The sequence below is a fragment of the Vulpes lagopus genome, chromosome 14 (genome assembly GCF_018345385.1).
Source record: "Vulpes lagopus strain Blue_001 chromosome 14, ASM1834538v1, whole genome shotgun sequence".
NCBI lineage: Eukaryota > Metazoa > Chordata > Mammalia > Carnivora > Canidae > Vulpes > Vulpes lagopus.
In genome coordinates, this window is record NC_054837.1 from 36,690,059 (window position 1) to 36,833,707 (window position 143,649).

General features: G+C 42.8%; 4 protein-coding genes and 2 pseudogenes across 24 annotated transcripts; 4 read left to right on the plus strand and 2 right to left on the minus strand.

Moving 5' to 3' along the window:
* The first annotated feature begins 481 nt into the window (after window positions 1-481).
* LOC121475643 lies at window positions 482-1,061 on the plus strand (annotated as a pseudogene).
* A 12,409-nt stretch (window positions 1,062-13,470) lies between these two features.
* ZNF891 (zinc finger protein 891) lies at window positions 13,471-24,897 on the minus strand. Its single transcript, XM_041729112.1, is given in 8 exon segments — window positions 13,471-13,703; window positions 13,706-13,810; window positions 13,813-14,206; window positions 14,209-14,516; window positions 14,519-14,642; window positions 15,690-15,886; window positions 16,078-16,584; window positions 24,635-24,897. Coding segments are annotated over 7 exon segments (1,593 nt in total). The 5' UTR covers window positions 16,469-16,584; window positions 24,635-24,897; the 3' UTR covers window positions 13,471-13,629.
* Window positions 19,806-21,746, minus strand: LOC121475345 (annotated as a pseudogene).
* A 187-nt stretch (window positions 24,898-25,084) lies between the features above and the next one.
* On the plus strand, window positions 25,085-44,011 carry ZNF10 (zinc finger protein 10). Of its 16 annotated transcripts, none has more exons than XM_041729192.1 (7): window positions 25,085-26,131; window positions 34,220-34,481; window positions 34,812-34,992; window positions 35,755-35,844; window positions 38,153-38,279; window positions 38,649-38,744; window positions 41,891-44,011. In XM_041729192.1, the coding sequence occupies exons 4-7, from the start codon at window positions 35,812-35,814 to the stop codon at window positions 43,351-43,353; spliced, it is 1,719 nt and encodes a 572-aa protein (XP_041585126.1). In that variant the 5' UTR covers window positions 25,085-26,131; window positions 34,220-34,481; window positions 34,812-34,992; window positions 35,755-35,811; the 3' UTR covers window positions 43,354-44,011. The 16 variants fall into 16 exon arrangements, with proteins under 16 accessions (XP_041585126.1, XP_041585125.1, XP_041585124.1 ...); XM_041729191.1 differs by having other exon boundaries at window positions 34,900-34,992; XM_041729190.1 differs by having other exon boundaries at window positions 25,085-25,417; window positions 26,045-26,131; window positions 34,220-34,992.
* Window positions 44,012-53,123: 9,112 nt separating this feature from the next.
* Window positions 53,124-95,449, plus strand: ZNF268 (zinc finger protein 268). 5 transcript variants are annotated; one of them, XR_005983799.1, is made up of 7 exons: window positions 53,124-53,389; window positions 53,588-53,654; window positions 73,190-73,390; window positions 85,351-85,477; window positions 85,766-85,861; window positions 90,922-93,590; window positions 94,142-95,449. XR_005983799.1 is itself a non-coding variant. In XM_041729250.1 (6 exons), the coding sequence occupies exons 2-6, from the start codon at window positions 53,622-53,624 to the stop codon at window positions 93,351-93,353; spliced, it is 2,889 nt and encodes a 962-aa protein (XP_041585184.1). In that variant the 5' UTR covers window positions 53,124-53,399; window positions 53,588-53,621; the 3' UTR covers window positions 93,354-95,448. The 5 variants fall into 5 exon arrangements, 4 of the variants coding, with proteins under 4 accessions (XP_041585184.1, XP_041585183.1, XP_041585185.1 ...); XM_041729250.1 differs by having other exon boundaries at window positions 53,124-53,399; window positions 90,922-95,448; XM_041729249.1 differs by having other exon boundaries at window positions 90,922-95,448.
* A 17,142-nt stretch (window positions 95,450-112,591) lies between these two features.
* On the plus strand, window positions 112,592-123,311 carry ANHX (anomalous homeobox). 2 transcript variants are annotated; one of them, XM_041728418.1, is made up of 9 exons: window positions 112,592-112,840; window positions 113,993-114,120; window positions 115,163-115,286; window positions 116,023-116,239; window positions 116,657-116,768; window positions 117,952-118,244; window positions 120,631-120,778; window positions 122,324-122,405; window positions 122,671-123,311. In XM_041728418.1, exons 1-9 carry the CDS (start codon window positions 112,592-112,594, stop codon window positions 122,755-122,757), a joined length of 1,440 nt encoding a protein of 479 aa, XP_041584352.1. In that variant the 3' UTR covers window positions 122,758-123,311. The 2 variants fall into 2 exon arrangements, with proteins under 2 accessions (XP_041584352.1, XP_041584353.1); XM_041728419.1 differs by lacking the exon at window positions 117,952-118,244 and having other exon boundaries at window positions 120,650-120,778.
* The last annotated feature ends 20,338 nt before the right edge of the window (window positions 123,312-143,649 follow it).

Consider the following 143,649-nt stretch of genomic DNA (forward strand, 5'->3'; position numbering starts at 1 on the left):
CAATCCCCTCTCAGTGCCCATCACTCAGTCATCCCAACCCCCCACCCACCTCCCCTACCACTACGGCTTGTTCATTTCCCAGTTAGGTGTCTCTCATGTTTTGTCACCCTCACTGATATTTTTGCTCATTTTCTCTCCTTTCCCTTTATTCTGTTTCACTAATTTTTATATTCCCCAAATGAATGAGACCATACGTTTGTCCTTTTCCGATTGACTTATTTCACTCAACATAATACCCTCCAGGTCCATCCACGTTGAAGCAAATGGTGGGTATTTGTCGTTTCTAATGGCTGAGGAATATTGCATTGTATACAGAGACCACATCCTCTTTATCCATCATCTTTCGATGGACACCGAGGCTCCTTCCACAGTTTGGCTATTGTGGACATTGCTGCTAGAAACATCGGGGTGCGGTGCGCAGGCGAGGCGAGGGCCGAAGCAGAGCCGGGGCCGCCACCCCCCCCCCCCCCCCCCCCCCCCCCCCCCCCCCCCCCCCGCCGCCGCCGCTGCCGCCAGGGGAGTGCAGGTGGAGCCCATCTCCCCCGGAGACGGACGCACCTTCCCGAAGCGCGGTCAGACCTGCGTGGTGCACTACACGGGGATGCTTGAAGATGGAAAGAAATTTGATTCCTCCCGGGACAGAAACAAGCCCTTTAAGTTTCTGCTAGGCAAGCAGGAGGTGATCCGCGGCTGGGAAGAAGGGGTAGCCCGGATGAGTGTGGGTCAGAGCCAAACTCTCCCCAGGCTACGCCTATGGTGCTACTGGGCACCCAGGCATCATCCCACCAAATGCCACTCTCGTCTCTGACGTGGAGCTTCTGAAACTGGAATGACAGCAGTGGCTTCCTCCCTGAGCTCCCCATTCTTGGATGTGCCATGGAGGGATGTGGCGCCTCCAGACGCGCACACGCGAGTCCGTATGGAGCTTTTCCTGATGTTCTACTGCACTCTGTATAAACATCGCCCCGACTGAATGTGTTCTGTCACCCAGCTTTGCTCTTTCCCTTTCTCCTCGTGTGTGTGTTGACCTAAACTATATGCCATAAACCTCAAGTTACTCATTTGATTTCGTTTTCATTTTGGGGTGAAGGTTCAGTTTCAGTCTTTTGGATCTAGGTTTCCGCTTAAGTATTAGTCAAGTATTAACAGCACAAGTCATGGGTTAACTTTAGAATAGGAATTGATGTTGGGGTGGGGATTACAAGAATCTTTATTTTATTTTATTTTATTTTTGGATGAAATTTTTATCTATTATATATTAAACATTCTTGCTGCTGCGCTGCAAAGCCATAGCAGATTTGAGGCACTGTTGAGGGCGGAAGTAACTCTCCCAGTTGAGAGATGTCCTTGGGTTGAATTAAAGCCCTAACTGAAACTGAAGTGGGGAGGGGGAGAGCCTCTGCCTCCCCTACCCCCTCCCCCAATAATAAACCCTCTGCCTTTTGGAAGCAGATTGTTCTCACTGCGATATTGGACACTACAGCTATCTGTCCCCAGGCCAGCAGGGACCTCTGAAGCCTTCTTCATGGCCTGGCTCTTTGTTTTGTTTTGTTTTGTTTTGTTTTCCATCCTGTGGTTTTTCTAACGGATATTCAGGACTTTTGTAATCTCATAGCTATTTGAGCTCCACTTTCCAAATTTTAAGAACTTTAGTTGAAAGTTTAAATTGAAAGTGCTGTTTGTAGACACATAACACCCGATGAAAGCCCAGCCATCATGACAAACCCTTGAGTGTTGTCTTGAGAAAATGATGCTGGTCATCACAGCTTCAGCATCTCCTGGTTTCTGATGTTCGGCTCCCCCGGCTGATCTCAGAGTTTCCTGGTTTTTCCTCCTCCCCCTCTCACCCCTTTGCTGTCCTGTGTAGTGATTTGGTGAGAGAAATTATTGCTGCCTACCCCCCCACCGCCACCTGCCTGCACTACGTATGAGTTTCAAGTTTTATTATTGCAATAAAAGTGCTTTATGCTGGCTTTTCTCAAAAAGATAACAAATAAAAAAATAAACATCGGGGTGCAGGTGTCCTGGCGTTTCACTGCATCTGTATCTTTGGGGTAAATCCCCAGCAATGCAATTGCTGGGTCGTAGGGCAGATCTATATTTAACTCTTTGAGGAACCCCCACACAGTTTTCCAGAGTGGCTGCACCAGTTCACATTCCTATCAGCAGTGCAAGAGTGTTCCCCTTTCTCCACATCCTCTCCAACATTTGTTTCCTGTCTTGTTAATGTTCCCCATTCTCACTGGTGTGAGGTGGTATCTCGTTGTGGTTTTGATCTGTATTTCTCTGATGACCAGTGATGCGGAGCATTTTCTCATGTGTTTGTTGGCATCTATGTCTTCCTCTGTGAAATTTCTGTTCATGTCTTTTGCCCATTTCATGATTGGATTTTTTGTTTCTTTGCTGTTGAGTTGAATAAGTTCTTTATAGATCTTGGAAACTAGCCCTTTATCTGATACGTCATTTACAAATATCTTCTCCCATTCTGTAGGTTGTCTTTTAGTTTTGTTGACTGTTTCTTTTGCTGTGCAGAAGCTTCTTACCTTGATGAAGTCCCAATAATTCATTTTTGCTTTTGTTTCTTTTGCCTTCATGGATGTATCTTGCAAGAAGTTGCTGTGGCCAAGTTCAAAAAGGGTGTTGCCTGTGTTCTCCTCTAGGATTTTGATGGAATCTTGTCTCACATTTAGATCTTTCATCCATTTTGAGTTTATCTTTGTGTCTGGTGCAAGAGAGTGGTCTAGTTTCATTCTTCTGCATGTGGATGTCCAATTTTCCCAGTATCATTTATTGAAGAGACTGTCTTTCTTCCAGTGGATAATCTTTCCTGCTTTGTCGAATATTAGTTGACCATAAAGCTGAGGGTCCACTTCTGGATTCTCTATTCTGTTCCATTGATCTATGTGTCTGTTTTTATGCCAGTACCACACTGTCTTGATGACCACAGCTTTGAAGTACAACCTGAAATCTGGCATTGTGATGCCCCCAGCTATGGTTTTCTTTTTAAATATTCCCCTGGCTATTCGGGGTCTCTTCTGCTTCCACACAAATCTTAAGATGATTTGTTCCAACTCTCTGAAGAAAGTCCATGGTATTTTGATAGGGATTGCAGTAAATGTGTAAATTACCCTGGGTAACATTGACATTTTCACAATATTAATTCTTCCAATCCATGAGCATGGAATATTTTTCCTTCTCTTTGTGTCTTCCTCAATTTCTTTCAGAAGTGTTCTGTAGTTTTTAGAGTATAGATACTTTACCTCTTTGGTTAGGTTTATTCCTAGGTATCTTATGCTTTTGGGTGCAATTGTAAATGGGATTGAGTCCTTAATTTCTCTTTCTTCAGTCTCATCGTTAATGTATAGAAATGCCACTGATTTCTGGGCGTTGATTTTGTATCCTTCCAGGAAAATTTCAATGCATACACATACATACATATTTGTAATATTTTAATAAAAACATGGTCATATTCTGATATTTGTAATTGTATTTGAAAATCCCAATATATGGGCAGCCCAGGTGGCTCAGCAGTTTAGCGCCACCTTCCGCCCAGGGCGTGATCCTGGAGACCTGGGATGGAGTCCTACATCAGGCTCCCTGAATGGAGCCTGCTTCTCCCTCTGCCTGTGTCTCTGCCTCTCTCTCTATGTGTGTGTGTCTCTCATGAATAAATAAATAAAATCTTTAAAAAATCACAATATATTAAATACACCCCCACATCAATAAATCTGAAACTACATTTTATATAGTATAGTGACTGCATTATATTCTAATTTATGGACATAAATAGTTTTTAAAGACCAACTGGATGTTGTTGGAAATTTAGGAATTTAGCAGTTTTTCACTGAAGCTTGAAACTGTGAGATGACTATACAAACTTCAATGAAGAGTTCTATCATAAAAGTTCAGAAAAAAATTGCTAGATTAAGGGCTATGAATATTCTCATTTTGCTTACCTGTCCCACAGAAAATCTGTATTAATTTGTGCTTCCATCAGTAACCTCAAGAAGAATGCTGCACCCTCACCAATGCTGGGGCATTTCACTCCTTTTGATACACAATGCAGTGGCACATAAACACTGACTGCAAAAAAAGTATGATTCAAGTCAGAGAAAAGCAGGTATGAAGCCGTTGCACTAAAATCTGTGAGATATGCTAGGTAAGTCTGTGCCTGAGTCTGCAGCTGCTGCTGTGCCAAGATTTCTGTGGGCCAGTCAATACACAGATCCCTGAGGACCACGTAATGTATCTCCTTATGCAAGAAACACATGATTTTGGGATCATTTTCTACTTGCTCCCTGCTATGGCTGTGCCCTCCAGGACTGCTAAGAGCTACGAAGAAAAGGAATAATTAGTTCCAGAGTGTGTCTGCAGGCTCTCCCTTCCAAGGTATATGTGAATCCTTTTAGACCGAAGTATCCACCATCTTTTTAGAATGTGCTGAGATTTAATTTATCCTCCCTTTAGATTTTGTTTTCACTGGTCACAGCCCAAAGCCTCAGCCCACCCCCAGTTCTGATCTTATTTTCTCTATCAGTACTATCACAATGCTCCTCGGTTCCTCACATGCCAGCCACAAATGCCCAATTCCTGCACTTCTGGGAATTGTTTCTATGGTGCCCTCTTAGAGTCCTCTGAATGATAAAGAAGCTCCTTTATGTCCTCAACTGCTTCCTTAAACATTCCCTTCACTTCATTGCATTCATGCAAACTTGCCCAGTCCCTGGAAAAAACCTACTTGACAACAGTCACATCAATTGTAGTCTGTTTTGGGAAGTCTGGGTGGCTCAGCGGTTGAGCACCTGCCTTCCGCCCAGGGTGTGATCCTGGAATCCCAGGAGTCCCACACTTGGCTCCCGGCATGGAGCCTGCTTCTCTATGTCTCTGCCTCTCTCACTGTCTCTCCTGAATAAATAAATAAAAGCTTTAAAAAAAAAGTCTGTTTGTTGCCATGCCCTCCATATCTATCAGTAGGATCAGTATCCTTCTTGCTCCCCAGTATTGCTTCTAACAATTGCAGCCTTTGAGGCTCATGCCAGATAATTGTATCACTTTGTCTCTCGTCTTTGTTACTATCTTCTATTCATTTAAACTTTGTTGTGTTTCCCACTGAAGCCCTGAAGTTAACATGGGCACTTCCACAGGCATAGAGATCTTCACCCAAACATCTGGCCAGTCTTTCAACCATCTTACTCTCAGCATACAACCTCACAGTGTAACTTATATCTATATTTTATTGGCAGGAACAGAGAATACCTATTTTTGGCCATGGCGGTTGGGATAAGGAGCTTTGTAACTGGACGCATTACTATTTTTAAAGATTTATTTTTATTTATGATAGACATAGAGAGAGAGAGGCAGAGACACAGGCAGAGGGAGAAGCAGGCTCCATGCACAGGGAGCCTGATGTGGGATTCGATCCCGGGTCTCCAGGATCGCGCCCTGCACCAAAGGCAGGCGCCAAACCGCTGTGCCACCCAGGGATCCCTGCAATTGGTATTTTGATAGCGATTACATTCAATGTATAGATTGCTTTGGGTAGTATAGACAGTTTAACAATATTTGTTCTTCCAATTCACAAGAATGTCTTTGAGTCATCTTCAGTATCTGTCATCAGTGTTTTATAGTTTTGAGTACAGGCCTTTCACCTCTTTGATTAGGTTTATACCCAGGTATCTTATTGTTGGTGCAATTGCATATGGGACTGATTCCTTAATTTCTCTTTTGTTGCTTCATTACTGGTGTATAGAAATGCAACAGATTTCTGTACATTGATTTTGTATCTTGAGACTTTACTGAATTCCTTCATCACTTTTAGCATTTTTTGGGGGGGGTGGTCTCTTGTATTTTCTACATAGAATATCATGTCTTCTGCAAAGAGTGATAATTCGGGTGCCTTTCAACTTTTATTTTTTTTAAGTAAGTTCTATGCCCCACATGGAGCTTGAACTCATGACCCTGAGATAAAGAATTGCAAACTTTAATTGAATGAGTCAGCCAGGCACCCCCGGATGTCTTTTATTTCTTTTTATTGTCTGATTGCCGTGGCTAGGACTTCCAGTACTATGTTAAATAACCGCAGTAAGAGTAGACATCCCTGTCTTGTTCCTGACCATAGAAGGAAAGCTCTGGTTTTCCCCAATGAGAATGATATTAGCTATGGGGTTTTAATATATAGCCTTTACTATGTTGATGTTATGTTCCCTCTAAACCTACTTTGTTGAGGTGTTTTGTTTTGTTTTTTATTATTTTTAATTTTTTTAATTTTTTTTCTTAATTTTTATTTATTTATGATAGTCACAGAGAGAGAGGCAGAGACATAGGCAGAGGGAGAAGAAGGCTCCATGCACAGGGAGCCTGATGTGGGATTCGATCCCGGGTCTCCAGGATTGCGCCCTGGGCCAAAGGCAGGCGCCAAACCGCTGCGCCACCCAGGGATCCCTGTTTTGTTTTTTAAATCATGAATGGATGCTGTACTTTGTCAAATGCTTTTCCTACACCTATAGAAATGATCATATGGTTCTTATTCTTTCTTTTATTAATGTATATCACGTTGGTTGATTTGAGGATATTGAACCATCCTTGCAGCCCAGGAAAATTCCATCTTGATTGTAATGAATGGTTTTTAAAAATGTATTGTTGGGTTTGGCCTGCTAGTATTTTATTGAAAATTTCTACCTCAGGGATATTGGCCTGTAGGGTTTTGTTTTGTTTTGTTTTTTGTTTTGGAGTCTTTAACTGGTTTTGGTATCAGGGTCATGCTGGACTCATAGAATGAATCTGGACATTTTCCTTCCTTCAGAAATTATGTCTTAAAAAGCCAAACAACACTTTATAGTTTAGCTACTCCGAGGACAGCTAAATTAACTCAGACATAAGAAACAGGTAGTTAAAACCAGCACACCTACTCCTCCTTTTTTTTTGCTAGAGGAACTATCTTCTTATGGATAACCTTAATACTTTCATACTGTGTTCCAGACACCTCCAGCCCCTCTTAGGAACCTCGTGTTATTGACTCTCTTCTTATACCAGCATATTTAAGCTCTCCATAGTGGATGCATTACACTAGGATTTACACATGTTCTAGTTTCTCATGTAAGAGATTTATCCATTTATTTGAGAGAGGTAGAGCACACATGTGAGCAGGGGGAAGAGGCAGAGGGAGTGAGTCCCAAGCAGACTCCATGCTAAGAGCAGAACCCGACCCAGGGTCCAATCTCATGACCCAGAGATCATGACTTGAGCTGAAACCAAGAGTTAGTCAACCAAGTGAGCCACCCAGGTACCCCTAGTTTCTCATTGTTTTAAAAATCTTTTGCCTTGACCAAATCTCTGTTGCACTACCCTCTTTTTCATTTTAACTTGTCTATATTCAGCCTTACTTGTCCTTTATTGATTACTAAATGTATCCCAACCTACCATCATCCTCAACACATTATTTCCAACTAAGGTCAACAATATTCCTCATGTTGCTCTTTGATATGTTCACTTTTTTTTTTTTTTATTTATGGTAGTCACACAGAGAGAGAGAGAGAGAGGCAGAGACACAGGCAGAGGGAGAAGCAGGCTCCATGCACCGGGAGCATGATGTGGGATTCGATCCTGGGTCTCCAGGATCGCGCCCTGGGGGCCAAAGGCAGGCGCTAAACCGCTGCGCCACCCAGGGATCCCGATATGTTCACTTTTTAAGACTTCATCTAATTTGACCTCTAAGTAGTATTTAAAAGAACTGACTTTACCTTCCTTCTTGAGAATAGTTTGTCTTGATTTGGCAAAGCTCTGCCTTTTTTGTTCTCTTATCTACCAAGATTCCTTTTCTCAGCCTGTCTTTAAATAGACCAAGTCTCATAGTCAGTGGTAGACATTGTCTTTTCCTACCACCTGTTTTCCCTGTGCAATCGTAGTCACCTACACAAGACCTACTATAGTCTATCTACTGATGTTGCTAAAGTTTTATGGGCACCTCCTGGGGTCCAGAACTGCAGCATATCAGCCAGTTCATCTGGATCTTTTACAACTCTATAAAGTTATCATGACCAAAACTGCAGCTACTGCCTCTTTGTCCCATCACAGGCTCCTCTACGTTTTGCTTCTCAATAAATTCAGAGTTAAGCTGGTCAGTAATTGTAAGACCAAGTAGCAAAATCTCAAGGGCTTCTTTAAGCAACTAAAACTGGTAGCTTTCCCTCTTTCTGAAAACTCTCTGGATTTCTAATACTGAAATACTGTGATTTCCCTGCTTCTCTAATCACTTGGTTTTGAATACGGGCCCATCATTATCTCTAGCCTGAGCATAAAAGTTGTGTCAGCATTCTTCTTACATTCCTCCCTTTTCTATGTTCATTTCCAAATACATGCATCCAACTTAAAATACTTAACTCTACCTCTGTGGTCTTTTTCTTTTTAAAAACCAAAATTACTATGTTAACTATAAGCATGTGCTTTTAAAACCAATAAGCTTACTTTTATCATATAGAAGTAACCAGATACAAGTAGTATAGTGCTGGTATAGCTATTTAGAGGTCTCTGAGGAACCAGGATCTCCTTCTATACCATCCTTCGGCCATGGTTGTCGTTCTCACGGTCAAAAACAGCTCCTTCAGCTCTAAGAGGAAAGAGTGTGGGAAAGCAGAAAGGTGAAGTGTAAAAGGCAAAGAGAAAAAACCAGTTAGGCCTGTTTCCAGTGATACTACCTTTGATTAATCAGGAATGAGGAATATGGCTATACTTGACTGCAAGAAGACTGAATGGAGTTTTGTAACTGGACATATTGCTATTGTGATCTGAAATAGGATTCTCAGGCAGCCCAGGTGGCTTAGCAGTTTAGCGCCACCTTCAGCCCAGGGTATGATCCTGGAGACCCGGGATTGAGTCCTGCATCAGGCTTGCTGCATGGAGCCTGTTTCTCCTCTGCCTGTGTCTCTCCACTCTCTCTGTCTCTCTCATGAATAAATACATAAAATCTTTAAAAAAAATAAAAATAAAATAAAATAGGATTGTCAGTAGGGAAGGATGAGCTGGATGTGTGACCGCCTACTAACAGTATCTTCCACAAGAGGCTAGAAAGCAACTCCTAAAAAATACTAGTAAAGTAACATATACTGTAGATATTCTAATTTTTTTTTAATTTATGATAGTCACACAGCGAGAGAGAGAGAGGCAGAGACACAGGCAGAGGGAGAAGCAGGCTCAATGCACCGGGAGCCCGACGTGGGACTCGATCCCAGGTCTCCAGGATCGCGCCCTGAGCCAAAGGCAGGCGCTAAACCGCTGCGCCACCCAGGGATCCCTACTGTAGATATTCTAAACATAATGCAATTAACTTAGAAATCAATAATAGGAGGGGTGTCTGGGTGGCTCAGGGTGTTGGACATCTGACTCTCGATTTTGGGTTAGGTTGTGATCTTGGGGTTGACCCCATATTGTGCTCCACACTCAGCAGGGAGTCTGCTTGGGATTCTCTCTCCCTCTTCCCAGTCTCTACCTCTTCCCCTTCCCCCCTCTCTCAAATGAATAAATCTTTTTAATTTACTTTTATTTATTTTTAAAATATTTTATTTATTCATGAAAGACATACAGAGAGAGAAAGGCAGAGACACAGGCAGAGGGAGAAGCAGGCTCCACGCAGGAAGCCTAATGTGGGACTCAACCCTGGGACCTCAGGACTACACCCTGAGCCAAAGGCAGACTCTCACCCGCTGAGCTATCCAGGTGTCCCTAAATAAATCTTTTTTTTTAAATAAATCTCTTTTTAAATAAGTTTATAATAAGAAAATAGCTGCAAACTTTAACTCATTTTAAAAGCATATAATTCTATGCAGCTCCCAGAGCAACGATTTGGGCAGCAACCAAAATAGTGCAGATGAGAACAAAAGGCAAAAGAAATGTAGTTTAAATTAAATCTTACAGCTTGCAACCCACTGATAGATACCTGAAATATGCAGAGCATGACATTCTGCAAGGAGTTCATGGCTGCCTTAATTCCTTCATGTTTATATTTCATTAAAGACTCAAAGTAACCTTATCTTGAAAACAGCCAAATCTTCAAGGTCCTATAAGACCCTGCATGCTTGCAGAAATTCCTTAGAAATCTACATTATGTCTACCACCTCTCCTTCCACAAAATTTAAAATATGTAATCAGTCACCCCTCACACTTGTAGGTGCAGCTCTTTCTGCCCCCAGGTCCTGTCCCTGTACTATAATAAAATCACTTTTTGCATCAAAAAACCCCCCATGGAATTCTATCAAACGTTTAAAGAAGAAATCATACCTATTCTACTAAAGCTGTTTGGAAAGATAGAAAGAGATGGAGTACTTCCAAATTCGTTCTATGAGGCCAGCATCACCTTAATTCCGAAACCAGACAAAGACCCCACCAAAAAGGAGAATTACAGACCAATATCCCTGATGAACATGGATGCAAAAATTCTCAACAAGATACTAGCCAATAGGATCCAACAACACATTAAGAAAATTATTCACCATGACCAAGTAGGATTTATCCCTGGGACACAAGGCTGGTTCAACACTCGTAAAACCATCAATGTGATTCATCATATCAGCAAGAGAAAAACCAAGAACCATATGATACTCTCATTAGATGCAGAGAAAGCATTTGACAAAATACAGCATCCATTCCTGATCAAAACCCTTCAGAGTGTTGGGATAGAGGGAACTTTCCTCGACATCTTAAAAGCCATCTATGAGGGATCCCTGGGTGGCGCAGCGGTTTGGCGCCTGCCTTTGGCCCGGGGCACGATCCTGGAGACCCGGGATCGAATCCCACGTCGGGCTCCCGGTGCATGGAGCCTGCTTCTCCCTCTGCCTATGTCTCTGCTTCTCTCTCTCTCACTGTGTGCCTATCATAAAATAAATAAAATTTAAAAAAAAAAAAATTTAAAAAAGCCATCTATGAAAAGCCCACAGCAAATATCATTCTCAATGGGGAAGCACTGGGAGCCTTTCCCCTAAGATCAGAAACAAGACAGGGATGTCCACTCTCACCACTGCTGTTCAACATAGTTCTTGAAGTCCTCGCCTCAGCAATCAGACAACAAAAAGACATTAAAGGCATTCAAATTGGCAAAGAAGAAGTCAAACTCTCCCTCTTCGCCGATGACATGATACTCTACATAGAAAACCCAAAAGCCTCCACCCCAAGATTGCTAGAACTCATACAGCAATTTGGTAGCGTGGCAGGATACAAAATCAATGCCCAGAAATCAATGGCATTTCTATACACTAACAATGAGACTGAAGAAAGAGAAATTAAGGAGTCAATCCCATTTACAATTGCACCCAAAAGCATAAGATACCTAGGAATAAACCTAACCAAAGAGGTAAAAGATCTATACCCTAAAAACTATAGAACACTTCTGAAAGAAATTGAGGAAGACACAAAGAGATGGAAAAATATTCCATGCTCATGGATTGGCAGAATTAATATTGTAAAAATGTCAATGTTATCCAGGGCAATTTATACGTTTAATGCAATCCCTATCAAAATACCATGGACTTTCTTCAGAGAGTTAGAACAAATTATTTTAAGATTTGTGTGGAATCAGAAAAGACCCCGAATAGCCAGGGGAATTTTAAAAAAGAAAACCATAGCTGGGGGCATCACAATGCCAGATTTCAGGTTGTACTACAAAGCTGTGGTCATCAAGACAGTGTGGTACTGGCACAAAAACAGACACATAGATCAATGGAACAGAATAGAGAACCCAGAAGTGGACCCTGAAATGTACGGTCATCTAATATTCGATAAAGGAGGAAAGACTATCCATTGGAAGAAAGACAGTCTCTTCAATAAATGGTGCTGGGAAAATTGGACATCCACATGCAGAAGAATGAAACTGGACCACTCTCTTTCACCATACACAAAGATAAACTCAAAATGGATGAGAGATCTAAATGTGAGACAAGATTCCATCAAAATCCTAGAGGAGAACACAGGCAACACCCTTTTTGAACTTGGCCACAGTAATTTCTTGCAAGATACATCCACAAAGGCAAAAGAAACAAAAGCAAAAATGAACTATTGGGACTTCATCAAGATAAGAAGCTTTTGCACAGCAAAGGATACAGTCAACAAAACTAAAAGACAACCTACAGAATGGGAGAAGATATTTGCAAATGACATATCAGATAAAGGGCTAGTTTCCAAAGTCTATAAAGAACTTATTAAACTCAACACCAAAGAAACAAACAATCCAATCATGAAATGGGCAAAAGACATGAAGAGAAATCTCACAGAGGAAGACATAAACATGGCCAACAAGCACATGAGAAAATGCTCTGCATCACTTGCCATCAGGGAAATACAAATCAAAACCACAATGAGATACCACCTCACACCAGTGAGAATGGGGAAAATTAAAAAGGCAGGAAACAACAAATGTTGGAGAGGATGCGGAGAAAAGGGAACCCTCTTACACTGTTGGTGGGAATGTGAAATGGTGCAGCCACTCTGGAAAACTGTGTGGAGGTTCCTCAAAGAGTGAAAAATAGACCTGCCCTACGACCCAGCAATTGCACTGTTGGGGATTTACCCCAAAGATTCAGATGCAATGAAACGTCGGGACACCTGCACCCCGATGTTTCTATCAGCAATGGCCACAATAGCCAAACTGTGGAAGGAGCCTCGGTGTCCATTGAAAGATGAATGGACAAAGAAGATGTGGTTTATGTATACAATGGAATATTACTCAGCAATTAGAAACGACAAATACCCACCATTTGCTTCAACGTGGATGGAACTGGAGGGTATTATGCTGAGTGAAATAAGTCAATCGGAGAAGGACAAACAGTGTATGTTCTCATTCATTTGGGGAATATGAATAATAGTGAAAGGGAATATAAAGGAAGGGAGAAGAAATGTTGGGAAATATCAGGATGGGAGACAGAACATAAAGACTCCTAACTCGGGGAAATGAACTAGGGGTGGTGGAAGGGGAGGAGGGCGGGTGTTGGAGGGGAATGGGTGACGGGCACTGAGGTGGACACTTGACGGGATGAGCACTGGGTGTTTTTCTGTATGTTGGTAAATTGAACACCAATAAAAGTTAATTAAAAATAAATAAATAAATAAAAATAAAATAAAATGCAATGACTCAAATAAATAAGTAAATAAATAAATAAATAAAATTAATTAATTAAAATAAATTTATATATGTTGAAAAAAAAAAAAACAAAACAAAACAAAAAACAAAAAACCCCCCATGGGATCCCTGGTTGGCTCAGCGGTTTGGCGCCTGCCTTTGGCCCAGGGCGTGATCCTGGAGTCCCGGGATCGAGTCCCACGTCGGGCTCCCGGCATGGAGCCCACTTCTCCCTCCTCCTCTGTCTCTGCCTCTCTCTCAATCTCTGTGTCTATCATGAATAAATAAATAAATAAATCTTTAAAAAAAAACCCAAACATATAATTCTAAAGAGCTATAGACTCATTAAGTCATAATAAATTTGATACAACATTTAGTATTAAAATAAACACAGACCAAAATGTATTATATAGCTAAAGAAGTGATTAGAGAACTATAGTCTTAAAATGGTTATTTTGGACAATAAAACCTGAAATAATGAGTTGGAGTCCAGATTAAGACAATTAGTAAAGCAATTCCATACTCATTCATAGAGTTACTCTTCCAGTATGAATTCTCTTGTTTATAAGTGAAAGTCTCTGACTGAAGACTTTCCCACATTTTCTCCAGTGTGAGTTCTCACGTGTCTCCTAAGAGAAGAGGAAACATTGATGGTTTTCCTACATTCATTACATTGATTGGGTTTCTCTCCATTATGTATTCTCACTTTCTAAGATATGAGAGAACACTAAAAACTTTCCCATAGCCATTGCATTTGTAGAGATTCTCTCGAGTGTGTATTTTCTTGTGAACTTTAAGGTGCAAGCTTGTAGTAAAGGCTTTTCCACAATCATCATAGTCATAGAGATGCTCTCCAGTATGTATTCTCTTGTGCAATATAAGATAAGAACTTGTGTCAAAGGATTTTCCACAATGATTATACTCATAAGGTTTTTCTCCAATGTGAGTTCTCACATGAATCCTGAGAGCTGTTTTTTGACGGAAAGCACTTCCACACTGATTACATTTATAGGGTTTCTCACCAGTGTGAGTTCTTACGTGTCTCCTTTGGGTTGAAGAATCATTGAAGACTTTCCCATATTCTTTACATTCATATTGTTTTTTTTGCCCATGTGACATTTCTTATGCAAAGTAAGATTGCAAAGTCATTTGAAGGCTTTCCCACATTGATTACATTCATGACATTTCTCTCCATTAGGAATTTGCTCCTGTTGCCTATGGAATGGATGACAAAAAGTCAGGCATTTATTACATTCATAGGGATCCTCCACCATATGAAAATTGTTTTATATAGGAAGCATATCAGTATGTTTGACGTGTACACCATGTTTGAAGCATGCATGCTCTTTTTGTGCTGTTTGAGTTTTTTCAAGATGCCACAGAGCTTTATCATATTTATGACTTTCATAGAGAAACTTACACAGTTTCTCTAGTAATTGTTTACAACTGAATTATGTTCCAAACTCTCAATATCTAAGTAACATTTATGGCAATGTTTACTGGTGGAAACTCTCTTTGAAAAAGCAAGTTTTGGGGATCCCTGGGTGGCGCAGCAGTTTGGCGCCTGCCTTTGGCCCAGGACACGATCCTGGAGACCCGGGATCGAATCCCACGTCGGGCTCCCGGTGTATGGAGCCTGCTTCTCCCTCTGCCTGTGTCTCTCCCTCTCTCTCTCTGTGACTATCATAAATAAATAAATAAATAAATAAATAAATAAATAAATAAATAAATAAATAAAAGAAAAAGCAAGTTTTGACCCAAGTTAAAAATTTTCCTGTAATTGAAATGCAAATCAAAACCACAATGAGATACCACCTCACACCAGTGAGAATGGGGAAAATTAAGGCAGGAAATCACAAATGTTGGAGAGGATGTGGAGAAAAAGGAACCCTCTTACACTGTTGGTGGGAATGTGAAATGGTGCAGCCACTCTGGAAAACTGTGTGGAGGTTCCTCAAAGTGTTAAAAATAGACCTGCACCACGACCCAGCAATTGCACTGTTGGGGATTTACCCCAAAGATGCAGATGCAATGAAATGCCGGTACACCTGCACCCGATGTTTATAGCAGCAATGTCCACAATAGCCAAAATGTGGAAGGAGCCTCGGTGTCCATCGAAAGATCAATGGATAAAGAAGATGTGGTTTATGTATACAATGGAATATTACTCAGCCATTAGAAATGACAAATACCCACCATTTGCTTCAACGTGGATGGAACTGGAGGGTATTATGCTGAGTGAAACAAGTCAATCGGAGAAGGACAAACATTATATGTTCTCATTCATTTGGGGAATATAAATAATAGTGAAAGGGAATAGAAGGGAAGGGAGAAGAAATGTGTGGGAAATATCAGAAAGGGAGGCAGAACATAAAGACTCCTAACTCTGGGAAACGAACTAGGGGTGGTGGAAGGGGAGGAGGGCGGGGGGTGGGGGTGAATGGGTGACGGGCACTGAGGGGGGCACTTGACGGGATGAGCACTGGGTGTTATTCTGTATGTCGGCAAATTGAACACCAATAAAAAATAAATTTATTATAAAAAATTTAAAAAATGCTGAAGAACTCTAAAAATAAAAATAAAATGCTAAAGAACTCTTAAAAAAATAATTTTCCTGTATTTGATGATGGTCATAGAATCTTTCCTGGGATGCTGTTTTCTTTTGGGCCATTTGCTTCAAGTTTCTCTCTAGGATCTTTTGCTATTCCTGATCTTTACTTAATGTGGAGCACCAATCATGCATTATGAATCTTATCATTTTCACTCCATTGTATAATTTTTCCCTAAAATATTCTGCTTAGAAGTTGATTCTTTGGGATCCCTGGGTGGTTTAGTGGTTTAGCGCCTGCCTTCGGCTCAGGACATGATCCTGGGGTCCTGGAATCAAGTCCTGCATCTGGTTCCCTCCATGGAGCCTACTTCTCCTTCTGCCTGTGTCTCTGCCTCTCTCTCTCTCTGTTTCTCATGAATAAGTAATAATAATAAAAAAGAAGTCTATTCTTTCGTTTTAAGTTGAATCTCCCAGTCTGGATAGGTGCCTTGGAGAACTCTCCTTTTCATAGTTCTTACCTCTTCTTGACCCAATAGGGAGATCACAATAGTCTTCCATAACTGGTGTTCCACGGAGGTGAGATTTATATAGTTTTCCAACACCACATCTCTGTAAATTCTTCTCTGACTAGAATCAAGCATCATCCACTCCTCATGGGTGAACTCCACAGCCACATCTGTAAAGGTCACTGGTCCCTGTAACCGGATTGCTGGAAATCCAGCCACCATCCTCTCTTCCTTAGTATTTATCATGTAGGAACAGGGAGGGTCTTGTGTTAGCAGAGACCATATGAGACATAGGTCAATGGCTGCCATCTTGAAAGTCTGAAAGTGATATCTGCCTGCATAGTAGGGTAGAAAGTTCAGGATATTTCTTTTTCCTGTTTCTCTGATCCACTCAGGGCATGAATGTATTTCACTGGGTGTCCTCCCTGTAGCCAAAGAGGCAGGTTCAGGTAAAAGATGAAAGGTGGAAACAGGCCCTATTGTTGGCCAGGTAAAAAGAAAAATCATAGACCCTCCCCACTACTCCCAGCAAGGTTTGGCCAGCTTAAAATCTTTACTGGGATTTGTAGTCACATGCAATATAGTCATCCTTGGCCCTCTTCTAGAACTGTCATCAGGTTATAGTCCTGCAGACTACTGTTCAGACTGTGTGAAAGGAGCATGCATTATTAAAAGAAAAAAAGATTAAAGCTAAAGAGAATCAGTTCAAAGAGGCAGGTTGTTTAAACTTTGTGCATACTTTGCTACCTTTTTAGTTAACTTTTGGAATGGAAAAAACAATTTTCCCATGAAACACAATTACTTTACTTATGCTTACTTTCCTATATATAACTTGATGTTTCTCAGAATAACCTCATACATGATTAACAGCACTGTTGATTTAGCTGCTACTCAGGAATTTTATTGGAGGTGTTAAGGTGTTAAGGAGAGAATGTGACTTTGAAACAAATGTTCATTTGATTACCTCCAACTCAATCTCTCTTCCCAGAGCCCATTATTTGGTATTGAGTGAGATCAACAAAGAAGCATGATCCATGACCCAAACTTCGAGAGTGAGGTCTTTTTTTTTTTTTTTTTTAATTTTTTGTTAACTTTTATTTATTTATGATAGTCACAGAGAGAGAGAGAGAGAGGCAGAGACATAGGCAGAGGGAGAAGCAGGCTCCATGCACTGGGAGCCCGACGTGGGATTCGATCCCGGGTCTCCAGGATCGCGCCCTGGGCCAAAGGCAGGCGCTAAACCGCTGCGCCACCCAGGGATCCCCGAGAGTGAGGTCTTAATAAGATGGTACAATACTTTCCTAAGCTAGGTGATTTTTTTATGCTGATTTTTTTTTACAGGTGTTACTTTTTGAAGATTAGATGATAACCTTTGAATGAGAACCCTCTATCTTAAAAGTAGAGTTCAGTTTTAATGGACAAAAATCACAGAATTGGCATTTAATTGAGACAAATATCTTTGATAGGTAGATTCTATGTCCTTGAACCAGAAGTGTATATAAGTCTGTAACTTCAGTGTAAACTATATAGAAATAGATTCTGTCGGATTTGTTCATTGCTGTACCTAGGACATTCCCCAGCACATGGCAGGACTCAACAAATATTTATCAAATAAACTGAATGAGGTCAGCCCTGGTGGCTCAGTGGTTTAGCACCACCTTCAGTCCAGGGCATGATCCTGGAAATCCAGGATGGATCTGCATGGAGCCTGCTTCTCCCTCTCCCTGTGTCTCTGCCCCCCCACTCTCTCTCTCTCTCTGTGTCTCTCATGAATAAATAAATATTTAAAAATAAGCTGAATGAGTCTATGGCAATTAAGCTTTTGTGATGAGGGTCACTTCCTCCATATCACAAGGGAAAAAATTAGAATATTATGCTTCCTCTTCAAAAAGGAACTTAACTCTGCCTTCTGGTTAAGGCTTTTTAAGCTAACAATAATACTCTGGACTTGTTCCTTAATTCCTCAAGTTTTATTTCTTTTCTAGTTACAGAACTAATTAGAAAAATGAAACAATGTTAGGGACAAACAGGAAAAACTATCTGAATAAGTGGAGGGATTCATCATGATCATGGATGGAAAGATTCAATATTATAAAGATTTCAATTTTTCTCTAACTAGAATTGCATTGGATTTTCATTAATCTATATATTCAATAGGGATTTCTTGAAATGACAAATTGTTTAACGTTTTATAGGAAAATGAAGGTACATTAATAAGGCAATTATTAAAATAGTGCTTTGCCCTACTATATTTAAAAATGCATTATAAATCTCTACTAACTTAAACAGATGATAATGGGGCAATAATAAAAAAGTAAAATGAGTTCAGAAAAAGACTACTGTGTTGCTAGACATTTAATATATGATAAAGGCAGACTATGAATCACTGGGGGGAAGGAAGGTACTAGTTATTAAATGGTATCAATATAACTGACTTTGTGAAAAGCATAAATTCTACTTCACACACTCCCATTCCCAGATGGATCAAGGACATAAATATGTAATAGGAATTCTGTAAGAGGGATCCCTGGGTGGCGCAGCAGTTTGGCGCCTGACTTTGGCCCAGGGCACGATCCTGGAGACCCGGGATCGAATCCCATGTTGGGCTCCCAGTGCATGGAGCCTGCTTCTCCCTCTGCCTGTGTCTCTGCCTCTCTGTGTGTGTGTGTGTGTGTGACTGTCATAAAAAAAAAAAAAAGGAATTCTATAAGAGGAGGACAGAAGAAATATAAAGGAAGCAAAATTAGTGAGAAGGTTTTTCTTAACTCAAGCTGAAAAAAAGATAAGTCCTTCACCTGCAAGTGTATGTACCACATGCCACACTGAGGAAATTTTAGAAATCCACTGGATACACTAAATGCAAGGTATAGAGTATCAGGGATGATGAGTACAATTTTAAAGTTACTGGAAAGAGGGGATCTCTGGGTGGCTCGGCGGTTTGGAGCCTGCCTTTGGCCCAGGGCATGATCCTGGAGTCCCAGGATCGAGTCCCGCATCACCCTCCCTGCATGGAGCCTGCTTCTCCCTCTGCCTGTGTCTCTGCCTTTGTCTCCCATGAATAAAGTAAAATCTTAAAAAAATATATACCTAAAACTGCATGAGACTTATTTGAGTCAAATAATTAAAAAAAAAAACCCACACTTACGAAGTAACAGAAAAATGTGAACACTGCCTATATATTTGATATTTGAGAAATATTGCTAATTTTTAAATGTGGTAATATACTTGTTATGATTTTTAAAAGAGTTCTTACTGCAGACAGATTCTGAGATATTTACAATATATCATGTAAAATATCTGCTTCAAAATAGTGATGGATACAAGGGTGTTCATTATACTTTATTGTGCTTTGAGAATTTCATATAAATCTAAAAACCATCAGAGATATTTCATTCATAAAATATGAATAGGATGTATGACTTTTTTTTTTTTTTAATTTATTTTTTTTTTTTAATTTTTTATTTATTTATGATAGTCACAGAGAGAGAGAGACAGAGACACAGGCAGAGGGAGAAGCAGGCTCCATGCACCGGGAGCCTGATGTGGGATTCGATCCCGGGTCTCCAGGATCGCGCCCTGGGCCAAAGGCAGGCGCCAAACCGCTGCGCCACCCAGGGATCCCTATGACTTTTTTTTACATATACTAACCACAAAATAAGAGGTCTTAGGAAATTTAAAAGTATAACAAAAAGTTAAAAAAAAAAAAAAAGTAAAAAGGCTTAAAGATAAAGCTGAGGAACTCTTCCAGAAAGCAGAACTCCCAAAAGAGATAAGCAATGAGACAAAAAAATGTAAGAAAATTATATGATCAATTTCAAAGTTCAACAGCAGATTATTCAGAGTTTCAGAGAGAAAAAACTGGAGAATCAAACACAGCAGAAATTCCTTAAAATAGTGAAATGCATTAGGACTGACCCGTCAAAACAGGCAGTGTTTTTTTTTAAGGTTTTATTCATTTGAGAGAGACAGCACAAATGGGGGTGGGGGGAAAAGTAGTAGAGGGAGAGGGAGAAGCCGACTTCTCACTGAGCGGGGAGCCTGATATGGGGCTCAATATCAGGACCCTGAGATCATGACCTGAGCCAAAGTCAGATGCTTCACTGAGTCACCCAGGTGTCCCCAAATGGGCAATTTCTCAAAAGATTGGAACTAAACATATCACCATGAAAGTTTTGAATATCAAAAATAAACTGATGAATCTAGAAGTTCCAAGAGATGATAAATAGGTTACATACTAAAGAACAGTAACAGGTGTAGAACAGGACTTCTCAATGCTAACACTGCTTCATTTCTATCTTTGCCCATTTTCAAAATTCTGAGGGAAGCAAGTTCTTACTTCCACTTCCTGAGTGGTGCTGTAAGAAGCAACAACCTCCTCTCTTCTGCTCTGCCATCTGCTCACCAGCCACAAAGCAGCAACCATATGCAAATGCATTTCCATCCAGGCTGGTGTCCAGATTGGCAATGCCTGTTGGGAGCTCTATTGCCTGGAACAGAGAATCCAGCCCAATGGTCAAATGCCAAGTGACAAGACTACTGGGGGAGATGACTCCTTCAATGCCTCCTTCAGTGAGATGGGTGCTGGCAAGCATGTGCCCAGGGCAATGTTTGTAGACCTATTGATGAAGTTCACACTGGCACTGACTGCCAGCTCTTCCACCCTGAGCAGCTCATCACAGGCAAGGAAGATGCTACCAATAACTATGCCTGTAGCAAGGGGATCACTAATCTTGTCTTGGACTGAACTCAGAAACTGGCTGACCTTTGCACAGGTTTTCAGGGTTTCTGGTTTTCCTTTTTTTTTTTTTTTCTCACATGTCAGTACTTTATTTTTGTGTGTCAGTACTTTTAATGTTGTATACATCAAATTATAGTAAAGAGATGGCTATAAACAAAATGCAGCCCCTCTATTTTCATGAGCAGCACAATAGATTACAGTAAATCGAGTTTATATTCCACCAAGTGTGGTTTTCCCATTAGTTCACTTTGTGACGGGTCATTAAGAATATCTTCAAATCCAATAGTCTCATCATTACCCCTCAAAATATCCAGTGAAAGGTTTGAGCTTGGAAGAAATGGAAGACACTGAACCCGCTGCACTGCCTTGAATTCTATTTGTAACTTTAGTGGAACAAACAGACCCTGGATGTTTCTTAGTGTAGAAGAATTCATTTTATCTTGGTTGAGTTGGAAATTTTTTTCTGGTAACTCAAGAAGATGACTGGGCAAAAGTTCACTTTGCACACAAGGGAGACCTTGTCAAAGATCATGCTGTTCAAAAGGTCCACCTGCTGAAAGTTCAGTAACTGGAATACTGTCCTTCAGCTGAGATCCAAGTCCTCTGGCATCTTCATCTTCACTTGCGGCTGTGAATAGCCACTCGGCCCTATTACCATCCGGTTTTCCAGTTTTAGAGGGGGAAGTGGTTCCAGGTTCACCTCCCTGCTGATGCAACCTGTTGATTAAGGCATAAGTTCAAGGTACCCAGCTCCCAAGATTCCACAGCTGTAGCTGAGCTCTACAACTCCATCCTCACTACCCACAACACGCTGAGAACGGACTGTGCCTTCATGGCAGATGACGCCATCTATGACATCTGTCCCAGCAACCTCGATACCTAATGCCTGCCTGCCCCACCTATGCTAACCTCAATAGGTGAATGGGTCAAATACTGTCCTCCATCACTGCTTCCCTCAGCTTTGATGGAGCCCCGAATGTTCATCTGACAGAATACTAGACCAACCTGGTGCCCTACTCCTGCATACACTTTCCTCTGGGCACATATGGTCCTGTCATCTCTGCTGAGAAAGCCTACCATGAACAGCATTTTTTTTTTAAGATTTTATTATTTATTCATGAGAGACAGAGAGAAAGAGAGGAAAAGAGAGAGAGAGAGAGAGAGAGAGGCAGAGACACAGGCAGAGAGAGAAGCAGGCTCCATTCAGAGAACCTGATGTGGGACTCATTCCCGGGGCTCCAGGATCATGCCCTGGGTCTAAGGCAGATAGATGCTCAACTGCTGAGCCACCTAGGCATTCCCATGAACAGCTTTTTATAGCAGAGATCATCAATGCATGCTTTGAGCCACTGAACTAGATTGTGAAACGGGACCCTCACCATGGCAAATACAGTTTGCTGCTTGTACCAATGGCAACATGGTTCCCAAAGATGTCAATGCTGCCACTGCCACCACCGAGACCAAGCATACCACCCAATTTGTAGACTGGCACCCCACTGGCTTCACAGTTGGCATTAATTACCAGCCTCCCACTGTGGTACCTGGTGGAGACCTGGACAAAGTACAGTGAGCTCTGTGCATGCTGAACAACACCACCACTCAGCCATTGCTGAGGCCTAGACTCACCTGGACCGTAAGTCTGACCTAATGTATGCTAAGCATGCTTTATTCACTGGTATGTAAATGGGGGCATGGCAGAAGGAGAGTTTTCTGAAACCTGTGAGGACATGGCTGCCCTTGAGAAGTATTATGGGGCGGTTGATGTAGATTCTGTTGAAGAAGGTAAAAAAGAAGCAGAGAAATACTATAGTTAAAAATGTCACAAAGGTGGAGTGCCTATGTGGCTCAATCAGTTAAATGTCTGACTCTTGATTTCAGCTCAGGTCATGATCTCAGGGTCGTGGGATGGAGTGAGTGCCAGGTCAGACTCTGTCCTCAGTGGGGAGTGTACTTCTCTCCCTCCCCTACTCTCTCTCAAAAAGAAAGAAATAAATATCAGGGGTGCCTGGGTGGTGCACTGGGTAAGCATCCTACTCTTGCTTTGGTCTCAGGTCATGATCTCAGGCTTGTGAGATCAATCTCTGCGTCAGTCTCCATGCTCAGGGTGCAGAGTCTGCTTAGATTCTCTCTCTCTCTGTCCTCCCTGACTCCCTGAAAAATAAATACATAGTTTAAAAAATAGATAAATGTATCTCTTAAAAATGTCATAAAGCGGCTGCTTTTTACAGGGAAGCTTATTCTGTTTTAAACATTGAACAGGGGGATCCCTGGGTGGCTCAGCGGTTTGGTCCCGGGATTGAGTCCCACATCGGGCTCCTGGCATGGAGCCTGCTTCTCCCTCCTCCTGTGTCTCTGCGCCTCTCTGTCTCTCTCTCTCTATGTCTATCATAAATAAATAAATAAATCTTAAAAAAAAAAAAAAAAAAACATTGAACAGCTGTGCTCTTGGGTGCCTGGCCAGCTCAGTCAGTGAGGTGTGTGACTCTTGGTCTTGAGGTTGTAAGTCTAATCCCCATGTTGGGAGTAGAGATTACTTTACAAATCTTTAAAAATAAAATTAAACTAAAAAAGAAAAGCAGTGCTCTGATCAGTTAATTTCATGTACAATTACTGACCTATGCTTTAAAACATGCTTGTAACAAACCCAAGCTGTCCATTTGTCTGATGGGTTTGGGTAAAATATTCCCTGTTTCAAATGAAAAAAAAAAAAATTCTGAGTGAAAGTAATTTCCTAACCAGGACTTCCATAGAAAGCCAAAAATCCATACAAATAGAAGGACAAGGAAAAGTATTCTGTAGCATAAACAGCCTTCATAGCTCGTTACTTAGGAAAATAACAGGATTGTAATTTACTACAAAGGAAAAAAAAAAAAAAAGAAGAAGCCTCCAGGAAACAAGAGATTCAACACAGTGATGAGGGAATAAATGAGGGCAGAGGGAAGTCTCACTGTGCCAGTGTGAGGAAGACCTAGAGGGGAACTGATCTGTCTGGATTGTAGGGGAATGGAAGGCTCCTATGGATACAGGTCAGGAAAGGAGAAAAGTATTAAGACCATAGGACAGTTTTGACTTTGAGGAAAACAGAATTGAGAAGCATTTCACATAGGCTTACGGAAAACAAAGAAAATGAATAAAAAAGGCAATTACTTAAAACAAGAGCTGAATTTATACCAGAAAGAAGCTTACTGGGATGCCTGGGTGGCTCAGTGGTTGAGTAATCTGCCTTTGGCTCAGGTTGTGATCCCAGGGTCCCGAGATCGAGTCCTGCATCGGGCTCCCTGCATGGAGCCTGCTTCTCCCTCTGTCTGTGTCTCTGCCTCTCTCTCTGTGTGTCTCTCATGAATAAATAAATAAAATCTTAAAAAAAAAATAAAAGAGAAAAAAATAATAACCAGGATACAATCAGATACAGTCACAAAGTCAGCAGAAATTAACATCAAATACATACGTAGTGTTCAAACTTTTCTGTTATCACATTTTTTAAAGCAATTTCTTTGACCTAGAGTCGAAACAAGGTTCGTACGACGTCAAGTCCTGGAGAATGGAGCTCGGGTGCTGGGATGGCTCCCCGCGGCCCCGCAGGACGCCCCCCGGAACGCCTCCCCTTCTTCCCGGCATTTCCGTCCTGTCTGTCTGCAGAGCTGCGAGGGGATGGGGGGCGCTGGGCACCAGGGGGAACGCTCCCCACTCCCCTCTGAGTCCGGTGCCTTCAACTCTGCGCGCCTCTACGAGCTCACCTGTCCCCGAGGTACCTGTCAGCGTCGGAACCACCGGGCCGCCGCGCACAGGGAGAGGACAGAGTACGCTGGGCGGGCAGAGCAGCGCACGCCCCCACGCCCTAGGAGGAAAGAGCAACCGCCATTCCCCTGCTCGGAGGCCCCAAAAAGCCCAGTCACAGAGACTACATTTCCCAGGATGCCCCGCGCCGCTCAGGGCCGCCCCGCGGAGGGATTCTGCGCTGGCGCCACAGCTGCGCTCTCTGAGGAGGGGCTGCGGCTCGTGCGTGCGTGAACGGAGGCGGGGGGCCGGAAGGCAGCGCCTTTATATAGGACAAGCCGGAGCCTTAGCGCGTGCGCGCGTGCGCTCATGAGGGGCGGGGGCGGGGCGTGTGTGGGGGAAGAACGGGGGCCGCGGCGCGGGCGCACGTGAGGGGGCGGGGCGGGGCGTGTGTGGGACGGGCCGTCCCCGGCGCGTGCGTGCGTGAGGGGACTGGGGCGTGTGGGGGACGGCCCCGGGCTGCGGTGTTAGGCTGAGGGGACGCTGGGCGGGCGTGCGGCGGGATAGGGGGTGCCGTGCGGAGAGCCGCCCGCTGCCCTTGCGAGCCCTGGAGCATCCCGGTGGCCGCGGCGCCTGCTCGCGGAGGCCCGGCTTGTCAGTGGGTTGCCGCTGCTGCTGCCATTGTGACGGATCGCGCCCCCCAGCGCGCCTGCGGGCTGCTCTCTGCAGGTACGCCCGGGGCCGTGTGCTCGGCGGTCCTCCCCCCGCGTGGTGGGGGTCGCTCCGGGTGGACGGTGACTGCGGTAAGTGGTTGCTCCTGACCCGGCCTGCATGACGGTCCCCAGGAGCCCCCCAGTGGTGCCGTTAGAGACGCGGGCTCCCGTGTGGCGAGAGCAGCGGCGGGACCCGAGGGCTTGGGCTCTGAGATCTGGGGTGCGGCTGCGTCCCCACGAGGGCTGCACGTTTTAGATATTGCACATGGCTTTTCCAGCATTTGCTGGACGATCCTCTTTCTGTCGGAGCTGGCTTAGCGGAGAGCCTGACGTTCCCAGGGGCTCAGCGCGCTTCTGTGGCTTTCGGATCTGCGGGTTCTGTTCGCGGATGTTGTGGGGTCCTGTGCTGCTTGCTTGAGGAAGGTCTCTGGTGAAGTCAGCGGTAGGAGGGCTGGGAAGGTTTCTGTTTTTTGGTCTAGTTAAGCTGTTTACTTACCGAAGTATTTTGACAGTTATTTTCCTCAGAATTTCTCTCCTTCTCAGTATTTTCTGTGTTTAAGATCAAGCTGGTTGGTGTGTGGTCTTTGAAACATTCTGAAAAAACCCTCTACCTCTCGGTCTCACGTCCCTGATGTTTAGTACATGTTTTTGATCAAATAGATGACATCAAATAGATTAACTGGAGGTGTGTGTGTTTGGCCCGGTTTCTTTTTCCAGAGACAGCTCCAGTCCAGTTCGTTTTCATTTTCCACTGACACGAGTTGTTGCATGTTGCCTGACATCGAGTAGGATGTCAACACCAAGGTATGAGGCTCCCACCCAGAATCCATGGGGAGGCTGCGGCAGGTCCCTTCTGCCCCTCAGGGGCAGTTTACCTTCTTTAAAGAGAAGGGGAAGGGAAGACGAGGTGTCATCCAGAAGGCTGGCGGTGTTCACCATCACACTCCTCCTCACCCCCACCCCGGCACCGCACTCGCTCTCCTCTCCTACTGACCCACCCTCTTCTGAGTCAACACATTGTCTCTGGATTGCACAGCCTATGCACCCTGAGCTTCACACCGTCCTGACTATTCTACTATTCTTTTTTTTTTTTTTAATTCAGGTTGTGAATTTGCTTCTGTAGGCCAGATTTTGTTTTATTTATTTTTTAATTTATGATAGTCACACACAGAGAGAGAGAGACACAGGCAGAGACACAGGCAGAGGGAGAAGCAGGCTCCATGCACCGGGAGCCCGACGTGGGATTCGATCCCGGGTCTCCAGGATCGCGCCCTGGGCCAAAGGCAGGCGTCAAACCGCTGTGCCACCCAGGGATCCCCTATTCTACTATTCTTGAAAATTGTTCCCGTGTTCTGTCGTTCCTTCTCTTAGCACGTGCCCCGTACAGTGTAGGGGTTTGAGGTGTCTGCTTATCAGTATTTTATATGAACATTGTCTCCACATTCCACCTAGGACAATACAGCATTTACATAGATACAAAGCATACCTTCTGGAAAAGAAGTTACAAAATTATTCTACTTAATTAATTAACTATATCCCCACCATATGGAAGAGATCCAGTTAACATCAACGAGTTTTAGGACGCCTGGGTGGTTCAGCGATTGAGCGACTGCCTTCGGTTCAGGATGTGATCCTGGTTGGGGGATCGAGTCCCACATCGGGCTCTCTGCATGGAGCCTGCTTCTCCTTATGCCTGTATCTCTGCCTCTGTCTGTGTCTCTCATGAGTAAATAATTGAAATCTTTAAATAATTTTTTAAAAAAATTTATTGATTTATGATAGTTGAGAAAGAGAGAGAGAGACAGAGACACAGGCAGAGGGAGAAGCAGGCTCCGTGCACCGGGAGCCCGATGTGGGACTCGATCCCAGGTCTCCAGGATCCCGCCCTGGGCCAAAGGCAGGCGCCAAACCGCTGCGCCACCCAGGGATCCCCCAATAAATGAAATCTTTAAAAACAAAATCGAGTTTTTAGTGAAGTGACTGAAAATGAAATATGTTAAGTAAAAAGGCTGCTTTACTGTTCTCAGTAACAAGCTAACACATGCCATTGTAAAAGAAAGTCTACTCATAGCATAATAAAATATCTAATATTAATTTTAACTAGAAATATGACTAAAGCATGGGAGAAAACTTTAAAACCTTACTAGAAGATAGAACATAAGAATAAAGGTTGAATAGAAATGAGAACAGTTCTGTTTTTGATTAAATTCGGTTGTCAAGGAAATGTAGATTGATTTTTTTTTTTCAAGAACCCGCATGCACTGTTTTTTATGTCTTCATCTTCTTAAAATGTTATGGAAGTGGCATGTTGCTTTTCATAATTTGATAAGAAAATGTTTCTGTTGAAGAGAAATACTCCCAAGAAATGATGGGTTTCCTTGGTTTTTATCATGTAATTCAAACAATAAAGTCTTAGTAACATAGTTTAAAAAACTCTTTAGAGGGATCCCTGGGTGGCGCAGCGGTTTGGCGCCTGCCTTTGGCCCGGGGCGCGATCCTGGAGACCCGGGATCGAGTCCCACGTCGGGCTCCCTGCATGGAGCCTGCTTCTCCGTCTGCCTGCGTCTCTGCCTCTCTCTCTCTCTATCATAAATAAATAAAAAATTAAAAAAAAAAAAACTCTTTAGGTTTTAAGAATTTTTATTTTAAGGCAAACAGTTGCATATTATAGTATCTGTGTTTTGCTTACAATACACTTTGACCTACAGGACTCCTGGCATGTCTTCTGTCAGATTCATGTCTCCTATCACATCAGCATGTCTAATGTCTTTGGGCTACAAAGGAGGGTCAGGACTGGCTGTACCTGTATCTCTGACAGTACCAATACCCAGAGCATCATTTTTGCCTTTTTCCACACAATACCTCTCTTTTATCTCATTCTTTTTCTCACATTTCATTATGAAAACTTAAGCATGGGCAGCCCCAGTGGCGCAGCGGTTTAGCGCCGCCTGCAGCCCACGGCGTGATCCTGGAGACCTGGGACCGAGTCCCAGGTCGGGCTCCCTGCATGGAGCCTGCTTCTCCCTCTGCCTGTGTCTCTACCTCTCTCGCGCGTGCTCTGTATCTCTCATGAGTAAATAAAATAAAATCTTAAAAAAAAAAACCAAACGTAAGCATAAGCTTAATTAAGAGAAAATACTTGTAAAGCCCCCCTCCTAGACTCTACCATTAACATTTCACTACATTTATTTTAACATATATCTGTTCATCCATCTTTTTAAAGATGTATTGAGTAAATTTGCACACATAGTGTACTTCCCATAAATACATGAAAATGCATGTGTGTTATTAACTAGAATTCAGCTTTTGTTTAGCCTTTTTTAGATGTAAATTTTACATAAAATGTATACAAAATGAAAGTATACACTTGCTGAGTTTGCGCAGAAGCATTGTGTTTGCCTTTTGTATCTTCAGTTATGTCTTTGCCATAGCTCCTGGCCCCAGAGTTCTAACTGTGGCTGCTGGGTCCTTTTGCTCTCTATTCCTTGCCCTTTGCACATGCTAAATACTAAGGAACTTACTCAAAATCTAAACCTCTTCTCTTTTATTAAGCATATACTTTAGGGGCACTTGGGTGGCTCAGTCAGTTAAACATCTGACTCTTTTTTTTAAAAGATTTTATTTATTTTTTCATGAGAGACACACAAAGAGAGAAAGAGGGAGAGAGAGAAAGAGAGAGAGAGGCAGAGACATAGGCAGAGGGAGAAGCAGGCTCCATGCAGGGAGCCCGATGTGGGACTCGATCCTGGGACTCCAGGATCATGCCCCAGGCTGAAGGCAGTGCTAAACCGCTGAGCCACCCGGGCGGCCCAACATCTGACTCTTGATTTTGTCTCTGGTCATCATCTCAGGGTCCTGGGATTGAGCACCATGTCAAGCTCCACACTCAGGAGTCTGCTTGAGACTCTATCCCTCTGCCCCCTCTCTGCTTCCTTGTTCTCTCTAAAAAAAAAATAAAATAAAATAAAAATAATAATAATAAATCTTAAAAAACAAAAAAGAAGCACATATTCTATATATCTTACTGAAATGCTGACTCTGACAAGGTATTGCCTGTCTCTGGGCACTGGCACTCAAGTACTGGGTCTTCACATGGAGGCTGGAGGGCAGACACCCGGGGAAACACATGTTATCTTTGTGGGTGCTTGTTAGGTATTAGACAAATGCTGGTGCAACAAACAACGAATGTTCAAAGCACTGTACTAGTCTTTTTCTGAGATTTAGAATGAGATTATCCCAATTCTCAAGTGGTTCCTTATCTCATAAGGGAGGTGGACAATAAGTAGGGTGTTGAACTGCTAGAAGCATGTGCAAAGTGATCCATGATTACTGGCCAGGGAACAGTTTTTCTTTCTAGGATAACAGGAAGGCTTCTTAGAAAAGGTGACATTTAAATAAGGCTCAGAGAGCATGGGGCAAATACAGCAGGAATTAAGGTTTAAATGTTGTCAAGGCCCAGAAGGTAGATGGTTGTGAAGCCTGTACAATCAGTGACTAGGTCAGAGCCGTGCTGCAGAATCTCTTATGCTCTTTGTAGTTGCTTTCATAGCCTTCTGGTTCACACTAGCCCATCTTTGCCCTGGTGGTAAGCAGAATAATCATTCTCCAAAGAACCAGAACTTGTGGATATATTACCATATTATATGGCAAAAGGGACCTTGCAGATGCAATTCAACTAAGGCCCTTAAGATGGGGAGATTACCCTGGATTATTCAGGTGGGCCCAGTATAATCACAGAGGTCCATCAGAGTGGAATAGGGAAAGAGAAGGTGAGCGTTGGGCAGGTGTGACTGTAGAAGAAAGGCACAGAGAGAAGTGGTGTTGCTAGCTTCCTGCCTTACAAGCCTACAACTGATGCCTCCATCTGAGCTTAACTCCATCCCTCTCCTCCCCTGTGGCTCCAACCTGCTCGTCTCTTACTTCCTCTCCTCTCTTTTTCTCCCTCTCTTCCTTTCCTGTTCATGAACGTGTACATTCTCTCTCTAAAATGAATAAAATCTTAACAAAAAAGAATCTAATTATCCCTAAGAAATGGTAGATTGATTAATTAATTTAAAATATTCATTCATTCATTCATTCATTCATGAGAGGCAGAGACACAGGCAGAGGGAGAAGTAGGCTCCATGGAGGGAGCCCAACGTGAGACTCGATCCAGGGTCTCCAGAATCACACCCTGGGTGGAAGGCGGCGCTAAACTGCTCAGCCACCCAGTTGCCCAGAAATGGTAGATTTAATCAATTAATCAGTTCAAGTAGATTTGAATAGTTACATAGATTAAATAATGGCTCAGATCAGTGATTCTCAACCTTGGCTGCACATTTCAGACACCCAGGGAACTATTTAAAAGAAACACAAGTCTGGGGATGCTTGTGGTAACTCTGTGGTTGAGTGTCTGTCTTTGGCTCGGGGCTTGATCCTGGGGTCCTGGGATCGAGTCCTGCATCGGGCTTCCTGCATGGAGCCTGCTTCTCCCTCTGCCTATGTCTCTGCCTCTCTTTCTGTGTCTCTCATGAATAAATAAAATCTTAAAATAAATAAAAGAAACACAAGTCTGGCCCCTCGACATAAATTAAGCCAGAATCTCCCAGAGAAGGTCAGCATGGGATCCAGGTGTCATGATTTATGAATATACCTGGCATTTCCAGTGTTCAGTTAGAGCTGAAAACCACTGGTTTAGGTAAAGGTTTGAGTAAATTATTAAAAGTGAAAGTTAAGGGAAATTAGGATGTTGTGAGAATAATTGCAGGCTTTTTGTATTTTATATAATATGGAAATGGGAGAGTTAATTGGAATGGACTTTAGGTACCTATGTAGAGTCTGTATTGTAGTTGCTTTTTTTTTTTTTAATTAATTTTTATTGGTGTTCAATTTACCAATATACAGAAAAACACCCAGTGTTCATCCCGTCAAGTGTCCACCTCAGTGCCCGTCACCCATTCCCCTCCAACACCCGCCCTCCTTCCCTTCCACCACCCCTAGTTCGTTTCCCCGAATTAGGAGTCTTTATGTTCTGTCTCCCTTCCTGATATTTCCCAACATTTCTTTTCCCTTCCTTTATATTCCCTTTCACTATTATTTATATTCCCCAAATGAATGAGAACATACACTGTTTGTCCTTCTCTGATTGACTTATTTCACTCAGCATAATACCCTCCAGTTCCATCCACGTTGAAGCAAATGGTGGGTATTTGTCGTTTCTAATTGCTGAGTAATATTCCATTGTATACATAAACCACATCTTCTTTATCCATTCATCTTTCAATGGACACCGAGGCTCAAGCCACAGTTTGGCTATTGTGTTTTTAAAGTAAGATCTGATTGAAATGTATTGGTGGCCAGAAATTTCCTGCTTTCTTAGGCAACCTGATCTACTTCCAGGTGTCATATGATTAACAGTTTCTTGTAATACTGACTTGTAATTAATTTGTTTGTGACTGAACACATTACTCCTAATTCTGCCCCCAGAGCAACTCAAATAACCCTGTTCCACAGGACCTGTAAATATATGAAAAACCATTCTCTTGCTTCCATAAAGTAATTTCTTAGTTTAACATCCCCAGTTATTTCAGCCTCTATTCATGGGACATTGAAAAGTACGTACCAGGAAAGATTAAGAAAGCTCCTAGTAAGTATTGGAGCAGGGACTTGAACCTGAGCAGTCTGGCTGCAGAATCCGTGACATTAACCACAGTTGGAAGTATGCACTTGAAGTTGAGGAGCGAGATTGGGAGAGAAGACAGAGTGATCCCTTCACCCTAGCTGAAACACAGTTCTGTTGTGTGCCTGGCAGTGGGATAGACAGTGGGGATAAAACAAGTAGCTACATTGTGTGTCCTGAAAGTGCCCAGAGCAGGGCATTGAAAGGAGACTGAGATAGACTGAGGATGCAGCAAACCTACATTAAAGTTTATTATCATTGTGTAAATCATTAGAGAAGACTGAGAATCAAGATACACTGAGGGCACTAGGTGAGGAAGGAAGCAAAGTAGATCAAGAGTTTCAAGAGCAGTCAAGAGGCTAATCATGTCCTCTGTAGTAGATGTCATTGGTGAGAACCGTATTAGTAGTGTGGCAGGGCAGACACCATATTGCTTTTATTCATGTAAATTTGCATAGAACTGAGATGGAAATCTTTAAGATCTTCAGAAGACAAAGGGGAAAAACAATAGGAAAGAAAACCAAATCAAAAGAACTGTAAATACAAACATATGGGAAATATTCAACCCCAGTATTCAAAGGGTGGAAATTAAAAATACAATCTAAATTTAAAACAACTTAAAAATGCAATGTTCATAGACTTCTGTTTCTGGCCAAGAAGGAATAACAGGAACAACAGCAACAACAACAAAAAGACAGACAAAACACATGAAACAATTATCTAAGACCCTGGATATCAGATGACAAAGGACTGTCATCCCTGGGAGATAGAAAATCAATGAGGTAAGCCTTCTCATTGCCCCAGTTTATTGCCTTGAGAGGGTTTCCAGTTTACAGCAGAGGAAAGAGAAACTGAGGTGAAGCCCAGCAGACTTCCTGAATCAAGGATAGAGCTGAGAATCTGGGGAGAGCAAAGCATTTGGGGTTCATAGGACAGACCATCAAAGAGGAGGTCTGCAGAGGGTCTCCCACAAGTACTCAAGAGCACAGAGCAATAACTGTGTGTGAAGAAACTCCCCAAAGCCAGGGAAAGAATCCTCTAAAAGGTTGGAGGGAATAGTCCTGATATTTGCATGGGGAATACTACCTGTATTTTTTAAATTAAATTAAATTAATTTACTTATTTTTGTATATTTTTTATTGGAGTTCAATTTGCCAACATATAGTGTAACACCTAGCGCTCATTCCATCAACTACCCCGCTCATTGCCTGTCACCCAGTTACCCCATTCCCTGCCCACCTCCCCTTCCATTACCCCTTGTTTCCCAGTTAGGAGTCTCTCATGTTCTGTCATCCTCTCTGATATTTCCGACTCATTTTGTCTCCTTTCCCCTTTAATCCCTTTCACTATTTTTTATATTCCCCGAATGAATGAAACCATATAATGTTTGTCCTTCTCCAATTGACTGTCACTTACTTGATATAATACCCTCCAATTCTATCCACATTGAAACAAATGGTGGGTATTCGTCGTTTCTAATGGCTGAGTAATATTCCATTGTATATATAGACCACATCTTTATCCATTCATCTTTTGACGGACACCGAGGCTCCTTCCACAGTTTGGGTATTGTGGACCTTGCTGCTATAAACATTGGAGTGCAGGTGTCTCGGTTTTTTCCTGCATCTGTATCTTTGGGGTAAATCCCCAGTAGGAATGCTACCTGTAACTACTAGCCAGACTGGAAAACTCATGTAATTCTTGGAGCATTGGGAGTGGAAATATATATGTAAAGCGCTAAAAGGAAAAATTACTCTAATTAGAATTATAAATTCAAAAATAATTTAAACAACAAAGATAAGACAATAAATGGGAGAAAATATTTGGAAATTGTATATCTGATAAGGGTTTAATATATATAGGATATACAAATATGCTTATATATACTTAAATACATGTGTTCATATATAGAGTATATAAAGAACTACAAGTCAATAACAAAAACACAAACTATCCAACTTAAGAATGGGCAAAGAATTTAAACATTTCTACAAGAAGGATATGCAAATGGCACTAATTAATGCAGATCAAAATTATAGTGAAATATCACTTTATACCAACTAGGATGGCTATAATAATTTTAAAAATGGAATAACAAGTTTTGACAAGCATGTGGGGAAATTGGAACTCAGCATCACAACTCAAAGTGATGCTGCCACTGTGGAAAATAGTTTTGTGGGTCCTCAAAAAGCTAAACATACAGTTGCCATATAACACAGCAATTCTACTTCTAGGTACAAACAGGAAGGAATTGTAAGCAGGGACTCGAGCAGATAATTTTATGCCAGTGTTCACAGCAGCACTGTTCACAAGAGCCAATAGATGGAAACAATCCAGGGGTCCATCAACAGTAGAAGGACAAACAGAATGTGGCCTGTCCGTAAGTGGAATATTTGGCCATTAGAAGGAGTGAAGTTCTGATTCATGCTACAGCATGGCTGAACCTTGAAGACATGATGTGGAGTCACAAAAGCCAGATGCACAAGGACAAATACGGTATGATTCCATTTATATGAATTATCTAGAATTGGCAAATTCAGAGACAAAGTAGATTAGGGGTTATTGGAATCTGAGGGGATGCAGGAATAGGGAGTTTGGTTAATGTTTCAGAGTTTCCGTTGGGGTGATGAGAATGTTTTGGAATTATTAGTGATGTATAATATTATGAACAGAATTAATGCCACTGAATTGTACGCTTAGCAATAATTAAGACTGCAAATTTTGTTATTTTTTTACTACAACAATTTTAAAGATAATATAATTGCCAAAAACATTGGATTGTATACTTTGAGTGGATGAACTGTTTGGTATGTGAATTATATCTAGTAAAGCTGTTTAGAAAAAAAGGCAAAATGAAGATACTGTCAGACTTAAAAAGCGGAAAGAATTTATTACCAGCAGACCCACATTGCAGGAAATGTTAAGAGATGGCCTTCAGGGAGAAAGGAAATGAAACCAAGTGGAAATCTGGATCTACAGGAAAGCAGTAGCAATGGTTACTACATAGGTAAATATATTTTTCTTATCATTTAAGTATCTTTAACAGATAATTGATCATGTTCTAGTTTCCTATTCACGTGTAACAAGCTTAGTAGCTTCAAACAGCTCCCACTTCCTAGCTCACAGTTCTGTAGGTGGAAGGAAGTCTGACCCACTCTGGCTAGGTTTTCTGTTCAGATATCCAACAGCTGCTGTCAAGGTGTTGACTGGCCTGGGTTCTGATTTGGAAGCTCTGATTGTTGGCAGAATTCAGTTACTTGTGGCTGTGGGACAAAGATAGGACTGGCTGTCAGCTGAGTGTGGTTTTAGCTCCTAGAGACTGCCTACGTTCCTTGCCATGAGACACCATTCACCTGCAGGCAGTCATGGCACATCATAGGTTTCTTGCGTTTCCAATCTCTTACTTCCCTTCTGTGACCTGCCGGAGAAAACACTTGTTTTCTTATCTGTAAAGTAAGGGTGTTAGATCAAGGTAGGTTCTGTGTCTTGGTTTGCTTTCCTCAAAAAAGAGGATTTGTAGCAGCAGAACCATTAACTTGCAAATAAAATTTTGCATGGAACTCTAAGGGGGAAAATATCAATCTACAAACTCTTTCCTTCCTACTCCTAGGAATTTCAGACAGTGTAGACTATTTTGGATAATCTCTGATGTTCCCCTTTATGTGGTGGGTGTTTGCCTTATACACAGCCGGGTATGAGGGAGTCTGGGTTGATTTATGAAACCCCCCTGTCACAGCTGACTTTCCTCATGTCTCTTTCTTTTCTCCAGCTTCACCTTCTCAGGATCTCCATTACTCAGAAAAGCATTATCAAGAACAAGGAAGTCATGGAAGCTGAATCACTAACTGCCCAGTCCCGTGTAAGTTGGGCTGTCTTCTTTGTTTTCCAACTGAGAATCCTTTTTTGGTTAAGTTCTGGAGTTCCTTTGCCTAGGAACTTCAGAAATAGTATCTTGGACACTCTCCTCCAGGAGACTAGCACTATTTTGTTTGCTTTATTTGTAGATGTGGTTTTATTCTTGTATTATACACTATTTATATGCCTTTCATATAAAACAAATGCTGGTTTAACAGTGGTATGGGCAGGCGTCAGTGGGGGTGATATTGAGCACTCTTATAAAATGCTTTCATCCACACTAGGGAATGAAGCTATAGCACATTTCCTCCCTCAAACATGGTGTGGGAACTAGGAATATTGGGGCATTGGGACTCTCTGGTTCCTGCTTGTCCTAGATACAGACCTGGCTATACAATGCCTCCATGGGGAGCACCTGTTGTGTACTTAGGCACAAGTTGTGTACTTACCCCAGGGTTGCTGTGGCCAAGGCATGAGGAGCTCAGATGAGGGTGGAACTTCTGGGAGCATCCAGGGTGGGAGCCTGGGTCCCTTGTCAGCCCAGCTTCCCCTGGAGTATCCTGCATGTATTACCTCTGGTATATTGAAAATTCCACCAAAAAATATTGTAGTTTTTGCTTTCAGCTGTGCTGCATATTTTGAAGGACTTAGGAAAACTAGTCTATTATATTTACCCAGATATTTACTGTTTTTGTTGCTCATCCTTCATTCCTGAGATTTTAACTTTCTCTCTGGTAACAATTCCCTTTTGCTTGAAGAACTACTTTTAGTGTATCTTTTAGAGCATGTTTGCTAGTGACAAATTCTTTTACTTCATTTGACAGTATATTTTGCATCAATCCTGAAATATGTTTTTATTGGAGATAGAAATTCTGGATTGACAGTTCTTTTTTCACTATTTATTAAAAAATTATTCGGGCAGCCCTGGTGGTGCGGCAGTTTAGTGCTGCTAACTTTATACCAACTAGGATGGCTATAATAATTGCAGCCCTGCAGCCCAGGGTGTGATCCTAGAGACCCTGGATCGAGTCCCACGTCAGGCTCTCTGCATGGAGCCTGCTTCTCCCTCTGCCTGTGTCTCTGTCTCTCTTTCTCTCTCTGTGTGTGTCTCTACAAATAAATAAAAAAAATAAAATCTTTAAAAAAAAAAAACTATTCCATTGTCTTCTGACCTTCATTGTCTTTGAAGAGAAATCCTCATTCAAGTAGGTGTTGTTTCTGTGTGTAATCCAGCATTTCCTTTTGATGTTGTGAATGAAGGCCTTGCTTCTGTATCTATTTTTTTTGTCAATCTCCATTTTAAAAAAATGCCTACCAGTGTTGAGGAAAAATGTTTTGGGTAATTATTTTAGATCGGAAAATGGTGAGGTTGGTCTCTTTCTTTCTTTTAAAGATTTATTTATTTATTTTAGAGAAAAGATGTATGTGAGCTGGGGGAATGAGCAGGGAGAGAGGGTAAAGGAGAGAAGCAGACTCCTGGCTGAGTGTGGAGCTGGATATGGGGGTGGATCTCATGACCCTGAGATCACAACCTGAGCCAAAAACCAAGCTATGGATGCTTAATCTACTGAGCCACCCAGATACCCCAAGGTTAATCTTTTAATCATTAAGTTGTACTTGAACTCAAAAGACTGTTTTGTCCTTCTTTTTTCTACCTTGAATTAGATTCTTTATTTCAAAGAAAATAAATGTAGATTAACATTTGGTGTCTGAATATAGCTGTAGCTGTTTATAACAAACTTTATTTATTTATTTATAAAGATTTTATTGATTTATTTATGAGAGACACACAGAGAGGGACAGAGACAGAAGTAGAAGGAGAAGTAGGCTCCCTGTGGGGAGCCTGATGTGGGACTCCATACCAGGATCATGCCCTGAGCCTAGGGCAGATGCTCAACCACAGAGCCACCCAGCTGTCCCAATAAACTTGATTTAAATAACAATTCTGGGGAGTCTGATTCTTGGTTTCAGCTCGGGTTGTGATCTCAGTGTCCAGGGACTGATCCCCATGTTGGGCTCTGTGCTCAGTGGGGAGCCTGCTTGAGGATTCTCTCTCTCTTTCTCTCTCTCTCTGCCCCTCCCCGCTCTTTAAAATAAATACATCTTAAATAAATGTTTTTCTGACAGTTTCTAGAGCATAACATGGAACTGGTTTGGGGACAGTATATATCTAATAGGCATTCCTTTTAGGACTTGACTAGAACCTAAGTGCTACTCAGTTCTGGAATAAATTCTGGTCCATCCTCTTTCCCTACCCCAATGCTGTCTGCCTAATCTTACCTGGCTTATTACAGATTTGTTCTATGTTGTAGACATTGGTGACCTTCAAAGATATACTTGTGAACTTTACCAGGGAGGAGTGGAAGCTGCTGGATTCTTCTCAGCAGATCATGTACAAAGATGTGATGCTAGAGAACTATAAGAACCTGATTTCCTTGGGTAAGACTAACCTCTATTCTCAGAGATATCCCTCTGCAATGATTTTGGTTCATTATGGATCAAAAGGTAATGGGGATTGAAGCAAATATATTACAGTGTGAGCTTGGCATCAGTGATCTAATTTCTTTGGCATAGAAGAGGGTTTTGTACTCACTTCTGGTTTTGTGGGAAAAATTTTTTTGATTTGTTGAATTTTAAAAAATACATAATTGCCCCCTCTGTAGCCTCCCCTATCTCTTCAGAGTCCCCCCAACCCAAAACTAAGAAGGAGTTGGGGTTGGTTGGGGGTTGGGCTGAATCTGGGATCCCTTTATGCTGAGCTAGAGCTCCTCAACCCCTGTCCAGTTCTTTATATTTTGTTGTGCACAGGGCATCAGCTTCCCAAACCAGATGTGATCCTCCAGTTGGAGAAGGGGGAAGAGCCATGGCTGGTGGAGAGAGTGATTCACCGGGAGACCCATCCAGGTGAGCACTAGTCAAGAGGTGTTGTAGGCAGTAGCCCAGATGAGCTGTTAGGGGCTGGAATCCTGGACATAGTGGTCACTGGTTCTCATTCCTGCAGAGAAGACTAGGTTTCTTTACTTTCTCTTTCCCTATGACCAGTCTTGTCACACAGAGACAAAGGTATGTTCTTCATGAAAATTTCCTTTCTGTTGATGTGCTTGGTTTCAGCCCTGTTGGTCTTGCTTTCCTAATTCTTTCCTTTGTCATACAGTCCTTTCTTTCCTCCTTGCCTGCCTTTTTCCTTTCTTGTGGCCTCTTCCCGTGGCCTCATGCTGCATCTCCATGTAAGCCATGCCATGGGGCTCTGTCACTGGCCACTGCTCTGAATTTGCAGAGGGCTTGCCAGTTCCTGCTGCCTTAACTACTTTCTCCCCAGAACTGCTGCTCTCAAAACAACTCTTTCTTACTGTACTCCTGGAGCTCTTTATTGCATGTTTTCTCAATTTATTCCAATTTTATTTTAATCTTACTATCTCTAAAATCCAAATTATTTGGATTCCCAACATTCCTTTCCCCAACTTCCCCATGCATCGAAAATCTCTCAGGGCGTCTGGGTGGCTCAGTTGGTTAAGCATCTGACTTTAACTCAGGTTATGATCTCAGGGTCCTGGGATTGAGTCTCGCATTGGGCTCCCTGCTTAGTGGGGAATCTGCTCCTCCCTCTGCCATTCCCTGCTTGTGCTGTCTTTCTCTCTCTCTCAAATAAATAAAATCTCTAAAAACAACAACAAAAACAAATAGAAAGTTGTCTTTATTCTCTAGAAGCAATCTTTTCCCTGACCTGTGTTTGTAAGTGCAGCCTCTGTGTTTGTAAGTGCAGTCCTCTGTTATCTTTCTCCCCAGCCGTCTTTGGGTGCTGCTGTCTGTCATATACAGACAGCTTCCTTGGCATGTGGTGAAGCATGTGACTCCAATGTGGCCCAGTTTTACCATGGGGACCTGTGTCACCTCTGTTTGATCCCCAGTATCCACATGTATCAGGTGCTTCCCTGCATCTTGAGCTTTGAGTGTGTTGTGAATAAAGTCTGTCTGCCTTAGTTGTCTGTCTTCTGTGAAACCTCGTATGACCCCTTGTCAAATACAGGTTCTTTCCTTTTCTCAGCTTCCACTGTGTTTTAAGTGTACTTTTAAATACCATAAACTGTTTTTTACTTTTCTTACCTTTGGTCTTAGAGGTGACTGTCTCAAATTTCTGCCTCAAAGGCAAGTCCTTCAGTACACTCTTAAGAACTTAGTCTTGGGATGCCTGGGTGGCTCAGCAGTTGAGTGTCTGCCTTTGGCTCAGGGTGTGATCCCAGAGTCCTGGGATCAGGTTCTGTATTGGGCTTCCTGCATGGAGCCTGCTTCTCCCTCTACCTATGTCTTTGCCTCTCTCTCTCTCATGAATAAATAAATAAAATCTTGAAAACATTTGGTGCTGCTGAGATACCATTCTACAAACTGGGTGATGTAAGTGTATCTTCTCACAGCTCCAGAGGCCACAAGTCTGAGGTGAAGGTGTCAGAAGGATCACATGCCTGTGCAGCCCCTAGGAGAGGCTCATGGCTCTGTTAGTCCCAGGTGTTCCTTGGCTTCCCATCAGCCCCCACTTTCCCATGGCTGTCTTCCCACAGTTTGCATCTTTTGTGTCTCCTCTCCTCTACTTACAAGGACACTGGTCATACTAGATTGGGTGCCAGTCTGCGCCAGTACTACTTTATTTACTTACACATGCAATGATCTTCTTTCCAAATAAGGCTGCATTATGAGATATTAGAAGTTAGGACATTGACGTATCTTATTTGGGGCACACACCAAGTAAGAATAGAATACCCACTTGTGCAGGGAGAGGTGGTACTTTGTAAGTAGTGTTTTTTGGGGGTGTCTGGCTGCCTCAGTCGATAGAGCATCCAGCTCTTGATCTCAGTTATGAGTGCAAGCCCCACGTTAGGCATAGAGATCACTTAAAATATGGGATTTTTTTTTCTAGGTTAATCTATCATTTTACCCAAAAGGCATTGAGAGGCAAATAGCCTTTTAACTGGGGGAAATAATGTGCAGAAATACACACGGATATAAGCAAAAGGACAAAAATGTCCCAGAGGATATGAGTTAGGGGCTAGGGTGTGAATTAGTGTCCTCTGGTATGAGTCCTATCAATTATTGTCTGTTTTTTTTTTTTTTTTTAGATTGTATTTATTTATTTGAGACAGAGAAAGATAGAACATGAGCAGAGGGGAGAGGCAGAAGGAGAAGTAGACTCCCCCGTGTGGGGCTCAGTCCTAGGACCTCCAAGGTCATGACCTGAGCTGAAGGCAGATGCTTAACTGACTGAGCCACCCAGGTGCCCCAATTGTTAAGTCTTGATGTCTCAGAACAAAGGAATCAAAATACAAGACCAGAATAATGTTAATAATGATTATTCACCTTACAATACTTAACAATAATCTTATACCACAAATAGTGTCTCATGGATAAAAGATGAGCAAAGTGATATTTGAAAGGTTTAACAACTTATCTAAATTTATCACTAGTAGCATTAAAGCTTCGATTTAGAACCTGTATCTCAATAACTTAAATTCAATTTCTTTTCCAGCCTGTCACAGGACCTTTCTGAGAGGTGCCAGTTATCTGGGCATTACTCTGTAGTGCTTCGGTGGTATCAACAACAGACACTTTCTCAGCATGTGATTGGACTCATGGCTTAGGAATGTGAAATGGGCTGTAGTGTGAAGAATGAATGTCAGGAGAAGGGCCTGGCAACAAATAGATATATTAGGTTCTTGTGTCATTAGTAGATAAGATCATGGGTATGCAGACCTTTATATGAGATTTACCTTGTTGCCCTCCAGCACTGAATATCTGATCTTGTGTTTCCTACCCAGTCCTGTGTCTTCTCCTTGCCCTCATTGCACTTCTTACGTACTGCACAGGCCAGCACCTTTCCTTTGCTGATTTATTCTGCCCTTTCTGACTGTCCATGACGGCAGCCATATAAGCAACTCTCTACAAGTTGCATACTTGGTCTCCACATCTCACCATTCAGGCCTTACTGTTTTTTGTTTGTTTGTTTGTTTGTTTTGTTTTGTTTTGTTTTTAGTTACACAAAGTTTTCTCATTTCTTTCAGATTTGGAGACTGCAGTTGAAATTAAATCATCAATTTCCAGTAAGAACATTTCTAAAGATAAACAATCCTATGGCATTAAAATGGAAGGAATTGCAAAGACTGATCTTTGGTATTTGTCATTAGAAGAAGTCTGGAAATGTGAAGACGAGTTAGACAAGTATCAGGAAAACCAGGAGAGACATTTGAGGCAAGTGACATTTACCCAAAAGAAAGTACTTACTCAGGAAAGAGTCTGTGACAATGGTAAACATGGGGGAAACTGTCTTCTTCCTACTCAGCTGGTACTGAGAGAGTATTTCCATAAACATGACTCACATACTAAAAGTTTAAAACATAATATAGTTTTTAGTGGTCATCAGGAAAGCTATGCAAGTAACAGTGACTGTGGTCAAGCCTTTTGTCAAAACATTCACCTTATTCAGTTTGCTAGACCTCAGCCAGGAGGGAAGTCCTACAAATGCCCTGATCCTGTTAACTCTCTTGCTGGTGGTACATCATTTGATATATCAAAGGGTATACATAGGGAGAAACCCTATGAATGTAAGGAATGTGGAAAATTCTTCAGCTGGCGCTCTAATCTTACGAGGCACCGGCTTATTCATACTGGAGAAAAACCCTATGAGTGTAAAGAATGTGGAAAATCTTTCAGCCGGAGTTCTCACCTCATTGGACATCAGAAGACTCACACTGGTGAAGAACCCTATGAATGTAAAGAATGTGGGAAGTCCTTCAGCTGGTTCTCTCACCTTGTCACCCATCAGAGAACTCACACAGGAGACAAATTGTACACGTGTAGTCAGTGTGGGAAATCTTTTGTTCACAGCTCCAGGCTTATTAGGCACCAGAGAACTCATACTGGAGAGAAACCGTATGAGTGTCCTGAGTGTGGGAAGTCTTTCAGGCAGAGCACACATCTCATTCTGCATCAGAGAACTCATGTGAGAGTGAGGCCTTACGAATGTAATGAGTGTGGCAAGTCTTACAGCCAGAGATCTCACCTTGTGGTGCACCACAGAACTCACACTGGACTGAAGCCCTTTGAGTGTAAAGACTGTGGAAAATGCTTCAGTCGAAGCTCTCACCTATTCTCCCACCAGAGAACCCATACTGGAGAGAAACCATATGAGTGCCACGATTGTGGGAAATCCTTCAGCCAGAGTTCTGCTCTCATTGTGCATCAGAGAATTCATACTGGAGAGAAACCATATGAATGTTGCCAGTGTGGGAAAGCCTTCATCCGGAAGAACGACCTTATTAAGCATCAGAGAGTTCATGTTGGGGAAGAGTCCTATAAATGTAATCAGTGTGGGATTATCTTTAGCCAGAATTCTCCACTAATTGTACATCAAATAGCCCACACAGGAGAGCAGTTCTCAACATGTAACCAGTGTGGGACAGCACTTGTCAATAGCCCTAACCTTATTCAATATCAGACCAACCATATCAGAGGAAATTCTTATTAATACAGTGAATGTGGAGAGTTCTTTATGAAGAGCAATAACTTCATTTTGCATTGGAAACTCCTAGAGTTTCTAGAGAGAAGCTGTATAGATGTAATCTGTGCAGAAGTGTTTTCAATCTTGTTGCCACCCTTTTGTGCACTAGAGAATTGGTCCTAGAAGGGGAAATAACCCACAGATTTCAGTTTAGTACACAAATACTCAGCTTTTCTTTCTACAAATTCCTACAAAAGCAATTGTCCTTGGAGCATTCTTGACCAAGCCTTAAAATGCTAAAATCTGAGAAGGAACCATGAAGTAGGTGAGTTGTGGAGAGATTATCCAGCTTTTTTTACCTTCTTCAGAAAGATAAATCAAGAGTTGCCACTGCAAAGAATCAGAAATTGATACAGTTATTGTAACAAAAGTGGAAAATGGTATTCCAGTAAATTCATATACCATTTTTTAACTTCTCCTCTTCTGGGATATTTAGTAGTGTTTACTCTGATTTGTATGTCTGATTTAAATCACATTTTGGTTAGCAGTAGGGAAAATGCTTATAAGGCAGAAAAAAGAACTAGTAAGGCAGAAAAATGTACTAGTAATGGTACTTATTTTAAATATATTTGCATGTGGGCAAGATTGGAAAAGTATGGATAAATAAAACAATTGATTTGTTAGGTAATGGGATTGAGTGAGTTTCATAGTTTATCCCATGTTACTCTGATAATTTGAAGGTATTTTTAAATATTAAAAGAAAGGATATTCAGTTTTTCTGTTCTATCATCAAGATGCTCAAGAACTACCTGCTAGCAGTCAACATTCCACATTGTTTTGGGTCATAGTTAGAGTTGCACTCTTTGAGAAAGGGTGCTAAGGACTTCTGGGAACTTAAAAACAGTGATTCTTTGGATATTGGGACCTAGGGGAAGATTAGGTATTTGAGCACCCAGGGAAGGACCTGTTTGGGACCTGGTACCCATGCCATACATAGAGCAACCATGCTCATGTGATAGCATTGCCACCCTCCCTCAAGGTAGTTTCTTATCTTTATAAAGGAAACGTGGTGGTTGAAGGCATAAGCTTGTGTGAGACTACCCAAGTTGAAATTCCATCTCTGTCTTTAACTGCTAGGTGAGCTTGGGCATGTGGTCTAACCTCTCTGAACCTAACTCACAGATACTCTCTTCTGTGACCTAGGGGTAATATGTATCTTGTAGGACTGTGGTGGGTATTGAGTGAGTAAACACATAAACAGCTTAGAATAGTGCCTGATATATAGTAAGTGCTTTACAATTGCCAGCGGTGTTACTGTCGTTGGCCCACCTTGGTGTGTGTCTTTGAATTTAAATCTGCTTGTTTTAAGTAAGAGCTCATGGGGCTCTTGTTTCCTTCCCAGCCATGTTTCCCTCTTACTTCCATCGCCCTTAGCAGCTTGAGGAAATCACTGCCCATAGTGGGTGTATAAACTAATTTTTGAGGATCAGTAAATGACTTTTAGTATTGTATGAAAAATCATATTGTTTGTACAGAGGTTTTCTTTTCTAGGTTGAGGAGCCTAATCCTCAGATTCTGTGGTAAGTTCATGACCCTAAAAGATTTAGAAAGAGAATCTGTTTTAATTCTCTGTTTCATTCTGTAAATGGATCCCCTGCTTGTAGGGACTAACTGTTGTTTGCCATTTGCTAACAGACAAGATATATGGTAGGTGCTTAATGATTGATGGGTTAATGGTAAATATTTTTAGACCCAAAAGGACAAAGATCTTGGTATGTCCCAGAAAGAATCTAGAAGTGATTGCTAGTGTCATGAGACTTGGGAGCCACAGGGAACATGAGACCATTTAACTTGTATTCTTCCTCATACAGTTGAGATAAGGGGAGTTGGTGCAGGTCTCACATTTTGAGTCAAGTCAGACCCAGAACTAGATCACTGGTCTCTCAGTTACTATTGCTCTCCATGGTGCATGTATACCAATCCCATGTGTGATATTCTCCTATCAGAAGGAGTTTTCATGATAAGCAGTGTTTCTTATGGGTGCGGAAGAGTAGCCCCTTACCTGGGCCTCTTAGAATTCCTGATAACCTATGGCTCAAATTTCCTCAACTGTACAATGGAGGTACTTCTAGTATCTACCTCAGAGGGATGTTCTGTGGACTAAGTTGAGATAATGTGTATAAAGTATTTAAAACAGTGCCTGGCACACAAGTAGTACATGTGTTAGCTACTACTAACATGACTAATATGAACACACTAAGGAATGTAGGAAGAGAGAAATGTCTATGGATGATTACTAAAACATAAGGGTGCAGAATTTGCAGTATAGAGTGTATAATAGCAAAATGGTTATTTATAGTGTATCTGTGTCATGGAATATTATGCAGACATTAAAATTATGCAAACAAAGTTTGTTAACAAGGAAAATGTTGATGCTCTCGTGTGTTGAAAACATGATAAATGATTGTTAATATAGAGTAAATTCAAATATATAAAAATAAATGAATTGTAAATAACTGAAATGAATGTTACTCAAAACTCTTACAGAAATTTGTCAAAAGATTAACGAGTTAACCTACTTTCTTTTCTTCTTTTCTCCTTTTTTATACTTTTCTAGTTTTTCCAAAGTCTCCTCAACAAATATACATTATTTTTAGGATTAGGAAAACAGTCCTTCAGTAAGGGAGTATTTTCTATCCTGAGTTTTCATATATAAATAAGCTACTAAAACTTTGATAAGGGAATTTGACAGCAGATTAATCAGTGGTTGCTGGTGGGTCAGAGAGTAACTGACAGGAGATGAGACTGCAGAGAACCCTGACAATGATCTCTGTCTTGATTGGTGGTGGTTCCATGACTGTACTTGTCTGTTCAGCTCATCAGACTGTACATTTGAAGTAGATCCAGATTGTTGTAGGTTTTACCTCAATAAAGTTGATTTATTGAAAATATTCAGAAAACCAGGGATTTCTGGGAAACCAGAGAATCTGCAGCTCCAAGTGAAAGCTAATAACAATACTAGTATTTGCTGGTTTTATAATTTATCTTTGTAGACAGCTTAATACAAGGTAGCCAATCTGCTAAGCCCTTTAATAAAATAGATTATTTCCACCTATAACCCTATGAAGAACATATTACCCCTATGGTTAAGGGAACTAGAGTTTGGAAATTTTAGTTAATTTGCCCCAATTTACATAGTTAGTGAAGCTTCATATGAAAAATAACCAGCAAGTGTATGGCATATCTCAAGCAAGGTAATGTCTGGGACTTTTTAGAGGATATTAAAAATTAAGCAGTCCAATATAACAAATAAATACACAGTACCAAATTCACTCAGACTTCCCTTGAAGAATGTCCTCTCTCTGCCACTATGTCATCATTGTGTCCTATCTTATTTTTTTTAAGATTTTATTTATTTATTCATAGAGACAGAGAGAGAGGCAGAGACACAGGCAGAGGGAGAAGCAGGCATCATACAGAGAGCCTGACGTGGGACTTGATCCAGGGTCTCCAGGATCATGCCTTGGGCTGCAGGTGGCACTAAACCGCTGTGCCACCGGGGCTGCCCTGTGTCCTATCTTAAAGTGATACAGGTACTATGTGTAACTTAGGATCCAAAGGTAAGAAAATAAATTCCTGTGAAAACAAGTAGTGACATGTAAGTTATATGCACCATCTTACTTAGTTTTTGCATTGATGCTGTTCTTGTGTATTACTTCCACTTTTAATTCACAGTGACTTGCCCCAAGTCACACAGTAAGAAGTGGAGGAGCCAAGATTCAAACCCAGATCACTTGGGCTCCTGCACATTCAGTGTTTCCACTACTTCTTGCTACCTCCATATGTGGCTAAGGACTCTGGTGCTATCCTAAGGGTAAAGGGAATCACAGGAATTGTAAGAAAGACTCCAGTATCCTCAGTTACCACTGTTAGAAGCTCATAGGGATTCAAAAAGTATTTTATTTCTTCTTTTTTAAGCTTTTATTCATTGAGAGAGAGTGTGTGGGGTCAGGAGCAGAGGGGAGGGAGAGGGAAAGAGAGAGAATCTCAAGCAGACTCCCTACTGATCTTGGAGCCTGACACAGGGCTCGATCCTACGACTCCCAAGACCATGACCTGAGCTGAAACTCAGCTCAGAAACTAAGCCACTCAGGTGCCCCAGAAACTATTTTCTTAATACTCATCCATGAATTAAGCACATGCTGATTAATCTGTGGAATTGCCTTTCCTGTTACTTGGCAAGAAGGTGGAAGTTTTTTATTTTGTTAACTTTGCCTTAAATAAATTGCAAGCTGACTATGTGCCCAGCATCTCAGCAACTATACAGGAATTGGTTGAAAAAAAGGATATGTATAAATATGTGTTGGTTGAGGTTGGCAAGATATCCCAGCAATGAGATCACTTTTGGAGGTATATGGGCAAGGGTTTAGAGGGTCCATAGATTTGTGGCTTCAGGGAGTTGGAAAAGCCAACTGCTTTTGCTCTACACATTAGAAATTCAGCTTTAGATGTTTTAATGACAAAGTTCTCTTATTCACACAGTCCTGTGGAAAAATAGATTTAGGGTGTATTACCTTACAAACAAGTTCTTCCCTACCTGTTATGGATAGAATTTTGTGCTCCCAAAATTTTTGTGTTGAAGCCATCCCCCATTGCCAGAATGTGGTCTTACTTGGAGAAAGGATCTTCATAGAGGTAATCATGTTAAGTCATTAGTGCAAGCTACCATCCGGTGGTATTATATTAAAAAATGGAGGGCAGAGACGACATATGGATACTGAGATGCCCATAGAGGGAAGATGATGTGGGAAGACAGGGGTAAATGGTGGGGTCTACAAGGCAGGACAGGGGCCTGTAACAGATCCTTCCCTCACAGCCCTCAGAAGGAACCAGTCCTACCAACCAACTTGATTTTGGACCTCTAGCCTCAGAACTGTTAGAGAAATTACTGTTGTTGAAGCCCACACTCTGTGGTACTTTGTTACAGGTGACCTAAGAGACTAAGACATTGCTTTATTTAAAATTGCAGCCACCCCACTGACATTGCTAATCCTCTTTATTCCCATATTTTCAATATTATTCATTACCCATCTTTTTTTTTTTTTTTAAGATTTTATTTATTCATGAGACATAGAAGAGAAGCAGAGACATAGGCAGAGGAAGAAGCAGGCTACATGCAGGGATCCCGATGTGGGACTTGATCCCGAGACTCCAGGATCATGCCCTAGCAGAAGGCAGGTGCTTAATTGCTAAGCCACCCAGGTGTCCCTATTCATTACCCATCTATCAGCCAACCAATCCTTTGTCTTCCCTTGCCAAATAAAATGCTTCACAAAGTATCCTAGTGTTTTTTGGGAAATATTTATTTCAAAGAGAGAGAATCAAGCAAATTCCCTGTGTAGCCCAACACAGGGCTAGATATTACCATCCTGAGATCATGACCTGAGCTGAAATCAAGAGTTAGAGTCTTAGCCACTTGAGCCACCCAGATGCCCCCAAGGATCCTAGGTGGGGTTTTTTTGTTTTGTTTTGTTTTGTGTGTGTGTTTTAGGATTTTTTTATTTAGGGGCACCTGGGTGGTTTAATGGGTTGAGTGTCTGGCTTCAGCTCAGGTCTTGATCTTAGGTCCTGGGATTGAGCCCCGCATCAGGCTCCCTGCTTGGTGGGAAGCCTGCTTTTTGCTCTCCCTCTACCTGCTCCTCCTGCTTATGCTCTCTCACTATCTCTCTGTTAGATAAATAAAATATATATTTTAAAAGATTTATTTATTTTAGAGAGAGTAGTAGTGGAGGGGCTGAGGGAGAGGGAGAATCTTAAGCAGATTCCAGGCTGAGCACGGAGCCTGATGCAGGGCATGATATCTAGTACCCTGAGATCATGACCTGAGCAGAAATCAAGAATCAGCTGCTCAACCTACCCTGCCACCCAGGTGTCCCTCCAGGGATCCTAGTTTTAATTACTGATGGATCCTCTGTGCCTAATACTGTGGCTAGATCATAGTAGATATTCAATAAATATTTGTTGAATGAAGAAATCAACATTCATTCACTGAGTCTAGAAAGGGAAATGCCATAAACTTATGGCCAACCAACACATAAAGATACATAGTTCTAGCAAAGAGGAAGGGGAAAGGATAGTCATTAGATAGTGAAGCAACTGTGTGTGCCACATGGAAATAACACCCTAATATATTGTTATAAGGGATTTTATGTGGAACTTGGTAATCGAAGCCTAAAATGTACATGCAAGACCATAGGAATAAAAATAACAGATGATTTTTTTAAAATTTTTTTATTTATTTATGATAGTTACAGAGAGAGAGAGAGAGAGAGGCAGAGACATAGGCAGAGGGAGAAGCAGGCTCCATGCACCGGGAGCCTGACGTGGGATTCGATCCAGGGTCTCCCAGATCGCGCCCTGGGCCAAAGGCAGGCGCCAAACCGCTGCGCCACCCAGGGATCCCAATAACAGATGATTTTAAAGAACAACAATTACAAAAGGCTTTGACCTACTATTTAGCAAGGTTTACTATAATGATACAATAAGACTGGTGCACTGGCATAGTGTTGACCAGGAGTCAGCAAACAATGGAAATAGGCCAAATCTGGCCTTCTGTCTACTTTTATAATTAAAGTTTTACTGGAACACAGCCATGTTCATCCAGCCATGTTCATCCATGTATTATCTGGCTGCTTTTGTGCTACAATGGCAAGACTCAGTAATTGTGGTGAACAAAACCGAAAACATTTACTAACTTACAGGATGAATTGTCTCCCCCCAAAATTCCTATGTTGAATTCCTAATCCCCAGTAACTCAGAATGTTGGCTGTCTGGGTCTTTAAAATGTAAACATTTTAAGTTAAAATAATATTAGGGTGGGTCCTAATCCAATTTGACTGGTATCCTTATAAAAGGAGATTAGGACACAGAGACACAGAGAGGGAACCACGCGGGGACATGGAGATGACCATCTACAAGCCAAGGAGAGGCATTAGAAGAACCAACTGTGTCAACCACTTGATCTCTGACTCTAGCTTCCAGAATGGTGAGAAAATAAACTTTGGTTGTGTAAGCTACCCAGTCTGTGGTACTTTATCATGGCAGCCCTAGCACACTGGACTTTACAGAAAAAGTTCACAGACACTCACTGTAGGCAGATGTCAGTGGAACAAAATATAAAGACTAGAGACAGACTCACATATTCATGGTAGGCAAAATAATGGCTCCTAAAAAATGCCCACATCCTGATCCTAGAATTTCTGAATATGTGATATGGCAAAGGAGAATGACATTTGCTATCCTCCATTATCCAGATGTGCCCAATGGAATCCATACATCCTTAAAAGTGGAAGAGGGAGACAGAGGAGGAGGCCAGAGTGATGTGACCAGGACTCAACTCTGTGCTGGTTTTGAATGTGGAGGAAATGGACCATGATTCAAGAAATGTACATGGCATCTAAAATCTGGAAAAGGCAAGGGAAAGGATCTTTTCCCTGGAAAGGGTTCCTTGGAAATAAATGGATCCCTGCCAACACTTTGATTTAGCCCAGTAAGACATGTGGAACTTTTGACCTACAGAACTGTAAGATAAATTTGTATTGTTTTAAGCCACCAAGTTTGTGGTAACTTGTTACAGGAACACAGAGAATTAATAGAACATAAGAAACTAGTATATAACAGGAATTATTTAACAAATCAGTGGGCAAAGGATGCCAACTCTACATCTCAGTGTAAAACTTGTAGAGCCTTCCTTTCCACATTTAGTATTAAGGATTTATTTCACCTTATGATGTCCTTAGTAGAGCAGCAGAAAGTATTTTATTAAATCAACTTTAGGGACGCCTGGCTCAGCAGTTGAGCATCTGCCTTCGGCTCAGGGTGTGATCCCAGGATCCTGGAATCGAGTCCCATGTCGGGCTCCCTGTGAGGAGCCTGCTTCTCTCTCTGCCTGTGTCTTTGCCTCTCTCTCTGTATCTCTCATGAATAAATAAATCTTTTAAAAAATCAACTTGAGGGGATCCCTGGGTGGCGCAGCGGTCTGGCGCCTGCCTTTGGCCCAGGGCAAGATCCTGAAGACCCGGGATCGAATCCCACGTCAGGCTCCCGGTGCATGGAGCCTGCTTCTCCCTCTGCCTGTGTCTCTGCCTCTCTCTCTCTCTCTCTCTGTGACTATCATAAAAAAAATTTTTTTTAAAAATCAACTTGAGTCCATACTTTGTAATAGTTCTGTGCAACAGTGTTCTGTGCTGCTTACTGAAGTCCATAGTTATCTCTAGAAAAAGCACTTCTGTGATTATTTTATTTGGGAGCTTAACTTTGCTAAAAAATGGACTGAAGACAAGGCACTCTAATGGGCATGGCAGGCATTTTCTCAAAAATCAAGTGAGATGTCACTTCAAGGACAGCAAATGACAGTATTTATTTATTGCCAACATTAAATTAGTTTTCTAGGCTCCATTCCTGGTGTGGAGTCAAGGGCCTGAACTCACCACCCTGAGATGAAAACCTGAGTTGAGATCAGAAGCCCACAGGACTGAGCCACCCAGGCGCTCCCAAAATGAGTTTTTAAAGGAGTAGGAGAATTTTGGAAAACTTGCACCTGCCACTGTGAATTTCTGTGAAACTTGTGTCTGCCAGCTTCCAGTACAACACAGCTGTCCACTCAAAGCTCAAGGCAGATCCTGTTAGAGCAGACGTTCATTTCAGACCATATGATAGAATCCCATTTAGCTCGTGCTGGTCACAGACATCCATGATTGTCCTATTAGCATATGAAAATATCCCGTTCTTTCCCAACTACATACTTGTGTGAGGCTGGATCTCCTCTAAACACTTCCACAGAAACAGCACATGCAACAGACTGAACACAGGAGCAAACAAGAATCTAGCTGTTTTTTCTTTTCTTTTTTTAAGATTTATCCATGAGAGACATAGAGAGGCAGAGACACAGGCAGAGGGAGAAGCAGGCTCCCCGCTGGGGCTCAATCCCAGACCCGGATCACGACCTGAGCCAAAGGCAGACCCTCAACCACTGAGCCGCCCAGGTGCCCCTCCAGCTGTTTTCTATTAAGCCAGAAATTAAAAGATTTTCACCCGGGAAAAATGTATAACAAGCCAGTGTTCACTCGTTATTTATTATTTTGAAAGACTGTATTATGAGAGCACGGAGACAGAGCCAGAGACGCTGGCAGGGAAGAAAGGCTCCGCGGAGGAACTCCAGGACTCCGGATCAGTGCCTGAGCGGAAGGCAGACGTTCAAGGCGTCCCTTACTCGTTATTTTTTAATTTTTTTAAATTTTTATTTATTTATGATAGTCACAGAGAGATAGAGAGAGAGGCAGAGACACAGGCAGAGGGAGAAGCAGGCTCCATGCAGGGAGCCCGACGTGGGATTCGATCCCCGGTCTCCAGGATCGCGCCCTGGGCCAAAGGCAGGCGCCAAACCGCTGCGCCACCCAGGGATCCCTCGTTATTTTTAATACTCGTTAAGGTGTCACTTATGTTAGCACGTCCTCATGAGTTTCTGAGCTGTTACCACGTGAGCCTGGGCTCTGACCATTTCAGAAAAGGAGAGCAGCCGGCACGCTGTCCCCGCAACCGACAGCACGCCCCTCTCTGCGCCGTCGCCTCCACCACCGCCGTCGTCCGCGGGGCTTGAGCTCTGAGCTCCTCCCGGGCGTCTGCCCCGCGCCCCGCGCCGTCGGAGGAGTGCTGCGGGGCGTTCTGGGAGTTGTAGTTTGCTCCCCCCTGGGGCGCACCGCACTGACGCGCTTCCTGTGCGTCCCTGGCGGCCGCCATTGGCTGGGCCCGGCCTAGAAAACCGTGCCTGGAGGTGTTTGTCACTTTCCCATCGCGGTGACCCGAACCGAAGGGGGCCGACTACGCCTGCCTCTTGAGCCGAAGCATCAGGAGCAGACGTCGCAGAATCGAAAGGGAGTTCGTAGCCGATGTGACTGCATATCCGGGAGGTGGAGGCCGCCAGTCTCCGAGTCCCCTGGCTGCCGGCTGAGGGGTTCGTGGAGTCCGACGCACCCAATCTCTTCCGCTTCAGGGCGGCGAGACGGTGAAGACCGGTGTGGCCTCAGCGTCCGGTGTTGGGAGCCGGGAGGGCGTAGGGGGCGGAGAGACAGAGGCTCCATGAGAGACGGTGGGAGGGCGGGAGCGGAGGGACGCGGAGGTGTAGGCCCCTGAGACCTTCCGGGTGTGGGGGCGGCGGGGGCGGCGCGGAGATTCCGCCTTCACTGTCTTTCTCCTCCGGCAGCCGGGGCCCGCTGGCGCCCAGCACTGAGCGCGGGATGGCCACCAGGGTGCGGACCTCCGCCATCTGGGTGAGTAGGGGCTCCTGTCCTTTCGGGAGAGCCCTCCCTGAGCTCCGGTCCTCCTCCGGAGCGGGGTTCGTGCGGAACCCCTCTTCCAGGACGCCGAGCGTCAGTTCAGTATGTAGAAAACGTTAGTTTAAAAAAGGATAGGGGGCAGAGCAACTGGATTTGGTAACTGGTTGTGTGCTTGTGGCTTGTGAAGGATGTGAAGGAGGCCGAGCCAGGGATGACCTCTGGGATTCTGCTCTGTGGGCCTGCGGTAGGGGTGGAGCGTGGGTGGAGATTTCTGTTGCGTGTGGACTGTACCTACTTCTTTTTGGTGGGCAAATGATTATGCAAGTGTCTAAGGAAGAAGATCTGGACAGGTGTACTGGTGAGGTATGGCCAGATTAGCTCAAGGAGAGAGTGTAGCATGAGAGGAGCATTGAGGATGGTGCTCAGGGAATTGACAGGAGGCAGCAGAATAGGGACTGGAGGGGCACCCGGGTAGCTCAGTGGTTGGGCGTCTGTCTTTGGCTCAGGGCGTGATCCCGGAGTCCTGGGATTGAGTCCCACATCAGGCTCTCTGTAGGGAACCTTCTTCTCCCTCTGTCTGTGTCTCTGCCTCTTTCTTTGTGTTTCTCATGAATAAATAAATACAATCTTTAAAAAGAAGAAGAAGAGGAGAAGCTGGAGAGACTGACCCAGAGCCCATAGAGATGAGAGGAAAGGAGAGAACTTGTACTTCAGAGTTAAGGGAAAAGAAACTTCAAAACGGATTGCCATGTCCAATGTCCCACAGACATCAGGTAACATTAGTCATAAAAGTTCAGTTTGGATTCAGTGGTGATGGTAGTGGTGGTGTTGCCGGTAGTATTTCTAGGACAGAGTGAATGTGTATGTGCATTAGCAGAAGTGCAGTAATGAGAACAGCACACCCACAATGTACCAGGCCCCCTTCTGGGTCCTGGACATGTACTGCTGAACAAGACTGACAGAATCTGTGCTCTTGGAGAGTTCTCATTCTACTGGAGGGGGGCAGATGACAGAGAATGATGAAGAAACCACTCAGGCAAAAAAGGAAATATCAGAGTTGAGTTACACTTAGAATTAAAACTGGTAATGTCAAAGATTGGGTGATTAGAGAAGGCCCCACTAAGTCAAGGCCTAAGTTCCAAGAGCATGCTGCCCCTGGGAGGAGCAGGGTGGGAACAGCCATTGCCAAGATCATGAGGTTGATGCTTTTGTAATAATGGAAGGAAGGCTTGTGTGGCTGGGGTTGTGGACGTCGGGGGGGCGGGGGGGCGGGGGCAGACAGACGGGGCAGGGTGGGGAACAAACAGAGGTGGCTGGAGGCCAGATGAAGCTGAGAAGCTGTTTGTTAAAAGAGGAGGCAGCACAGTGTACGTAGGTTTTCCAGAGATCCTTCTGGCTAGGTAAACAATGGGTTATAGATGGACAAGAATAGATGGAGTGTGGCAGAAGAGGGCTGGCCAGTTAGCTCACTGCAGTTGTGCAGATCAGAGATGGTGGAGGTTTTTATCTAGGGCAATAGAAATGGAGGAACTAGCTAGAACTGGGGGCTGTTTGGAAGTAGAATCTTCTTCTGAGAACCAGCTTATTCTTTTCATTTAGCCATTTGACATTTTTCAGGGTGACTTATTTCCTTTAAGCAGTCTTGTATTTGTTACCATTCCAAACAAATGATTATAATCAGTATTGACTACTGTGAGGTTTTGTGCTAAGTCTTCTATACATATTACTTAATGCCTGTAGTTAGGAGCCAGGTTACAGCACTGGTCGGTGTAGAGTCAGGACTGGAACCAGGTGGTGTGGCTCTGTACCCATTTCCCTGGCTAGTGTATTCTACTGCCTTGGGATATAGGTTGGGAATCTCAGGACACAGATTTCAGCATCCTGGGCCCTAATGGTCATTCCTGTTTACCTAGAAATGGTTACTTTTCAGCTCTTTGGACCCAGGAAATGACAAAAGCAGGACCGGTTAAGTACATCTACTCTGGGTAGAGTGTGGGGTATGATAGAGAGCCTGGGCTTCTGTGTAAATGTAGATAGTCCCACTCAGGGATGGGGTAGAATGTGCACCAGAGGGGCCCGGTCCCTGGGTTTCTCCTTTTAGGTATCAAGATGATACTTAATAACTAGAGATTGATGAGTATGAATTCTGAGCAACAGGTGGTGATCATTGGAAGGGACATTTCATGGAGGCCTTGAAAGCCCTAGACCCTCTGAGGATGCTGAACACTTGTTGACAGGTTTTGTTTTTTCCACTCGCTTTTATTGTTTGGCTACTTTCTGCCATTGACACTCCTCTCCCACCCTGTCTTAAATATATTATTACATATACACTTACATTTCTAGGGGCTTGGAAAGACTCTGTCTCCTCCCCCCCCCCAGTAGGAGTTGATTGTATTAGCAAAATTTGTCTCTGTTGTGCTCCAGTACGTGGGCAGGACTTCTGCTCCCATGGACCCCTTCAAAAACTGTCACCATCAGCCCATGCTAGTACCATAGTTGTAGAGCAGTGAATGAATTGGGAATGCAGAACGGATGTGAGCTGGAATGTGGGGAGGGAAGGGAGTTTTAGAAGGAGGCGTTTCTGAGAAAGTGTGGCTGGTCCTCCTTTGCATACCCTGTTTATCCATAGCTTTCCCCAGACTGACCCTCTTGGGGAATTCAAAGTTAGAATGTGGCAATGTTTATTCATTAATTACTTGTTCAAAACTAACAACCTTTACTAAACGCTTGTTTATATATTCCAGGTACTGATTTGGCACTGAGGATACACAGGTCAGAGAGCCCTGGCCCCAGCCTCTCACATCTTCCAGGAGGTTCAGAGAAGGGACTAGGGTGGCAGGCAGCCACGGGGTTAGAGCTGAGGCAGAAGGAAGCCCAGGGGATGAGATTGAACAGTGTGCATCTCAAAGGATCTGTAGGATTAGCTGCGGAGGAAAGAGATATTGAGGCTTCAGCAGACAGGCTGCCTGTGTACGCAGGTGCTTCCAGCAGTGGGGGGATGTTCAGGGATGGTCCTGGAGCCTAGCTAGAGCGAGACCCTACTTTCTCGGCCCTTGGCTGTTAAGAGTTTAGAGAGGAGAGGGGATGCCATTTGGTGGCCAGTTTGCATTTCAACCACCCCTCCGTAGCTGACTTTGAGCAGGCGGCTCATCCTCTCCAACAAACTTAAAATTATATTTTCCTGATGAGTAGAATCTTTAATGATTGTGGAGTTGCTCTTTATTTCCAGGGATTCTTTTTTCCCTTAAAGTTTATTTTATGCTCATAAAGCTACTGGAGCTTCCTTTTGCTTGTTTTATCTTTGTTTTTATCTTTTGTATCTTTTTATATCTTTATATTTTAGATGCATCTTTTTTAAACAGCATCAGTTTGGTTTTTTGTTTTTCATCAGTTTGTCAATCCTTTTTTATTTATTTACTTATTTATTTTTTAAGATTTTATTTATTCATTTATGAGAGACAGAGAGAGAGGCAGAGACACAGGCAGAGGGAGAAGCGGGCTCCCTGCAGGAAGCCCAACGCGAAACCCTGTCCCAGACCCCAGGATCACGCCCCGAGCTGAAGGCAGATGCCCAACCGCTGAGCCTCCCAGGCGTCCCAATCCTTTTATTTTAAATGGAACACCTTGTTTATGATTGATGTAATTAACGATATCTCTGAGTTTAAATCTCCCATCTTACTATATGCTTTCTATTTGCTATACTCGATCTGGGATTATGTTTGTTTTTGTTTTTTCTTCTTTCTTGCCTTTTTATTCTTTTCTCTGTACAGAGGTTGGGGAGTTATACACATTGTTTATTGCTTTACATTAAAAAAAATTAATGGCTGTTTTCTGGATAACTTCTTATAATTTGTCTTTTAATGAACTAATTCTAATCTATTAAAAATATTATGATTAATATGTTTTCTACTTTTTTTTTTAAAGAAAGATTTATTTATTTATTTATTTATTTATTTATTTACTAGAGAGAGAGCAAGCATGTGTGCACACAGCAAGGGAGGGACAGAGGGAGAGAGGGAAAGAATCTCCAGGAGACTCCCTGTTGACCGTGGAGCCCTATGCATGGCTCTATCTCAGGATCCTGAGATCATGACCTGAGCTAAAATTAAGGGACACTTAACTGACCAAGCCAACAAGGCGACCCATCCATTTCTATTAATTCTTTCCCTTTTTCTAATATACTTACTAGGTCATTTGTCTAATTCTGGCCAAATTATGAAGTTTGCTTTTGTCTCCTTGAATGTAATAAGATGTTTGCTTTATAATCAGTGGCCATATATCCCAGTGTATGTTGTCTTTGAGGGTTTCTTTCTATTTGTTGACTTTCATTAGTTGTTATATCATCTTGTTTTCTGAAAGTTTTGTTATCTTGTGCGCTGGTCACTGTCCCTGGAAATTATTTGAAGTAGGGTTCCTGAGTGGCTCAGTCAGTTAAGCAGCTAAATGTTAATTTCTGGTCAGGTCATGATCTCAGGGTCTTGAGATTTAGCCCTGAGTGGATTATAGGAATGGCAGGGTACATGCTTAATTCTTTACCATTAAGTGCCAGGGTTCACTAAGGTGTTGATGCCACAATTACCTCCATTGGTGACAGCAATGAGTTTTTTATTTGATTTTTGTTGTTGTTGTTAATTTGAGTACGATTAAGAAATTCATGGGGCGCCTGGCTGGCTCAGTGGTTGAAAGTCTGCCTTTGGCTCAGGTCATGATCCCAGGGTCCTGGGATCGAGTTCCACATCGGGCTCCCCATAGGGAGCCTGCTTCTGCCTCTGCCTATGTCTCTGCCTCTCTCTGTATCTCATGCATAAATAAATAAAATCTTAAAAAAGAAATTCATAAATCTTTTTACAACTTTTATTATTTTGAGAGTGAGAAGGAGAGAGAGCACAAGAGAACACAAGCAGGGGTGGGGTCGGTAGAGGCAGAGGGAGAAGCAGGCTCCCTCTGGAGAGCCCAATATGGGGCTTGATCCCAGGCCTCTGGGATCATGACCTGAGCCCAAGGCAGACGCTTAACCAACTGAGCCAACTAGGGGTCCCAGAAATTTATAAATCCTAATCTGTTAAATTAGTTTCAATCAATTGCAGTCCTTATTCTTTTAGAGAGTTACATTGACCCAGCTTTGGCTAGAGGGAGCCTCTGCAGCTTGGTCCTGAGCTCTTTTGAAATGACTCTGTCAGTCTTAGCTGGCTTCCTGGCTCCCTTGCTCTTGGGCCCAACAGGATATTCTAGGTTCATCTGAGTATTTCCTGTCCCAAATCTGGAACCAACCCTTTCTTCTGGAACCCTGGTACCATTTAGTAGATTAATATGCTCAGAGACCACAATTGGTACTGAAATGTCATGGCTTCTAGGCTGTTTCACTAGGCAGACCTAGGACTCTTTGGAAAGGAAAAAAGTTTGGTTCATATTGGTATTTTCAATTCAAATTACAGAGTTTTCACTTTTCTAAAATTACTAATTACTATCTTTTTAGTGGAAGTAACCCAAGTGTTCACCAAAAGATGAGTGGATAAACAGAATGTGTGTGTGTGTGTGTGTGTCTGTATGTGCTGATACAGATATGCATGAAATACGATTCAACCTTAAAAAGATTCTGACACATGCCGTGGCATGGATGAACCTTGAGGACGTCATCTTTAGTGCAATGAGTTAGTCATGAAAGGATGGATGTTACATGATTCCACTAATAGGAGTTTCTCAGAGTTGTCAAATTCATAGAAAATAGAGTGATGGTTGTCAGGAACTGGAGGGAGGGTAGAATGGGGGTTACTGTTCAGAGGACAGTTTCAGTTTTAGAGATAAAAAGCCTTCTGCAAATAGAAGGTGGTTATGATGATGTAACACTGAATGGACTCAATTCCACTGAACTGTACATTTAAGAGTGCTTAAAATAAGTTTTGAGTTCTGTATATTTTACCAAAATTAAAATTTTTCAAAAATAGGAACTTTGACTCTTACCTGACACAGTACAAGAAAAATGAACTCAAAATGAAACATAGATTTAAATAAGAGCTAAAGCTCTAACACTTCTGGAAGAAAATACATAGGAAAATATTTGTGACTTTGGGTTAGGCCAGGGTTCTTAGATGGACCTCCAATACCACAGCCTCCAAAAAAGAGAAAGCTTGTATATAGATTCTGCTTTTGAAGTTATAAATTGGACTACTACATCAAAATAAGAGCTTTTGCACTTAAAAGTGATTTTATTCAGAAAATGCAAAGACAAGTCACAGACTCTGAGATATTTGCAAAACATTTATCTAATACAGGAATGTATTCAGAATATATTCTGAACACTTGTAACTCAGTATAAAGACACTCCAGTTGAAAAATGGGCAAAGGAAAAAAAAAATGGGCAAAGGATTGGAATGCACTTCACCAAAGCAGATCTATAGATGGCAAATAGCACATGAAAAGATGCTTACCGTCCTTAGTCACTAGGGAAATACAAATTTCATCATAATGAAGTACCACTCTACACCCACTGGGATGGCTATAGGCAGAAAAGCAGACAAAGTAGAGAAATTGAAACCTTTATAAACTGCTGGTAGGAATGTAAAGTGATGCAGCTGCTTTGAAAGATTTTGGCAATTTCTTTAAAAAGTGAAATATAGGATCCCTGGGTAGCTCAGCGGTTTAGTGCCTGCCTTTGGCCCAGGGCGTGGTCCTGGAGTCCTGGGATCGAGTCCCCACATCAGGCTCCCTGCATGGAGCCTGCTTCTCCCTCTGCCTATGTCTCTGCCTCTCTCTCTCTCTCTCTCTCTCTCTCTCTGTCTCTCATGAATAAATAAAATCTTTAGAAAAAATAAAAAGTGAAATATAAATCTACTATACAATGCAACCATTTGACCTCTAGGAATTTATCCAAGATAAAGGAAAAGATGTTGTTTACATAAAGACTTTTTTTTTTTTTTTTTTATGATAGTCACAGAGAGAGAGAGAGAGAGAGGCAGAGACACAGGCAGAGGGAGAAGCAGGCTCCATGCACCGGGAGCCCGACGTGGGACTCGATCCCGGGTCTCCAGGATCGCGCCCTGGGCCAAAGGCAGGCGCCAAACCGCTGCGCCACCCACCCAGGGATCCCCACATATAAGTCTTTATGTAAACAGGTCCCACATCAGGCTCCTTGCATGGAGCCTGCTTCTCCCTCTGCCTGTGTCTCTGCCTCTCTCTCTCTCTCTCTCTCTCTCTGTGACTATCATAAATAAATAATTAAAGAAAAAAAAAAGACTTATATGTGAATGTATGTGGCAGGATTATTCCTAGTAGCCCAAGAGTGTAATCTAAATGTTGATTGGTGAATGTATAGCCAAGATGGAATAATGCTCAGCAATAACGGGGACAAACTATTGGCCTGTGCTGTAACAGAATAAACTTCAAAGGCATTATCCTAAGTGAACCAAACCAGACACAATATATACCATGATCCCACTTGTATGAACTGTCCAAGAAAGGCAGTTCTGTAGACAGGAAGCAGGGCAGTGAGTTGGGATGAGAGTGCCTTGGCTACAAGGGGGCACATAATATCTGAAGCAACATGAATATAATCCTGGATGAGATGATTCCTGCATAGCCACCAATTTAATAAAAATCATTGACATTAAATACTCTGTAGAAATTTCATTGTGGCATAGTATATGTACCATAAAATTAACTCTTAAAATGTACACGTCAGTCTTTTTTTGTATTTAGACTTGTACACATATCACCACTCTCTTATTCTAGGACATTATCATCAGTCCAAAAAGAAACTCTGTCCCCATCTACAGTCAATCCCTATTCCTTCTTTTCCCTGGCAACCATTAATCTACTTTGTGTTTTATGAATTTACCAATTCTCGGCATCTACGGTTATACCATATGTGGCCTTTTATATCGCGACCCGGCGGTAGCAGATGCCCAACTCGCTGAGCCTCCCAGGCGTCCCAATCCTTTTATTTTAAATGGAACACCTTGTTTATGATTGATGTAATTACCGATATCTCTGAGTTTAAATCTCCCATCTTACTATATGCTTTCTATTTGCTATACTCGATCTGGGATTATGTTTGTTTTTGTTTTTTCTTCTTTCTTGCCTTTTTATTCTTTTCTCTGTACAGAGGTTGGGGAGTTATACACATTGTTTATTGCTTTACATTAAAAAAATTAATGGCTGTTTTCTGGATAACTTCTTATAATTTGTCTTTTAATGAACTAATTCTAATCTATTAAAAATATTATGATTAATATGTTTTCTACTTTTTTTTTTTTAAAGAAAGATTTATTTATTTATTTATTTATTTATTTATTTACTAGAGAGAGAGCAAGCATGTGTGCACACAGCAAGGGAGGGACAGAGGGAGAGAGGGAAAGAATCTCCAGGAGACTCCCTGTTGACCGTGGAGCCCTATGCATGGCTCTATCTCAGGATCCTGAGATCATGACCTGAGCTAAAATTAAGGGACACTTAACTGACCAAGCCAACAAGGCGACCCATCCATTTCTATTAATTCTTTCCCTTTTTCTAATATACTTACTAGGTCATTTGTCTAATTCTGGCCAAATTATGAAGTTTGCTTTTGTCTCCTTGAATGTAATAAGATGTTTGCTTTATAATCAGTGGCCATATATCCCAGTGTATGTTGTCTTTGAGGGTTTCTTTCTATTTGTTGACTTTCATTAGTTGTTATATCATCTTGTTTTCTGAAAGTTTTGTTATCTTGTGCACTGGTCACTGTCCCTGGAAATTATTTGAAGTAGGGTTCCTGAGTGGCTCAGTCAGTTAAGCAGCTAAATGTTAATTTCTGGTCAGGTCATGATCTCAGGGTCTTGAGATTGAGCCCTGAGTGGATTATAGGAATGGCAGGGTACATGCTTAATTCTTTACCATTAAGTGCCAGGGTTCACTAAGGTGTTGATGCCACAATTACCTCCATTGGTGACAGCAATGAGTTTTTTTTTTTTTTTTTTTAATTTATTTATGATAGTCACACAGAGAGAGAGAGAGAGAGAGAGGCAGAGACACAGGCAGAGGGAGAAGCAGGCTCCATGCACCGGGAGCCCGACGTGGGATTCGATCCCGGGTCTCCAGGATCGCGCCCTGGGCCAAAGGCAGGCGCCAAACCGCTGCGCCACCCAGGGATCCCAGCAATGAGTTTTTTATTTGATTTTTGTTGTTGTTGTTAATTTGAGTACGATTAAGAAATTCATGGGGCGGGATCCCTGGGTGGCGCAGTGGTTTGGCGCTTGCCTTTGGCCCAGGGCGCGATCCTGGAGACCCGGGATCGAATCCCACATCGGGCTCCCGGTGCATGGAGCCTGCTTCTCCCTCTGCCTATGTCTCTGCCTCTCTCTCTCTCTCTGTCTCTCTCTCTCTCTGTGACTATCATAAATAAATAAAAATTTAAAAAAAAAATTCAAATAAATAAAATCTTTAAAAAAAAAAAAAAAAAAGAAATTCATGGGGCGCCTGGCTGGCTCAGTGGTTGAAAGTCTGCCTTTGGCTCAGGTCATGATCCCAGGGTCCTGGGATCGAGTTCCACATCGGGCTCCCCATAGGGAGCCTGCTTCTGCCTCTGCCTATGTCTCTGCCTCTCTCTGTATCTCATGCATAAATAAATAAAATCTTAAAAAAGAAATTCATAAATCTTTTTACAACTTTTATTATTTTGAGAGTGAGAAGGAGAGAGAGCACAAGAGAACACAAGCAGGGGTGGGGTCGGTAGAGGCAGAGGGAGAAGCAGGCTCCCTCTGGAGAGCCCAATATGGGGCTTGATCCCAGGCCTCTGGGATCATGACCTGAGCCCAAGGCAGACGCTTAACCAACTGAGCCAACTAGGGGTCCCAGAAATTTATAAATCCTAATCTGTTAAATTAGTTTCAATCAATTGCAGTCCTTATTCTTTTAGAGAGTTACATTGACCCAGCTTTGGCTAGAGGGAGCCTCTGCAGCTTGGTCCTGAGCTCTTTTGAAATGACTCTGTCAGTCTTAGCTGGCTTCCTGGCTCCCTTGCTCTTGGGCCCAACAGGATATTCTAGGTTCATCTGAGTATTTCCTGTCCCAAATCTGGAACCAACCCTTTCTTCTGGAACCCTGGTACCATTTAGTAGATTAATATGCTCAGAGACCACAATTGGTACTGAAATGTCATGGCTTCTAGGCTGTTTCACTAGGCAGACCTAGGACTCTTTGGAAAGGAAAAAAGTTTGGTTCATATTGGTATTTTCGATTCAAATTACAGAGTTTTCACTTTTCTAAAATTACTAATTATTATCTTTTTAGTGGAAGTAACCCAAGTGTTCACCAAAAGATGAGTGGATAAACAGAATGTGTGTGTGTGTGTGTCTGTATGTGCTGATACAGATATGCATGAAATACGATTCAACCTTAAAAAGATTCTGACACATGCCGTGGCATGGATGAACCTTGAGGACGTCATCTTTAGTGCAATGAGTTAGTCATGAAAGGATGGATGTTACATGATTGCACTAATAGGAGTTTCTCAGAGTTGTCAAATTCATAGAAAATAGAGTGATGGTTGTCAGGAACTGGAGGGAGGGTAGAATGGGGGTTACTGTTCAGAGGACAGTTTCAGTTTTAGAGATAAAAAGCCTTCTGCAAATAGAAGGTGGTTATGATGATGTAACACTGAATGGACTCAATTCCACTGAACTGTACATTTAAGAGTGCTTAAAATAAGTTTTGAGTTCTGTATATTTTACCAAAATTAAAATTTTTCAAAAATAGGAACTTTGACTCTTACCTGACACAGTACAAGAAAAATGAACTCAAAATGAAACATAGATTTAAATAAGAGCTAAAGCTCTAACACTTCTGGAAGAAAATACATAGGAAAATATTTGTGACTTTGGGTTAGGCCAGGGTTCTTAGATGGACCTCCAATACCACAGCCTCCAAAAAAGAGAAAGCTTGTATATAGATTCTGCTTTTGAAGTTATAAATTGGACTACTACATCAAAATAAGAGCTTTTGCACTTAAAAGTGATTTTATTCAGAAAATGCAAAGACAAGTCACAGACTCTGAGATATTTGCAAAACATTTATCTAATACAGGAATGTATTCAGAATATATTCTGAACACTTGTAACTCAGTATAAAGACACTCCAGTTGAAAAATGGGCAAAGGAAAAAAAAAATGGGCAAAGGATTGGAATGCACTTCACCAAAGCAGATCTATAGATGGCAAATAGCACATTAAAAGATGCTTACCGTCCTTAGTCACTAGGGAAATACAAATTTCATCATAATGAAGTACCACTCTACACCCACTGGGATGGCTATAGGCAGAAAAGCAGACAAAGTAGAGAAATTGAAACCTTTATAAACTGCTGGTAGGAATGTAAAGTGATGCAGCTGCTTTGAAAGATTTTGGCAATTTCTTTAAAAAGTGAAATATAGGATCCCTGGGTAGCTCAGCGGTTTAGTGCCTGCCTTTGGCCCAGGGCGTGGTCCTGGAGTCCTGGGATCGAGTCCCCACATCAGGCTCCCTGCATGGAGCCTGCTTCTCCCTCTGCCTATGTCTCTGCCTCTCTCTCTCTCTCTCTCTCTCTCTCTGTCTCTCATGAATAAATAAAATCTTTAGAAAAAATAAAAAGTGAAATATAAATCTACTATACAATGCAACCATTTGACCTCTAGGAATTTATCCAAGATAAAGGAAAAGATGTTGTTTACATAAAGACTTTTTTTTTTTTTTTTTTTATGATAGTCACAGAGAGAGAGAGAGAGAGAGGCAGAGACACAGGCAGAGGGAGAAGCAGGCTCCATGCACCGGGAGCCCGACGTGGGACTCGATCCCGGGTCTCCAGGATCGCGCCCTGGGCCAAAGGCAGGCGCCAAACCGCTGCGCCACCCACCCAGGGATCCCCACATATAAGTCTTTATGTAAACAGGTCCCACATCAGGCTCCTTGCATGGAGCCTGCTTCTCCCTCTGCCTGTGTCTCTGCCTCTCTCTCTCTCTCTCTCTCTCTCTGTGACTATCATAAATAAATAATTAAAGAAAAAAAAAGACTTATATGTGAATGTATGTGGCAGGATTATTCCTAGTAGCCCAAGAGTGTAATCTAAATGTTGATTGGTGAATGTATAGCCAAGATGGAATAATGCTCAGCAATAACGGGGACAAACTATTGGCCTGTGCTGTAACAGAATAAACTTCAAAGGCATTATCCTAAGTGAACCAAACCAGACACAATATATACCATGATCCCACTTGTATGAACTGTCCAAGAAAGGCAGTTCTGTAGACAGGAAGCAGGGCAGTGAGTTGGGATGAGAGTGCCTTGGCTACAAGGGGGCACATAATATCTGAAGCAACATGAATATAATCCTGGATGAGATGATTCCTGCATAGCCACCAATTTAATAAAAATCATTGACATTAAATACTCTGTAGAAATTTCATTGTGGCATAGTATATGTACCATAAAATTAACTCTTAAAATGTACACGTCAGTCTTTTTTTGTATTTAGACTTGTACACATATCACCACTCTCTTATTCTAGGACATTATCATCAGTCCAAAAAGAAACTCTGTCCCCATCTACAGTCAATCCCTATTCCTTCTTTTCCCTGGCAACCATTAATCTACTTTGTGTTTTATGAATTTACCAATTCTCGGCATCTACGGTTATACCATATGTGGCCTTTTATATCTGGCTTTTTTTTTTTTTAAGATTTTATTTATTAATGAGAGATACAGAGAGAGAGAGAGGCAGAGACACAGGCAGAGGGAGAAGCAGGCTCCGTGCCGGGAGCCCGACATGGGACTCTATCCTGGGTCTCCGGGATCACACCCTGGGCTGAAGGCGGCACTAAACCGCTGAGCCACCCGGGACGCTCTATACCTGGCTTCTATTAGCATGATGTCTCTAAGGGTTGCTTTATGTTGGTTTCAGCCTTTCCTTAGTGATGTTAGTGCCTAGGAAGGCCTGGGGCACTCACCTGGGCCCACGTGGTGGGTCTCCAGACCTTTCCCTGGCTGGAGTCAAAGTTGTAGCTGGAGTGGCAATTGCAGTTCTTTCTATGATTGCAAGATGCACCTCAGTAACAACCATCTGGGAACATTGGAAAAACAAAGACCTCACAGGTCCTGGAGGATATGTGGTATGCTACACAGCAAAATTGGGAGGGAAAGCGTGCACGCAGGCCAGGGATTCTGCCTTTATTGGGGTTGAGGATGAAGTGCCTTTTATTTTTCAAGTTCACTCTTCATTGGTAAATTTAAAATATAATGGTGGGATTTAGAGCACAGAAAGGGAAAACCAGGATCACTCAAGCAAGTAGTTATGTAGGTCACCCAGGGCTTTCCAAAAGGGGGACTTTTTGGGAAGGGCAGCCTGGTTCTTCGCCTGTTTAGCTGGCAGTAATGTTTGTCCAAGATGAATGTCTTCAAAATGAATGCCTTGACAATGAGAAGCTTGCTGTCAGGCACTTATGTTCAAAAAAAGCTAATTGTCAGGTACTAATACTACAAAAGTTCATCTATGTGGTAGTATTTATCAGTATTTAATTCCTTTTTACAGGTGAATAACCTTTTTTTTTATATATATATATATATATATATATTACCACATTTTGTTTATCCAACAATCCATTGATAGACATTTGGATTGTTTTCAATAATGAAATGCTGTGATGCACATTTGTGTAAGTGTGTTTGTATAGACATGTGCTTTTAATTCTTTAGGGCAGACCTAGAAATGGAATTGCTGGGTAAGACAGTAATTCTGTGTTTGACATTTCGAGGAACAAAGTGCTTGCTCCATTTTACATTCTTAACAACAATGTATAAGGATAAAAAACTTACTGTTACATCTGTTTTGTCATGTGCTAGATATCTTGTTTGTATTTTATGAAGTTTTAAATTTTAATTCCATTGTAGTTAAAATGTGATGTTGTGTTAGTTTGGGGCATGCAGTGTAGTGACTCAGCATTTCCTCACATCCCTCCATGCTACCCATGGTCCCTGTGCACTTCACCCCTGGACCTAATGCAGACTCCCTCCTCCTCTACTTGCTGACCACAGTTCTCTACGGTGAAGGTTGTGTTTCCTGGATTGTTTCTCTGTTTTTTGTTTTGTGTATTTTGTTTTGTTTCTTAAATTCCACAATATGAGTGCGATCGTATGGTATTTGTCTTTCTCCAACTGGCTTATTTTGCGTAGCATAACACTCTCAAGGTCCATCCATGTTTTTGCAAATGGCAAGATTTCTTTCTTTATTATTCTGAATATTACTCAGCTTTCATTCTAATAGCTGAGTAATATTCCAGTGTGTGTGTGTGTGTGTGTGTGTGTGTGTGTGTATACGTGTGTACACACCACATCTTCATTATCTCTTCATTAGTCTGTGGACACTTGGGCTGTTTCCGTACTTTGGCTATTGTAGATGATGCTGGTATAAACATAGGGTTGCACGTATCCTTTCAAATTACTGTTTTTGTATTCTTTGGGTAAATACCTTGTAATGTAATTACTGCATCATAGGATAATTCTATTTTTCAGTCTTTGAGGAACCTCCATACTGTTTGCCTGAGTGGCTGCACCAGTTTGCATTCTCACCAACAGTGCAGGAGGGCTCCCTTTTCTCCACATCTTCGCCCACATCTGTTGTTTCCTGGGTTGATTTTAGCCACTCTTATAGGTGTGAGGTGGTATCTCATTGTAGTTTTGATTCCCTGATGATACAATGTTGAGCATCTTTTCAAGTGTCTGTTGGCCATCCACATGTCTTCTTTGGAAAAATGCCTATTCATGTCTTCTGCCAATTTTTAAAAAAATATTTTATTTGAGAGAGAGAGGAGCAGAGGGAGAAGCAGACTCCTCCCTGAGCATGGAGCATGATGTGGGACTCGATCTCAGGACCCCAAGATCATGACCTGAGCCAAAGGCAAATGCTTAACCAACTGAGCCACTCAGGTGTCCCTTTTGCCCATTTTTAAATTGGATTATCTGTTTTGTGGGTATTGAGTTGTATCAGTTTATTGGATATGTAATTTGCAAATATCTTCTCCCATTCTGTAGGTTGTCTTTTAGTTTTCGTGATTGTTCTTTTACTGTGCAGAAGCTTTTTATTTTGATAAAGTACCAATAGTTCATTTTTGCCTTTGTTTCCCTTGCTTTAAGAGACATTAGAAAAATGTTGCTATGGCTGAGTTTAGAGAAATTGCTGCTTGTAGTCTTTTCTAGGATTTTTTTTTCCTTTCTTTTCTAGGATTTTTATGGCTTCAGATCTCATATGTGAGTCTTTCATCACTTGGAGTTTATTTTATTTTTATTTTTTGGTATGGTGTAAAAAAGTGGTCCAGGTTCATTCTTCTGTGTGTGGCTGTCCAGTTTTCCTAATATTTGTTGGAGAGATTGTCTTTTTCCCATTGAATATTCTTGCCTCTTTTTCAAAGATTAATTGACCTTATAATTGTGGGCTTATTTCTGGGCTCTCTATCCTTTTCTGTTGATCTCTGAGTCTGTTTTTATGCCAGTACAATACTGTTTTGATTACTTTGTAGTATAACTTGAAGTGCGGAATTATGATACTTCCAGCTTTGTTTTTGTTTTTCTTTTTCAGATGGTTTGGCTATTTGGAATCTTTCATGGTTCCATACAAATTATACGATTATTTGTTCTAGGTCTGTGAAAAATTCTGTTGGTATTTTGGCTGGGATTTCATTAAATCTGCAGATTTACTGTTCATACTACCCAGTATGGACATTTTATAGTATCTGTTTTTCCAATCCATGAGCATGGAATAATTTTTCATTTGTGTCATCTTTGATTTCTTTCACCAGTGCTTTATAGTTTACAGAGCACAGGTCTTTCATTTTCTTTGTTTTTATTCCTAGGTATTTTATTATTTTTGGTGCAACTGTAAATGGGATTGTTTTCTTAATTTCTCTCTGCTGCTTTATTTTTAGTGTGTAGAAATGTGATGGATTTCTTTTTCTTTTCTTTTCTTTTTTTTTTTTTTAATTCATGAGAGACTGAGAGAGAGAGAGAGAGAGAGAGAGAGAGTCAGAGACATAGGCAGAGGGAAAAGCAGGCTCCATGCAGGGAGCCCCGTGTGGGACTTGATCTTGGGGCTCTGGGATCACGCCCTGAGCCGAAGGCAGATGCTCAACTGCTGAGCCACCCAGGAGTCCCTGTGACAGATTTCCCTGTGACAGTTTATTCTGTATCCTGCAACCTCATTGAATTCATTTATCAATTCTAGAAGGTTTTTTGGTAGAATCTTTAGGGTTTTCTATATCTAGTATCATGTCATCTGCAGATAGTGAAAATTTTACTTCTTCCTTACCAATCTGGGTGCCTTTTATTCCTTTTTCTTGCCCGATAGCTGTGGGTAGTACTTTGGGTACTGTGTTGAATAAAAGTGATGAGAGTGATCTTAGGGGGAAAGCTTTCAGTTTTTCACCATTGAGTATGATATTCGCTGTGGGTTTTTCATAGATGGCTTTTATTATGTTGAGGTATATTCCCTTTAAACCTACTTCATGGATTTTTTTTTTTTAAAGTCATGAATGGATGTTGTACCCTGTGAAATGCTTTTTCTGCATCTATCATGTTGATTGATGATTGATTTGTGGATATTGAACCACCCTTGCAACCCAGGAATAAATCTCACTTGATCATAGTGAAAGATTTTTTTTTTTTTTTAAGTATTGTTGTATTCAGTTTGCTGATATTTTGGGGAGGATTTTTGCATCTATGTTCATCAGAGATGCTGGCCTGTAGTTCCCCTTTTTTGTAATGTCTTTATTTGGTTTTGGGATCAGGGTAACACTGGCCTCATAGAATAAATTTGGCAGTTTTCCTTCTTCTATTTTTTGGAATAGTTTGAAAAGAATAGGTATTAACTCTTCTTTAAATGTTTGGTAGAAGTTACCTGTGAAGCTTTCTAGTTTGTACTATTGTTTGTTGGGAGGTTTTTGATTATTGATTCAACATCATCACTGGTAATCCGTTTGTTCAAATTTTATATTTCTTCCTGATTCAGTTTTGGGAGGTTATGTGTCTCAAGGAATTTATCCATTTCATCTAAGGTGTCCAATTTGTTGGCATATAATCTTTCATTCTATTTTCTTACAATGCTTTGTATTTCTGTGGTATTAGTTACTATTTCTCCTCTTTCTTTTCTGATTTTGTTTGAGTCTCCTCTGTCTCTCTTGAGTCCAGCTAAACGTTTATTGATTTCGTTGGGCTTTTCAAAGAACTAGCTCCTGGTTTCATTGATTGTTCTTTCTTTTTTCTTTTTTTTTTTTTAAGAATTTATTTATTTGAGAGAGAGATAGTAAGAAAGAACATGGGGGGAGTGAGGAGAGGGAGAAGCAGGCTCCCTTCTAAGCAGGGAGCCTGACTTGGGACTCAGTCCCGGGACCCTGAGTCCATTCCCTGAGCTGAAGACAGACACTTGACTGACTGAGCCGCCCACGTGCTCCGTTCTATTGTTTTGTTTTAGTTTCTATTTAATTTATTTCAGCTCTAATCTTTATTATTTCCTTCTTTGTACTGGTTTTGGGTTTTGTTTGTTCTTTTTCTACTTTCTTTAGATGTATGATCAGTTGTTTGGGGTTTTTCTTGCTTCTTGGGGTGGGCCTTTATTGCTGTGAATTTCCCTCTTAAAACATCCCAGAGATTTTGGACTGTTGTGTTTTCATTTTCATTTTTCTCCACTATTTTTTAATTTTCTTTCTTGGATGACACATTCATTGTTTAGTAGTATGTTGTTTAACTCCCATGTATTTGTGTTTTTCCCAGATTTTTTCTTGTGACTTTTAGTTTCATAGCATATGCTCAGAAAAGATGCATGGAATGTCTTTGGTCTTTTTGAATTTGTTGTGACTTGTTTAATGGTCTATTCTGGAGAATGTTCCATGTATATGGAATGTGTATCCTGCTGTTTTATGATGGAATATTATGAATATATCTGTTAAATCCAGATACCTTGATTCTTAATAATGGTACTATGATGGTCATTTCCTACAGTGTACATAAAGTGGTTTAAAATTATAATTTATTTTCACTAACAAGGATACTGAAGGAAGTCCAGTCTGTCTTTGTAGCTCATTTTATCCAAAGAATACACAGATACCACATGTTAAGATCAGTTAGAAAAATTATTCTCTTGTAGTTTTGTTTCCAATTTGATAAAAATATATATTTGTTGATACTTATTTGCAACTGTAAGAACTGTCTTCCCTCTTTTTGATTATGTAAGATATTTACATGATTCAAAAGTATAAACTAACTTGCTTGCATCCCTTCTGCCCTGTTCTTTCCCTCCTGCAGAAATTACTATTTTTACTGTTCCTTGCTCATCTTCTCCGCCATTCTTTTGGAGATACAAGCAAACTCACACCTGTATGCTAACCCTTGTCACCAAGCCCTTCATTCTGCCTCTTGCTCTGTGCTTCCTAGAGGTCAGCGTGCCTTGTCTTCTAATGTTCTTCTCACATTGACATATTTTGTTGTTAATTTCTGGAATAAGATCTGAAGTCTTCCTTCCTCCTGTCTGATATCCTTTCCCCCTTTGTGTCCTTTCCCTCTTGTTATCCTGATCTCTCCTCTCTTCTCCCCTCCTTCCCTCTCCCTCCCCTCTCCCCTCTCTCTCCCTGTCTCTTTCTTTCTCTCCTTCTCATTACATTAATCTTATGTGCTGAGTGATTTAGGCACTATTTTTTGCACTTTTCCCTCAGAGCAAAAGTCTGTGTGTCTGGGAAGGACTGTTTTGTTCCTTCAAATTCTCATGTTCTCAGGTGGCCACAGTGCTGTCAGGTCAGGTAGTGACTTTGGGATTGTTTTCCCGTTGGGGGCACACATCATGGGGACTTTGGGGATCTGTAGTGTGTAGGCCATTGGAATTTTCCCTCATTGCTCACTCTTCTCTGTTGGGATCTGTCCTCTGCTCTCGGGTCACCTCTGCATATATCTTGATGTTTGTGAGGAAACCCTGTCACCTAGACCATGTGTGTTTGTTTGGTGTTGATGTCTATGGGCTTTTTCTTGTACCATGGTGATCAGTCTCTTCTGCATTTATTGGGAGTTCTTGGAAGATTAAAAAACTGCACTGCTGCCCTGATGCCACCCTACTCTCAGTGTTCTCACCACAGCAAAAAATAAGACTCACTGAGTGAGATTAAGTGAATTGTTCATGGACATGTAAATAGTGAGGGAAGAAATTCTAACTCACTCTGGCTCATTCCAGATCTCTTGCTTGCATACACCCACCTGAGAACAGAGTTGTTACTCTTTTGCGTCTGGTGTTGTGTTCTTAGTGAAGTTGTTCAGCTCTTAGGGTGGTTGCTGCATCTTCAGGATTCCTGGTGGCTGTGCAGAGTTTTGGGGAGACTGTTTTTAGTGTGTTGGGTGGCCATCTGCATTTTGTCTCGTGTTTGCCTCACAGCGACACTGAACACAGTGTGCAGAACACCTAGCCTGGCCTCATGGGGGAGTGTTCACCAGCAGATGAGCCGAGCTTGAGCCCAGAAGAATTCTGGTCATTAAAGCGGATTTGCTCTTGTGTCCACAGGTTCCACCTCTCCAGGAACAAGATAGTTCATGCAACAGAGCCCGAGAGCTCCAAGGTCAGGAGTCCATCCTGGGTCAGGGGACTGATGAGCAGAGGCCTCTCACTGGAGGACTGCGGCAAAGACGCGACACTCACAGGACAGAGCAGGTTCTGGAGTGGTTGTTTATTTCCCAGGAGCAGTCAAAACCCACCCAGTCTCAGGTGAGTTGCTTGCTTATTTGTTCCTACTTCTGTTCTTCATACTTCTCTCTCTCTCTCTCTCTCTCTCTCTCTCTCTCTCTCTCTGTCTCTCTGATGGGGAGAGGGATGGCGATCCTTAGGTCAAAGGGTTAAGTTAATCACTCTCAGTTCATGGTCTCTTTATCATCACTGGTCTGTGTAAGGTCCCCATCTATCTTTATTTACATATTTTCTGATTTCCCATGCTCAATTTCAGCCTCCTTCCCCATTCCCCCAAATTACTATTTTTATGGATTTCTTTTCCTTATATGTGTTCACACAATATATATTGTTATTGCTGTCATGTATTTTTAATTTATGTTAATCGTGTGACACATGCATCTTGTAATCTTGTTTATATTTTTCTGTAAGTATGTTGTTTCATTAAACACCCTGCTCTTAGGTTTACTGCTCATTCCACCAAGTGCAGTGTGTGTGAACGTTCTATACTTCCCAATCTTGGTCTATTGTGAGTCTTTTGAATTTGAGCCATTCTGCTGGTTGTATGGTAGTGTCTCTGTATGGGTTTAATTAGCATTTCCTGCTAGCTAAAAAGGATGAGTACCTTTTATCATGCTTATTTGACCTTTTGTTGCCTTTTGTGTTTTCTTTTTTCTTATTTGTTAAAACGAATTTTTTTTATATTCTGGAAGCTTGTTAGAAATGCAGAATATTATGCCCCCCCTCAATCCTGTTAGAATCAACTCTTCATTTTAACAATATTCAGTGATTCATACCCATGAAGGTTTTAAACTAACTTGATACCAAATCCATATTCAGATTTTACTTGGGGTGTTTTTTTTACCTCCAACATTCTGTTACAAAAATTTTCAGAGAGCAAAGTTGAAAGGATTTTAGTGAACCTCTGTGTACCCATCACCAGAATTAACATTAACATTTTACTAAACTTACTTATCACAGTATCTGTCTTCTCTCTGTGCATCCATTGACCTATCTTATTTTTGGTGCATTTCTTAATATATCTCAGATACCATCATGCCTCCTCTAAATATTTCAGAGTAAAAAGTATTAACTCTTATTCAATTTTTTTTTGCTTCCCTTTTCATTCTGTTAATGTCTTCTGATGAACAGATATGTCTAATTTTAACTTATTCTGATTCATACTTTTTTTTATTACTTGTGCTTTTTAGGTCCAATTTTAAGTGCTTTTCCCTTATCCAAAGCTCATGGAGACATTTTTCTTTGTTATTTTGCCTTTCACGTTTAGATTTGTAATACATCTAGAATGAATTTTTACGTTTGGGGTGGATAGGAGTCAAGATTTATTTTTTCATAGTGCAGTGCAGTGATTGGTTTCTACCTCTGGCTCTGCAGTGCCACCTTTGTCATCTGTCAGGTATCCATAAATATGGTTTGGTTTTGTAACTCTTTATTCTGTTACACTGGTGTCACGAGCATGCTATGAATGTGCACACTTGGGCTGTGTCAGCTTTAATCAGTTATAGAACAGTTCACATAATTGTGAAGCAGTTATGTTCAGGGTCTCAAGCTCATTTAACTTGGCTTCATACACAGAACACAAAGCAAAGCACAGTACAAAATCCCACAACAAACCAGATACAGTAAGGGGTAAGAAGTTACTAACCAAACACAAAGTCCCAAAGTCCATCTGTGAGTGTGCAGTTGAGATGAGCCTGGGTCCCTCTTGGCATGTGCTTCTTATTATGTTCAAGCTGTGGAGAGTCTGTCCGGTGGCAGCAGTTGCTTTTTGATACATTCAGATGTGAATGACTCAGCATCTGAAGAGTGACGATTTGCTGCAAAATCTTCCCTATTTAAAGGAGTTTAATCAAGGGCACCTGGGGGGCTCAGTTGGTTAAGTGTCCAGCTCCTGGTTTTGGCTCAGGTCATGATTTCAGAGTCCTGAGATCAAATCCCTGTTGGGCTCTGTGCTCAGCTGGGGGTCTGCTTAAGATTCTCTGTCTCCCTCTGTCCCTGCCCCCTACTCACTTGTGCTCACACACACACACACACACACACACACTCTCTCTCTCTCTCTCTCAAATAAATACATGAATCTTTAAAAGAGTTTAATCAGTCTTGGACCTCTGTTGGCCTCTTCTTCTGCTGGCTTTCAGCTCTGGGTGCTGGTTTCCATGGTTTCTGGTCTTAACTGCAGTGCCTTTGGCTGCTTGTTGCATCACCACTTAGCAGAGTGATTACATCTTTTTCTTTGCAATTGGTCTTCTTTTCTGTCCTTGTGCCAATATCACACTATCTTTATTTATAGTAGGTCTTGATATCCAGAGGCTTCCAGTTTTTGATGATTACAGATGCAGTCAACATTCCTGTATGGGTTTTTGTGTAGACATGACTTTTCCCATTAGTTGTGTAAATAGGAACATGATTGCTGGATTGTATGGTAACAGTGTATTTATCTTTGTAAAAAAAACTATCTTCCAAAGTATCTGTGCAATTTTGCATTCTTACCAGCAGTGAATGAGAGTTCCTGTTGCTCCTCATCTTGGCCAGTGCTTAGTGTTGTCGGGTTTGTAAAATTTTACCATAATAACATATGTGAGGTGGTATTTCGTTGTGATTTTAAATTGCATCTCCCTATGGCTAGTATTACTGAATATCTTTTAATATATGTTTTGCCTTCTGTATATCTTTGGTGAAGTATCTGTTCCGTGTCTGATCTTTTCCCCAATTTTTAATTGGGTTGTTTTCTTGCCATTAATATGTAAGGGTTCTTTACATATTCTAGATTCAAGTCCTTCATCAGAAAAGTGATTTGTAGGATGCCTGGGTGGCTCAGCAGCTAAGCATCTGCCTTTGGCTCAGGGTGTGATCCTGTGGTCTTGAGATCGAGTCCCATAACAGGATCCCTGTTTTCTCCCAGTCTCTGGCTTGTCTCTTTCATTTTTGTAATACCAGCTTTCACAGAACAAGTATTTTAATTACAGTAAATTCCATTTTCTCAATTTTACTTTTTAGAATGGATTGTGCTTTAGGTGCCATGTCTAAAATCTCATTACCCATGCACCTGGCTGGCACAGTCAGTGGAGCGTGCAACTTTTGATCTCTGGGTCATGAGTGCAAGCCCCATATTGGGCATGAGGCCTACTGAACAAAACGAATAAATGAAAATAAAATCTCATTGCCCAAACCAAAGTACACAAATTTTCTCTTGTATTTCTGTAGACTTTTTTTTAATAGTTTTAGAATTTACATATAAGTCTATGACTCATTTTTAGTTAAATTTTATATAGGGTTGGGTTATGTATTGAGGTTTATTATGTCTATGGATGTGAAAGTATTCCTGCACCACCATTTGCTGAAAATATTTTCCTTTCTCCATTGAATTGCCTTTATGTCTTTGATTAAAAAAAAAAAAAATCAGGAGACAATGTTTGTATGGGTCTATTCCTAGGCTCTGTTTTCTGCTTCATTCGTCTTGTGTCTGATCTTTCCCCAGCATCACACCAACTTGATTTTATAGGAAGTCTTAAAATGGGCTACTGGAAATACTTCACCTTTGCTCCTCAGAATTGTTTTGGCTATCTTTTTCCTCTGCTTTTCCATATTAATTATAGAGGAGCTTGTGGATAGCTATAAAAACTTGCTAAGATTTTAGAGTTTGTTTTTATGTATGAGGTTGGGAAGGATCCGACTTCATTCTCTTTCATGTGGACACGCAGTTTTCTCAGCAACATTTATTGAGAGGAATTTTCTTTCCCCATCATGTGGTCTTAACACCATTGTTGAAAATCATTTGAGGGGATCCCTGGGTGGCTCAACAGTTTGGCACCTGCCTTTGGCCCAGGGTGCGATCCTGGAGTCCCGGGATCAAGTCCCACGTCAGGCTTCTGGCATGGAGCCTGCTTCTCCCTCCTCCTGTGTCTCTGCCTCTCTCTCTCTATGTCTATCATAAATAAATAAATAAATCTTTAAAAAAGATTTATTTATTTATTTTTTTAAATCATTTGACCATATATGTAAGGGTTTATTTCTGAATTCTCTAGTCTGTTTCATTGGTCTGTATATCAGTCTTTATGCCAATGCTACTTTGCTGTAATTACTATAGCTTTGTAGTCATTGTTGAAATAGGGAAATGTGAGTCCTCCAGCTTCATTCTTTTTCTATATTGCTTTGGCTATTCAGGGTCCCTAAAATTCCATATGAATTTTAGGATGGGCATTTCTGTTTGTGCAAAAAAAGTGTCAGTGGGATTTTGATAGATATTACATTTAGTATGTAGATCACTGTGAGTAGTATTGGCACCTTAATGATAAGCCTTCCATCCATGAACATATACTATGTTTACATTTATTTATGTCTTTTATTTATTTATTTAAGATAAAAAAATAATTTATTTGAGAGAGAGAGAGAGAGAGCATGATTAGGGGGAGATGGAGAAGCAGACTCTCCACTGAGCAGGACCCTGGGATCATGACCTGAGCTGAAGACAGAGGCTTAACCAACTAACCCACCAGGCACCCCCATTTATGTCTGAAAATTTATTTCAGCAGAATTTTCTAGTTTTCATTCTACAAGTTATTTACCTCCTTGGATAAGCATTTATTCCTTTTTTTTTTTTTTTAAGATTTTTAAAATTTATTCATGAGAGACACAGAGAGAGGCAGAAACATAGGCAGAGGGAGAAGCAGGCTCCGTGCTGGAGACTGATGCAGTACTGGATCCCAGGACCCTGGGGTCACTACCTGAGCCCAAGGCAGATGCTCAACCACTGAACCACCCACGCACCCTGCATTTATTCTTTTTGATGCTATTATAAATGGAATTGTTTTCATAATTTGCTTTTCAGATTGATTATTTTTCTTTTTTTTTATTTTTTTGATTATTTTTCATATATAGAAATGCAGCTGATTTTTTTTGTGTGTGTGTTAGCATTGTATCCTGCTACTTTGCTGAGTTAATTTATTAGTTCTAACCAGGTGTGTGTGTGTGTGTGTGTGTGTGTGTGTAATCTTTAAAGTTTTCCACATGTAGGATCATATCATCTGTGAAGAAAAATCATTTTACTTCTTCCTTTCCCATTTGAAAGATATTTCTTCTCCTTGCCAAATTGTTTTGGCTAGAAATTTCAGTACTACCTTGAATAGAAATGGTGAAAGCAGGCATCCTTGCTGTGTTCCTTATCTTAGAGGAAAAGCTTTCAGGGGATCCCCGGGTGGCTTAGCGGTTTGACGCCTGCCTTCGGCCCAGGGTGTGATCCTGGAGTCCCGGGATTGAGTCCCACGTCGGGCTCCCTGCATGGAGCCTGCTTCTCCCTCTGCCTGTGTCTCTGCCTCTCTCTCTCTCTTTCTCTCTCTGTCTCTCATGAATAAATAAATAAAATCTTTAGAAAACAACAACAAAAAAGAAAAGCTTTCAGTCTTTGACCAATAAGAATGATATTTGATTTTTATTTTTTTGGAGTTTTTTAAATTATTAATTCAGTATCATCACTGGTAATCAGTCTGTTCAAATTTTATATTTCTTCCTGATTCAGTTTTGGGAGGTTATATGTCTCTAGAAATTTATCCATTTTTTTCTAGGTTGTCCACTTTGTTGGCATGTAATCTTTCATTCTATTCTTTTACAATCATTTATATTTCTGTGGTATTAGTCATTATTTCTCTTCTTTCTTTTCTGATTTTGAGTCTTCTCTCTCTCCCTTCCTCTCTCTCTCTTTCTCCCCCCTCCCTTCTTTTAGTTTCTGTTTCATTTATTTCTGCTCTAATCTGTATTATTTCTTTTCTTCTACTGGCTTTGGGTTTTGTTTATTCTTTCTAGTTCTGTTCTATGTAAGGTTCAGTTGTTTATTTGAGATTTTTCTTGCTTCTTGAGGAGCCTGTATTGTTATAAACTTCCCTCTTAGAACAGCTTTGGTACACCCCAAAGATTTTGGATCATTGTGTTTTCATTTTCATTTTTCTTCATGTATTTTTTAATTTTCTTTTTGATTTCTTGGATGATACTTTCATTGCATACTAGAATGTTATTTAACCTGCATGTATTTGTGTTTTTTTTCCAGATTTTTTTCTTGTGGTTGATTTTTAGTGTCATAACATTGTGGTCAGGAAAAATGCTTGAGGGCTGCCTAGGTCCCTCAATGGTTGAGCATCTGCCTTTAGCTTGGGTCATAATCCCTTGGTCCTGGGATCGAGTCCCACATCGGGCTCCCTGGATGGAGCAAGTTTCTCCCTCTGCCTGTGTCTCTGCCTCTCTCTGTGGCTCTCATGAATAAATAGAGAAAATCTTTATTTTAAAAAAGGAAAGATACTTGATAAGGATGCCTGGGTGGGGGATCCCTGGGTGGCTCAGCGGTTTAGTGCCTGCCTTCGGCCCAGGACGTGATCCTGGAGATCCGGGATTGAGTCCCGCATCGGGCTCCCTGTATGGAGCCTGCTTCTCCCTCTTCCTGTGTCTCTGCCTCTCTCTCTCTCTGTGTCTCTCATGAGTAAATAAATAAAATCTTGGGATCCCTGGGTGGCGCAGCGGTTTGGCGCCTGCCTTTGGCCCAGGGCGCGATCCGGGATCGAATCCCACATCAGGCTCCCGGTGCATGGAGCCTGCTTCTTCCTCTGCCTGTGTCTCTGCCCCTCTCTCTCTCTCTCTGTGACTATCATAAATAAATAAAAATTAAAAAATAAATAAATAAATAAATAAAATCTTTAAAAAAAAAAAGAAGAAAAAGAAAAGGATGCCTGGGTGGCTCTGTTGGTTGAGCATCTGACTCTTGATTTAAGCTCAGGTCATGATCTCAGGGTTGTGAGATCAAGCCCTACATCAGGCTCTACATGCTGAGTATGAAGCCTGTTTAAGATTCTCTCTCTCCTTCTGTACCTACCTGGTTGTGCACCCTCTTGTGCTTTTTCTCTTAGAAAAGAAAAAACAAGAAAAGATGCATGGTATGACTTTCATCTTTTTAATTTGTTGGAATTAGTTTTGTGGCCTCATATGTGATCTGTTCTGGAGAATGTTCCATGTGTATTTGAAAAGAATGTCTATTCTGCTGTTTTATGATGAATATTCTGAATATATTTATTAGATCCATGTGGTCCAATGTGTCATTCAAAGCCATTATTTTCCTTGTTGATTTTTCTGTTTGGATAATCTGTCTACTGATATAAGTTGGGTGTTATAGTCCCCTACTATTATTGTATTACTATTGGTGACTTCTTTTATGTTTGTTATTAGTTGTTTTATATATTTGGGTGCTGCTCTGCTGCGTGCATAAATATTTATACCTGTTATATCTTTGTGTTGGGTTGTTCCCATTATGGTTATATACTGTCCTTTTTTTTCTCTTGTTATGTTCTTTGTTTTAAAATATATTTTGGGGACGCCTGGGTGGCTCAGTGGTTGAGCGTCCAACTTTGGCTCGGGTCGTGATCCTGGGGTCCCGGGATCGAGCCCCGCATCAGGCTCCCTTCATGGAGCCTGCTTCACCCTCTGCCTATGTCTCTGCCTCTCTCTCTCTGTGTCTGTCATGAATAAATAAAATAAAATCTTTAAAAAAATCTATATATATTTGTTTGATATAAGTATTGCTACCCTGGCTTTTACACATTCATTTGTATGAGAAATTGTTTTCCATCCTTTCACTTTTAATCTGCAGGTATCTTTAGGTCAAAAATGAGTGTCTTATAGGCAACATATAGATGGGTCTTGCTTTTTTATCCATTCTGTCACCCTGTGTCTTTTTTTTTTTTAAAGATTTTATTTAAAAATCTTAATTATTGATAGGTTTGTAGTTATCATTTGGTACTTGTTTTATGGTTGTTTTTATAGTTCTTTTCTGTTTCTTCTCTTGCTCTCTTCTCTCATGGTATATTGGCATTCTTTAGTGATATACTTGGATTCTTTTCTCTTTATTTATTTTATATTAGTGATTTTGATTTGTGGTTACCATTAAGTTTGAATATAGCATCTTATGCATATGGCAGTTTGTATTAAGTTGATAGTTGCTAAAGTTTGAACCCATTCTATACTCCTCTTCCTGTCCCCATCCACACATTTTAGGTATATGGTGTCATACTTTACATCCTTTTATTTTGTGAGTCCCTTGACTGATTTTTATAGATACTTATTTTTACTATTTTTGTGCTTCCTACTTTTTTACTCCTATTTAGGTCTTATCTTTCGACTCAAAGTATCTCCTTTACTATTTCTTGTAGGACTAGTTTAATGGTCATGAATTCCTTTAACTTTTGTTTGGAAAACTCTGTTATCTTCCTTTTCTGAATGATAACTTTGCTGTATAGAGCATTCTTGTCTGCAGGTTTTTTTTTTTTTTTTTTTTTTCTGTCAGCACTTTGAAAATATCATGCCACTCTCTTCTGGACTGCCAAGTTTCTGCTGAAAAATCAGCTGATAGCCTTATGGGTTTCCCTTGTATGTAACTGTTTTCTCTTGCTGCTTTAAAATTCTCTATCACTACTTTTTTTTTTTTTTCTTAACCATTTTAATTACTATGTGTATTGGTGTGGACCTCATTGGGTTGATTTTGTTGGTGGCTCTCAGTATTTCCTGGATCTGAATTTCTGTTCCTATCTCTAGATTCAGGGAATTTTCATCTATTATTTCTTCAAATAAATATTCTGCCCCCCTTTCTATCTTTTCTCCATTTGAGGTCTCTATAATGCAATTGTTACTACTCTTGATGGTGTTGCTGAGTTCCCTAAGTCTTTTTCCATTTTCCATTATTCTTTTTTCTCTCTCCTGTCCAGTTTGATTGATTTCCATTACGCTGTCCTCTGAATCACTGATATGTTCTTTTGCTTCCTCTACTCTGCCTAGTTAATTTTCCCCTCAACACTGCTTTTTGTTGCATCCTGTGAATTTTGGTATGATGTATTTTGTTTTCATTTATGTCTAATTTACCTTTTGATGTTTTCTTTGATCCGTTCCTTAAGATATGTTGTTTAATTTCCTTTAATTTGTAAATTTTCCTTTTTTTCCCTTTCTGTTGATTTCTATCTTTATCCTGTGTAGTCAGAGAAAATACTTTGTACAGTCTTTTTTTTTTTAAGAGGGAGTGAGCACACACGAGTAGTGGGGGAGGGACAGACAGAAAGAGAGAGAATTTTAAGCAGGCTCAGTTCCCAGCATAGACCCAACCCAGGGCTTGATCTCTCACAACCCTGAGATCATGACATAACCCAAAATTAAGAGTCAGACACTTAACTGAGCCACCTAGGTTCCCTGATCTTTATCTTTTAAGATCTACTGGGATGTAATTTGTGGGTTAACACAGTCTTTCCTGTTCTATGTCCCCTGTGCACTTGAAAAGTATACATATGCTCTTGTTGGGTAGACTATTTTGACTACATCTGTTAGATCTTTGCTTTAAGTATTTTGTTTTCTTATCTTCTGTCTGGTTGTTCTATCCATTATGAAAAGCAGGATATTGAAGTTTCCAATTATCATTATAAAACTTTGACCCTTCAATTCTGTTTTTGCTTCATATAATTTGATGATCTGTTATTATATGTATAACTATAGTTTTTATATTGTCTTACGGTATTGAACCTTTAATAGTATATAATGTCCCTTTTGGTCTCTTATTAGAAACCTTTTTTGATTTGAAGACTATTGTATTTGATACTGGTATTACCCTCTCTGCTCTCTTTTGGATACTATTTGCATTGAATATCTTTCACTTTCAATCTGTTTTTATCTTTCGATCTAAAGCGAGTTTCTTTTAGACAGCTTATAGTTGGGTCATGGTTCTTTTTTTTTTTTTTTTTTTTTTTTTTTTAGGATTTTATTAATTCATTCACGAGAGACATAGGCAGAAGGAGAAGCAGGCTCCTTGAGGGGACCCTGATGTGGGACTTGATCCTGGGACTCTGGGATCATGCCCTGAGCCAAAGGCAGATGCTCAACCGATGAGTCACACAGGCGTCCCTTGGTGTGGGTTTCTTTGACTTCATCTTTGTTCAATTCTCTGAGCTTCTGGGATGTTTATATTCATGTCTTTTATGAAATTTGGTTGTGTTATTTTTTATCTTAGCCATTCTAATGAGTCTGTGATGGTGTGTCATTATTAACTTGCAATTCTTCAATGACATATGATGTTGAACATCTTTCATATGCTTATTTGCTATCTGTATATCTTCCTATTCAGATCATTTGTCCAACAAATTGGCCACTACTTAGAGCTTTTGTCTTTTCTTTCCACTTAAGTTTTAACCTCTTCTCTCACAGTGGCTGCTCCTGTGGTACCCTTTTACAGATTCAGCCTGACACTTCCAAGTGGTATTGCTAGCTTCCAGCTTTGTGCCCTTATTGTACTCTGTTTGTTTATCTTAGCTTCTCCCTTTTTAAAAAAAAAAAAAATTTTATTTTTTCATGAGAGACACAGAGACAGAGAGAGGTAGAGACCCAGGGAGAGAGAGAAGCAGACTCCATGCAGGGAGCCCAATGTGGGACTCAATCCTGGGACTCCAGGATCATGCCCAGGGTCGAAGGCCCTGGGTCAACACCAAACTGTTGAGCCACCCAGGGATCCCCCTATCTTAGCTTCTTTAATCTCCTGCTACATTTGCATCTTTTAAACTTTGCTTTCTTCTGCAATGCTAAATGCTTCTCTCAGGCAGGAGTGTATTTCATCCTGGTTTATTATCACCTGTACTTTTTGAATACCTGACACCTGGAGCTAAGGAGGGATGATGACTAACCATTCCTGTTTGCCTGTAGCTGTCCTGCCTTAATACTGAAGGTCCCATGTGTAGGGAAATCCCCTAGTCTTGGGTACATTGGGACAGTTGGTTACCCTGTGCAGATGTTTCCTCGGATAGCTTAAACATTCAAAGATGTATCTTTAATGAGTAGCATTGCTGTTTCCGTCTTTGTGCCTTTGTTGTATGTTCTTTTGTCTTAGCTTCTTTGACTTCCAGTTGCATGTTGCGTGTGCTGTGGCAACACGATCAGGGTCCTGAGGATAAGGGGATGAGGAAAATAAAAGTAAAGAGATGGGGACAGGAGGGACACAGTGGATGATGTCCAAGCAGTGCCAGCTTTATTCAAGGTTTTACAACATTTTATAGCATGAGCAAAACAAAGCTAAGAAGGTATCTATTTTTAGCATGTTTGTGAAACCCTCCAAAGTTCCCCTTTCTCAGCATGCAAGACAGACTCACGGGTGCCAGAAGACCTTGGTAAATAGATAAGCTTGTTGCTCCAGATGTGCATACTTCAAAGGAATATTAGACATGGTAAACAGACCAGCAAGGACAGCACAGACCCTTATTTACATTTATGACCACGCCAGAGTGAATCTTACAATCAATAAGTTGTATCTATTGTGTTATGTGGGCAATCACGTACAAGCGAGCCCTGAGAACCATTGCTCAAGCCCTTTCTCAAGCGTCAACCAACTATTCACCCTTTAGGCTCCCGAGCCTTTTGAGTGAATGAGGGACGCAAGTCCAGGCCTGGTTTGCTTCAGTCACTCCAGCTAGTTCATGGTCGCCCACAGTTGCATTCACACATGTTTAACTTTGTATTCCTTTGCAGTGGTGAGTACTTCTTGTGGACAGGATTGTGTTTCTTTCAAGTTCTTTTTTCAAGGATGTATTTTATTTATTTGAGAGAGAGAGAAAGAGAAGAAGAGCGAGAATATTCAAACAGACTCCCCACTGAGCCCAGAGCCAGACACAGGGCTTGATCCCAAAACTCCAAGATGATGACCTGTGCCAAAATCAAGACTTGGACACTTAGTTGACTGGGCCACCCAGATGTCCCTTCATTCAAGTTTATATCACCTGTACCTCACTGAGTATCTGGCACCTGATATTCTCCTATGTTGAGTGAGAGGCTGACTGATTTAATACACATTGATGGAATGTTTTCAATATATTTTTGCTTTTCTCACAAGTAGAATATAAACAGTGGACAACCTAGGCATCTTTTTGTTTACCAGAAACTCACTAAAGACTTTGAGATTGAATAAGAATATGCTCTTTCAGGGACCATTGTCATTCGTGGATGTGTTTGTGGACTTCACCTGGGAAGAATGGCGGCTACTGGACCCAGCTCAGAAGCACCTATACAGGAGTGTGATGTTGGAGAACTATAGCCACCTGGTGTCCCTGGGTAGGAGCTCCCTCCAATAAATGGGGTGTGTGTAATCTCCAGGCTTCCCCTTCTTGGTTGCTGAAAGCTGGGTGGCTTTTGCAAAGTTCTTAGTGATTTTGGACTTATATTTAAAAGCCAGATTTTCTTAGTCTCCCTTTGGCATTAGAATATGCTAGTTTGAATGGTCTTCACTTTGCCATGGGGCAGAAGGACAACTTTATCATGCTGCCTCTAAACTGACTCTTTCCCCTTCTTCAGGGTTTGAGGCAGTTTTGGTCCAGGTTGTCTGTGATTTTCCATTCACAGGGTATCAAGATGCCAAACCTGATATCATCTTCAAGTTGGAACAAGGAGAAGAACTGTGGATGATGCAGACCCAAATCCCAAGTCAAGGCCAACCAGGTGGGTGATGAGGATATTTAGATCTTTTCCTCCTTATTCAGAATTGATGTGAATTCTCACATGACATGCACCTCATGTTTGTACTTTTTGTCTCATTCATAACCAGTCTGTTTTAGTTCATTTCTTTCTCTCAGCATTCTCTGTTTCCTTCATGCTTTCCCAGGGGATTAGATTCATTTTGTTATGCAGTTAAACAGGCTTTTTCTCTTTATCTCTTAATATGATGTTCATTCCCCCTTCTACTTTTTTTTTTTAATTATATTTTTAAATCTCTTACACTTAGAGTTAATCATAATCACAGCCTCCTTCCTTCCTGATATCTATTAGGAGAAGTCATTACTGTTCCTTCTAAGCACATTCTGGCACCTGTGGATATTAGTTATTCTCTATTGAGTCCTCCCCTCCCCTTTCCTCATGTGACACCATATTGAACCCACTCACACACTGTACGACTAAGTGCTTTTAGCACTTTAGCATAAAGCTTTACTTTTTTTACTTTTTAGCTTTTAGCACAAAGCTTTACTGACTTTTCTTGTTCTTCCCTCTGAGTCCAAAGGGACTTTTCATACCCTCTACTTTTCTTATATATTGTAACGTTTAAAAGACATCTGTTCTGAAGATTTAAGCTGTGTTGCCCTTTTGGTAATTGACACTCCATCCCTCCTCAGCCTTTGGTACAGAGTTTGATTGGTCTTTTGAGCATCTTTCCTGTGTGTGCCACTCCTTTGTCTCATTTTCAGGAACTGGAACTGTTTATTGCATTGCTCCATAGCTACATCATACTTTCTTCTTGGCATTCTGTTTATTCATTCTGCTCTGCTTCTAGCTCTTTCTCCTGGCCCTGGGAAGTCAGCTTAAATCGCCTTCATATGCAGTTCTCTTCACTAATGTTGCTGAAATCTGTTAATATGTTGGTTCCCTAAAAAGAAGTCTTTTAAGTAAAGCCCCCATTTTCCCAGTCCCTACCAAAAATAAAATCAAGATCTCATTTCTTGATTGTTCTATTTATTCCCCAAATGTGCTTGTCTTTTGTATTAGTTCATCTTGATGTTACTGTCAGATACATTTCCCTAATGTGTTCCATCTGTCACGGGCATGACAGAATGAATCTCATTAGTCTTTAGGATTGTATCAACTATAATTTCTGATTAATCCTAAATCAATATACTAAACAGAAGTGATTTATTACCACACATCACCGAAAGTCCTGACAAGGGGCAGTTGTAGGGTTGACTAAACCATCGATTCAGCAAATCACCAAAGGTGCCTCTCCGCATGGCCATTCCAAGTCTGTCAACATTTCCCTCAGGTTCACTCCCTCATAGTCATCAGATGGCTTCTACAGTTCCAGCCAATACCTGCAGATACACCACTGGCCAGTAGAACAAGAAAACTGCTTTTTCCACGTGATTCTTTTTATCAGGTGGTAGAGCCTATTGCAGAAACTCTCAGCTTAGTGGGCTAGGTTTTTATCACATCATCATGCTTACTGGGCTAGGTTTTCATCACATACCCCTGTCTGAGTAAGACTCTGTCAAGGGAAGTAGGGCCACCACTGTTGTCTGAGATGATGCTTTACTTTCTGGGGTAGAGGTAGCAGTGGAGATTGGTCCCCATTTCCCTGACTGAGGCACATGGCCTTAAGGATGGGCTTGGGGAAAAAAATATCAGTTTTCTGCCAGCCAGGAAAAAGGGAGAAGGATTGTTTGGTTGGCAGCACTGTCTACCTTCCTCCACCTCTTTGGCTAGGCAGCTTCTAGTCATCCTCTTTTAATCCATCCATCTTCAAAAATGTTCCACCATCCCTGCTTTTCTTCTTGTCCTGTATTAATGAAGTCTTGGATCCTCATTCTCAGTGGTAGTTCTTTATGGTCTGGTAACCTGCAGTTAAAGATAAGTTATTCACACCCAACCAGCCAGACAAGTACAGAGTGGTGGAGAGAAGTACAGGGCAGGTACAACAGGAATCCCCATTCTGAAGAGCAGCCACAGTGAGTGCCACATAGAAGTCACTGGTTTGCAGTGCATTGATGCCCTGGATGGGCAGGTTGTGCTGGGACTTCCTGCTGTGGCAGTGGCCTAATGAGCCCTTGGTTCCACTCTCTGAGCATGATTATGATTCCCCTTTCCATTGTCTTTTTGGCTACACCCAAGATGGTTGTTTGGGAGAATGCTGTTCTGTAGCTTCAGAAATCTGAATTCTGTCCGTGCAAGTGAAGTTTCCAGCTATTACTTTTGAACCACAGTAATCATCTTCAATCATGTTTAAGTAATATTTAAGCTTAGGAAATTCCGTCTTCTATTCATTGGCTTTGGTATTGTTTTGATTTCGGGAATTCTTTGAAATTTCCCTTGAGACCAACCATAGTATCACTTCCTGCCATTATTGTTCCAAAGAGAATGCTTAACAGAAAATGTATTATGTTTCTTGGGAACTCCAATGAAGGAAGTAAGAACTGTGGCTAACCAGGGGAACTGAGGATGGGTTATGATCATAGCTACAGCAGGGTTACAGGGTAGAGTATTAAGACAGATTTAGTTTCTATGAACTCTGAAAGTCTACAGGGTTAAGACTGTTAGCCAAACACATGAACAAATCTGATTCCTGGACAAAGATTCATTAGTCACTGGCCTGTTTTCTTCTTGATAGGAACTTTTCTGAGTTTAGAACCATGGAATAGCCAGTAATACTCTTTTCCAAGCCATCGTGATAGAACCTTCACTTCTCAGTGCAAGGAGGAGGTAATGCCCCCACTTGGGAATTGATGCTTGAGAAAATACAATATGGAGACTATTTACAAAATGAAGAGGGATCAGATTTAAGAGGTAGGGAACCCTGGGATGACATATTAAGGTCCTCTGATCTGCTGTCTCCAAGCCTGACTTGCTGCCATGTTCTCTAAATGCTCATTTCTCTTTGTGGCCTTGGTCAGCATATTACTTTAGGACATCTGGATCAGGTCCATCCATTCTCTACCCAGTCAGCCTCCAGATACTTGTCATTGTGCCTGAGGACTGAATCCTAGGTCTTGTTCCCTCTCCACTTTGTATTTTTGGCTATTGGGTTTTGTTGTCAGCAGCATATAGTTCACCCTGCCTCCTCTCAGTGTTATATTCCCCCTGGTAAAATCACTTTCATCCCTTTTAGGTCTTTTCATGGTATTTGCTTCCTTATTTCTAAATAACCAGCTTATTCTAGTGCTGATTTTCCCCTAGTGGTCATCACCACTGTTATTCAGTATAACAGCATGATGATTCAATTCTCTTTCATGCCCCTTCTCCCATACTTTCAACGATATATGCACTGTCTCTTCTTATAAAGTTAGTTCGTTTGGGTTAGATCAGTCTCCGGTTTTTACATCTTTATGACTATGTAATTTCTAGTCACAGGTGAATCAAGCAAATATGCAATGGCTAATTTTTGTTCATAAATCATTTTATTCAGGGATCCTTGGGTGGCTCAGCAGTTTAGCTCCTGCCTTTGGCCCAGGGCATGATCCTGGAGTCCTAGGATATAGTCCCACATCAGGTTCCCTGCATGGAGCCTGCTTCTCCCCCTGCCCGTGTCTCTCTGCCTCTCTCTCTCTCTCTCTCTGTGTCTCTCATGAATGAATGAGTAAAATCTTAAAAAAAAAAAAAAATCGGGGATCCCTGGGTGGCACAGCGGTTTGGCGCCTGCCTTTGGCCTAGGGCGCGATCCTGGAGACCCGGGATCGAATCCCACGTCGTGCTCCCAGAGCATGGAGCCTGCTTCTCCCTCTGCCTATGTCTCTGCCTCTCTCTCTCTCTCTCTGTGACTATCATAAATAAAATAAAAATTAAAAAAAAATCACTTTTTTTCTTTTGAGTTGTTTGCCTGCCCAGTTTTCTCTGTTCTTTTTTTTTTTTTAATTTTAAATTGTTTTTTTTTAATTTTTATTTATTTATGATAGTCACAGAGAGAGAGAGAGAGAGGCAGAGACACAGGCAGAGGGAGAAGCAGGCTCCATGCACTGGGAGCCCGACGTGGGATTCGATCCCGGGTCTCCAGGATCGTGCCCTGGGCCAAAGGCAGGCGCTAAACCGCTGCGCCACCCAGGGATCCCCAGTTTTCTCTGTTCTTATCATTAGTGTGTATTTATCATTAACCCCAGACTTTTCTTCACATATTTAAGTATTCCTGTGCTTCATTCAGTCATGTTAGTCATTCTGTCTCTTCCTGATTATGCCACTCCCTTGTCCTTGGATGTGCTCTAGTGTGACCCTAGTTTACCTCATACCCTGGCTGTACTACACTGTTTTATCCTGGAGTCTCCTTTCAGATTTTATTTTCCATATTTATTTGGGGTCATCTTTTTTCTTGGTTTGTTTTGTTGAAGCACCTCTTCAAGTTATTTCCTGTGAAAGAGTGCACGAAGTATAACATTTAAGACCTGTCTCTCTGAAAATGTGTATACTTCTGAGTGTTCTTTTTTATCATCTAATGATGCTAATGTGAAATCAGATGCCATTCTGACTTCAGATTCATTATACAAAACAATTTTACTGTTTTCTCTGGAAGAGAAACTACCTGCTGCTTATCCTCAGTGTTCTGAAACATCACATTGACTTTTCTTGTGACTTTATTTTCATGTATTTGGGCATGCAGTAGAACTTTCTTTCCAAGAGGACTGTAATTTGCAGTGTTTTCTGAGTTTCTTCTGAGTTGAGCACAGTGTTTAGCATGTAATAGGTATTTGACAATTATTTGTTGAAAAAATACAATGCTGAAATCTCTTCCAACTGCTTTATATTTTTCTTATTTTTATTTGTGCCTGTTTTGCTTTCTTTACCCCTTATGCAGCATTTTAAAACTTAAACCATCTCTATTCATTTTTAGTTTTCTACGCCAATCTTCATTTTTAGTTTTGTTTCCTCTCTGGCCAGGAGTTTCAGTACATTTATACTTGAGATTTTATTTATATTAAGAGCTAATGTGTGAAACTAAAAATATACCCTCTCTTGACATAGTATTTTTAAGGTAATTTTATGCTATGCCAGGATCATGTTATTATTTTTAATATAACTATTTTCATTGATAGGAAAAGCCTGGGAAATTGATGATCATGTGGAATGGCATCAGGAAAATCAAGATAAGCTGGAAAATATGGCAAAAGGCTACGAATGTACATTTGGGAAACTGTGTCTTCTTAGTACAAATTATGTTTCTTCAGGAGAAAAGCTTCATAAGTATGTCACACCTGGAACGAGATTTAAATATAATACAGATTTCAATAGTGATTATGCTGGAAAGAATCCTAATGAGTTTCATGCACATAGGGAATCATTCCACCATCCTGAACACGAGCAAACTGTTATTGGAATAAAATACTGTGAAAGTAATGAATGTGGAAAAACCATCAACAAGAAGTCACAACTCATATGCCAGCAGACGTGTATAGGAGGAAAACCTTTTGAATGCAGTTTTTGTGGGAAGACCTTCAGCAGTAAGTCGTACCTTGCAATGCATCAGCAAATTCATCTAGAAGAGAAACCTTACAAATGTAAGGGATGTGGGAAAGACTTCAGCAGTAAGTCCTACCTCACTGTCCATCAGAGGACTCACACAGGAGAGAAATTCCATCAATGTAGTGAATGTGGGAAATCCTTCAGCTTCCATTCACAACTTGTCATACATCAGAGAATCCACACAGGTGAGAATCCCTATGAATGCTGCAAATGCGGAAAAGTATTCAGTAGGAAAGACCAGCTTGTTTCACACCAGAGAACTCATTCAGGACAGAAACCTTATGGTTGTAATGAATGTGGTAAGGATTTTGGTTTGAAGTCACAGCTTGTTATACATCAAAGAATTCATACAGGAGAGAAACCCTTTGAATGTAGTGAATGTCAGAAAGCCTTTAATACAAAGTCAAACCTTATGGTACATCAGAGAACCCATACAGGGGAGAAGCCCTATGGTTGTAGTGAATGCGGAAAAGCCTTTACTTTCAAGTCACAGCTCATTGTGCATCAGGGGGTTCACACAGGAGTAAAGCCCTATGGGTGCATTCAGTGTGGGAAAGCCTTCAGTTTGAAGTCTCAGCTTATTGTGCATCAGAGAAGTCACACAGGAATGAAACCTTACGTATGCAGTGAATGTGGCAAAGCCTTCAGGAGCAAGTCATACCTCGTTATACATATGAGAACTCACACAGGAGAGAAACTCCATGAATGCAGTGACTGTGGGAAAGCTTTCAGTTTCAATTCACAACTCCTTATACATCAGAGGATTCACACAGGAGAGAGTCCATATGAATGCCATGAATGTGGGAAAGCCTTCAGTCGGAAATACCAGCTCATTTCACACCAGAGAACCCATGCTGGGGAAAAACCCTATGAATGCAGTGACTGTGGGAAAACTTTTGGTTTGAAATCACAGCTCATTATACATCAGAGAACTCATACAGGAGAAAAACCCTTTGAATGCAATGACTGTAGCAAAGCCTTTAATACAAAGTCAAACCTTATTGTACATCAGAGGACTCATACAGGGGAGAAGCCCTATGGTTGTAGTGAATGTGGAAAAGCCTTTACTTTTAAGTCACAGCTCATCGTACATCAGGGAGCACACACTGGGGTAAAACCCTATGGATGTAATCAATGTGGAAAAGCCTTTAGTTTGAAGTCACAGCTCATTGTGCATCAGAGAAGTCACACTGGAGTGAAACCCTACGGATGCAGTGAATGTGGAAAAGCCTTCAGGAGCAAGTCTTACCTCATCATACATATGAGAACTCACACAGGAGAGAAACCACATGAATGCAATGAATGCGGGAAATCCTTCAGTTTTAATTCACAACTCATTGTACATCAGAGAATTCACACAGGAGAAAATCCCTATGAATGCAGTGAATGTGGAAAAGCCTTTAATAGGAAAGATCAGCTCATTTCCCATCAGAGAACTCATGCAGGGGAAAAACCTTATGGATGTAGTGACTGTGGCAAAGCCTTTAGTAGTAAATCCTATCTCATTATACACATGAGAACCCATTCAGGAGAGAAACCATATGAATGCAACAAATGTGGGAAGGCCTTCATTTGGAAATCACTACTCATTGTACATGAGCGAATTCATGCAGGGGAGAGCCCTTATAAATGTAGTCAGTGTGAGAAATCCTTCAGTGGAAAATTACAGCTCATTGTACATCAAAGAATGCACACAAGAGAGAAACCCTATGAATGCAGTGAATGTGAGAAAGCCTTCATTAGGAAATCTCAGCTCATTGTACATCAGAGAACTCATTCAGGGGAGAAACCTTATGGATGCAACGAATGTGGAAAAACCTTCTCTCAGAAATCAATCCTCAGTGCACATCAGAGGACTCACACAGGAGAGAAACCCTGTAAATGCACTGAATGTGGAAAAGCCTTCTGTTGGAAGTCACAGCTCATTATGCATCAGAGAACTCATGCAGATGAAAAGCATGTTGAGTTAAATATAAGAAACTTTCTTCCCAAAGTCAATTCATAGGAAATACCCGAAGATTCATATAGAAGAGAAACTATAAATGAAATCATCTCATTGTACAGCAGAAAACTAATATTGAATAGAAACCTATGGATGGACAGCATGTGCAGGGGCACCCATAGAAAGCTGCTTTTTACTCATAAAAGAAACCCCAGTAAATGCACACAGGAATGTTATGAATTCAATGAATCTTGTGAAAGTTTTCAGCAGCAAGCCATACCTTTTTAAAAGTTTGTACAGGTGAGGAGCTGTATCAATGAACCAAATGTTTGAAAGTTATTATTTTTTTTTACTGTGATAAAATTTGCAAAGATGAAGTTTCATAAAGCAAGTGAATATAGAACACATTCCTTTGAAATTCTTATTAAATAGTAGGATTTTTTAAAAACAGGATTGTAATGAGAGAAAATGGAAAGCCAACAAATGGCAGAAATATCAAAATCACACACACTTTAGGTATCAGAAGCTCACACCTTGGAGAAATCATATTCTAAATGAGGGAAATTCTTCATCTAGGAAAGACAAACTTCCATTTAAAAATTAGTAATATATGAATGAAGATCTATGAATATATCAGATGGGGTAACAAAACCCTCAGTAGAAAGGTTCCCTTCACTGTTATTTTGATTAATTTGGAAAATAATTTCCTTTACAAATTATTATGGGGGAAATTGTGTTTTAGATGTTCCATATTAGGAAAGGGTTGGAGAAAACACTCAACTGTAATTGATAGGCATATTCAAAATGAAGTTGGTATTTTTTCTTTTTCTTTTTCTTTTTTTTTTTTTCAGTGTAAATAGATGTAATCAGGATAACGAGAAATATATCTTAAGATCTACAGGAATATTCAGATGTTGTCTTCCTTTGTACTATGTGAGTTTTGTGTACTTTGGCATTTTACTTGTGAATGTCACATGTGAGAGGTAAGTTAGATACATGCCATCATCCAGGGACTTGTGCTTTGTGTAGCAACATTGTTTTTAACAAATACAACTTGTTACTAGAATAATATGATTTATTAAAATTAAATTTCAATACCACAATCCCTTTCTGCTATTTCGTGCCCTTTGTAAGTGGGCATGGCAACTATCTCTTTAGGTATATACATCTGCATAGTGCATACAGAAATCTGTTCTGCCCTCACCAGTTTGAACATCTTGATTTTCACTAAGATAATCTCTCACGGTGTATGAGGTCATGATGGGATCATCATTCAAGGTGCCCTGCCAAGGACCTGGCATGATCATCAAACTAGGCTGAGATATTTATTCCAGACTTCAAATTTCCACTGGACTCCCTAAGTACCAAAAAGCAAACTCACCTTTTGTTTTCTGGTAACATTTCCTGTAATTATTAATTAGTTCCTTCTATGTAGACTACCTAGGATAGCTTTAGCTATTGCCACTGTAAAGTTCTAGTTTCTAAACCCATCCAAGCCTCAAAGCAGGAAGAAGCTCCAGAGACTTTTTGTAGTAGCTGATAATTCTTGGGAAAATTCAAGGATCAATAATCCAGCACTTTATAATTTCCCCCAAGAATTGACATGTGAGGGATAAATGACTTGGAGTTCATATTTGTGAACATAGTTTGAAATATAGTAAATGTAATTGTAGCAAAATGAATCTAATGATGTGGAAGTTGTTTTTTTTTTTTAATGGCATGACAATCTTAAATGCAGCAGACTACTAGTTCTGACTCCAGTGACCTTTCATTACCAACAGAATCACTGTACTTCTCATAATGACAGTGCCCAGCCCAAGAGCCACATTTCCCCATTGTCTTTGTAGGAAAGTATGATCTTGCTACTAAATTCTGAGTAATGAGATAGAGATTGCTAACAGTGTCTAAGGGAAGGTTGACAGAAGTCAACTGTGGGGATGTCTGATAATGAAGGGGCTTTTATACCATCCCTACACCACCAAGGGGAAATGAACTGTCTTGTTTAAGCCACCTTTTCTTTTTTGGTAGGAAGAGTTTGCTCTCATATGCAGCAGAATGTGACCCTATAAAAATATATTATGCTTGGTCAGGAAGGGAGACAGAACATAAAGACTCCTAACTCTGGGAAACAAACTAGGGGTGGTGGAAGGGGAGGAGGGCGGGGGGTGGGGGGGATTGGGTGACGGGCACTGAGGGGGACACTTGACGGGACACTGGGTGTTTTTCTGTATGTTGGTAAATTGAACACCAATAAAATTAATTTATTAAAAAATATATATATATTATGTTTGGGAAATTTAGTATTGGAAAATCTTTTCATAAAATTAACCACACTACCAGATAAAAGACCATATGTGTGTAGATAACACATATGATGGAATTTAATACTCCTAGAATTTTTAAATACTATTCAATTAGGAATGGAAATAAAGTGCTTTAACTTTGCAAGGAGTATGTTCCAAAAACTGACAAACGTCACACTTAATAGGATATATATATATATATATATATATATATATATATATATATATACCTTTATATTGAGAAAATTACAAGGATGCTCATCACATTTATTTACTTATGTAAGTTAGATTTGCAATCATAAAGTATAGCTCATCACATTTATTTACTTATGTAAGTTAGATTTGCAATCATAAGTATAACACGCAGTGTTAATCCCATCAAGTGGCCTCCTAGTGCCCATCACCCAGTTGCCACATCCCCCCACCCACCGCCCCATCCACTACACTTTGTTCATTTCCCAGAGTTAGGAGTCTCTCATGTTTCGTCACCCTTTATAATTTTTCCCAATCAGTTCCCTTCTTTCCCCTATAATACCTTTCACTATTTCTTATATTCTCTGTACAAGTGAATCCATTTGATGATTGTCCTTCTCCGATGGACTTATTCATCCAGCATGATACTCTCCAGTTCCATCCACATCGAAGCAAATGGTGTGTATTCATCCATTCTGATGGGTGAGTAATATTCCTATATATAGATAACCACATCTTCTTTATCTGTTCATCTTTCGATGGACACCGAAGCTCCATCCACAGTTTGGCTATTGTGGACATTGCTGCTATAAACATTGGGGTGCAGGTGCCTTGGTATTTCACTGCATCTGTATCTTTGGGGTAAATCCCCAGCAGTGCAATTGCTGGGTCATGGGGCAATTCTATTTTTAACTCTTTGAGGAACCTCCACACTGTTTTCCAGAGTGGCTGCACCAGTTCACATTCCCACCACCAGTGCAAGAGGGTTCCCCTTTCTCCACATCCTCTTCAACATTTGAGATGGTGTGAGATGGTATCTCATTGTGGTTTTGATTTGTATTTCCCTGATGGCAAGTGATGCAGAGCATTTTCTCATGTGCTTGTTGACCATGTCTCTGTCTTCCTCCGTGAGATCTCTGTTCATGTCTTTTGCCAATTTCTTGATTGGATTCTTTGTTTCTTTGCTGTTGAGTTTAATAAGTTCTTTATAGATCTTGGATACTAACCCTTTATCTGATGTCATTTACAAATGTCTTCTCCCATTCTGTAGGTTGTCTTTTAGTTTTGTTGACTATTTCTTTCTTGTGCAGAAGCTTTTTATCTTGATTAAGTCCCAATAATTCAGTTTTGCTTTTGCTTCCCTTGTCTTCATAGATATATCTTGCAGGAAGTTACTGTGTCCACGTTCAAAAAGGGTGTTACCTGTGCTCTCCCCTAGGATTTTGATGTATTCTTGTCTCACATTTAGATCTTTCATCCATTTTGAGTTTACCTTTGTATGTGGTGTAAGAGAATGGTCTAGTTTCATTCTTCTGTGTGTGGCTGTCCAATTTTCCCAGCACCATTTATTGAAGAGACTGTCTTTTTTCCAGTGGATAGTCTTTCCTGCTTTGTCGAATATTAATTGACCAGAGTCTAGGGCCCATTTCTGGGTTCTCTATTCTGTTCCATTGATCTATGTGTCTGTGTTTGTGCCAGTATCACACTGTCTTAAAGATCACAGCTATGTAGTACAACTTGAAATCCGGCATTGCGATGCCCCCAGCATTGCTTTTGTTTTTGTTTTTCAATATTCCCCTGACTATTTGGGGTCTTTTCTGATTGCTGAGGAATGTTCCGTCTAACCCTACACTCAGAAGAATTTTGATCAGGAATGGATGCTGTAATTTGTCAAATTCTTTTACTGCATCTGTTGAGAGGATCATATGGTTCTTGTTTTTTCTTTTGTTGATGTGATCTATCATGTTGATTGTTGATTGTTTTACGAGTGTTGAACCAACATTGCATCCTGGGGATAAATCCCACTTGGTCATAGTGAATAATCTTCTTAGGTACTGTTGGATCCTATTGGCTTTTATTTTGGTGAGAATTTTTGCATCTATGTTCATCAGGGATATTGGTCTATACTTCTCCTTTTTGGTGGGGTCTTTGTCTGGTTTTGGAATCAAGGTGATGCTGGCCTCATAAAATGATTTTGCAAGTATTCCATTCTGATCTATCCTTTGGAACAGCTTTAGTAGAATAGGTGTTGTTTCTTCGTAAATGTTTGGTAGAATTCCTCTAGGAAGCCATCTGGCCCTGGACTTTTGTGTCTTGGGAGGTTTTTGATGACTGATTAAATTTCCTCACCGGTTATTGACATGTTCAGGTTTTCTATTTCTTCTTGTTCCAGTTTTGGTAATTTGGGGTTTTCTAGAAATGCATCCATTTCTTCTAGAGTGCCTAAATTATTGGAGTATAGCTGCTCATAAAACGTTTTAAAAATAGTTTGTATTTCCTTAGTATTTTCCTTATTGGTGGTGATCTCTCCTTTTTAATTCTCATTGTATTAATTTGAGTCTTTTCTCTTTTGTTTTTAATTAGGCTGACTAATGGTTTATCTATCTTATTAGTTCTTTCAAAGAACCAACACTTGTTGATCTGTTCTACAGTCCTTCTGGTCTCTATTTCATTGAGTTCTACTCAAGTCTTTATTAACTCTCTTCTGCTGTGTGTAGGTTTTATTTGCTGTTCTTTCTACAGTTCCTTTAGGTGCAAGGTTAGCTTTTGTATTTGAGTTTTTTCCAGTTTTTGGATGGATGCTTGCAATGTGATGTATTTCCCTCTCAGGACTGCTTTTGCTGTATCCCAAATATTTTGAAAGGTTGTACCTTCATTCTTATTAGTTTCCATGAATCTTTCATTCTTCTCTAATTTCCTGGTTGACCCTTTCATCTTTTAGCAGGATGCTCTATAACCTCCATGTGTTTGAAATCCTTCCAAATTTCTTCTTGTGGTTCAGTTCAAGTTTCAAAGCATTATGGTCTGAAAATATGCAGGAGACAATCCCAATCTTTTGGTATCAGTTAAGACCTGATTTGTGACCCAGTATATGTTCTATTCTGCAGAAAGTTCCATGTGCACTTAAGAAGAATGTGTATTCAGTTGCGTTTGGATGTAAAGTTCTGTAAATATCTGTAAAATCCATCTGGTCCAGTGTATCATTTAAAGCTCTTGTTTCTTTGGAGATGTTGTGCTCAGAATATCTGTCATTTACAGAAAGTGTTGTATTGATGTCTCCCAGTATACTTGTATTCTTTTTTTTTTTTTAAAGAAGGAGATATTTTTTAAAACTTTATTTATTTATTCATGATAGAGAGAGAGAGAGAGAGGCAGAAACACAGGCAGAGGGATAAGCAGGCTCCATGTCGGGAGCCCGACGCTGGACTCAATCGCGGGACTCCAGGATCGCGCCCTGGGCCAAAGGCAGGTGCCAAACTGCTGAGCCATCCAGGGATCCCCAGTGTATTCTTATCTAAGTATGTCTTTACTTTGGTTATTAATTGATTGATATATGTGGCAGCTCCCACATTAGGGGCAAAAGATTCATGATTGTTAGGTCCTCTTGTTGGATAGATCCTTTTTTAAAAATTTTTATTTATGACAGTCACACAGAGAGAGAGAGAGAGAGAGGCAGAGACACAGGCAGAGGGAGAAGCAGGCTCCGTGCACCGGGAGCCTGATGTGGGATTCAATCCCGGGTCTCCAGGATCGCGCCCTGGGCCAAAGGCAAGGCGCCAAACTGCTGCGCCACCCAGGGATCCCTGGATAGATCCTTTAAGCATGATATAGGGGATCCTTGGGTGGCTTACCGTTTTAGTGCCTGCCTTCAGCCTAGCACATAACCCTGGAGTCTGAGGATCATGTCCCGCATCGGGCTCCCTGTATGGAGCCTCCTTCTGCCTATATCTCTTTCTCTGTGTCTCTCATGAATAAATAAATAAAATCTTAAAAAAAAAAAGTATGATATAGTGTCCCTCTCATCTCTTACTACAGTCTTTGGGAAAAGTTTAATTTATCTGATAGGATTGCTACCCCAGCTTTCTTTTGAGGGCCATTTGAATGGTAAATGGTTCTCCAACCTTTATTTTCAGGCTGTAGGTGTCCTTAGGTCTAAAATGAGTCTCTTGTAGACAGCAAATCGATGGGTCTTGCTTTTTTATCCAGTCTGAAACCCTGCACCTTTTGATGGAATCATTAAGCCCATTCACATTCAGAGTTACTATTGAAAGATATGAATTTAGTGTCATCATAATAACTATTCAGGCCGTTTTTGTAGATAGTTTCTTTGGGTGTCCTCTTTCTATTACAGTCCCTCTTAATATTTCTTGCAGAGCTGGTTTGGTGGTCACATATTCTTATAGTTTCTGCCTATCTTGGAAGCTCCTTATCTCTCCTTCTATTCTGAATGAGAGCCTTGTTGGATAGAGTATTCTTGGCTGTATGTTCTTCTCATTTAGGACCCTGAATATATCCTGCCAGCCCTTTCTGGCCTGTCAGGTCTTTGTGGAGAGGTCTGCTATTAACCTAATACTTCTCCCCATAAACGTTAGGGGGTTCTTGTCTCTTGCTGCTTTAAGGATCTTCTCTTTATCTTTGGAATTTGCAAGTTTCACTATTAAATGCGGGGTGTTGAACAGTTTTTATTTATTTAGGGGGGATCTCTCTATCTCCTGGATCTGAATGCCTGTTTCCCTACCCACGTTACAGAAGTTCACAGCTATGATTTGTTCAAATATGCGTTCTGGTCCTCTGTCCCTCTCAGCACCCTCTGAAACCCGAATTAAACTTAGATTTTTCCTTCTGAGGCTGTCATTTATTTCCCTTAACATTCCTCATGATCTTTTAATTGTTTTTCTCTTTTTTCCTCAGCTTCCTACCTTGCCATCAACTGTCTTCTATGTCACTCACTCGTTCTTCTACCTCATTAACCCTTGTCATTAGGACGTTGAGTTTGGATTGCATCTCATTTAATTGATTTTTAATTTCGGCCTGGTTAGATCTAAATTCTGCAGTCATGAAGTCTCTTTCGTCCACTATGCTTTTTTCCAGAGCCACCAGTAGCTTTATAACTGTGCTTCTGAATTGGCTTTCTGACATGGAATTGTTTTTTATTTTTTATTTTTTATTGGTGTTCAGTTTGCCAAGATATAGAATAACACCCAGTGCTCATCCCATCAAGTGCCACCCTCAGTGCCCGTCACCCAGTCACCCCCACCCCCCACCCACCTCCTTTCTACCACCCCTTGTTCTTTTCCCAGAGTTAGGAGTCTCTCATGTTCTGTCTCCCTCTCTGATATTTCCCACTCATTTTTTCTCCTTTCCCCTTTATTCCCTTTCACTATTTTTTATATTCCCCAAACTAATGAGACCATATAATGTTTGTCCTTCTCCGATTGACTTATTTCACTCAGCATAATACCCTCCAGGTCCCTCCACGTTGAAGCAAATATTGTGTATTTGTCATTTCTAATGGCTAATATTCCATTGTATACATATACCACATCTTCTTTATCCATTCATCTTTCAATGGAGACCCATTCATCTTCTAGCAGGATGCTCTTTAACCTCCATGTCTTTGAGTCTTCCAAATTTCTTCTTGTGATTGAGTTCAAGTTTCAAAGCATTGAGGTGTGAAAATATCCAGGGGACAATCCCAATCTTTTAGTATCAGTTGACACCTGATTTGTGACCCAGTATGTGGTCTATTTTGGAGAAAGTTCCATGTGCACTTGAGAAGAATATGTATTCAGTTGTGTTCAGATGCTAGTTCTTTTTTTTTTTTTTTTTTAGATTTTATTTATTTATTCACGATAGACATAGAGAGAGCGAGAGGCAGAGACACAGGCAGAGGGAGAAACAGGCTTCATGCAAGGAGCCTGACGCGGGACTCGATCCCAGGACTTCAGGATCGCACCTTGGGCCAAAGGCAGGTGCTAAACCGCTGAGCCACCCAGGGATCCCCCTAGATGCTAGGTCTGTATATATCTGTGAAATCTAACTGGTCCGGTGTATCACTTAAGGGCCTTGTTTCTTAGATGATGTTGTGCTTAGAATATCTGTCATTTGCAGAAAGTTCTGTGTTGAAGTCTCCTACTATTAGAGTATTCTTTTTTAAAAAATAAATTTATTTTTTATTGGTGTTCAATTTACCACCATACAGAATAGCACCCAGTGCTCATCCCGTCAAGTGCCCCCCTCAGTGCCCGTCACCCATTCACCCCCACCCCCCACCCTCCTCCCCTTCCACCACCCCTAGTTTGTTTCCCAGAGTTAGGAGTCTTTATGCTTTGTTATTAGAGTATTCTTATTTAAGTATGTCTTTACTTTGGTTATTAATTGATTGATATACTTGGCAGCTCCCACAATAGGGGCATAAATATTCATGATATTTAGGTCCTCTTTTTGGATAGACCCTTTAAATATGATATAGTGTCCCTCTTCATCTATTACTACAGTCTTTGGGATAAACTTTAATTGATCTGATATGAGGAATGCTACTCCAGCTTTTTTTTGAGGACCATTGAATGGTAAATGGTTCTCCACCCTTTTATTTTCAGCCTGTTAGGTGTCCTTAGGTCTAAAATGAGTCTTTTGTAGACAGCAAATAGGTGGGTCTTGCTTTTTCATCCAGTCCAAAACCCTGTGTCTCTTGATGGGATCATTTAACTCGTTCTTGTTCAGAGTATGTATTAAAAGATATGAATTTTGTGTCATCGTAATACTTAGTCTCTGTTTTTGTAGATTGTTTCTCTTGGCTCCCTCTTTGTTTTTCAGGATCCCCCTTAATATTTCTTGCAGAGTTGTTTTGGTGGTCACATATTCTTTCTGTTTCTACCTATCTTGGAAACCCTTTGTCTTCCATTCTGAATGGCAGCCTTGCTGGGTAAAGTATTCTTGGCTGCATGTTATTCTCATTTAGGACCCTGAATATATCCTGCCAGCCCTTTGTGGCCTGCCAGGTCTCTGTGGAGAGGTCTGCTGTTAATCTGATATTTCTCCCCATGTAAGTTAGGGATCTCTTGTCTCTTGCTGCTTTAAGGATCTTCTCTTTATCTTTGTAATTTGCAAGTTTCACTATTAAATGTCAAGGTGCTGAACGGTTTTTATTGTTTGGTGGTGCGGGGAGCACCTCTCTATCTCCTGGATCTAATTGCCTGTTTCTCTCCCCAAACTAGGGAAGTTCTCAGCTATGATTTCATCAAATATACTTTGTGGCTATCTGTCCATCTCAGAGTTTTGTGGAACTCCAATTATACATAGATTCTTCCTTCTCAGGCTATCAGTTATTATCTTAAGCATTTCCTCATGGTCTCTTAGTATGTTTCTCTTTTTCCCTTAGCTTCCTTCCTTACCATCAAGTTATCTTCTATGTTACTCACTCTTCCAGTTCATTAACCCTAGCAGTTAGGACATCCAGTTTGGATTGCATCTCATTTAATTGATTTTCAATTTCTGCCTGATTAGATCTCAGTTCTTCAGTAACAAAGTCTCCAGATTCCTTTATGCTTTTTTACAGAGAGACAGGTAGCTTTAAATTGTGCTTCTGAATTGGATTCCTGACATCGTATTGAAATCCAAATTCTGTCACTCTGTGGCAGAGGATACTGTTTCCAGTTCTTTCTTTTGTGGTGAATTCTTCCTTCTTGTCATTTTTTCCAGTGCAGAGTATTTGTATGAGAGGGATGAGTCAAGAATATCAACCACGACTTAAGTTAAATACACCTAGATGATTCCAAAGAGGTCAGGGACCAGAAAATGAAAGAACAAAAAATAAACCAAAAGAGCAACAAGTGAAAAAGAAATTTTAAAACAAAGTAGTAAAAAGTAAAAGGCCTAAAACCAAAGAAAGAAGAAGAAGAAGAAGAAGAAGAAGAAGAAGAAGAAGAAGAAGAAGAAGAAAAGAGAAAAAGGATAAAAAAGGTAAAGAGGAAAAAGAGAAAAAAATAGGATCGTGATGGTGAAAAGTTGTAGTGGAGGGAGAATGTAGTCCAGCTGAGGGGTGCTAGAGAGTGATTCTGTTGGTTCTGAGTCTATTAAGTTCTGTATGTTAGAAGATGCTCAATCCCAAATTTATATAAACCAGCAATACTTATATAAAGCCCCAACATTGACCACCAAAACATAAACCAGATAAAAGAAGGGGATAGAATGGCAATGAAGAGAGAATATAATCTCACAGAATGAATCAGCATGGTATTCCACTTGGTTCTGGGTGGGTGCTGGTCATGTTTTAGAAGGTATGAACTTTCACCATTGTAGAACAAAATGAGGCAGAAAAAATACAAAACACAAACCCATATCTCATTTATCTCCCAAAATTAAATGAATACGTTGAAGGGAATGCAGAAAAAATACATCTAAGAGATGTAATTGTAGAAATATAAAGTCAAAAAGGAAATAATTTAAAAACAAAGAGGTGGTAAAATATTGTAGTTAAGGTGGGAAAAGAGAAAAATATTGGAAATTTTTAGTCTGATATAAAAACGAGTTGTAATAGAAAAAGGAAAAAAAAATTTTAAAAGGGGAGGTTACCTTCTACTTCTATATACTATAAACCCCTCGACTTCCCCTGGTGCTTTCCAGCACTGCTTTGTCAAGGACTTGCTCTTCCCCTGTCCTTCCACCTTGTCTTCTGAGGGAGGGGCCTGCTGTGCTGACTCTCAGGTGTGTGTACCTGGGGGATACTACCCCCCCCACCAGGTGCAGGACTCAGTGGGAGCTGTTTACCCGGTGAGGCCTCTGTTCCCTGGTGGCCCTGCCCCTCCCAGGAACATGATGAAACAAGGAGGAACAACGACACTGGGGGCGGCCAGGCCTCCAGCTCTGGAGTCAGCTCCCCACAGTAACTACCACAGTCTCCCACTCCGCACTGGCTTGGATGCTCCCGGGCAGCGTGGGGGCGCCCCGGCAGCAGGGGAGTCCTCGCTGTCCTGTGCCCTCCTCGCCTCCGCCTGTCCCGGGGAGTATAGGATGGTGAGCTGTGTCCCCTCGGTGCCCTGGGATCCAGGGCCCTGTGTTGGTGGAACTGTGCACGGGGCGAGGCTCCTGAAGGGAGCAGGGCACAGACACCTCCATCCGGAGCCACCCACCAAACTGACTGGCTTCTCCCAGATGCCCTGCCAGGTTCCCACTCCAGCCCTTTACTGAAATCGGTCCAGTTTGTGTTGTGCTTTCCCCCTTGGCGCACTTCCTCTATTAGTGACTCTGGGAAACTGGAGGCTTCGTTGTCCCTCCTGCAATTCTTTTTTTTTTTTTTTAAGATTCCATTTTATTTTATTCATGATAGACAGACTGAGAGAGGCAGAGACACAGGCAGAGGGAGAACCAGGCTCCATGCACCCACCGGGAGCCCGACGTGGGACTCCATCCCAGGTCTCCAGGATCGTGCTCTGGGCCAAAGGCAGGCGCCAAACTGCTGCGCCACCCAGGGATCCCCCCCCCCTTTTTAAAGCCCTCCTGCAATTCTGCCCGATTTCTCTCCTAAGCACTTTTCCATCTCGGAAGAATCCGGTGCGGATTTTTAAAGCTCCCACTTCTCCGGGGCTGGGCTTTCCTGTCCCAGAGGCTTTGGCCCTGGCTCTTGTGGTGCCCCTCCCCCACTTGATTCTTATTTTTTTTTCCTGCCTTCCTACGTTGCTAGAATGAAAACCTTTCTCTCTCTAGCATTCCGGCTTTTCTCTCTTTAAATTTCAGGTGGAATTCGTAGGTGTTCAGGATGACTTTAAAGTTTTCTAGGTAAGCCAGATAAGTTGAGGACCCTCCTTCTCCACCATCTTGCCCCTCTCGGCTCATCACTTTTATTGAGCAGTGTATGACAGTTATAGCCAACGTGTGAAAACTGAAAGTAAGGAATTGGTGTGAGGGCAGAAAAAAAAGTTCCATTGTTTGAAGATGTGGTTGTCTCTTTAGAAAAGGCAAAATAAATTTCAAGGAAATATTTAGAGTTGCAAATAGAGTAGGACTTGTGTTTTTCTGCTTCTGGCTAAACTGGATAAGCTACAACATCTTAGGAAGCTGAGAATCTGGGCACCTGGGTGGCTCATTGGTGAAGTGTCTGCCTTTGGCTCAGGTCATGATCCTAGGGTCCTGGGATTGAGTCCTGGCATTGGGCTCCCTGCTCAGCAGGGAGTCTGCTTCTCCCTCTTCTCACTCCCTCATGTTCTTTCTCACTATTTCTTTCATAAATAAATAAATAAATAAATACCTTAAAAAAACAGACCCTGAGAACCCGAGCCCAGATGAACAGCAGTAGAAAATAGGGAGCACTCTATATAAGAAATGAGAATTGCTGCTCATCCTTTATGAAAGGGAGGAAGAGGAGAGACTGGCATGGAAGAGGAGAAGCGAGACAAGCAGCTTGCTTGTGAACCAGCACCACATGTCAGAATCCCACCACCCCTGCCTCGGAGGAATATACAGTCAGCTCTTTGCCATGGGTCATGGAACCCTGGAAAGAGAAAGCCTTAAAAAATCTTGTTGAGTTGCTAGGTCCTCCTTTAAGTGCAAGGTGCGTCCTCTCTGGAGGCAGAAAGATGGACAGGGCAACATTTCAGGGGAACCCTTTAGAAGCACTCTGGACTTTCAGGCAGGGGAGGGAGGGGTAGACAGCTGAGAGAGCACACTAGCTCTCCCACCCCATAAGAGAATCGATGCAGGCACTCAGATCTTTCTGTCACACAACATGGGAGAGGGCTCAGGAAAACCAAGAAGCTCCAGGGCATCACAAGCCTTCTCACAGGCTGGGATTTTGTCCTCAGTGAGCCTGGGATGAGACAGCAGCACTGAAACATCTCTGGGAGATTGCAAATCATAACAATTGGGAAACAGACCTCACCAACCCAGAAAGCAGTCAAGCTGGACATTGGGCGAGGAGGTAGTTCACACAGTTGTGAAAGCTGACAGCTTTGAAAACCAAACCTGTGACTATGACATCACTTGGCTTTTCCTCTCCTTGCTGTAGACTCAGGAGATATGCGTACATGTGTTTACTCTGAAATGTCATAAGAATATTCATGGCATTAATACTGATAATATATGCACTGCAAACCGTTAAAACTTCCAACGGTTGAATGGATAAACAATTTGTGGTATAATGGAAGCCCAAAATTGTACACCACAATGAAATACCCACCTTACGGCCTCCTCCCAAACGTGCTACCTGGCACACCTGTATGCTCAGTAAATAGTCCTGGGGCTCTCAAGCCTGGAGTACTGCTGCACATGATCTACCCCCAGAGGCTGGGATGTTTGTAGCAGGCGAAAAAAGGGGCCTTGCTTGAGGATGGCACCATGACCTGGCCACCTCTGAGCCCGAGGCACAGGGAAAACTCCTAACACCCATCTTGTCTTTTAAAACAATTTTGTCATTCGTTCATTGTGGATTCTCTGGTGTTAATTTAAAATTTTAAAAATATTCCATTAAAATGTTGTTTGTCTTGTCTTGATTACCGGGTTTGTTTATGCTTCACTTGCCTCTCCCTGGTCCTGGTCTTACATGGAGGATAAAAGGTAATGCAGCCTGAACTTTAATAGATCTAGACCCCTGGAGAGTTGGTCCCCACCTGTTGAGTCATTGTCCAGCATGTGAAGCTGGAAGCTAGAGCCACAAAGGAGGCATGCCATGGCGGTGTTAGGGGCTGCTGGACTGTGACAGAAGAGGGCACTAGAGTGCTTTGACCTCCTCGAAGATGTTCAGCTGGAGATGAAACTTGACAGAATCTTGTGAAAGAAAAGGGTCCTGCCCTCTATTGGGGCTGTCAGTCTGAAGTACGTCTGTCTCAGCCAAAGAAATATCCTCTGGGAGGATGCTTACATTTTAATGGAAGGTCCTGTTTTCCTGTTCCCTGTCCCCATCCACATCTACCTTCTTTCATGACAGGAAGGGTGGCTGAACCACTCTGGGGGTCCTGTGTATGTCCCCTCAGTGCTTTACAGGACTTTACCCAGGACACCTGGTCCCCCCCTATTTCTGTCAGGCAGCTCTCTCCCAGGTGTTAACACCTCAGGTCCCTGGCTCCCTATAGGCCTGTGATTGAGATAATCTGTACTCAAAGAGTGCTATCTTCATCATCATTTTGTTTCTTATGTATACTTTTTTTTTTAACACATTAAAGATCTGGTAAGGTAGATTCCTCCATATTACTTCTACTTTTTAGAAAACTGGAGGGGGCACCTTACCAGCTCAACTGGAGAAACATGTGACTCTTGATCTGGGGGTCATGGGTTTGAGCCCCACACTGGGGATAGACATTACTAAAAAAAAAAGTAAATAAGCTTGGGAAAAAAGTTTGATGTTTCTTGTACTTTTCCCCAATTAGTTGAACACGTTTTTAAAATCCCTGATCCATAGAAGATTGGGGAGCAATCTAAACTGGCCCCCTAAGAACCTCTGCTTCACCTCGAACCCCTTTTGCTTCCAGGCAATTACCTTCATCACCATGGTTTCATCCGAGGGGAGATCAGTTTTGCATATTAGGGAATTTTGTAGCTGTTGACATTATCTCCATTCCAGGAAGGGTTCTGTTTTTACACTTATATCACCAAAGATGAAAGAAGATACAGAGAGGATCAATAACTTGGCCATGGTCATATAGTTGTCAAGTAATCTAATGGGAAGTCCACCTCAGGTAATTCGGGTCCTGGGGAGAACAGAAAATTTGGAGATAGCAGGTAAGTGTGCTTTAGAATGTATCATATGATGACAATTGCATCTGTATCAGAGGGTGTAAGAGAACAGGAGAGAGGTGGCCATTATTTACAATGGGCAGTGGTCGGCTACACTTTGGCACTGCCTTCTCTAGGAAGACCAAGTCCCTATTAAAAGTGAATCTCATGAAGAGTTTATCCTGATTTAGAAAACTTAGAAATAGTTATGTGCTGAAGTTAAGAATGTAGGCGTCCTTGTCTGACATGTAAAAGAGGCCACTTACTGGTTCAGGGTCTCTGGAAAGTGTTTTAAAATTCGTTGGATCTGGGGGATCCCTGGGTGGCGCAGTGGTTTGGCGCCTGCCTTTGGCCCAGGGCGCGATCCTGGAGACCCGGGATCGAATCCCACATCAGGCTCCCAGTGCGTGGAGCCTGCTTCTCCCTCTGCCTGTGTCTCTGCCTCTCTCTCTCTCTCTCTCTGTGACTATCATAAATAAATAAAAATAAAAAAAATTAAAAAAAATTCGTTGGATCTATTTCCTTATCAGTAACAAGGAACCATAATGTTGGATCAGGTGTGGGGCTAGGAGGCTCAAATTATAACATCTTACTTGCGACATACCCAGTGCTCAGTAAATGATAACTGAAGAAAGCAAATGATACTATATTAGTGAATTAGGATCATATAATTTGTTGAATCACATTTGAATTTATAGATACTTTTACATTTTAGGTTCCATTGAGTTTTTCAACTCACAGGAGAGTAATAAGGAATATATTGATTGAGCATCTGGTGGGTCCCAGAGAAAGAGCCTATGATTGTATTAACAGATTTCACTATAAACGAGTGGTGTGGTGCAGCAGATCTCTGGTTTCCCATGTGTTCACCTGTGTGGGGTTGTGTCAGCCACAGTTCATAGGTGAACTGTGGACTGTTGAACACTCGAGGGTTAGGAATGCCAACCCCATGCAGTTCAAAATCCATGCATAACTTTTGATTCCCCAAGATCTTAACTACTAATAGGCTACTGATAACATACTTAATTAACATAAATTATATCTTATATGTATTTTATATTGTATTCTTGTGATAAGGTAAGCTAGAGAAAAGAAAATGCTATTAAAATCATAAGGAAGAGAAATATATGTTTAAGGTACTATATTTATTAAAAGAAATCCAGGTATAAGTGGACCCATGTTGTTCACAACTCCCTTGTTTTCTCTTTCCCCTCCTTGAAAAGAACCTTAAAAATGGAAAAACAGGATGCCTGGGTGGCTCAGTGGTTGAACGTCTGTCTTTGCCTCCGGGCGTGATCCCCGAGTTCCAGGATCGAGTCCCACATTGGGCTCCCTGCTTGGGGCCTGCTTCTCCCTCCGCCTGTGTCTCTGCCTCTCACTCTCTATCTCTCATGAATAAATAAATAAAATCTTTAAAAAATGGAAAAACAGAATCCTCTTTTTTAAAAAATAAAAAGTAGAAAACATGAGTAAGCAAAAAGAAAACAACTAAAATGCCTTATAACATAATGAAGTAAGATAATTGTATCACCTGGGTACAGCCAGAGTTTAACAATGTGTCATTTATCCTTTTACCTTTGCATTTTTCAAATAGGCCCAGATACCTCACACTGTCTTGTAACACCCCATTTTTATTGCCCAGCAATGGGCAGTGCAGGACTCATCATTCCGCAGCATAATTACTAATAACCTTCCAGGAGCCTGTCCTCTTTCTCAAGTGGGATTTCATCAGACACTTGGATTGCTTTGAGTTTCACTTGAACAAATGCTGAAATGGTGTTCTCTCTGCTGATGTCATTTGCTGGAGCTTTTGTATAAGCTTTGGCGTCAGAGAATATTTCCCATAAGACCATGACCACCTGTAAAAGACAACTGGAAGTAATCCTGGTCCTCATTTCTGGAGCTTACTGTGTAAGAGAACCCACAGCTTGCCTTGACCACCATGCAGAGGCTGGACTGTGTCCAGGCCAGGAGGTTGATAGCCTGATGATTTCCATCCATTGTTTGACCCGGGTCGGCCTCGGGGCCATCCTAGCTCGGAAGATGTTCGGGCTGCAAGGTGCTCAGGAGGGCTTGGAGGTCAGTCCCGGGTGTCCGGGATGCCGCTCTTGGGGAGCCCGCTCTGGGAGCCCCCCGCACCCCCGCACCCCCGCAGTCCCCGAGCCCTCTGTGGGGGCCTCTGTTCCTACCCTGTCTGCACTGGAAAGGCCCCCTCCTCCCACAGGGGCCAGAGGCGGGGGGCAGGTCTCCGAAAGTGGGGGAGGGGGATGCCCGCCCACCCCAGGACCTGCGACCTCAGCTGCCCTTTGGCTCTGCTGTGCACCCCGGCGCGAGGCTTGAGGTCAGTCAAAGGTCACAGCTTTTCCTGCCCTGGCGGGCACCAGGATCCTGACTGTCCTCCGCTGCCGACCAGACTGTCTCAGCCGCCGACAACCCCCCCAGACCCTGGCCCTGCTCCTTCCTGGGCCTGAGAATGCGCAGTCTCAATTGCACCCCCAAACCCTCAGGCACTCCCAGGTCCTCCAGAGACTCTGGGGCCCCCAGAACCTGCGGGAAACCAGGCCACCTCTCAGCGCGGGGTAGGCGGAGGCGGAGGCCCGAGCTCAGCCTCGGGTGGAGCCCTTGCCCCATTGGCCGCCGCCTGATACTTTGTAGCGGCTGCGCCTTCCGAGCCGCCCGGCGCCGCCTCCGAGGCGCGCGGAGCACGTGCTGCGGGAGCGGAAGTGCGGCTCGCAGGGCGGTGGCGCGGGTGGGAGCTGGGGGCCGGAGCCTCCGCCTCGTGGGGTAGCGGCGCGCCCCAAGAGGTATGGGGGATATGCCTTGGGCCGGTGGTGCTGAGGGCGGGGGGTGCCCCGAAAGGTATGGGGGTGCCCAGGGCTGGGGGTGCTGGGGAGCAGCACACCCTGAGAGGTAAGGGGGCAGGGGATGCCCGGAGCTGGGGGTGCCCGAGCAGGCACCTGTTGCAGCCCCCTCCATCCCTGCCCGGGGCTGGTTCCCAGCTCAGGAGGCCACGTTGTGCTTGGACTCCAAGGTCCGGTCGGCGTGAAGCTGGCCCGCAGCCTCTTGCCGGCTCTCTCTTCCCAGAGCCGGAGCGGGGCAGCGTTTGGGGGGTAGTTTTCCGCTGGAAGAATCCGGGGCCTGAGAGGCGCCTTCCCCCTGCCCCGTCTGAACCCAGGATCGGTGGGGAGGAATGTGGGCCTCCAGGGAGGAGCACGCCGCCTGGGATGAGTGGCCCCAGGTGCAGAGGAGGACCTGAGGGTGAGGGGTTGTGCGTGGTGGAAAGAACTAGAACCTGAGGCTAGACCCTGCAGGAGGGAGTGCGCGCACAGGCCAGGCCTCTGCAGGCGGGGCTTGCAGATTCTTACCCCCAGCACGCCCCTGTAGGCCTGCCCTTGAACTTCGCTGGTGGGAGCCCAATCTGTGGAAGTCACTGTGAACCGTGCTGCCCAGTGTCTGGGGGTGAGCAGGTGCGCAGACCCGGATGACCCCTGTGGTCATGGGATACTCTGTAGAACCATTCATACAGGTTAGGGATTAGGTTTGTGGTACTAGTTGTGTGGATACACAGGTAGATTTTTATGAAAAAGAAACCTTCACAAAGCCTTTAGATCCACCTTGCAGTAGCCCACGTGTGTATGTTGGCCACAGGGCAGAGTAGACACACCGGGCATTGGCAGGCCCAGCAAATGTTCACTACTTTGTGTGTGTGTGTGTGTGTGTTTGTTTTTAACGTGTGGGATTAGGACAACCTTTAAAACTTTGTGTTTTTCAAGTATCTTTGGCCTTTTTTTTTTTTCAAAAGCATAATGGTTAAAAGTAGATGGTGCTAGTCCTGCTCTGGCAGGTCCCATGGCTCCTCTCTGTAGGCATGTAAGCAGTGTCTGCCAGGCCCTGCCTCAGGGTGCTTCCTACTGCTTTGAGATGCCTTTGCATCCATGTGGCAGATACTGGGGAAATCTAGTGATGTCAACACACAGGGTCCCCACCCTGACTGAGCCCAGAGAAGGAGTGAAACCAAACATAGTCAACTACTGTGTGTTAGATGGCAGGGGAACAGGAGAAAGAGAGGACCAGGGTGGGGGACCTGTGGATGGGGTACAGATGGAAAGTTCTTAGGAATGAGATGAGCCACTGCAGTAACACAGTACACAACGACTAAAAGAAGAGAAATTGTGGCAGGCATTGGATGCCCCTCTGCCCTTTCTCAGTGGGCAATCACCACCGTGTTACAAATGCCCAGGCCAGAGAGGCCTTGGAGTCAGCCTGTCAGTGGCGCTGGCCATTGTCGAGACTTTTGTCTTGTTCACAGAGGGACTTGGGATGCAGAGCTTCCTGAGGCTGCTGAGGGACAGAGGGGATGCTGAGCCACCACTGGCGGAGCTGGTGACTCTTGCAGGCAGGCTGTGTCGGGACCTCCAGGATGACCCTGCCCAGGTACAGCCCTTGGTCACGGCTGTGTTGGGTAGTCAACTCCGCCTGCACCTTCTGGACAATGCGGACGTGGCCCTCGTGTGTGCCCGAGTGCTGGCCCAGCAGGAGCAGCATCAGGCTGCCTGCCGGGTACTGGAGGTAGGCTGGTCTGTGGGGGCGGTGTGGAGAGGTACAACAGCCACCATCATCCCAAACACAGAAAAAGTGCCCACAAGTCAGTGAGAACTTGGGGAACATTCTGTAAACCAAACCAGGATGGTCCACACTCTACTAAGTTCTAAATACCTTGATAATCTGAGGCAAAACTCTCCGTTTAAGAGATCCATATTGGGTGGCGGGCCAGGTTTGGAGAGCTGAGATCTCTGTTAGTGAAACAGTCAGACAGACCCAGGACCTCTTAGCTGCAGGTCTGCAATTCAGAATGCAAACCAAAAAGTGTCTTTGTCACTCATCTGGTGGCTTTTGTTGGGAGCTGCGTGCCAGGAAGAGTAAACAGAGAGCCCTTGCTCGGCTTTTGGATGCACAAGTCATTTGGCACTGATGTGATCTGACTCGCATTGATGTGCCCAAGGCTGGTGGCTGGATCCCGGCAGGAGACTGAGAGTCACAGCATAGCAAAATGGGCTTTTTCTGATACTGTGGAGAGAAAGTTAAATAATTGCCAGCACTTCCTTGCCAAGATGATCCTGAGAACACTGAGCATTAAATGTGAGAACCACACACTGGCCACAGGGGCTGTGTCAGCGGGGAGGCCAACACCAGACATCCTTGGCCATGCCCAGGGTCTGGTTATGTGAACAAGTCACACTGGATTGGGGAGCTGTCATGGGGCACAAACCAGGATCACTTTATCCCACTGACTCAGGATACGCTTATGGAGTATCCGAGGGGCCAGCCTGGCTGGGTGGGAGAGAAAATTCTCTCATGGAAGATCAGAAATCTGACCCTATGGTTCTAACTGTAGCTCTGCCTCGTGTGTGTTGTCTGGCCCCAGGCCAGTCATTTGCTCCCCTTTGCCCCCTGCTCCTCACTTGTAAGGAGTGATTGAGTGTGGTGTTCACCACGTATGCTCTGTGGGAGGACTGAGGGCTGACAGGACCGGGTGGCTGGCTGGCTGGGCCTCCAGAGACATGTCACTGAGCCTGGTGGTGACTGGAGTGCTGGCTGTGTAGCTCATGCCCTCGTTCCCTGGCACAACAAGCAGCGCTCCCACAGATCAGGTCGGGTCAGTTGGCATGCTCTAGGGTGGGCAAGGGCAGCCAGGATTCAGCAGGCTTTTTTTTTTGGCAGGGTTGCCAGGTGCCTGGAGGCAGCCAGGAACTGGTACAACTCTGGAACGACATTCACTATCGCCTGGTCATGAAGCGGCTGGGCGTGGTGGCACTGACCCCAGTGCAGAAGTTCCGCTGCAGAAAGAGGTACAATAAGCCTTTATTGTGCTCATTCCTTTAGGACTCCTAATGGGTGTGCCATCTAAAGCCACACAGGGGCTGAGGTGAGACACAGGGAAATAAACGCAGGAAAAGTCAGAAGAAGCAGGGTAACAGGCTCTGTGCATCAGCCAGTGTGCCCAACACTGAGCCATACTCTCCACTTGCTCAGCTGGCTGTGGGTGTGCATTCCTATATTTGCCTGCATGGCAAGGAGGTGGAGCTGTTCCCAGGACCCAGGCAGACATTCTGGTTGCAGCAGGGGCACTTTCAGTGAGGGCTCTGCAGGGAAATCCTGACCTTACTCTCGATCTCGTCTTCTCCCGTGAGAGATACCCAGCACATGTGCCTTCAGCCATCTGGTTACCACAGATAGGCTCTGCAGGTGCCATGGGCCTGGGTCTACAGCACCACCCTTAAGGGCTGCAGGCTCTTTTAAAGGGAGGTAAAGATGAGAGCGATGAGATATCATCAGATGAGATATACATGGTGCTGAGAAGATTGCCTGGCATATGAGAGGTGCTAGGTCCATGTTAATATTAATTACCAGCATGGCCATTATCAGCATGAAGTAAACGTTACAACTAGTAATTATTATTATTCCTTCATCACCACTTACGGATAAGGAAACCAGAGCACAGAAAGGTCAGGACTTGCCCAAGGTTATGCAAAGGAGAAATGGAAAGCCAGATTCCAGGCTGGACACTGAGACTGTAGAGCCTTTATCCTTGATCTTGGGTGTTCACCACTGACCAGGAACAGCTATCGATCTCACTCTGGGCTCCTGGCAGTCCAAGTGATGGGATTCCAGCCCCATGGGGCCTAGTTACTGAAGAACAGATGGATTCCTTCTGGATCAGAGAGAGGTCCTGGAAGCCCTGGTGATGCCCATGAGGGTGTGCAGCACAGCGCAGGGGTCTGATGCTGGTGCTCCTCCGGAGGATGGGCCTGGGACTTGGACAGGAGGAGCAGCAGCCAATGCATCTGGGAGCAGAGGGGTGGTAACCACCTCCTCACTGTCCTTGTCCAGGAATCCACCACCTCCCTCCCTCTGCCCTGGTGGCCTCAAGAGCCGGAACTTCCCCAGAGAGGTTCGCCAGAAGCTGCACGACTTTGCCTCCGGCGTGAGCCCCAATCCCAGCAAGGTGGAGAGGGTAAGAGCCGAGGTGATGGAGGCCAGGCTCCCCTGCCCTTGGCCGCCTTCTCCCCCCCCCCCGCCCCGACCTAAGGTGACCCCCACCCCATCGCTCTGCTCCTTCATGGCCCCCAGTGGGCCCCTTTGCCCCTCTGACCTTCCCGGGGACCGGAGTCCCCGAACATCCTGCCTGCGCACGTGGAGGGTTTCCTTTCCTCACGTGGGGTCATCCTGTGCACCCTGCAGACATTGGGTACCAGGGTTGGGGGACTGCCATCATGGGGCTTCCAGGGAGAGGGAGGCAGGTATTTGCAGGGCTCAGTGCTTGCTGAGGCCAGGGAAGTGGCAGCCTCAAGGCAGCCCCTGCAGACCCGAGAGACGGAGCGAGGTTGGCCCCTTACTGTTCTGCTGCTCCTGAATCGGGGCCTGTTCTCTCCCCTACATCTCTGCGCTGTCCAATCAGCAGGACAATCAGCAGGGCCTTCCTCCGTTAGCTCCACCCACATGTCTTCCTCATCCAATCAGCAAGGCTTTCCCCAGTGGTCGCTTGTCCAATCAAGAGGGCGCTTCTGTGCCTGCCACGCCCGCCGTGTCCCTGTCCAATGGGCGGGGCCTCGCCATCACCATCCCGCCCCCTCTCCCGGCGCTGTCTGCGGCCGGCAGCGTCCTCCCACCGCCCCCTCCACGGCTCGGGGCCAGCAGCCCTGCCACTCCGGGAGCGGGCGGGGGCTACAGGCTGTGGTGTCTTGGGGCAGGAGCACCTGGCCTTGGAGACGAGCCTGACGGTAGAGCAAGTGTACAACTGGTTCGCCAACTATCGGCGGCGCCAGAGGGCTCTTGTCCAGCGCCTGGAGCCAGCTCCGGTGGACGCAGCAGAGGACCCCAAGGCGAAGGGCAGGGGTTCGGACCTGCCCCGGCCCGCAGGACAGCCCCACCTGGGCCCTGGCTGCGTGGACGGGCCTCGGTGGCCAGGTGAGTGGCTCCTGATTCCCGGCCTCTCGGGGCCACTGTTTCCGGGGACAGTCCCTCCACTGCGCTCTGCACGTCCAGGAGGTCACCTCGAGTGAGCAGGGTCACTGAAGCTGGGGGTCATGCTGGGCTTAGGGAGACCCTGTTCTACATTTAGAAGTTTCTGTGTGTCCAGAGCCGGGAATTCCTGAGCAGACCTGGGAAGAGAGCCAGCCACTGCGACATGGGGGTTCCTGGACTTTAATTATGGTTTGATTTCAGAAAAAAAGACATTTAAGGGACAAAGGGTATTGTAATGATCCAGAAGGGCATCACTACACCCTTTCTAGCCAGCGGGGCTGCACCTAGCTTGCTAGGAGGAGGCTGGACTCAGCATCACCAAGCCTCCTCTCCTGTCTGATTGACTTCCCACAGGAACAGAGGAAGATGAACCTGTACCGTTCAGGGAGACCACTCAGGGGCCTTGGGAGTCTCTGGCCCTGGCCCCAGACTATTCTGGAGATGAGACTATAATGAAACCACTGCCTCCCAGGTACTGCTGCCCCCAATAGCCCATGTGACCATCACTCTATTTAGTTTCCTCATCCTGGATGGCTGGCCAGCCCTGGAGCAGTTGTGTGATTGTTGGGACTGACAGTGGGACCAGGTTAGTGATTGCTGAGAGTAGAGACATCTGTGAATCTGTGGTGGGAACCCGACACCTGTGCATGTCATGGATATACTGGAGAATGACAAAAACAGCTGGGAAGAAAAACTTGCAGACTTACTTCCTAAAGGCAAACCATAGCTGCTGTTTCTTTTTATTTCTGGTATTTTGTATGGTTTCTATTTCACAGAGTCATTAACTGCTGACATTTCTTGAGTTCCTACAATGCACAAGGCCCTGTCCAAGTACTTTCTTTCTTTTTTTTTTTTTTAAAGATTTTATTTATTTACTCATGAGAGACACAGACACAGAGAGAGAGGCAGAGACACAGGCAGAGGGAGAAGCAGGCTCCATGCAGGGAGCCCGACGTGGGACTTGATCCCAGGTCTCCAGGATCAGGCCCTGGGCTGAAGGTGGCGCTAAACCTAAACCGCTATGCCACCCGGGCTGCCCGAGGGATTGAGTCTTTAAATTATTAGCAGTTACTGCCTAACAGCCCTTTGATCAGCCAGCCATTGTTATTCGCTCCAAGACTAGGATCTTCCTGATCATTTCCTGCAGGCAGTAGGTGGAACAATGCTTCATTGACGGTCCTTTTAAAGAAATTGCTAATGTGTCTTAGATTTCCAGTAATAGGATTTTTTTCTTTTTTTTTTTAATTTTTATTTATTTATGATAGTCACACACAGAGAGAGAGAGAGAGAGAGAGAGAGAGAGAGGAAGAGACACAGGTAGAGGGAGAAGCAGGCTCCATGCACCGGGAGCCCAACATGGGATTCAATCCCGGGTCTTCAGGATCGCGCCCTGGGCCAAAGGCAGGCGCCAAACCGCTGCACCACCCAGGGATCCCCTAGTAATAGGATTTTTAAAGTGTTCCAAAACCCTTGCAGCTGCAGGTAGAATAGTGAAAGCAATGTGATTAGGGATATGGTGGCCTTATAGCCAATAGTGTCTAAGTTGTATTGGGAACCTGGATTCTCCATTGGGGCTGGAGTCTCCTCCTAGGCCTCTATTCCCTGGCCTGAGGCAGCCTTTGCCCTCCAAGGGACGTGTTTGCTGTCTTTCCCAGGTCTCTGCTGGGTGGCGAGATGTACCAGGAGGGGCCTGGCCACAATCCTGCCACTCTGCCCCACATCTGCCCAGGCCCTGGCCTCTGCCCTCTGACTGCTGGCAGTGACATGCTGGACCCTTCTCTGGTTGCCCCTGAGTCATGGCTGATGTCCCTTGCACTGGCGTCCTCCAAGGAAGTTTCCTTCCAGACTGGGCAGCTGGTCCATGGGCATGGGTTGGACTGCATGATGCACCCTGCAGATGCCGCTGTGGGTGTGTCGATCACTGCCCTTGGTGAACCCAACTCCACAGGTGGGTCCACTGCAGACAGACTGTGCTCTTCACGACAAGATGCCACAGCTACTTGGGTCTCCTCTGAAGGGGCGTGGGAAGGGTCAGTACTCTGCTACTTTTCTAGTTTGCAAAAGTAAAATGTGTCTATGACTAAAAGTAAGACAGCGAGGAAAGAGTTAAAATTAAATGGGACAGCTGCCACCCCTGCGCTCACATTCCAGCTATCTGACTTACCTGTCACCACTTGCTGCAACAGAAGACAGCTGACCACATTTCATGATTGAAATACCATTTCCTTAGTTTCATCTAAGTTATTGTAGCTGTAAGTATCTCTAAAGAATATGTGTTTAGCGATGCCTGGGTGGCTCAGCAGTTGAGAATCTGCTTTTAGCTCAGGTCGTGATCCTGGGGTCCCAGGATCGAGTCCCACCCACATCAGGCTCCCTGCATGGAGCCTGCTTCTCCCCCTGCCTGTGTCTCTGCCTCTCTCTCTGTCTCTCATGAATAAGTAAATAAAGTCTTTAAAAAAATAGTATCTCTTCTAAGGTCTGGGTATTTTTTGGATAATATTTCCCATGTTTTTTGTTCTCTTTAGAGCACAAATCTTATAATAATGTTGGAAGCCCTGGGCCATTCTCCCAGAACGCTTATCTTCTTATGTTTCTTTTCCTATTTCATTGGATGTTCTTTGAGTGTGTTAAAACCTGTTTTTCAGTATTCCAGTTTGACAATTATGCTTTAAGAGAATTCCTAGCTGTTTTTTATTTGAATTTTCCTTTCACTGTGGTTTGTGTTACTTTTTACAGATGCGGTAATTTTTACATTTTTGAGTATTCTCAATAGAAGTTTCAAAAACTATGCTTTGTTGTGTGAAGGTGGGAACATGGGATGTGTGATGGAGGAGGGGTCAGAAGGAGGAAGTAACTGCAGACTCTGCTCTTGAGGCAGCTCATCGGTTTGACCATATTGCTCTTCATTTCTTGCTGTCTGTTTTTTCCGCTATCAGAGACCTACAGTTTGCCTGTATGTATTTACCAACAAAGCTGCAATGGGGCGGTTACTGGCCAACTTCACCTTGGGACGAGGGGACCTGGTCTTCACTGGGTCCAGCATGTGTAAGGGGTAATGGGTGAGCCTCCCAGCCGACAGGCTGCCTGAACACCAAGATGGGACCCTCCCCTCCTTCCTGCTCCCTCCCTGCCAGCCTCCTTATGATTCTCAGGATCTGACCTGTACCCCACCTTCCAACATAGGACTGGACTGTGTCCTGGGTCTGCAGACTAGGGACATCTCCCTCTCCCCTGACTGTCCCTTTATCTCTGGTTTTTGGCTTATTACTTGTCTTTCTCTTGGGGGAAGAAGATATAACCAAGTGATCTTTTAAGTTCGAACCAGAAATTCTCAAATCACTTAAACTGTATTTGACATACCTCATGGTATTTCTAGAGTTCCGCAGAAAAGAGGAAACAGCAGGAAGTGGAGGTAGGATCATATACTGGATGGTCAGGAAAGTTCCTTCGGGCTGTGATCAAGTAGCTGGCAGGCAGGTGGCCACTCTGGCAGACAGCAGAGAGGACGGAGGAACCCAGCCCAGCTGGCCCGTTGTTCGTTCTGAGGTCAGGGGCTCTCTCGCTAGGTTTATTTCCTGGTAGACTCAGGACAGACATGGACCTTCCTTCTTACCTTCCTTTGCTCTGATATGTTTGTCAACCCAGAATTGATCAGATCCATGATGGCTTATCTCTAAGAGTGAAAGATAGACTAAGATATTCTCTGCAAAAAAAAAAATTTTAGAATTTATTTATTCATGAGAGACACAGAGAGGCAGAGACGCAGGCAAAGGGAGAAGCAGGCTCCCCGCAAGGAGCCTGATGTGGGACTTGATCCCAGGACCCTGTGATCACAGCCTGAGCTAAAGGCAGATGCTCAACCACTGAGCCACCCAGGTGCCCCAATTCTCTGCAAAATTTTACATGGAGAGAGGGGGAAGGTAAGGTCATGATACCTTGTGTTTCCATGAAATCATGGTGAAGTGTAGGTAAAAGGTGGTAATGGCAGTGGCCCAGGGCTGGCAGCCCAGCTTTTGATGCCCCAGCATGAGGCAGGCATGGGCGGACATCCGTCCTTGTCCTCACACAGTGGCACTGTGTGTGGGGCAGATTTGGAGGCTGTCTTTGACACTCGGGACTGTCAATCAAGAATGGATCAATAGAACAAAATTCAAAGTCCACAAAACTGGACTTTGTTTTTGTTTCTGGGAGCCTAAAAAGGCTGTGGAGATCAACAGTCATGACTGGGGCTCAGAGCTGGCTGGGCTGGTGCTTGCTGTGGAGGCCATGGTGGTGCTGCCTTTGGGTTGTGTTCTGTCCTCTGAGCACTGGCTGTGGAATTTTTTTCTGTGCAGGATTCACTGACTCACCTGTTGGCAACCCCCAGAGCATGTACCTGGAAGAAGGTGCAGGCACTAGCGGTGGCCAGATAGAGCAACGGGCGGGTAGCTTCCTACTCACACAGACCCCAGCACAGCCTCCCGAGTTCATCTTAACCCAGAGGTGAGCCCCGCAGAGCCATGGTGCTCCAGCGACACTTTCTCAGGCCATGGGTCAGGTTGCCTATTGTCTATAGACTTGCAGGTCTGCAGATTGAGTCCTTTCCTTACAGGTTTCTGAAAATTGATGTTCTCCCCACCCTGCATCCACCAGAAGAGGGTGGTTTTTCCCTGAGACAAAATAGCATCCAGATATACCAGAGCAAACATGGGTGTCTGTGTTGTAGATGGTGCTCACACTCTGCTTCTTCCCATGGTCACCCTGGACCCCAGAAGCCTCAGACGGAGGTGGTCTGGGTTTTTCAGCAGCACCGAAATTGTGATTTTATATTCCAGACTAGTTTCAGAGGTGCTTGTGAGGTCTGTGAATAGCCTTGGTGCTGTGGACTGTGGTCCTGGGCCTGATAGAGACCAGGAGAACGTGGAGGTAGAGGAGTGTGAGAAGCCAGGGTCCTCTAGAAGACAGGGCATGGACAGCAGTCACCAGGATGGGGTCCCCAGTGTGTGTGATCTCCCCAGTATGGGAGCTGAGGGCCGGGTGCCCAGTGAGGGCAGACAGGGTAACAAGAGAGAAGGGGAGCAGTGCATCCAGTCACAGACTCTGCTTGCTGGAGCAGCCAGATGGACTCACTTTTCCATTTATGACCAGCGGTCATGATGGAGAAGGTGCCCTAGCTGGTCCCATCAGGGCCGGCGTGGTCTCTCCACTGGCCACCCTACCACTCACTCTGATGCCCAGCCTGTCCTCGCTCTGGTCTGATGATTTTGATCCCTTCTGTAAAAGTAAATTCCTTTGGGTGTGGTTGACATTCAGTAAAGCCCCGTGTTTAGATGGTACCAGGGTGGTTTTCTGGATGTGACTCTGTACCTCCATATGCTGAGCCATGGAGGTCAGCCCCACCTGCCACCTGCAGGACCATGGACTTTCTTTCTTTAGCTGCGTTTTAGAATTCCATGTGAAATCCAAAAGTTTAAAATTTTGTGGAAAGCAGGGGCAGATCTGGCTGCTTTGACTCTGCTTGAGGATTGCTGTGCGCACCAGCAGTTATGGCCTCTTTATTTGAGTTATGTTCCTTGATGTGGATGGATCCTGGTTTGGATGTGTCACCTACTGGTAGGCATTTCTGAATTCCCACTTGGGGTATGTGTGGGTCCGCACATGTGCCTTCATGTCTCGGGTATGTACACACCCAGGAGTGGAATGGCTGTCAGGTGTGTGTTTGCCGCTTTAGGGACCTGCCAGACAGTTGTCCTGAGTGGCTGCCCCTGTCAACTTCCCTGGTCTCCCTGCTGCTACCCTGATTTGATGCCAATGGCCCCTTGTCTCCTTCACACCCCAGGCCTGCCCCTTCTTGACCTTCTCCTTCACCTTTCTATTACTGGTTCTCCTCTGTGAGCCTCCTCAGGTGCTCCCTGACTCACTCCAGCACCTGCTCACTCTTCCCAAAGAGTGTCCAGCACCTGGAAAGGGCTGCCTGTGTTGCTCACAGAGTGGGCTGTGACCTGGTGCCCCCTTGATTTGGGGCTTGTCCTGACATCTCTCTTCTAGCCTCCTGGAGCTGGCCCCAGGCCCTTCCTTCTCCAGCCGTATCTCTGCTGTGGACTTGGACCAGCCCTTGCCTTCCGGCCAGGTAAGACCCTACTACCAGGTTACTGTGGGATCCCTCTCGACTCTCCAGTCCTCAGGTCATACCTTTGGAGTGAATAAACCAGATTAATGTAACAAGGGGAAGAGGTGCCTCAGGAATGGGCATCAGTTGGCCGGGAGCTGGGAGGTGGGCGCTGTGGGCCAGTGTTTCTTACTGAGTCCAGAGAGGGTGGGTCAGGGCGGGGAGGTGGAGCCAGGTGGGCAGCACATTACACATTTCAGTGTGTAATGCTTTGTTGGCTTTGCAGGTGCAGTGGCCTGATGGCCAGGCCTCCAGCGATGCCTTCTGGGGAGCCAGGATGCTTCTTGAGCTTTCAGGGGGCAGCCTGGGTTGAGATGTCCCTTTAGGGTGTCCAGCCAGTGCCCCAGGGGAGCAGGTGTGGACACCTCACCTTCTAATACATGTTGCCTAGAGCTTTATTCCAACTGAAGAAAGGATGCCAGAGTTCCTTGGGGGGTTCCAGTAAGAAGCATTGAGGCTGCCTAGGCCCCTGCCATGTTTGAATAGTTTGTTTGGCAACTCACTGTATTGGAGGAAGCATTTGAGAAATGCCCTTGAGCTCAGAAGTCAAAGGGCTCTCTTTCACTTAGGCAGCAGGGGATCATTTAGTTAGGCTCCCGGGCAGCTTCTGGGCAAGGAAGGCCTTTCTAGAGATAGAGAATGTTGCCCTGCTGTCTACCCTCCCTTCCCTGTGACAAGGCCAGCTCTTCACCTCATTAAGTTGGCCCGTGGGGCAGGGCAGTGTTCTGACATTTCTGTGTGTTTGGGGGGAGCTTCTGCAGAAGCTGACATGGTTGGGATGGCTCAGGCTGGGGCTCGGTGTGGGATAGGGTGCATTTACCTGCAGGTTGTAATTCACTGTGTTTGTAAAACAAATGTTCTGTTCAATTAAATTATAGTTCACCGTTCTGAACTCCTTCCTTTCACTCGCTTAACTACATCATGGACACCTGTCCCTGTCCATAATTGCCTTTCTGTCCCTCGCTGGCATTTCCTGGCATGGCATGAGTATACCCTCCTGACCTGATTGTTTCTGCCCTTTATCTGACTGCTTTGTTGCAGGAACAGGAATTGCCCTGGGGCTAGCAGCCACCGTGTCCCAAGGGCCCTGGGGTTGAGTGTGATATGATCCCTGATGCACGGGACCCTCTTTTACGGGGATGACTTTTGACACTCAGACTGTCACCTCTAGGAACAGGCCCTTGGTTCTTGCCTCTCCCGTTGTATCAGTTAACAGAGGTGTGCAGAGCAGGGAGCAAAGTCCATTACTTGCCCTTAGGCAGCTCACAGGGTAGACAGGAATGAGCAGGCAGTCATGGGTAATTGCTGAGAGGATGGTGTAAAGTGAAGGATAGCTGAGAACCTAGGCTAAGTGGTGCTTGAATGACAGGATGCTGAGTGCTTCCTGCAGGGGGGCGTACCTGAGCTGAGGGTACCTGTGCCCCCCACATCCCAGGGCTCTCAGCTGTACTCCCACCCTTCACTCTGCAGACCTAGGACCCCTGGTCCCCCTTCTCACCACCACAGTGGCACACCCCAGGCATCAGCCGTGATCAGTGCTTCCTCCTGGGGACACTCATTTGCATCCTCCCTAGAATCAGGAATCCTTTCCTTGTCAAATAGGTCTTTGTTGTGGTACAGTCACAAACTTACAAAAAGTTGCAAATAGAATGCAGATATTTTTTTTCCTTTCATCCATTTAAGTGCAAGTTACTGAGCTGATGCCTGTACTCCTGCATATTTCCTTTGGATAAGGAATGCTGCTTTGCCAACATGTGATCACCACAGCCAGGAAGGCAGTATTGCTACTTCCACCTTCTTCCAGACCACACTGAGGTCTCATGAGTCGTCATGGCAACACCCTGAGCAACCGATATATCCTGTCACATGGCACATGCTATTGCTCTTCAGCCCACAACAGGCCCTATTTTTTCCTGGACTTTTAACGACTTGGACACTTTTGAAGAGTAACAAGCCAGTTATCTGGTAGAATGTCCGCCAGAAGGGCCATTCATTACAAGGGTGTTTCCTTGTAATTTAGGAAATGCCTTTTTGGAAGGAACATCACAGAGGGACACAGCACTTCCTATGCCTTACAGACAGCACACGGTTTTGATTATCCCATTTTGTTGGTGCTCATCTGGATCACTTCATTCAGGTGTTTTCTGCCAAATTTTTTCACTACAAAGTTACTCATTTTCATGTATTTTGAGAGATAGTGCTTTGAAACTATGCTATTCCTCATTAAGCTTCCTGTCGACTCATGAATTTCTCTAATGTGCTTACAGTTTTATAATCTGTGAACACATACTAACCCAGTTGTGGCCTCTGAATGGTGCCCACTGCCCTCATGCCTGGTCATGCACGTCATAGCCTCACTGGGTACCAGGCCACCAGGTGATTTGTTTCCATCACTGATGTGCATAACTCATCATGTTTTACCTGTCACCATAGGAAGCATTGTCCTCAAATTCATCCTGCCCTTGGTTGTTCACAGTCTGCCTAAAATGTCCTCACTGTTGACAAACACTACAGAGCGGGTTAGGGGTTGGGAGTTAACCCTGGGCTGTGATGAGAGGCTGCCCTTTGGCCTTCCTAGGAAATGTGCAGAGCCCTGGGCCCATCCCAGTCCTACCTTTTCTGAGATTCCAGGGGGTATCTCTGTGTGAGGTGGTCATGGTCTGAGGCAATCAGCATCTCCTGGGTAGCTTCTGTGCTCCTACCCTTCACAGATGCCAGGCTTAATTCTGAAAATTCCAGAGCACTGACTCTGCCAGCCAGGCCATGTCCATTTTGTGGCAAATGGACTAGAGTCTCTGAAGACTAAGACTTGAGCTCCTGGTCAGACGTCATGTGTGGGTGGAGGCTGGAGGCCTCTCCCCCTCCCACATGGCCAGCACCTTCAGTGTTTGGCCACCCAGCCCCCACCTGAGGCCTACCACTTCCCTGTCCGCACTCTGTCTGGATCCCAGGCCCCTCAGAGAGGAAGGGTGTTTCCCCTACAGACTGTCCTGCCCTTATGCCCTTCATGGGCCAGCCTGGGCCTGATGGACATGGTGAGGTGCTGTGACCAGGTTGGGGGGGCTCTCTCCTGCCTTGCTGAGGTACTTCCCCTACAGAAGTTGAAAGGGAAATCGTAGCTGCTTCAAATAGCTGGTGGCTGCCAGAGGGGCCCAGGGGAGGTGTCAGAGGCTTTGGCCTCCAGTGATGGCAGAGTGGATGTTCAGTGACCAGCTTCTGGGAGGCCAGCTCCTTTGCCTCTCCTGTGGGCCCTGGGAGGTTGAGAGCTGTGAGTTGAGTGGCCAGACCCCCAGATAGTTGGGAGGAAGTGACCACCTGGCCATGGTCTTGGTCTGTTAAGGGCCCTGCTGTTACCCACGCCCTCTGTGTTCAAGAGATGACTAGATGACTAGAGAGATCAGAGGTGGCTTGCACTGGGCTCCTAGGTCGGCTCTAACAAAGTCCCACAGACTGCATGGTCTGGAAAAACATGTCTGCTGGGTCATAGGTCTAGAGGCTGGAAGTGCCAAATGTAGATAATGTCATGGTCATGAGGGTCCAGGGGCGCTTTCTCCAGCTCCAGAACTCCCTCGGTTTGGGAAAGCAGAGCTCCAGTCTCCACACAGCACTGTTTCTGTGTGTGTGTCTCTGCCTGGTTCTTGTTTATACCAACAAGATCTACCAATGTAATCATGGTAGAGCAAGTCTGATCTGAATGACTTCATCTTGACTTGATCATCTCTGAAGGTCATAGTTCCACATCAGGTCTCAATTCAGAGTATTGGGGATTAGGACTTCAATGTATGAAATTTTGTAGAACACAATTCCACCTGTAACGGTGGCCCTGCCTCTGCCAGTGATCCTCTCAGCTGCCTAAGGCTCTGTGGTGTCTCCAGTGTAGCCCCCGGGCACCTCAGGCACAAGACCATGTCTCTTCTGGCTGCTGGGGTTGGGGCAGTGCTGGGATTGCCCACCCAGCGAGGGCTGGGACCAAATTCTTCTGGGGTTGGTGGTGCTGAAGTCTTCAAGGTAGAATGAAATGGAGGCCTGTCTCTGGGTGCTGAGCCCCTCTGAGTGCTGCCCACTGTGACCCAGGCAGACAGAAACATCTGCAGGTCTAAGTTCCCAGGTACAAAAGCCCAATCTTCCTCCCTTCCATGTGCCATGATCCCAGGGTTTCATGGGGAGCCAAATGTTGGTCAGTGGGATGAGGCAGGACCCAGAAGGTGTCTTTAGTGTCAAGACCGGGAGAGGTGTGGGCAGAAGTGAGGTGGAGGCATCCTCTGCTGCAGCCAAGTATGAAAATACAAAAGTATAAATACCCTGAGTGATTGTGTTTCCTGGAGTCCAACCCTGGGGAGCCCCAGAGTGGTGTATATAACATCTGCATATGAAGCATGTGCTACTTGGTTTTTAAATGAAGTGAAATTCACATAAAATCAACTTTTAAAAAGTGTACAATTCCTTGACATTTAGTACATATATAGTATTGTACAACCACTGTCTCTCTCTCTTAAAAATTTTATTTATTTATTTGACAGAAAGAACAAGCAGGAGAAGCCACAGAGGGATAAGGAGAAGCAGACTCCCTGCTGAGCAGGGAGCCCCATGTGGGGCTTAATCACAAGACCCTGGGATCATGATCTGAGCTTCACCAACTGAGCTACCCAGGCACCCCATCTCTGTTTTCAAAACCTTTTTTATGCTAAAAGGAAATCCCATCACCCAGGACTCATTTGCTTCCCACTTCCCTTTGACCTCTGGAATCCTATAATCTGTGGCTTTTTGTGTTCCCTTCTTTCTCTTAGTGGAATGTGTTTTAGGTTCAAACACTTACCTCGATCACTCTTATGGCCGACTGTTACTCTACTGTGTGGACCTACCGCAGTTTTTCCGTTCCACTTCCGACAGACATTAGCTTTGCTTTCATCTTTCCACCATGGTGAATACTGCTTCTACGACCATCCATGTACAAGTTCTGGTTTGAATACCTGTGTTCATTTGTTTGTATGTATATTCCCAGAAGTGGTATTGCTAAATCATTTGCTAATTCTGGGTTTAGCTTTTTGAGAACCTGCCAAACTGTTTTCCGTATTGACTACAATACTTTATGTTATCATCATCAGTATACTAGGGTTCTAATTTCTCCATATCCTCACCAACTCATGTCAGTATCTTTTTTTTCTTAACATATTTCCATGTGTCTATTGGCATTGAATTTAGCAATCATTTCTTGGGTATGATTAACAAAAGCACAGGTAATAAAAAAGTAAATTGGACTTTATCAAAATTACAAACTTACGAGTACCAAAGGACAAAATCAAGAAACTAAAAAAATATCAATGGAATGGGAGAAAATGTTTGCAAATCATACATGTGATATGGGTTCAGTATGCAGAATATATAAAGGATTCTTACAACTCAACAACAAAAGTGTGCAAGAGAGATTTGCTGTGGCTTCCTCAGAGACATTTTGTCTTCGATAGTGGGCATAATCTGTTTCTGACTTTCTCTGTGTTTTTTTTTTTTAAACATTTTTTTTAATCTTTATTTATTTATGATAGTCACAGAGAGAGAGAGAGAGGCAGAGACACAGGCAGAGGGAGAAGCAGGCTCCATGCACCGGGAGCCCGATGTGGGATTCGATCCTGGGTCTCCAGGATCGCGCCCTGGGCCAAAGGCAGGCGCCAAACCGCTGCGCCACCCAGGGATCCCGACTTTCTCTGTGTTTATCTGTACTTTGTCATGTAATAATTCAGTGCAAGATATTATACAAAATGGTTCCTTTGATTAAAGCTTTGGCAGCTCACTGTCATGGCATATCATGGTGCTTTTCACAGGTTAGAGTTGTTTCTGGGCAGAGGCTCCAGCACAGAGAAAGGAGAAACACTAGGACGGTTTTGGCTGCAAGCAAGTGGAGGGATGGGCCAGTCCCTTGGCCGCCCCAAGGCCAGCTGTCCCTGCCTTCTTGCCCTCATGATATTGTGAAGGTCCTTTGTTGTTTCAGTGTTAACAGTTGAAAAAACATATTGACAACTTGAAAACATTTATGAAAACGTGAGTTTAGGTTTATGAGTACCCAAAATAGAATTTATTGAAAATTTAATTTTCTGGCTTTGGGGGAAGTGAGCTCATCAGTTGTGGTTTTCTTTTGTTGAGAAGTTCAGTTTATGTGGCAGCATGTTTATAGCAGTTCATAACGTAATATTTATTTTGTAAACATTGACATCCTACATTAGATGAAATATGTAAGTATATAGCAAGCTTTGATATTAAGATCAGACATTGTTGGGATGCCTGGGTGGCTTAGCAGTTGAGTGCCTGCCTTCGACACAGGCCATCACCCTGGAGTCCCAGGATCGAGTCCCACATTGGGCTCCCTGCATGGGGCCTGCTTCTCCCTCTGCCTGTATCTCTGCCTCTCTCTCTCTCTCTCTGTCTGTCATGAATGAATGAATAAAATCTTTTTTTAAATTCTTCTTTATTTATGATAGGCACACAGTGAGAGATAGAGGCAGAGACATAGGCAGAGGGAGAAGCAGGCTCCATGCACCGGGAGCCCCACGTGGGATTCGATCCCGGGTCCCCAGGATCGCGCCCTGGGCCAAAGGCAGGCGCCAAACCGCTGCGCCACCCAGGGATCCCCCATGAATAAAATCTTTTAAAAAAGATCAGACACTGTTAAAGCTCAGTTAACTGTCCACTGCAAACTGCACACCCATATGGCCCTGGGCTCTTTTCCAAGGGGAGATTTCTAAGCAACACTACAAGTTTTCCTAAGCTAATTGGTCAGTTTCTGTTTTCCTTATTTTCAGGTCTAATTTTTTCATGTGTATTTTTACTAGGAAATCACCCATTTTCTCTGGGTTTCTAGCTTGATGGAACATACTCTCAAGGCAGATCTGGTCACTGGCTGCAATAGTGTTTGCCAGGTTTCCCAACTGAAGTTCCTTGTGTCTCCATGTCCTTACTGTGTGTCCAGTAGGGGCCCACACTTGCAGAGATAGGGGCCAGCCGCACCTCTATAAAGGATGGCAGAGTGTCTACCTGCATTATTGGAAATCTTCAGCAGAGATTTGTAGTCATTAAAAAAAAATCTATGTAATCATTTTTTTTTTACCAGTATGGACAAGTGAGTAGTTATTTTAGACTCTTTTTTTTATTTTTTTTTTTTATTTAAAAAAATATTTATTCATGAGAGACAGAGAGAGGCAGAGACACTGGCAGAGGCAGAAGCAGGCTCCACACAGGGAGCCCGATGTGGGACTAGATCCCGGGTCCCCAGGATCATGCCCTGGGCTAAAGGCAGCGCCAAGCCCCTGAACCACCTGGGCTGCCCTAGACTCTTTTTTTAAAATAAAGTTCGATATGCCAACATACAGTATAACACCCAGTGCTCTGACCATCACGTCCCCTCCTCAGTGCCCATCACCCAGTCACCCCATCCCACCACCTGCCTCCCCTTCCACTACCTTTTGTTTGTGTCCCAAAGTTAGGACTCTCTCATGGCTTGTCTCCCTCTCTAATTTTTCCCACTCATTTTCCCTCCCTTCCCCTCTAGTCCCTTTCACTATTTCTTATATTACACGTATGAGTGAAACCATTTGATGATTGTCCTCCAATTGACTTACTTCACTCAGCATAATACCCTCCAGTTCCATCCACATCGAAGCAAATGGTATTTGTCCTTTCTGATGGCTGAGTAATATTACATTGTGTATATAGACCACATCTTCTTTATCCATTCATCTTTTGATGGACACCAGGGCTTCTTCCACAGTTTGGCTATTGTGGATATTGCTGCTATGAACATTGGGGTGCAGGTGTCCTGGGTTTTCACTGCATCTGTATCTTTCAGGCAAATCCCCAGTAGTGCAATTGTTAGGTTTTATGGTAGCTCTATTTTTTTAACACTTCAAGGAACCTCCACACAGTTTTCCAGAATGACTGTACCAGTTCACATTCCCACCAACAGTGCAAGAGGGTTCCCCTTTCTCCACATGCTCTCCAACATTTGTTGTTTCCTGTCTTGTTAATTTTTGCCATTCTCATTGGTGTGAGGTGGGATCTCATTGTGGTTTTGATTTGTATTTCCCTGATGGCCAGTGATGCAGAGCATTTTCTCATGTGCTTTTTGGCCATATGTATGTCTTCTCTGCTGAAATTTCTGTTCACGATTGAATTCTTTGTTTCTTGGGAATTGAGTTTAATAAGCTTTTTTAATAGATCTTGGATACTAGCTCTTTATCTGATGGGTCATTTGCAAATATCTCCTCCCATTCCGTGGGTTGTCTTTAGTTTTGTTGACTGTTTCTTTTGCTGTGCAGAAGCTTTTTATCTTAAGTCCCAATAATTCATTTTTGCTTTTTTGCCTCCCTTGCCTTCATAGATGTATCTTGCAAGAAGTTGCAACAAAAATGGTGTTGCCTGTGTTCTCCTCTAGGACTTTGATGGATTCTTGTCTCACATTTAGATCTTTCATCCATTTTGAGTTTGAGTTATCTTTGTAGATGGTGTAAGAGAATGGTCTAGTTTCATTCTTCTGCATGTGGTTGTTCAATTTTCCAGCACCATTTATTGAAGAGATTATCCTTTTTCCAGTGGGTAGTCTTTCCTGCTTTGTCTAGTAGTAGTTGACCATAGAGTCGAGGCCCATTTCTGGGTTCTCTATTCTGTTCCATTAATCTCTGTGTCTGTGTTTGTGCCAGTATCACACTGTCTTGATGATCACAGCTTTGTAGTACAACTTGAAATCGGCATTGCGATGCCCCCAGCACTGGTTTTCTTTTTCAATATTCCCCTGGCTATTCAGGGTCTTTTCTGATTCCACACAAACTTTTTTTTAAAGATTTTATTTATTTATTTATTTATTTATGATAGACAGAGAAAGAGAGAGAGAGGCAGAGACACAGGCAGAGAGAGAAGCAGGCTCCATGCCAGGAGCCTGACGCGGGACTCGATCCCGGGACTCCAGAATCATGCCCTGGGCCAAAGACAGGCACCAAACTGCTGAGCCACCCAGGGATCCCCTCCACACAAATCTTAAGATGATTTGTTCCAACTCTCTGAAGAAGGTCGATGGTATTTTGATACGGATTGCAATAAATGTGTAGATTGCCCTGGGTACAATTGACATTTTCACAATATTAATTCTTCCAATCCATGAGCATGGAGTATTTTTCCATCTCTTTGTGTCTTCCTCAATATCTTCCAGAAGCATTCTGTAGTTTTTAGGGTATAGATCCTTTACCTCTTTGGTTAGGTTTATTCCTAGGTATCTTATGCTTCTGGGTGCAATTGTAAATGGGATTGACTCCTTAATTTCTCTTTCTTCAGTTTCATTGTTAGTGTCTAGAAATGCCACTGATATCTGGGCATTGAGTTTGTATCCTGCCACACTGCCAAGTTGCTGTATGAGTTCTAGCAATCTTGGGGTGGAGTCTTTTGGGTTTTCTATGTACAGTATCATGTCATCTGCAAAGAGGGAGAGTTTCACTTCTTTGCCAATTTGAATGCCTTTTATTTCTTTTTGCTGCCTGATTGCTGAGGCGAGGACTTCCAGTACTATGTTGAATAGCAGTGGTGAGAGTGGACATCCCTGTCTTGTTCCTGATCTTAGGGGAAAGGCTCCCAGTGTTTCCCCCATTGAGAATGATATTTGCTGTGGGCTTTTCATAGATGGCTTTTAAGATGCTGAGGAATGTTCCCTCTATTCCTACACTCTGAAGAGTTTTGATCAGGAATGGATGCTGTAATTTGTCAAATGCTTTCCCTGCATCTTCAATTCTTCAATTTCCTCACCGGTTATTGACTTGCTCAGGTTTTCTAATTTTTCCTGTTCCAGTTTTGATAATTTGAGGTTTTCCAGAAATGCATCCATTTCTTCTAGAGTGCCTAATTTATTGGCGTATAGCTGCTCACAATACGTTTTTAAAATCGTTTGTATTTCCTTGGTATTGTTTGTGATCTCTCCCCTTTCATTCATAATTTTATTGAGTTTTTTTTAATAAGGCTGGCTAATGGTTTATCTATCTTATTAATTCTTTCAAAGAACCAACTCGTGGTTTTGTTGATCTGTTCTACAGTTCTTGTCTCTATTTCATTGAGTTCTGTTTGAATCTTTATCATCTCTCTTCTGCGTGGCATAGGTTTTATTTGCTGTTCTTTCTACAGTTCCTTTAGGTGCAAGGTTAGCTTGTGTGAGTTTTTTCCAGTATTTTAAGGAAGGCTTATATTGCGATGTAATTCCCTGCTTTTGCTGTATCTCAAGGATTTTGGAGGGTTGTATATTCATTTTCATTAATTTCCATGAATCTCTTTCATTCTTCTCTAATTTCCTGGTTGACCCTTTCATCTTTTAGCAGGATGCTCTTTAACCTTCATGTGTTTGAGTCTTCCAAATTTCTTCTTGTGATTGAGTTCTAGTTTCAACACAGGTGGTGTGAAAAGATGCAGGGGACAATCCCAATCTTTTGGTATCAGTTAAGACCTGATTTGTGACCCCATATGTGGTCTATTCTGGAGAAAGTTCCATGTGCACTTGAGAAGAATGTGTATTCAGTTGTATTCAGATGTAAAGTTCTGTAAATATTTGTGAAATCCATCTGGTCCCCTGTATCATTTAAAGCTCTTGTTTCTTTGGAGATGGTGTGCTTAGATTATATGTCATTTGCCGAAAGTGCTGTGTTGAAGTCTCCTACTATTAATGTATTATTATCTAAGTATATCTTTACTTTGGTTATCAATTGACTGATCTACTTGGCAGCTCCCACAATAGGGGCATAAATATTCATGATTTTTAGGTCTTCTTGTTGGATAGACCCTTTAAATATGATATAGTGTCCCTCTTCATCTCTTACTACAGTCTTTGGGATAAACGTTAATTTATCTGATATGAGGATTGCTACTCCAGCTTTCTTTTGAGGACTATTTGGATGGTAAATGGTTCTCCACTCTTTTATTTTCAGGCTGTAGGTGTCCTTAGGTCTAAAATGAATCTTTTGTAGACAGCAAATAGGTGGGTCTTGCTTTTTTATCCAGTCCAAAACCCTGCGTCTCTTGATGGGATCATTTAGCTCGTTCTCGTTCAGAGTAAGTATTGAAAGATATGAATTCGGTGTCATCATAATACCTATTCAGTCCCTGTTTTTGTGGATTGTTTCTCTGGGCTCCCTCTTTGTTTTACACAGTCTCCCTTAATATTTCTTGTGTTGAGAGCTGGTTTGGTGGTCACATAGTCTTTCAGTTTCTGCCTATCTTGGAAGCTCTTTATATCTTCTTCTATTCTGAATGATATTCTTGCTGGATAAAGTATTCTTGGCTGCATGTTATTCTCATTTAGGACCCTGAATATATCCTGCCAGCCCTTTCTGGCCTACCAGGTCTCTGTGGAGAGGTCTGCTGTTAATCTGATATTTCTCCCCATGTAAGTTAGGGATCTCTTGTCTCTTGCTACTTTAAGGATCTTCTCTTTATCTTTGGAATTTGCAAATCTCACTATTAAATGTTGAGGTGTTGAACAGTTTTTGTTGATTTGGGGGGGACTCTCTATCTCCTGGATCTGAATGCCTGTTTTCATCCCCAAATTAGGGAGGTTCTCAGCTATGATTTGTTCAAATATGCTTTCTGGTCCTCTGTCCATCTCGGCACTCTCTAGAACCCCAGTTATTCATAGATTCTTCCTTCTCAGGCTACCATTTATTTCTCTTAATCTTTCCTCATGCTCTCTTAATTGTTTTTCTCTTTTTTCCTCAGCTTCCTTCTTTGCCAGCAAGTTGTCTTCTATGTCGGTCTCTCTTCCACCTCATTAACCCTCGTTGTTAGGACATTGAGTTTGGATAGCATCTCATTTAATTTATTTTTAATCTTGGCCTGATTAGATCTCAATTCTGTACTCACGAAGTCTCTAGAATCCTTTACACTTTTTCCCAGGGCCACCAGTAGCTATATAATTATGCTTCTGAACTGACTCTGTGACATCAAATTGTAATCCATATTCTGTAACTCTATGGCAGAGAGTACTGTTTCTGCTTTTTTCTTTTGTGGCAAATTCTTCCTTCTAGTCATTTTTCTCAGTGCATAGTGGCTGTATGAGAGGGCTGCATCAAGAATATCAACCATGACCTAAGTAAATTTCACCCTTGATGATTCTGACGAGGTCAGAGACCAAAAAATGAAAGTAAAGTTGAAAACAAAATAAAGAGACTAACAAAGTGAAAAACAAATTTTAAAACAAAGTAGTAAAAAATAAAAGGCCAAGAATCCCAATGAAGAAGAAAAAAGAAGAGAAAAAGGCAAAAGTAAAGAGGAAAAAGGGGAAAAAGGAGAAGAAAAAAAGGGTACTGGGAGATGGTGGTGGTGACGAAGTTGTAGTGGAGGAAGAATGTACCTTAGGGGTCCTAGAGGGTGATTCTCCTGGTTCTGAGTCTATCAAGTTCTGTGTGTTAGAAGATGCTCAGTCCCACATTTATATAAACCAGAAATACGTGTGGAGAGCCCAAACTTTGACCACTAAAACATAAACGAGATAAAAGATGGGGGCAGAATGGGAATGAAGAGAGAATATAATCTCACAGAATGAACCAGCATGGTTTTCCTCTTGGTTCTGGGTGCATGCTGGTCATGCTTTAGAAGACATTCTGCCATTGTAGAACAAAATTAAGTAGAGAAAACAAAAAAATCCTATCTCGTATATCTCCCAAAATTTAATTGAGTATGTTGAAGAGAGTCTAGATGTGGAAAATATACCTAAGACATGTACCTATAGAAATATGAAAGTCAAAAAGGAAGATACTTAAAAATGAAGAAGTTGTAAAATATTGTAGTTAAGGTGGGAAACGAGAAATAATATTGGAAATTTTTAGTCTGATATAAAAATGAGTTGTGCTGGAAAAAGAAAAGATAAGGGGGAGGTACCCTCTAGTTCAATATTCTATAAATCCCTTGACTTTCCCTAGAGCTTTCCAGTGCTGTTTGGTCAAAAACTTGCTCTCCCCTGGTTCTTCAAGCTTGTGTTCTGGGGGAGAGGTCTGCTGTGCTGATTCTTAGGTGTGTGCCTTGGTGGAGATGCCTCGCCCCCTTTCTAGAGGCGAAAACCTTTCTCTCTGTAGCATTCCAGCTGTTCTCTCCTTAATTCGTGGGTGTTCAGGATGCTTTGAAAGTTATCTAGGTAGGTTGGTGGGACCAGGTGAGTTGAGGACCCCTACTCTTCCACCTTCTTGCCTCATTCCCCCAAATCTACTGGGTTTTTTAATATTTTATTTTGTCTCACAGTTAGATCTTTTATCCATTTTGAGTTTATTTTTATGTATGGTGTAAGAGAATAGTTTAGTTTCATTCTTCTGTATGTGACCGTCCAATTTTCCCAGCACCATTTATTGAAGAGACGGTCTTTTTTCCAGTGGATAGTCTTTCCTGCTTTGCTGAATATTAGTTGACCATAAAGTTGAGGCTCCACTTCTGGATTCTCTATTCTGTTCCATTGATCTGTGTGTCTGTTTTTGTGCCAGTACCACACTGTCTTTTTTTAAAAATACATTTATTTTTATTGGTTTTCAATTTGCCAACATATAGAATAACAGCCAGTGCTCATCCCATCAAGTGCCCCCCTCAGTGCCCATCACCCAGTCACTCTCATCCCCTGTCCACCTCCCCTTCCACCACCCCTAGTTCATTTGCCAGAGTTAGGAGTCTCATGTTATGTCTCCCTTTCTGATAGTTCTCACTCATTTTTTCTCCTTTCCCCTTTATTCCCTTTCACTATTTTTTATATTCCCCAAAGGAATGAGACCATATAATGTTTGTCCTTCTCCGATTGACTTATTTCACTCAGCATAATACCCTCCAGGTCCATCCACATCGAAGCAAATGGTGGGTATTTGTCTTTTCTAATGGCTGAGTAATATTCCATTGTATACATAGACCACATCTTCTTTATCCATTCATCTTTCGATGGGCACCAAAGCTTCTTCCACAGTTTGACTATGGTGGACATTGCTGCTATAAACATCGGGGTGCAGGTGTCCCAGCATTTCACTGCATCTGTATCTTTGGAGTAAATCCCCAACAGTGCAATTGCTGGGTTGTAGGGCATATCTATTTTTAACTCTTTGAGGAACCTCCACACTGTTTTCCAGAGTGGCTGCACCAGTTCACATTCCCACCAACAGTGCAGGAGGGTTCCCCTTTCTCCACATCCTCTCCAAAAGTTGTGGTTTCCTGCCTTGTTAATTTTCCCCATTCTCACTGGGTGGCTAAGTTAAAAAAGGGTGTTGCCTGTGTTCTCCTCTAGGATTTTGATGGAATCTTGTCTTACATTTAGATCTTTCATCCATTTTGAGTTTATCTTTGTGTATGGTGCAAGAGAGTGGTCTAGTTTCATTCTTCTGCTTGGAGATATCCAATTTTCCCAGCACCATTTATTGAAGAGACTGTCTTTTTTCCAGTGGTTAGTCTTTCCTCCTTTGTAGAATATTAGTTAACCATAAAGTTGCTGGTCCACTTCTGGATTCTCTATTCTGTTCCATTTATCTATGTGTCTGTTTTTGTGCCAGTACCACACTGTCTTGATGACCACAGCTTTGTAGTACAACCTGAAATCTGGCATTGTGATGCCCCCAGCTATGGTTTTCTTTTCTTTTTCTTTTTTTAACTTGGCCAAAGCAACTTTTTGCAAGATACATCCACAAAGGCAAGAGAAACAAAAGCAAAAATGAATTATTGGGACTTCATCAAGATAAAAAGCTTCTGCACAACAAAAGAAACAGTCAACAAAACTAAAAGACAACCTACAGAATGGGAGAAGATATTTGTAAATGACGTATCAGATAAAGGGCTAGTATCCAAGATCTATAAAGAACTTATTCAACTCAACAGCAAAGAAACAAACAATCCAATCATGAAACGGGCAAAAGACATGAACAGAAATCTCACAGAGGAAGACATAGAAATGGCCAACAAGCACATGAGAAAATGCTCCACATCACTGGCCATCAGGGAAATACAAATCAAAACCACAATGAGATCCCACCTCACACCAGTGAGAATGGGGAAAATTAACAAGACAGGAAGCAACAAATGTTGGAGAGGATGTGGAGAAAGGGGAACCCTCCTGCACTGTTGGTGGGAATGTGAACTGGTACAGCCAGTCTGGAAAACTGTGGAGGTTCTTCAAGAGTTAAAAATAGATATGCCCTATGACCTAGCAATTCTACTGCTGGGGATTTACCCCAAAGATACAGATGCAGTGAAATGCTGGGACACCTGCACCCCGATGTTTATAGCAGCAATGTCCACAATAGCCAAACTGTGGAAGGAGCCTCAGGGTCCATCGAAAGATGAATGGATAAAGATGTGGTCTATGTATACAATGGAATATTACTCAGCCATTAGAAAAGACAAATACCCACCATTTGCTTCAACATGGATGGACCTGGAGGGTATTATGCTGAGTGAAATAAGTCAATCGGAGAAGGACAAACATTATATGGTCTCACTCATTTGGGGAATATAAAAAATAGTGAAAGGGAATAAAGAGAAAGGAGAGAAAATGAGTGGAAATATCAGTGAGGGTGACAAAACTGAGAGACACCTAACTCTGGGAAACCAACAAGGGGTGGTGGAAGGGGAGGTGGGCGGGTGGTTGGGATAACTGGGTTATTGGCAGCGAGGGGGGCACTTGGCGGGATGAGTCCTGGCTGTTATGCTATATGTTGGCAAATTAAATTCCAATAATTTTTTAAAAAATAAATAAAAATAGGGGATCCCTGGGTGGCGCAGTGGTTCGGCGCCTGCCTTTGGCCCGGGGCGCGATCCTGGAGACCCGGGATCGAGTCCCACGTCGGGCTCCCGGTGCATGGAGCCTGCTTCTCCCTCTGCCTGTGTCTCTGCCTCTCTCTCTCTCTCTCTCTCTGTGACTATCATAAATTAAAAAAATAAATAATAAATAAATAAATAAATAAATAAATAAATAAATAAATAAAAATAAAAAATTGAAATCTGGCAGAAAAAAATTTTTTATTTATTTTATTTATGAGAGACACATAGAGAGAGGCAGAGACATAGGCAGAGGGAGTAGCAGGCTCCCTACAGGGAGCCCTAAGTGGGACTCAATCCCTGGACCCGGGATCATGCCCTGAGCCGAAGGCAGACGTTCAATCGCTGAACCACCCAGGTGTTCCCAAATCTACTGTTGAGATAGGTTCTAACTCCTTTATTTTAGAGGCCAGTTCAAATCTGCATTCAAGAAATTCTTGTTTCTGAGAGTTGAGTAAAGTGCATTTCCAAAGTATCTGCACACCTTTGTTGAGATAGGTTTTATGCCTCTTACGTTAAAGGCAAGTTGAAAGATATGTTCAAGGAACGCCAGATTCTCAGAGTTTAGTACAGCATATTTTCATTGGCATCCACCACTACTGTTGAGAAAGGTTCTAACTCCCTAATATGAAAGGTTGGTTGAATACTGTATTCAAGGAAAGCTCGTGTCTCCGACTTAAGAGCAGTGCATTTCCAAGGAGCCTCCGCCCCCACTGATGAGATAGGCTCTAACTCCTTTTTGTTAGAGGCTAGTTGAAAGCTGTATTCCAGGAACACTTTTCTCTGAGTGTGATTGCCTATGATGCGATTACAATGGGCCTCAACACCTACTTTTGAGAGAAGTTCTAACTCCCTTATGTGAGAAGCTAATAAAAAGCTGCAATCAGGGATCCCTGGGTGGCGCAGCGGTTTGGCGCCTGCCTTTGGACCAGGGCGCGATCCTGGAGACCCGGGATCGAATCCCACATCGGGCTCCCGGTGCATGGAGCCCGCTTCTCCCTCTGCCTGTGTCTCTGCCTCTCTCTCTCTCTCTCTCTCTGTGACTATCATAAATAAATAAAAAAAATTAAAAAAAAATTAAAAAAAAAAGCTGCAATCAAGGAACACTTCTTTACAGTGTTCAGTAAAGTACATTTCCATTGCGCCTCCATACCTACTGTTGATATAAATTCTAACTCCCTTCTGTGAGAGGCTACTAGAAAGCTCTATTCAAGGAACCTAGTCCTACTGCTGACTTTACCTTACCCAACTCTGAGAACTACCCCTACTCCTACTCCTAACTTTACTGTTAACCCTTCACCTACTCCTACCTCTATACCTAACCCTACTTCTACTAATACAGACACTCCATCCCTTCCCCACACCAACCCATACCCTACCCCTAATCCTAACCCCAGACCCAACTCCACCCTTACACTTACCCCTACCCAACCCCACCTCTACAATTACATCTACACCCGAAACCCAATCCTTCCTTAATCTTAACCATACTCCTACCTCTACTCATATTGCTACCCCCTCACATCACTACCCTTACTCATAACCATACTCCTACACCTACACGTCCCCCCTATTCTACTCTAATTATACTGTTACCCCTACCCTTAACTTTATCAATAAACATACCATACCCTAAATCTAACTCTAATCCTACAACTAACCCTAAGCCTACACCTAAACCTTCCTGTAACCCTACTCCTGACCCTAACCATACCCCTTTCTCTACCCCTAACCTTACCACTACCCTTACCCCTATCTCTAATGCTACGCCTACACCTCCCTTACCCCTAACCCTACTTCTGCACCTTCCCCTACATATACCTACCATCTATATACCTACCTTCTATATACCTAACATATACCTACCTTCCTATACCTTCTACACCTACATATACCCCTACCTGTATCCTAACCTCGCCAAAATCTATTCCTATGAGTACCCCTACAACCACACCAACCCCTACAACTACCCCCAAACCTATCCAACTCCTATCTGGTCCCTAAACCTACCACAACCCCTACTGCCACCCCCATCCCTACCCCAACCTTACAATGACACTAGACTTACCCCTAAACCTATCCCTACCCCAACCCCAATTATACAACAATGCCTACCCCTATCCCTGATAATACTCCTATGTGTACCCCTATCCCAGCACATACCTTTACCCCAAGCCTAATCTTACCTCTACCCCTAACCTATGTTTTCACCTACCCCTAACCCTACCTTTACCTCTATCTTAAAACTACCCTTAAACCTAACCCAACCACTATTTCTACACCTACCCCTACTCCTACCACTACCCCTAACCCTTTTCATACCCCTACCCATACCCATACCCCAGCACCTACCCACACCCCAACACCTAACCCTATTCCTACCCATACTTTATCACTACCCCTAACCATACTCCTACCCCCACACCACCCCATGCCCAACACTACACCTACCTTTAGCCTAACCGTATTGCTACCACTAACCATACCAAATGCCTACTTCTATGACTTCCCATATACCTAGTCCTAAACGTATCCTTACCCCACCCCTAACTCTGCACAACCACTATCCTTAACCCTACCCTGATTCCTATGGTTTCCCCTATCTCTAACAGTCCCCCTACACTCTCCCTACCCTACCCAGCCTCCACCCCTTACTCATATCTCTAATCCTACACCTACACATACCCCTACACTTATGCCAACCCTACTTGTACACCTACTGCTACACCTACACCTACCTTTGACTCTAACCATTCCCTTACACCAGCCAGTAACTCTATCATTACCCCTCCCCTAACCCCACTCTGCCCTTACCCCTACACCTACCCCTAATCCTAACACCACTTCTACCCATACTCCTACTCCTTTTTTTTTTTTCCTACTCCTTTTTAAAAAAGATTTTATTTATTTATTTGTTTGTGAGAGACACACACAGAGGGGCAGAGACACAGACGGAGGAAGAAGCAGGCTCCATGCAGGGAGCCTGATGTGGGAACCAATCCCAGGACTCCAAGATCAAGCCCTGGGCCAAAGGCAAGCACTAAATCCATGAACCACCCAGGGATCCCTACCATACTCCTACTCCTAACCACAATCTAACCCTACCCCTACAGCTATGTGTACACGTACCCATACCCTACCCCTAACGCTATTCCTATGACTCCAACTACATGTAACTATACTCTACTACCCATACACCTACTTCCACACCTTTGCTTAGCACTAACCCTTCCCCTACTAATACCCCTAATGCTACCCCTATTCCTACCGTTATGACTAACACTAGCCCTAACCAAAACCTACCCCTAACACTAACTGTATCACTAACCCTACCCCCACCCTTAACACTACCCCTACCCCTATCCATAACAATTCCACTACCCCTAATCCTAACCTTAACCCTACCCATAAACCTACTTCTACCCCTCCCCCTACTTTACCTTTAACCCTACCCTTACCCCTTCCCCTAACCCTGCCCCACCCTTTAAATTACCCTTATCCATATAGCTAACACTACTACTACCCCTACCCCTTTCACTACTCCTAAAACTACCCCTACCCTTAACCCTACTGCACTACGTACCCCTATCAATGATCCCTCCCCTACCCCTATCAATAATCCAAAACCTACTCCTACCTCAGACACTACCCCTACCCCTAAAACTACTCCTGACCCTGCACCTACACCAACCTCTACCACTATAACTACTCCTACCTCTACCCATAACACTACCCCTACACCAACTCTTACCCTTACCCCTACACTACACCTGCCCCTACCAGTTCCTTATCCCTACCCTACACTTATACCCTACCCCTACCCAACCAACTACCCTTACCCCTACACTACACCTACAACTACCCCTACCAGTTCCCTACCCTACTCTAGCTGATGCTACCCCTACCACTACCCTTACCCTCACCAATAATCCTAACCCTACCACTACATCTATGACTACACATAACCTTAGCCCTAACCCCGCTCATTCCTCTAAATGAACCTCTACACAAAAACCTTCCCCTATTCCTTCCCCTAAACCTAACACCACACAACACCTAACCGTATCTGTACTCCTACCAATAACCCTATGCCTAACACTACACCTAAGCCTGCTTCTAACCTTAACAATATTCTTACTCCTACCCTAACACTAACCCTACTCCTACCCTTACCCATGCCCTACATCTACATTACCCTTACTGCTACCTCTAAAACCACATCTATCCCTACATTTCTCCCTGCCACAACACTTACCCCTACACAGATAGGTGTAACTAATCCTACTCCTACTCCTACTCCTAACCTTACCCCTACCCCTACATTTACCTACATACCCTTAACCTTTGCTACTCTACCCTTAAACCTACCCTACCCTACCCTACCCCTACATTTACACCAAACCCTGACTCTTCTACCCTTACCCATAACCTGACACCTATCCTAACACAACTCTTACCCCCATCCATACCCTTAACTCAACCTTACACCCACCCCTACCTGATCCTTACTCCTACATCTACACCTAGCCCTACACTACCTCTACCCCTACCTGTACCCCTACGCCTACTCAACTCCTATCTCTACCCATACCAGTACCCTACCTCTAACTCTAACTCTAATCCCACACTTATCCCTACCCATACATGTACACCTAACCCAAACTCTACCCACACATTTACCCCTAACCCTACTCTATGCCTAATCTACCCTTATTGCTACATCTAACCCTACCACTACACTTACTCCTAAACCTATCTCTACATCTAATCTTAACACTATCTCTACCCATTACACTAACCATACCACTACCCCTACCCCTACTGGTAAAACAACCCCTAACCCTACACCTTCCCCTACCCTACTCATAACCTACTCTTAACCTTAACCCTACACCTATCCTTACCATAAATCTAGCCCTACACATAATCCTACCGCTACCAATACTCTTACCCTCAACCCTAAACCACCTCCACCTACAACTACCCCTAATCTTAACCCTACCCCTATTCCTACTCTTAACTCCTTTTACTACCCATACCTCAACCCCTACTGTACACCTAAACCTACCCCTGTTCCTACCGCTATCCCTAACTCTAGTCCTACCACTACAACTACCACTAACCATAACCTACCCCTACGCTATGCCTAATCTTTCCCTTACCACTCACCACTAACTTTACCACTACCAGAACCCTACCCCAACCCTGACCCCTAGCCTTACCTCTATTGCTACTCATACCCCCACCCCTACACTTATGCCATCCCCTAAATCTTCTCCTAACCCTAAACCTACTGGAACCTGTACCCCTATTGTTACCCCTACCATTAATATTACCCTTACCCAAACCCTACCCATAACCCTACACCTACTCCTACCACTATGTGTCCCCTAATCTTATACTTACTCCTGCC

Excerpts from the sequence above, each read along its gene's own strand:
- ZNF10 (XM_041729189.1), top strand. The coding sequence starts at position 35,812 with ATGGAAGCTGAATCACTAACTGCCCAGTCCCGT. Across the intron at positions 35,845-38,152 it reads CACTAACTGCCCAGTCCCGT|ACATTGGTGACCTTCAAAGA; the intron begins GTAAGTTGGGCT and ends TCTATGTTGTAG. Across the intron at positions 38,280-38,648 it reads TAAGAACCTGATTTCCTTGG|GGCATCAGCTTCCCAAACCA; the intron begins GTAAGACTAACC and ends TGTTGTGCACAG.
- ZNF268 (XM_041729250.1), top strand. The coding sequence starts at position 53,622 with ATGGCCACCAGGGTGCGGACCTCCGCCATCTGG. Across the intron at positions 73,391-85,350 it reads CAAAACCCACCCAGTCTCAG|GGACCATTGTCATTCGTGGA; the intron begins GTGAGTTGCTTG and ends ATGCTCTTTCAG. Across the intron at positions 85,862-90,921 it reads CCCAAGTCAAGGCCAACCAG|GAAAAGCCTGGGAAATTGAT; the intron begins GTGGGTGATGAG and ends TTTCATTGATAG.
- ANHX (XM_041728418.1), top strand. The coding sequence starts at position 112,592 with ATGCAGAGCTTCCTGAGGCTGCTGAGGGACAGAGGGGATGCTGAGCCA. Across the intron at positions 115,287-116,022 it reads ATCCCAGCAAGGTGGAGAGG|GAGCACCTGGCCTTGGAGAC; the intron begins GTAAGAGCCGAG and ends GTCTTGGGGCAG. Across the intron at positions 116,769-117,951 it reads ATGAAACCACTGCCTCCCAG|GTCTCTGCTGGGTGGCGAGA; the intron begins GTACTGCTGCCC and ends TGTCTTTCCCAG.